This window comes from Artibeus jamaicensis, unplaced genomic scaffold (genome assembly GCF_021234435.1).
Source record: "Artibeus jamaicensis isolate MK-2021 breed Jamaican fruit bat unplaced genomic scaffold, CSHL_Jam_final contig_3174, whole genome shotgun sequence".
Lineage (NCBI taxonomy): Eukaryota > Metazoa > Chordata > Mammalia > Chiroptera > Phyllostomidae > Artibeus > Artibeus jamaicensis.
Genome location: NW_026521738.1, coordinates 1 through 124,115, shown reverse-complemented (window position 1 = coordinate 124,115; position 124,115 = coordinate 1). Strand labels below are relative to the sequence as shown.

The following is a 124,115-nucleotide window of genomic DNA, read 5'->3' as shown; positions in this document are numbered from 1 at the left end:
TTACTATGTGAAAACCACAAGTGTAAACCAGAGAAATAGCTAGAATTCTCTGCATGTAAGAAAATGGTAAGAAAAGTGGCTCCGGGAAGAGGACTGGGATATGAAAATCACATTTTTCACTGTGTGCTTTCTTAACACTGATCTTTAACGAAAACATTGTGAATGTTTAACCTCTTCAAAATAATTCCTTCTTTTCCTTTAAATAAAGCTTCCCTGGGGTGGAAAAGAGCACTGCAAAATGGAATGTGGTAGAAAGACGGTTAAGGGCGTGTTTTGTCTGCCTTTGTTTTTAAACAGCTGCGGGAAGGCTCCGGTATGTTCAGGTGATGCAGGAAGGAAAGGACTGATAAAGTCAATTGTTTGCAGAGTGAAATCAGGATCATGAGGGAAGCCTTAGCTTCAGGCAGGAGCAGAAACGTCTCCTTCCGAGATACGGGAGACTGGTCCCTAGAAAGACGAAACGGGGGCAAGACGGCTCAAAGAGCTCAGAAGAGATGAACTCCCTGGTAGGCAGGCAAAAACTAGACAGGTAGGTCTGTATATCTTGAACCCAGCAGTGGTCATGTGGACTCTGCTGGTTCAATGGCTTCTGGGTAGTTAAATATCATGTCCACTTTTTGCCTCAGCCTCCCAGCTGGGCCTTTGCTTCAGCTGCAGCTGCCATCCAGAGCCTTTCCAGGTCTATCTGGGTCTGCTAGCAGGCTGGGGTCAACATCTGCACCAGATCTTCAGAAAGGCCTTTGGGTTGGGGGTGAGTCCCCAGGTACGTGCCGGAAGGAGTTGTACCATGGTTTCAAAGCCTCTGTCAGGCCAGGTCCTTCACCTCTGAAAGGTGAAATTCTAACTGCCCTGGAGCCTGCCTTAGCCAGGGCTTGACTAGGGTGGTGCCTTGTCCAGAGGGAATGAGAAACTGAAGCTCCAGCCCTGTGACCTCAATTTTCTGCAGAAATTATCAGATAAGTTATCTGCTGCTAGAGAGGGAGAAGGTGGTTGGTCCCACGGAGAAGGGGTGGGGTGGGAAAGGACAGCAGTTAAAACAGAAAGCGGCTCTTGTGTGAAAGTAAAGCTGGGGAGGCTCAGAAGGTAAGAGCTGGAAGCTTTGAGGGCCCCAGGAACTTTCAGTGACGACAGTCTGTGTGGCTGAATTTCTCTAGCAGTTCTCAGTGCCCGAGGACACTGAGTAGACAGATAGTAAAGAAGGGAGAGACCTGGGAGACTGGGGGTTTCAGAGGGCCTGAGTTCTGAGGCCCTGTGGGGAGAGGGGAAGTGGTTTTGTCCTGTGGCTGCCTCTTTGTCTCCCCACTGGACCCAGCCCCTTTCACCTGCAGGGCAGGGAGCTCCATCCCATCCCAGGCCCACTTCTCACCATTTCCAGGTGTAAGGTGGTGCCTGATCAGGAGACACACCCTGGAATGTTTCCTGAATTACTCACTGACCCCCGCCAAAAACAAAAGCCACACAAACAAAACAAACAAACCCAAAGACTTTATCACTTGATTAAAGCTGTAAGGAGTCTTTGATCCCAAATGGCATTATCCAGCTTATTTACCTAACTTCTTAACCAGACTTGGTTGCTATTTCCAAATATGCAAACCACCTTTTAAAGTGAAGTAAATTAATTAACTGCATGTATACTCAAGGAACTGAGGCTTTCAGGCCTAGTGGCCATGCGGCAATGCAGTGCTATTGGCAAAGTACCGTGGGACTTCCAAGGAACCAGGTCGTATTTGGTGCCTTTCCTAAGAAGCATATTCAAGGATACCCATCCGCTCACAGCAATAACATGTTCCCTTAACTATGTGAAAACCACTTTCGAGGGAAGAAGATATTGAAGATCTACGTTTTTAATTATACTCCAGGCTATGATTAGGATGGCAAATAACTTGTAGGACACCAAGTGTCCCTTCTCCTTTCCTAAAAACTGTTTCATCACTGGTGCTTGAAATTCCACTCTCGATGATCCATTGTTGCATATCTTTCCCAAAGTGTGTGTGCTTTGGGGGTGGGGACTGTGGGAGGAGGGTTCTGTAGAGGGAGGGGAACATGCCCCTGGGCAGAATGACACTGTGTTACTGACTCTTTAGTACTGGTGGCTTGCAGCTCAGAGAGGCCGGCAGACAGTTGGTGTGTGAGGAGTGCAGAGGGGAAGCTCTTAGAAGTGATTTGGAGATCAGTACGTGTCCTCCACAACTGGGGAGGGCCTACCCTTCCTTCCCTCCAGACTCTCCTGCATGCTCTGTCGGGTTTTGTCTCACCTCCACGAGCAAAAGAGCTTACTGTAGCCTCTGAGAGTCTCCCATTTGTTCAGCTCTTCACCCAAGAGCATTTAAGCGCCTTCCAGCTCCAGTGGTAGAAGGAATATAAAGGTGCCCAAGTTCTGAATCTCTCCCTGGATGGCCTGCAGACATGTGCCCTCAGCTCCAGTCGGCTCACGGTCTCGCAGATGTATTTGGATCTTGTATACCAGGAGTAACAACCCACTCCTGAACCCCGAGCCAGTGAGAGACAGCAATGTCCTCCAAGGACCTGGGAAAGTGCACATGTCAGGCAGCACGTAGCTGCCAGGGCAGGGATGACACAGCGTTGCTATGGAAACAGCCCAGGCAGCCTTTCCAGTCACAACCTCTAGGTGTCTTTCTTTGTGCCATTAGTTGCAAGGAGAAACTGTCTCTCCCTTTTCTCATCTCTGAGAGTTGCTGACAAACAGGGTGGGGAGAGGTTGCATGGAGTCTGGGCAGAAAAACAGCTGGTGGGTGGCGACGCTCCCAGCAAACTGATGGGACCGTGGCTCACGTGCCGGCCCAGCCTCTGCCACTGTGTCTGAAAAAGCCCCTCAGAGCTCGCTGATCACATTATGCTACAGCCACTGTCTACCCCTCTTCCTGTCCCCTCAGGCTGCATGGCATTTAGGAGCAAGGCCAGAAAAAGCAGGATTACTGTAATTACAGCTTGCTCTGGTTCCCAGAATCAGGAGCAAGGGTCTGGGGACTCTGAGGCTGCGAACTATGGTTGAGATGCATTGGGATTGGAGTGAGGAAGACTGAATTCTGGCCTGAATCCTGGCACTGCATGATCTTAGGCAAGTCATTTTCATCCTCCTGGCTCAGTTTGCTCATCCAAAAGACAAGAGGACTGAAACAGAGCAATGATTCCAGAGTGCTGCATCAGATCATCTGAGAATCTTTATTAAAAATGCAGATTTCTAGGCCCAACTCTGGGGAGTCCTATTAAATATGCCTGGGGTGGGCCCTGGAAATCTGTATTAAGCTACATATAAGTTTAATATACATATTATTTAGAGAATCTGTTGATTTACTTGAGGTATTAGAGATACCTTGAGAGTAGTCACACCAGGACCATGAATCACTGATTTTGAGGTAAATGTCAAGTACACTCAGATAATTGCTGAGAATATACTAAGAGTATGTTATCGGATGAATCTCAGGCCTTATGGCAGTAACGTCATTATGTAATGTCTTTTAGCACAAGAAAAAGTGACCATCACTGAAACCCTCTTAGGCAAGCATGACTTCGAGGGTGCACTTTGGCATCAGGGCTGGACAGGCACTCATCCAGGCTCTGCCAGGTGACTGTGACCTACCACCTGCCACATCAGGGCTGTAAGAGGTGGGGTAGAGGGTGGGGGAGGAAGAGTGGGATTCCTAATACAATACTTTCTCTCTTCACTTTGATCATTCTATTTGAAGGAAGAAACTTTTCTTCCTTCACTTCAGTAAGTTTATTTGAAGGGTCTTTCTGGACTCTTCAAATTTTTATTTATTTACTCAACAAACATTGATTGAAAGCATATATGCAGCCAGACCCTGTGCTGGGCACTGGGAGACAATAAAGGCCAATGATAATATAATGTCCTGAGTGCAATGAAGGTGTTATAGGAGTACCCAAGATGGGTTCTCAACCCAGGCTGGCCCAAAATATCTTCTTTTCCTTCTCCTGCCTCTAAGTATGGGCATTCTCCAAGTCTCAGTTTTACATGGACATAACATGCCATTTATTGGCAGGAGGATGGAGCAGAATGAGGTTGGCTATGACCAGCAAACTGGGTGGATTGAAGAAAAGAAGGTGGCCCCAGAAAGAAGAATCTAACAGTTGGCGATGAGAAGGTTGAACTGGAGGCCAGTTGGCATCAAGAAGGCCCAAAGAGCTCAGGAGAGATGAATATCCTGGTAGGCAGGTGAGAACCAGACAGGTAGGTATGCATTTCCTGCAGCAGCAGTGGTCATGTGGGCTCGGCCTCAGGGTTCTGGGGGAATGACTATGGTGGTGCCTTGCCCAGAGGAAGTCAGAGACCGGACGTGACATCCAAGCATGGACACAGATGTGGGGCAGGATGGGGATCAAGGGGAGGTCCAGTGAGAGATTCCCTGAGGAAATGATCTTTGAGTTGAGATCTGAAGGATAAATAAGAAATTACCTAGACAGGAGAGGAGGAAATTATTCCAAGAAGAGAAACCAAAATGCAAAGGCCCTGTAGAGAAGAAGTTATTGATGCCTGCTTCTTGGATAAAATCAATGGGCTGTCTTTCTGTGGAGAATGAATAAGAGCTCAGGAACCTCACATAACTGGGAAATGGGCTAGGCCCTGGGAGACATCAGGAAACCTGAAAAGGGGATGGATTTTGGGGAGGAAGTTTCTCCCTAAGCAAAGAGAACATTAATGATCATTGTGCAGTTGATCTGAGGGTCCTGAGGTGGCCAGTTTGAAGGGCCCTTCTTCATCCCTTAGGGATAACCAGGTGCCCAGAAAGGAAATAGGAGATACTTGGATGTAGTTAGATATTTCACTTCCACAAAGGTAAGAATCTCGTAATAGATTGTTATTTTTGCTTTAAACGGTCAATTGTCTTTTAACAATGTAAGAAAAGAAAAAAGATTTTAAAATACTTTCCCATATATTTAGCACTTTTGGTGATCTTCATTCTTTCCAATTGATCTGAATTTTCATATGGTATAATTTCCCTATTGCCTGAAGAACTTCCATTAACATTTCTCCTATGTGGATTTACTGATAATAAATTTAGCTTTTATTTACCTGAAGTATCTTGATTCCACCTTCAGTTTGGAAGGATATTGTCACTGGATATAGAATTCAAGTTTGACCATGTTATTTTTTTGACACTTTACAGATATCATTCTACTGTTTTCCGGCCTCTATCTTTTCTGGAGAGGAAGAAGTTGTCATTCTTAATATTGATTTTCTCTGTATGTAATATTTTCTTCCCCTTGCAGCTTTTAAGATTTTTTTCTTTCTTTGTGGTCTTTAGAAATTTAACTGATAGTTATCTTTGTATTTATCATGCTTAAGGTTTGCTGAGCTTCTTGGGTCTATAAATGGATATTTTTAATAAAACTTGCAAAAAATTTTGTCCATATTTCTTCAAACATTCTTTCTGTTCAATTCTGTCTTTCTCATCTGTTTCTGGGATTTCAGTTGCCCATGTGTTAGACATCAACCTACCTCACAAGTCATTGAAGTTTTCTTTTTTAATGTTTCTCTAAATGTGTGCATTAGTTCCGATAATTTTTATTGACTTGTTAAATTCACCAATATTCCCCTCTACATTGTTTAGTCTATTCTTCATGTTATCCAATGAATTTTTTAATAATTTCAGATGTTAGAATTTTCAGTTTCATAATTCCCACTTAGCTATTTTTTTTTTACCATTTTCATTTCTCTCCTTAAACTTTTCATTTTTCATCTATCATATCCACCCAGAGGTGCTTTAACATATTTATCATTGTTATTTCAGAATCTTGTTTTTTAATTCCAACCTATGGGTTATTAATATATCTGTGTCCATTGACTGTTGTCTCTTGACTATGGGTCACAATTTCCTGCTTCTTCATAAGTCTGATAATTTTTTGTAATACTGGGTTGGCCAAAATTTTATTGAGTTTTTTCTGCGTGGTGCCTCTAGTAGTGCTTAGTAGTCTTTAACATCATTTGAAATAATTTTGTTAGATTGTACTGTGACAGATGTCATATCAGCATTCATTTAAAAAACATCAAAATTGGTGAATTTTAAACACATGACCCATGGCTATGAATAATGGTGGGGGAGATTGCCTGAGGGCGTGGGAGGTGATAGATGGAAGGGGCAGAGGGGGGATAATTGGGACAACTGTAATGGCATAATCAATAAAATATAATGAAAAATTAAAAAGGCAAAAAATAAAAAATTTAAAAATGGTGAATTTTTGTGTAGTCATTGTAATTTTGAAGTTGGAAGAAACTGCAACATTTTTGGCATATTATGCTTTATTACTTCATGAAAGGTAAAAATGCAACTGAAACGCAAAAAAAGAAAGGTTTGTGCAGTGTGTAGAGAAGGTGCTATGACAGATCGAACATGTCAAAAGTGGTTTACGAAGTTTCTTGGTACTATTGACGTTTTGGCCAAATAATTCTTCGCTGTGGGGTGGACCATCTCATGCAGTGGAAGATGTTTAGTAGCACCCCTGGCCTCTACCCACTAGAAACCAATAGCGGGAGATAGCTGACATACTCAAAATATCCAAGTCAATAAAGCTATTGGTAAAAATTAAAAAAATTGTGCTTTTTGTTTTACAGAAAAAAGTAAGCAGGACTTTTTTGCCAACCAATTTATTCAGTATTAAATGTGACATTGCAGAGGTTCTGGGTTTAGCTGTCTTACTCCAAAGAGGGTTGAATTTTGTTCTGGACAGTAGTTAAATTACTGGTGGATCACTCAGTTATTACAGAGGCTTCATTTGGCTCTGTTATGGCAGGGCTATTTTCCCCTTAATCCTAGAGGTTAACCTTTAGTCTTGGGATATATTTGTTATACCTAAGATATGGCACTTATGGAATTGCACTGGAAAAGTAAGGGCCTCTTTTAGTTTGAAGTTCAAACTTGATTTAAAACTCAGTTTCCTCAGTTATCAGTCTGCTCTTAAAATATCTGCACAGACTTTAGCCTCTCAGTTCTTGCTGTCTGCTGGGTTTCTTGGATTCTTTCCCTGAACATGTTCGGTTCAAACTCATACAAGGATCTGAAGGGGTTTCCACATAGATTTTGGGGTCCCTCCTCTGTGACTCTCTTTTTTCCAGGATTTTCCCCTTCAATGTCCAGCTGCTTTTCCAAAACCGGACCTCTGACTCCTGAGCCCAGTAAGATGATCCATTCCCAGGCACCACGGCACCCAATTCTTAGGGGGAGAGAGGGTAAATATGGATCTAATCTAGCATGTTTTCTTTCTTTGAAAGGTCATATCTTCTACAGTTTCTGCCTGCTCATTAATGTTCTCCAGTGCCTTAACATTTTTTTTAAAGTATTTTGGTTAGAGTTTAAAATGATCAACAGGAGGATTAACCCAATATCCTAATATCTCACTGGGATAGGAATGTATGAAAGGTGGTTCATTCTTTGCATCCGACTTAAAAGTTTGTGAATCCAAAGTAGAATTGATAAGAATGACTCTGAATGACTCATTTGAACTCAAATGAGAGAAATATGGCCCTTTCATAGAGCCCCAAACTGGAACTGTGATGATGGAAACCAGTTAGGAGACTGAGGTCTTTATGTAGGCATGTGTTGAAGTCTCATTTTGGAGGGGTAACTTGGGGTTTGACTGAATAAGGAGGACAAGGAAGAGAGAGGAGACAGAGAGGACCCCTGTTTTAATCTTGGATGGCAAAACAACAGCATGGCTCTTGAGGAAGGTGGGACAATTGAGAAGAGTTGTAACAGGTAGAGGTGATGACAGTATCTGTGAACAGTTCATCTGGAGGAGACAGTGTTGGGGTCAGTTAGGTTGTGGTCTCTTTGAGTGAGAAGGTGTGGAGAGAGACAAGTGGAGACCCAGGGACTGATCCTTGATAAATACTGGCATTTGGAGGATGGGAGGAGAGAGTAGAACCTTCAACAGATCTAGAGAAGGGAGAGGAGAGGAGAGGTAGAAGGGGATCTCCAGGGGAACCTGTGAAGAAGGGAAGTTAAAGAACAAGGGGGCCTGAAAGCTCAGGGGCCCAAGTTGGGAGAAGGCAAGGAAAGACTGTCAGAGGTAAGCAGGTGGTCAGCCATGACTTGGTGAGGGTGATTTCTGGAGAGTGGTGAGAACAGCAGTCATCACAGGAGGTTAAAGAGGAAGTGAACTTAATTGTTTTTACAAAAATGTTCTTATCCCTCATCCTCCATTCTTTCAATTCCAGGTCATGCCCTTAGTTGCCTCTGGCCTTCCCAGAGTCTGGTGGTTTCACTTGTTGCTAAGTGGCTTTTACTGCACAGTTTCCGCCCTCTGGGGATTAACCACCCAGAAGAGGACCAGGCTCTGGGGAAGGAGGGATGAGCACACCACAGGAGCAGCCTGGCCTTCCCTTGTTTGGAAGGTAAATACACTCCACCTCAGAATTTTAATGTGGGCTTTGTAAACATTTAGCCAAGATGACAGATAACACTTAATTGCCCGCCTGTCTTCCTCGAAGCATTTTGAACAGGATTCTGCAGGATCCAGATTGGCTGAAGATAAAGCAGAAGGAAGAATTTGTTTCTTCAGCACCATTATTTCCTCTTACAATCTCAGCAGTAGCTTTTCCCTCTGGTCTCAGATGGGGTCAGACTGGACCTCCATGGGGACACAGCAGGCTCTGGCCATTGATTACAATGCCCTAAACTGATAGGCTAAGCCATGGATTAACTGAGTGTGGAGAGAAGGGTGGACAAAGGTAGGGAGGAGGTGAGCCTGCTCTCCGGGGTCCAGTGTGATAATTGAAGAGACCATTAAACAAGATGGAAAATATAGGAGAAATAAAGCATTTGGGGAAGGAGATCATGACCTCAGTTCTACACTCTTTGGTGAAAGGGTAATTTGAGATAGAACCATCCTTTTATTTTGATTTCTGTAAATATTTTTGATATGGTGTAGGTAACTAGTAATAACAGTAATAAGATTTTTAAAAAGTCTCTTCGTAAAAGTTCTCAGTAATGAGCGTGGGCCTGCAAACCGAAGGGTTGCTGGTTCCCAGTCATGGCACATGCCTGGGTTTCTGGCCAGGTCCCCAGTGTGGGGGGTGGGGAATTTGAGGGGCAACCACATATTGATGTTTTTCTCCCTCTCTTTCTCCTTTCCTTCCCCTGCCTAAAAATAAATAAACAAAATCTTTTAAAAAATAAAAAATTGAAAGGTAATTCTAATGTTTAAAAAAGTCCTCAGTAAATACTTTAAAAAATCCTTCTTAAAGAAATTCTAGTCTTTTTTTCAGATAAAGGAAAGGATCACCTAACTTAATTCCAGTATAATGACGGCTTCTAGCTTCTAGAACCAATAGGGGTCCTACCCCAATCCCTCTACTCCCTCCAAGCCAAGCACAAGAATGAGCACAGAACTTAGGGTGGGTCTGAGTGGGTCCTGGGCGCTTCAGAAGGCAGTTAAGGGGCCCCATTGGGGAGCCGTGGAAGGCCGGCTGGGGTGGGGCAGGTTGGTGTTGCTGCATGGTAACTCGGTGGTGGGGAACTTGCAGAAATGACCTCAGTGTTTGGCACAATAGGATACACTTAATAAATAGTAGTCACTATTACCACTTGCACACTGCTATTTTTCAAAGCATTCTGTATACCGAAAATCCCATACAATATAAATTTTAGTACATATGAGAATGCAAATGAGGCCAGGGTAGCAGGGACCATATCCATGGTGGCAGGGAGAGTAGGGATATATTCACCGCCACATCCACAGGGCCCAGCAAACTATCCAGCACGTAGCATGTGCTCAATAAATATTTATTGACTAAATAGATGAATGAGTAAAATTAAATCTGTAGAGATATAGGAAAATGGGCTGGTTCAAAACATAGACTCCAAACCAGATGTTGGGGTTCATGTCCTGATATTGAGTAGCTGGGAGACCCTGTACCACTACCGAAACATTCTGTGCCTTGGTTTCTGCCCCTGGAAAAGGGGGTAATAGTAAAAGTAACTCCCTCAAAGGATTGTTGGGAGGTTTAGATGAGCTAATATCTGTGATGTGTCCAGAACAGTCTCTGGCACATGGTAAGAGATATACAGCAGTTTGCTATTGTTATTGTGTCTTTGAGAAGCATTTGTATTTTTAAAAGAGATGCTAAATGCAAAAGAAGCATTTATGACTGGGTACAGGCCAAAGAATAAATCATCAATGACTGAAATCATCAATGAATCATCAACAACTGGTATCTTTTAAAATACTCCAAGAAGGCAATTGATGTCACCCATGTCTCAGGTCAGGTGCTGTTGTGCTGGGGCTGAGGGAGGGTTTTAGGAAAATTGCATGAACCGGGAGGGTGGTTCTTGTTTCCAATTAGCGAAGCAAAAATGCTACCTTCTATTTGCTAAAAGAGAAACACTTGGGAGATGGCCACACCAACTCTCATATGAGAGTGGGAGGGAGAAGGTGAGTCTGTCTATCCACCTCCAACAGCCTGCACCTTCCCCAGTGGGTCTGAGAGTTGAGAAGTTTTCACAGCACTGGATGGAACCTTGCAGAATTACAAAAGCTTCTTCTCCAGGTTGGGATCTAGAAATGAGGATATTTTTATTTCATGAGCTCATATGCATCCAATAACAGAAGTTAAGAGGAGAGAGGTGTTCTTCACTATCAATCCTACCTGTAATAAAATGTTATGTACTTGTATTGGTCCAGGTTCTATCAGGGAAGTTGAATCACTCTGAGTATTATGGAATAAGGAAGTTAGTGGAATTACACCTTATACAATTGTGGGAGCATCTGGGAGAGCACAGGTCTGAGAAAGGGATTCAAAAGATCACAGAAGAGTCACTAAGGAGCATTACTGCTGGTAATTGAGCTGAAACTTGCAGGGAAATGTGGGGTGGGGGTGGGCACATCCTGTGCAGCTGGAGTTACCCTGCACAGGGGGCTGGAGTCGAAGTCTGTGGAAGGTGGAGGGTTTAGTTGTGGCTCGTGCCTCTGCAGCTTTGAAGCAAAGTATCTGGTGTTGGGGCCTGGGCTCACTACCAGTTCACAGAGCTGGCAATTGGGAAAGAGCAAGAAGAGGAGCTAGTGGTGAGGAGAACCTGCCTGTGCCTCTGCAACTTTCTCCCCTCCTCTAACATGTGGAGGCCTGTGGAGCCCAATGGCTGCTGCTTCTGCCCCACATCGCGTTCGACTTCCCCTCTGAGACCCACAATCATACAGTCGAGAGGATTTTGTGAGGCATAGTTCCCAGCATAGACAAGTTGATGATAGAAGAGTTGGGCACATTTATAATGATGTAATACAATTCATAGTCTTTTTGTTTATATCTTTATTAATTCCCATTTGGCCTCATTTCAAAAAGGATTTCTGAAGCAGCCCAGAGAAACATTTGCAATCGAGTATATTTTTTTAAGAAAATATTTTATCTATTTACTTTTAGAGAGAGGTGAGGGAAGGGAGAAATAGAGGGAGAGAAACATCAATGTGCTGGAGAAACATCAATCGGTTGCCTCTCACATGGTTTGCAGAGCGGTGCCCAATGCACTGAGCACATCAGTTAGGGCTGGAGTGGATTTGTTAAAGGAAATGATGGAGGCAAGAAGAAAAATGTAGGGCGATAAAATAATTGCAGGGTAGTGTCAGTGTTCAAAAAATTCATCTAAGAGCCAGTTCATTTAAAGACAGGGCTATAGATTTGGCTTAAAGTACCCTTGGAGCCCAAGTAAATATTTTGTGATAAGGATTGTCCCAAAGAATTGGCACAGATTATCCTGGTCTAGAGAACTAAGAGCAATATCTCCTGGGATTCTCCACAATATCCCTGTAATAGTGCCTTGGAACTGTTCAATGAAATCTGTCCTGCAGGAGGTTAAAGCAAAGTAGACCTGGCATGAGCTGCAGGCTTCCTCAGCCCCATCCAGACTCTCTCTCGGCAGAAAAGGGGCGGGAGACAATTTCTAAACATTATATCTGGATGGATGGATGATCTGCATACCTTTCAGGCCTGGGGTTGACAAACTTTTTTTTTGTCAAGAACCAGTGAGTAAATGTTTTAGAAGTTAGGGCCATGAAGTCTCTGTTACAACCACTCAGTGCTGTCATCATAGGGTAAAAGCAGCCACCGAGCATCTGTAAACCCGTGGGTGTGGCTGGGGTCCAATAAAACTTTATTAAGGCCACTAAAATTGGAATTTTTTATAACTTTCCTATGTCACAAGGTGTTATTAGTCTTTTAAAAGAAGATTTTATTTATTTATTTTTAGAGAGAAGGGAAGAGAGGGAGAAAAACATCAGAAACATCTATTGATTGCCTCTCACACGCCCCCAACCTGAGACCAAACCCACAACCCAGGCTCCCTGACCAGAAACCGTACCAGTGACATTTCACTTTGCCAGACGACGCCCAACCCACTGAACCACACTGGTCAGGGCTACTCTTTAGGGTCTGTTTTTCTCCAGCCATTTAAAGGTATAAAAACTGTTCTTAGCTTGTGGACACACAGTAAGAGGCAGCAGGCTGGGTTTGGCCCACATGCCATGGTTTGCTGACCTTTGCTTCACAGGATCTCCTATAAACAGTGATTTTTATAACTGATGAAGAAATGGGAGGTGAAGTGTTTGAGGTTAGGTTGGGTCACATTAACAACTATTAAAGACAAACCTCAAAATCTCAGTGGCTTACCATGAGTGGATTCCTGCTCATGTAACAATCCAAGTAGGTATCCTTAGTGCGTGGGTGATTCTCCTCCAGAGGGTGACTCAGGACCTGGGCTCCAGCCACCCTGTGGTTCCACCTCCAGTTAGCAGATGGGGGAGGACAAGATAATAGTGGGCCTGCTTCTCAACCATATCAACCCAGAAGTGACACACATCATTAGCTACAGCTAGTGGGGGGAGGGTTGCTGAGAAAGACAGGAGCTGACCACTGTCTGGTAATGATGCTCCTCTGTGGCAAAGAGTGTTAGTCCATGTTGGGTTTGCTAGCTGTCCCTGCTACAGTGATGTTCTTGGGCAAGAACTTGAGTGTAGCTCATGATGCTGATGAAGGGTGGTTCTTGCACCACACTGAGTGTGGAGAGGACATTCTTCTTTGAAAGGTAAAGCTACTAACAGTATACACATAAGGCCAAGACTCTGCCCTGAAAACCACTCTGGGTGTGTCCAGTACCAGCTCCAACATGCAGGTGAAAGCTTCGGTGTCCATTTGAAAGCATGACTGTAACATATTTTGTCTAGAGAAACTTTAAAGAGTTGTGAGCAATTTCCTAATATGGCCATTAAAATCATCAACAAAGAATCCAAGAGATTTATAGTATTAAACAACATAACCTCCTCTTGAACCTTCCAAAAATATAGTCATCTTAGAAAAGTATTTCTAGGTGACTCAGGGAGTGTCAGCCTTGGTACTCTTCATATTTTGGCTCACATAACTTTCTGTCACGGGGCTCTCCTGTGCGATACAGGGTGTTAGTAGCTTCCCCAGCCAGTGTCTACAAACCAGATGCCTGTAGCACCCTCTGCCCACTCCGCTACCCCCCACTTCTCCAGCTATAAAAATCAAAAATGTTTTTGGACATTGTCAAGTGTCCCCTGGGGGGCAAAATTGCTCCAGGTTGAGAAATATTGAAGAATTAAATGATAAAACTTACCAAATAAAATCGTTGAAGCAAGCCAACTGAATATTGCTGGACTTGAAGCCATTAATGACTATGTTGATTCTAGAGTGGCTGGTCTTGGGTCATGCTTTCTGACAAGCAGGAATTGGGTTGATCTGTTGAGACCTCTCTTGGTAAAAGATGATAGCGTTTGATCAGCAGCATAGACCAGAATAGCTGTCGTTAGTACGTTCCTTTCAGTTTTCAGTAGCAGGTGGCTATTCACCTACACATCTCAAAGTGTTCCCATGTCAGTAGATTTAGAGTAAATAAAGTAAAGTCTGTGATATTGGGGCTAATCTATGGCAGAATTAACTTGCTTGAAGCTAGTCTCTCATGTGCTGGGTTGTTCCTACCAAGCCTCACCCTGGAGGTGGCTGTAAGTCACAGGTTCCAAATATCGGGTTGGTCAAAAATTTTGTTGTTTTTTTTTTCTGTAAGATGGCTCTAGTAGCACTTGACTGTCCTTCACTTCATTCCATACAGTTTTGTTAGATTGTATTGTGAGAGCTGTCATATTAGCATGCATTTAGAAAAAAACTTATCAAAATTGGTGAATTTTTGTGTAGCCATTTTCTCTCATCTCATTGAAGATGAGAGAAAATATGCAACATTTTTGGCATATTATGCTTTATTATTTTAAGAAAGGTAAAAATGCAAGTTAAACACACAAAAAAGATTTGTGTAGTATATGGAGAAGGTGCTGTAATTGATCGAATGTATCAAGAGTGGTTTGCAAAGTTTTGTGCTGGAGATTTCTCGTTGGAAGATGATGCTCCACGATTGGGTAGACCAGGTGAAGTTGGTAGCGATCAAACTGAGACATTAATTGAGAACAATCAACATTATACCACACGGGAGCTAGCCAACATACTCAAAACATCCAAGTAAATAAATGTATTGATGAAAATGAAAAATGTGTCATTTATTTTATGGAGAAAACCATATAGACTTTTTGGCCATCCCAATAAATAAATACTGCTCAGAGCCCCTGACCATTAATATTTTCTATTTCAGTCTGAGAGGCAAAGATATGGTCAAATAAAGGCTGAATACTGAATCTATTTCTTTTTTTGCTTTAAAAAATAAAATTTGTTTCTTTTAAAAGATGTTATTTTATTTTTTTTTAGAGAGAGGGTGAGGGAGGGAAACAGGGAGAGAAACATCAGTGTGAGAGAGAAACATCGATCATGTGCTGGAGACCTGGCCCACCACCCAGGCATGTGCCCTGACTGGGAATGGAACCAATGACCCCTCAGATCACAGGCCATCACTCAACCCACTGAACCACACCAGCCAGGGCTGAATCTGTTTCTAAGTGTGTGCTCTACAGTGTGATGGGGAATTCACTTAGCCTAATGGCTGAAACAAAATAAATGATAATAGTTCTTTGTCCTTGTTATTGTTGTTATTATTATTATTGTTACGATCGTCAATCACAGAGTGGCTTTGACATAAATATACAAGCTGGTAGTGTAGACCATCTCCCTGCCCCCTGGTTCATGAAAGAGGAAAGTAGAACAGAATATAATCCAGACTCTTGAACATGGCCTTCAAGACCCTGAGTGACCCAGCCCCTGCCTAAATTTAACCTGATCATGCCCCATGTTACCCCTGGCTCACTAAATTCTACCACTTTGGCTTTTTAAAGTTCCTCCACCCCTGGCAATTTGGCTTCAGTGGGTTTGTGTTAGGCCCAGGCATGGGTGCTTTTTCCACTGGTTCCGATGGGCCAACAGGTCTGCACATTGTGTTTGGCTAAGACCTAATCTGATTCCAAAGCCAGACAGTTGCCAAGTGAGGTAAAAAGCAGGTGCTCTAGGAAGCCAGGACTTGTTGTCCATGGGTGGGGAAGCTGATGTTTTAACAGCAGTGTGGGCTTAGCCTGGACTTGCTGAAAGTAAGGGGGAAGACGGGACAAGCCTCAGGAAGGCAGAGCCTAGTAGGGAAGTGAAAAATGCAGTTTCCACTTCAGGACCTTCCTCTCCTAATTGTGAGGGGTGTGGGGTGAGTTCAGGGCCTCGGCTCAGAGCTAGACACTCAGGGAGGAGAGGAGCCTCATAGTGGGGCAGGTGGATTGGGTGGGAGTAGTGTCATTTCTTAAAGTAAAATGTCCCTTTTGTTAAATGCCTTTCAATGGCCTGCATTTGCCTGTGAGGTCCAAAGCGCACGATGTGCACATGCCACCCTGTTTAGGAATTCTTTTGCACACTAACATTTAACATTTAAGAACCACTAAAAAAAAAAAAAGAACCATTATGATGGTAGAACGACCTTGCAAATGTAATGAATGAATGCACCTGAATTGTACACTTAACAATGGTTAAAAAGGAGAAATTTTATGTTATGTATAGTTTACCCCTCCCCCGAAAAAGAACCAGTGGGCTGGAGTAAAGGATGTCCTAACAGGCCAATCTGTGTGTGCACGTGAGTCACTTAAATAATTCCCCTTAAACCTCTAAGAGGAGTATGGGTGGGGGATTCCAAAGCATTACTGCTGGACTTATTCCATTCTGGCTTTTAAAAATTTTTTTTATTATGGAAATTGAAAAACATTTAAAAGGTAGAGAGAATTGAATAATGAATCTCCTTTGAATCCATAACTGAGATTCAACACCCATCAATTTTTGCTGTTCTTGTTTATACATTCTTTTGACTTTTTTGTAGTACTTTTAAGCATATCACAAGGATTTAACAGTTCATCCATAAACATCTAATTTTATTTTAACATTAAGATTTCATAGCATAAATCTCATTAAGTAATTCATTGGATGTTGTAAAGATTCAACAAAAGAAGATTAGGCTACAAAGTTGGGTCATGTTATAGGTAATCTTGCCTTTTGCAGAAACTTGCTTATACAAGTGTAAACTTGACCTGGGAAAACAGACCATTGATAGAAAATAGGACTGTACAGAATTAAATTCACACTCTCCAAATCACAAATACTAAAGGGCAGCCAGTGTATATTCTGTTATAAGACCTGAATCGTGGGTGTGTCTTCTACGCAGGAATCCAAGAGAGAGAGAGAGAGAGAGAGAGAGAGAGAGAGCTGGCTCTCAGAGCCAAGCAATGGAAGAGGTTAAGATAAGAAAGATGTCAGGAATGTGTCAGAAATAGACAATATTGTCTATTCTACTTGTCTTGGCAATGAAAATTTGGTGTCCCTCACAGGATCATTTGTAACTAGCCAAGCTTTGTCTTTTGCATTTTAATCCCCTGCCCTGTCTGACCCTCTCTTTGCTCCTATAACCTTTTTCTGCCCCCTGGTCCCCCTCAGAAACTCTCTATTCCATTTCTCTCCTTGGTGCGCTTTCACCCCACTCCCTGCTTCTCCTGCCGCAGAAACGTCAGGACTCAGCTCACACCGGACCCTGGGGAGAAGCTGCTCATCAGCCTCCCTCCAGCCTCCTGGTTCTTTAGTGGGGCTGGGGTGGAGCCCACTGCTTCTGTTTGAGAACAGTGACTATTCTACTTGCTCTTTGGACTTGAACTAGCCATGGACCCAAAGAGCCTGTTGGGCAAATCCTGGTAAGTGATGAAGGCAGGACTCCAGTGACTAAAAAGCAATGGGTAGGGGAAGGAAGGAAGAAAAGGAGGAAAAGAGGGAGAATGAATTAGGAGTGTAGCTCAGGCTGTTAAAGAGGCTGGTGACAGTGGCAAAGAGCCAGTACTCAGAGGGTCTGGGAGAAGGTTCAGCCAGAACTAAAGCAGGCCCGAGGACCTGGTCATTACCCTCTGATTCCCTCCCCGCCTGGCCAGGGCATGTCAGGGAAGACTCAATAAGGGGTCTAAGTAGGGGTCAGGGTGAAACCGATTCTGCAGTGGGAAGATGGAAGGTGACCTGCGCTGGAAACAGACTAAGCACAGGTAGTCACTGTGCAGTGAGATTTAGAACCCTGACTTTCTAGGCCGTCCAGCTTCCTGATCTGGACACTTGCTACTTACAGCGCAGCCTTGGGTCTGGCAGCCTCTGCACCATGTGGGAGGTTGTTAGCAACGTGGAACCTCAGGCCCTGCTCAGACCTGCTGAATCAGAAGCTCCGGGAGTGGGGCTCAGGAATCTGTTTTTAACACACCCTCCCATGACTTGGATGCCTGCTCAAGTTTGAGTGTTTCTTAAACAAAGCACGAGGTATATAGCAATGTAGGGACATCTCTCAGCTTTGTGATTATTTTTTTTAAGATTGACTTTTCTTTTTAAAATATTTTTTCATTTATTTTTAGAAAGGGGAAGGGAGGAAGAAAGGGAAACATCAGTGTGTGGTTGCCTCTCCAGCGCTCCCTACTGGGGACCTGATGCACAACCCAGGCATGTGCCCTGACTGGGAACTGAACTGGCAACCCTTTGGTTCGCGGGCCGGCACTCAGTCCACTAAGCCACACCAGCCAGGGCTCAACTTTGTGATTCTTAACCAGTTGCTGTAGCTGAATAAAAGAAAAAAAATTGGTGAATGAAGGAGCTGTTGAACTAAAATTACTGCATTATTTATTCACTTAGTTAACAAATGTTTATTGGCTCAAGCATTATTTTAGCGTTGTGGAAATAACCGTGAACAAAATAGACAAAAACACTTGCCTTCATAGAGCTTACTTAAAAAACTGACAATACCAGATGTTAGCAAGAATGCAGAATAATGGAAATCTCATCCACTGCTTGTGGGAATGCAAAACGATACAGCCACTGTGGAAGACAGTTTGGCAGTTTCTTATAAGATTTAAACATACTCTTATCATAGGACCCAGCAATTCCACTCCTAAGTATTAAGCCAAGAAAAATAAAAACATTTACCGAAAGACCTGTATGTGAATGTTTACAGCAGCTTTATTAACAATATCTCAAACCTGGAGACAACCCACTGTCTCTCACCTGGTGAATGGATGCACAAGCTTCGGCCTGTCTACACCACGGAATGGTCCTCAGCAGCAAAAAGGAGTGAACTACTGACACACGCACCAATGCAATGAGTCTCGAAAGCATTATGCTGAGTGAAAGAAACTAGAAACTAAAGGCTACGTACCACACGTTCCCTTTATTTATATGACATTTTTAGAAAGGCAAAGAAAAGGATATAAAACTGGATATAAAAAGGACACAAATAGACGGGTGGTTGCTGGGAGCTGGAATAGGTAAGGGGGTCGACCATAAAGGAGTCTGGATGATTTTTTTTGTGGTGGGGCTGGTGGTGATAGAACTGTTCTGCGTAATTGTGGTTGTCCTTACAAGATTGTACACATTTGTCAAAATTGTTGATAATCATTTTCTTTGGCTCCAACTTCCTTCTCAGCCATTTATGCTCTGAGACACCAAAGCTTCTCCTGCCTCATAGGCTCATCTCTTCTTGGACTTTTGGGGGCCTGCCCTTGTTTTCACTGGCTGTTGTAAGAATGAGAGTTGCTTAAATCTACTGTTCACTTCCCCATGTTACACCCTTATTATCATCCACATTCTACAGATAAAAAATCAGGTTTTGTTTTTGCTAAATCACTCACTGGGTAAGTGAATGGCTTCCAGGCCTCCAGCCCCAGGTTCCCCTGGGCCAGGTGGCCCCCCACAAAACCTGCTACCTTTTGCCATCCAAGAGTCTCATTTGGAATATTTTCTTTGTGACCACCTCTCAGAGTGAGGAGAAAAATGGGGCAGTGGGTCAAGGAGGACCGGCAGCAGGGAACCGAGGTGACCTGGAGAGAGTGACTCGAGGGTGAAGATTTTGAGCTCCCTGTAGTTTCTGCTTCAGGGTGTTTGGCCACAGCGGCTAGAAGTGGTAGACAGTGTGATTGCTGTGGTCAAGGAGTGCACCTCAGGAAGTGGTCAGTCGTGCTGTGTTGACAACACCAAGGCCGTGGCAAGAAAACCTCAGCACAGGGGAAGAGCAGAGCCAACAGCCAGAAGACCAGGATTCTGTTTACTGGACCTTGAGCAAATCCCGAGCCCTCATTCAGCAAACATTTAACTCAAAGAAGACAACGTATGACAAAGTGTTTTGTAAAAGGCTACACAAAAACTAGACACTATTACAAAAATTGGGAAACTTTCATTAGGAGGGCAATCCTTGAACAGGACAGAATGTCTTCCTGAGGCAAGGATGCTGCTGTTCTAGACTTGGACACTGAAAGCAGACACCCGAGAGATTTATTTGCATGCTTTGCTCCAAAGTAACTTGCAGGCAACTCAGTCAATTCTTTCTGACCAGGCACACACGAATGTTGGTGGCAGTTATCTCTGGGTAGCAGAATTAGAGTTGATTCTTATTTATTTTTATAGGGTTCTCCATTAAACAAAGTAACCAAGTCATGGACATGTGACATAGTGTTGACAGTGTGGGGAACCAGAAGGGGTCAGGTGTGGCCGGAAGGTGGGGTATGTGGGGAAGTGGGAGATGGGGCAGGAGCTTGATGAGAGCCATAACGAAGCATTGTGGAGTCCTTTCATCAAAGGCCATTAAACCACTCTGCTTGTGTTCAAAGCCTGAGCTCACAAAGTGTGGTCCCAGACCAGCAGCACTGATCTCACCTGGGAACTTGTTAGAAATGCAAACTTCTGTCCCAGACATACTGCATTAGAAAATCGGAGGGTAGAGCCCAGCTCTATTTTAATGAGTCCACCAGGTGACTTCGATACATGTTGAAGCCTGAAAATAACTAATTTAAAGTGTTCCCAAGTTGGCTCTGACCAGTGTGGTCAGTTGGTTGGGTTTCATCCTGCAAAGGGAAAGGTCATCCATTTGCTTACCAGCTGGGGCACATGCCTGGGTTGCAGGTTTGGTCCCTGGTCAGGGTGCATGTGAGAGGCAATTGATGTTTCTCTCCCTTCCTTTCTCCCTTCTCTCTCTCTAAAAATAAAACTTAAAATTCATTAAAAATGCTGTCGAGTTGGGACGATGCTCTCTGTCCACAGTGAGCTAGCAGAAAAGGGCCTCGAGTCTCCATTAGCCCACCTCGCGTGGTGTTCCCTGGGCTGGTTCTCCAAGCCCCAAGAAGTCCTCTTCTGTGACATAATGGCATTGAGGTGAGGACTTGTCTCTGAATGATTAGTTGGAGTTTTGTTTGCAGGCAGAGAAGCGACTGTGACGGACAGATATCACGGTGTTTGCTCAAATCTAGTTGCTTCTTTCTGGGTTAAAAAGATCTGGAAATAATCCAAAAGAGCTTCTCAGAAAGCACCGGGCTGTCCGGTTCTAGAGTGTTACAATGTGTGCCCTGCTGGTTCTTCAGATTCTCTGACTGTCCCTGTTTGTTTCCATTATCCAAGGACACAGCCTCCCACCTGGGCATCCCACAGAACAAGGAAGCCAAGGGTGCATTGAATCGGACTCTCAGATCCTTCACTTAGAAGCCGTCTCTGCTTCCCCTGCATTTACTCTGCACCAAGGGTGTCGCACTCATTTCCACTGGGGACCACATCAGCTTCACGGTTGCCTTCAAAGGGCCGAATGTAATTTTAGGACTGTATGAATGTAACTACTTCTTAACTAGGAGCAAGGAGCTCTGCACTGTCGTTGGGTAGAAACGATGTGGCAGGCAGATAAAACGAGGTGGAGGGCCCGATTCGGCCCTCGGGCCTTGTGTTTGCTACCTGAGTTCTACACTCGAACTACCTGGACTTTCAGCCATCCTGTATGTCTTGTCTTCCTTACAATTTAAAGTGCTCAGCATTTACTATAGAGCTCAGTAAATGGTAGTTTTATGTTGTTGTTATTTTGTGCTAAGCAGGTGAGAAGAGGTAAAGGCATCCTAGGCTGAGGGAACAGGGGCGCCTGATGTGAAGTGGAAACGTGAGGCCTGGTTGGGGAGCTAAGAGATCAGTCTCTCCTTTCCATGGGCCCACTGCCCCAACCCGTGTCTGATGAGCGATGCCAAGAGATCGCAACCTCTGGGCCGGAGACGTGGATCTGGGGTGGGCGAGAAGTCCCCACTGAGTCACTTGCTGAAGACCATCACCACGACCGCACCAGCCCAGGGCAGGGGTGACTGCCGCCACGTCCTATAGGAAGCGTGCCCAACCCCAACCCTCCCCACTCTTGCAGGCCCTGGCTGTGGCTGGGGGCAATGAGGAATGACCCAGCTGTCGCCGAGGCAGAGGGCAGCAGCTGTCATGGAGTGGGAAGGGGTTATTAAACTCCCAAGTCAGGGAGCAGGTGGCCAAGAACTCAGCCCAGGGAGGTGGTGGGGGTGGGACCACACATGAGCCGAGGCTCCGAGCCCCCAGCGCATGACTCATTGTCCCATTGAACTCTACTTGCAGGTTCAAACGCAATTATTAAGAATTTCTAGCTGTGGCTGAGTGGTTAAGTGCCAGCCTGCAAACCAAAAGGTTGCTGGTTCAATTCCCAGTCAGGGCACATGCCTGGGTTGTGGGCCGGGTTCCCAGTTGGGGGCGTGTGAGAGGCAACTGATTGGTGTGTCTCTCCCACGTCAATGTTTCTCTCCCTCCCTTTATCCTCCCCTCCCCTCTCTTTAGAAAGAAAGAAAGAAAGAAAGAAAGAAAGAAAGAAAGAAAGAAAGAAAGAAAGAAAGAAAGAAAGAAAGAAAGAAAGAAAGAAAGTGTTTTTTGAAAAGAAGAATTTTAAAAGAGTGGTCACAGAATTTTAAACTCTAAGCACAGGGCCCTCTGAGTGTGAAGCCCTGCGTGACCGCACTGGTCACACACTCACGAGGCCAGTTCTGTGGGACAGACCAGGTAATGATGTGGGTGTTAGTGGAACTGAAAGACCGTCTGCTGCTAGAGAAGAGTCAGAGTAAGCCCTGAGGTGAGGAGGGGCAGGACTCGAGGTTGGGAAGACAGATAAGAGTATAATAAATAACTGACAGGCAAAAGGAAAGCCACACAACTTTTATGTTAAAATATGGTAACGCATAATTTATATAGAAAAATTGGAAATGTGCAACCGTATTAGATCTAGAGCTGCTGTAACACATAACCACAGACTGGCCCAAAGCAGCAGAAATTTCTTCTCTCGTAGCCCAGGAGGCCGGGATGAAGGCGTGGGCAGGCTCGGTTCCCTTTGGAGTCTCTGAGGCAAAGACCATCTGATCGCCCCTCCTCGCTTCTCCTAGCTTCCTAGCTGCCAGCAATCCGAGGCGTTCCTTGGTTTGCAGATGCATCACTTCAATCTCTGCATGTCCTCCGTCACCTTCCACTCTGTGTTGCGGTCTTCTCTTTTTATGGGGATACTAGTCATCGGATTTAGGATCTACCGTAACTCCAAGATGGTTTCATCTCAAGATCTTTAATTACATCTGCAAAGGCCCCTTGTCCAAATAAGGTCACATTCTGAGGTTCCGACTGGACATGAGTTTTGGAAGGGCACTATTCAACTCACTATAGGACAGTAAAAGGAAGAATAAATGATCTATGCTTCTGCTACCTAGAGCAAACATTGGTTAATACTTTAGGGTATCCTTCCAGTGTTTTTTTATGCATAGATTTAGCTTAGGTATTTATTTTATTTAATGGTGATCTTTAGATATATAATTTCCTGAAAGAAATTTTTACAGGTGTTGAAGCAGTTTGTCTTTGCTCCCAAGGGGAGACCATGACCATCCCATCTCAACTTCCTGTTCAGCGACCTTATGTCGGTAACTTGAAATCAGCCGTGGTGGGAGTGTTCACACTATAGGAACTGGCACATGGTACAGAAAGGGCTTATTTGTTTATTTTTAGAAGAGCCAATTTACTAGCATGTCAGTGGATTCTAACCTGTCAGAGAAGTAAGGGAAGAATATTCTAGGCAGAGAATATAAGATGCAAGGCAGGTAGACACGAAGGGCCTGGCTCGTGTGGGAAGGCCAAGCCTCGGCTGCCCTGGAGAGGGGCTGACTGGGCAGCGGCAGGCGCTGAGGCTGGAGTGGAGGGTGGAAGGCTGCACTTCGGGGGCCCTGTGAGCCCTGCAAAGGCAGCGGGGGTTGTATTTCAGCAATATAATAACTGAGAGCACAGTAGTTGGTAGCTGGGGATGCAGCAGGGCTGACCGGTTAGGGCGCACCTGCAGGGATAGAGGTGACAATCGTGAGTCTCAGCAGAGCATCTCTAAGTCTCAGTCTGTGTCGGTCTCAAGGCAATTCTAACAGCAAGATTTCCTCGGGGCTGGAGCCCGGCTAGTCCCAGCAAACTTCAGGTAAGTGAACAAACAGTACAGCGCAAGCTAATAATTTAAAACTTCAAATGCCTGTTACACTCGAAACTCAAGTCCCATTTCAACATATCTCTGGATCCCTGGTTATAGTAAACAAACCTCCTTATAGCCTGAATTTCCTTAAAAACAAATGAGCAAACAAAGAAAATTTGGGTTCTCTCGGAAGAGCACTTGGCTGTTTATTCGACAGCTCCCATCTAGGGAGCAGCAGAAGGTTGTCAGAATTCTTCTAGCAACTTGTTGCTCCTGTCCCCCAATTTTCTCCACCCTTTCCTAAAGCCCTTTCACCTTCGTGGCAGTACCAGCTTGTCTTACAGTAAGTGCTGTGCGTCTCCCCCCTCACCCTTGTTGCCCAAGGACCCAGGTCATAGTGTTTTTGCCCAGCCCAAGTTCTGTGTTATCCTGGACAACTTCAGCCGTGAGGCTGCTCCCCCTTTACCTGGAGGTCAAAGTTTCCTGATCCCATGATTGATTTAATGGATCTGTACTCAGTGTTGTATCCTACAAATAGAGAATACACGGTATTTTCCGGCACTCCTGGGATATTTACCAGGAAGCAGAAGTCATTATGATTCTCCAAACTCTTTGCTAACCCATCACTCCTCCTCAGGAGCATTTTAACTGTCTCGGAAGATGACTTTTTTGAGGACCATGCCATCTGATGATGTCACTTGGTCTCATCACTGACATCCATGGTACGAGGGCATGTGACCTGGGTAGTCCACAGGGGCCCACGCTCAGAAGGGCCCTGAACTTGGTTTACTAAGAGAAATCCAATGGGACAAAGGGAGCATGTCTGTGAACAGAGGAGATGCGTGCCACAGGGGTGTCCGCCAGTCCTCACTGCCTCATCTGCTCTGCATTTACGAGGCCCCGTAGCACAGAGTTCTGGGGGGCTCATGAGGTGTGGAAGCTCAGCGAGCCTTAAGGCAGTACAAGGGAAGTGTGGTGAGTCTGTGACTGAATAAATAATGGCATTTGTAGCCCCACAGGCCACATTTTTTATTCAGCAACATGTATCAATTGCAGAAATAAGGCATTAAAAAATAAAAATAATCAAGGAAGCTTCTCCTATTCTTTCTAACTGTATCAGCCAATCACTCTGAAAATGATGACACGGAAGGAAAGGGAAAGACTGGGCAAGCCATGGCTCCTTTTCCCTTCAGTTCTGCCTTACTTGTGCGTAAGCCTGCAGTGAACAGTGCTGGAGGAAATGTGTGTGCACAGAGCAGCGAGACGAAAACCGGGCGAATTCGTTTTATTCTGGTGAGAATGAAACACACACACACACGTAGCAGTTACAAAATGCAAATTGCGTGATTTCAGGGATTCCTCCTATGAGTTAAATGTTCTTATGTACATTTATAACTGGCATTGCACAACATTAAACAGTAAAATTCTTGATAGTAACCTAAAATTTTGATTTTTCTGTATGCAGAGCAACATTCTGTATCAAATCAAAAACATCATGAGAAGTCAAGAGGAAAAAAATAGAAGAAAGAAAAAAAAAGCTTTATAGACTTTCTCCACCATGACCCTGCAGACTTGCTCTCCACGCCAAGACCTGGGATCACACACTGCAATTTCATCGTTCACTTGACTGACTCGCAGTTCAGAGATACATGTTTTAGAAAAGACAATGTATTGTCTTAAGATACAAAATTATATATATATATGTGAAATACTCAGAAAAATTGATTCTGTTTCAGATGAGGATGTTTATTTTAATACTTCTTAAAACAGCAAAAACTTGACATAATATATATGGAATATAATGGAATGCAAGGTCAACTCTTCCCTGGGTCTTCAGCCTGTTGGCCTGCCCTGCTGGTTGCTGACTTGCCAGCCCTTCTGCTGCCTGTGACCAGTTTCTTAAATCCCTCACTGTATACATACACACCCTACTGATTCTGTTTCTTTGGAGAACCCCAACTAATACAAGGTCCCTCCTGCTCTATTCTTCACCTGGCCATTTCTGTGATCACATCTGAGCCATGTCACTTGGTCAGAGCCTCGCCACCTCTGAAATCCGATGCCCTCTGAGGCCAGTTAGAGGTCACTCTCTGACTCTTACGCCTACGTCTAAATCGGACTCCATCCGTGTCTTCAGTCTGAGTGAGAGCTCCAGTCCTGCCATCTGACGCTTTCTCACCGTCCATCAGCCCTCTTCCGTCCTTCTCACACAGAGGAAGCTTCTGCAATCCACCACCTCAGTCACTCTTGTGCCCCAAATTTCTCCTCCCTTCCCCTTGTCTTTTTGCTTCAGCTGTCCTGCCAGTCTCCAGCTCCGGATCAGCCCAGCCAACTGCTGTCTTTGCTCCTATTTCCTGGTGCCTGAGGGGCTAGTCAGGGTTCTCCAGAGAGGTAGAGTTCTTCCTCCTCAGGGGAGCATCACTGTTATTCCTCTTCGGACTTCAATTAATTGATTATGAAGAGTAATGAGCTTTACTCAAAGTCTATTGATTTAAATGTAATACTACTTGTAAAAATAATTTGACCAAATATTTGTGGACCATAGACTAATCAAATTGACACATAAAATTAAATATCACAGCTGAGCAGCTGGAGAAACCCAACTTTTCACTTAGGAAATATTTTGTGAACACTGAGTATGACTCTGTGATGAGACAGCACAGGGTGGATGCAGCCCACCCTTTTTTCCTCCAAGCAGCTTGTCCTTAGAGTGAGATGAAACAAAAGCAGACATTTATGATGCCATGTGATGAGTGCAGTGATGATAAGCAATGTATTATCTTCCCATAAGATACAAAATTTGACATGAATCAGTAGATCAACCATAAGACCAAGGAATGCTGGGTCCAGACTTAGAGTGAGTCAACCACATGGTTGCAGTTGTGCAGAATGACACAGAACTTGGGTTGAACTAGAAAGTGACAAATGAGCTGCATCTTAAAGAATAAGCAGAGACTGGGTCGGTGATAGGGGAGGAAGAGGACAGGGCATTTCCGATTGGGGAGTCGGTTGGTGGGGTTGCACATAGCTCTACTTAGGAGTCAGAGACAATGTGGTACATTGGGAATTTATATTATTGCATGGAAAGGTAGGGAAAACAGAAGGAGTGATTCTTGAGTTCCATAAAGCAGTATGTATGTACCGGGAACCTGCTATTGCCAGGCTCTAAGCCTGCATGTGAGTGTTAAGGGAGAGAGGGTGCAGTGCTGGGTGGAGAGGGGCGTGTTTGTCTTCACAGAGTTAACAGGTTGGGGACACACACACATACAGGCTCGCACACTGGGGATTGTCCTTCGTAGTTGTATGTGTCACATGTCAGCAGTGCTGGGGAAGGGGAGGAGGACAGCAGAGAAAAAAGGTGCAGCTATAATGTAAACACAGGTTCAGAGAAGGCTCATGGGGGCCCAGTTTCTAGTTTCATTGGGAAGAGACCGGACTTGCTGGATGGGAGAGTGTGTATCAGGAAGAAGACTAGAGCGTGTGAAACAGGGAGAGCAATGGATATAAAGGGAAGTAACTTGGACTTGATCCTGTGGGCAGTGGGGATTGATAAAAGAAGTAATATGGTAAAAAAAATAAATAAAAAGGAACTTTAGGTGGTATGGGCGTAGGAAGAGTGTCTGAAATGTAGAGCTTCAAGGGTCTTGGGAAGATTAGGGGATGAGGTAATGTCATGGCAGGCTTTGAATGATAAGCTAAAGGCTTGGCCTTTGTCTTTCAGGTCAGCATTTGTTTCGTTTTTAAAAAAATATATCTCATTGATTATGCTATTACAGTTGTCCCATTCCCCCCTTCATTCCCCTCCACCCTGCACATCCTCTCCTACCCACATTCCCCCACTTTAGTTCATGTCCGTGTGTTGTACATATAAATTCTCTGGCTTCTAAATTTCCTATACTATTCTTATACTCCCCCTGCCTATTTCCTACCTACCAGTTATGCTACTTATTCTCTGTACCTTTCCCCCCCTCTCCTCCTCCCACTCCCCTGTTGAAAACCCTCCATGTGATCTCCATTTCTGTGTTTCTGTTCCTGTTCTAGTTGTTTGCTTAGTTTGCTTTTGTTTTTGTTTTAGGTGTGGTTGTTAATGATTGTGAGTTTGCTATCATTTTACTGTTCATAGTTTTTATCTTCTTTTCCTTAGATAAATTCTTTTAACGTTTCTTATACTAAGGGCTTGGTGGTGATGAACTCCTTTAACTTGACCTTATCTGAGAAGCACTTTATCTGCCCTTCCATTCTAAATGAAAGCTTTGCTTCAGGCTAGCATTAAAAAAAAAAAAAAGAAAAAAAAAACAAACCCAAAACTTTTAAAGCAGTGGAACTCCTTGTTCAAAATAATTTGATCAGAAGTCCAATATATCAAATAGATAAAATCAGCCGTCAGGTTTGCCTGGTTTAACAAGCCCCTGTTGAAGGTGATGAGGATACGAAGAAGTTGTCCACTCCAATGGACGAGTAGGGCCTGGATTGGCAGGGGCGAGAGTGGAAGCTGGGAGCAGGGTTGGAAAGAGCTGGTGGGAGTGTGTGGATTATGGAGGAGACAGCAGAGAGGAGAAAGCAGGTGGATTTGAAGGTTTTTGGAAGGAGAAGCAACAGGGACAGGAGAGAAGAGCTCAGCCTCAATCAGGAGGGAGGAAGGAGAGCTCTTGGTGGTAGTAGTGGGTTGAGGTTTTTGGCTGCCATCCGGGGAGGAACTTGAAAACATCTGGTCCGGTTGTGTGGCCACTGTTAGAGATGGTCATTGCTGCCTGCCCCCCAAACGTTGTTCGGTGCTGGGACTTTGCAGAAGAACTTCTGTAAGGAGCTTCCAAATTTAGTCTTATAAAAATTATAATATTATGCACTTATTCATACAGTGTGACAATCTGAAGTAAAAGAACTCCATCTGACTATCAGGGAATTTAATTTTGTTTGAAAGATCCAATACAGTTCTTAATAATGCTAACACTGTTCTTGAGTCCTGGGCTAAAATTACCTATAGAAGTTTTTCACTGTCAAGAATTGTGAGGGGTTTGAGATTTTAGCCTCTTTGCAAACCAATAACCCTTCCTCATGGATGCTGGCAGGAGACACCAGATTCCTGTGTCAGAGGAAAAGGACGGCTTTATCACACCAATAGCAGAGTGCTGTTATTTTTGGTGGAGTGACATCATTTTTGCATTGGTTTGTCAAACCTCAGTTTCCGTGGGGTGACATGAAAAAGTCAGGTAATGTGCCCTGGATGGTGTGGCTCAGTGGGCTGAGTGCCAGTCTGTGAGCAAAAAGGTCATCATTCTGATTCCCAGTCAGTGCTCATGCCTGGGTTGCAGGCCAGGTCCCCAGTGAGGGGTGCACAAGAGGCAACCACACACTGATGTTTCTCTCCCTCTCTCCTTTCCTTCCCCTCTCTCAAAATAAATACATAAAGATTAAAAAAAAACAAACCCTGTGTATGCCAGGTAATGCATACACAAGTAGTTGGTTACATTACAAGAGAGAAACCTCAAGTTTAGGAAACTCAAGTCTCTTCTAATGTTCAGTAAGCCTACTTAAACCTTGGCCTGAAGGGATACACTGTCTTTATTATACCAAATAATAAACAAACTTGCCCCCACTTTGGAGGGACACACTATCTCTATTTTCCCAGGCTGTTTGCTATAATGGCATTCTTGAAAAGGTAGTCTGGAATAAAGGTGCAGTGGTGTCTGTCCCCAAGATATGCAGAAACGCCAGAGAAATGTGCAGAATTGCCTCTTAACGTGACTTGGTTCTGATAATGATAACAGTTTCCTTCACTCCCTCTTTTGTCCATTGGATCCATAATGCACTGGTGACTTCTCCAGTTGATAGAACAGGTCACGCCTTCTATTACACTGACATGTTTTTAAATGTCTCAGAAATTTGACTGCTAGCTATCTGGAGTGCTAAAGGGAAGTTCGACTTGTGCGTATACGGCTGGTTTAATGATTCTTCACTGATTGGGTCTTCAAGTTACTTTGATTTGTTTTACTTCAAAGTTCTCAGGTCCCTTACTAGCTTGAAATTTTATAAAACTGGATCAGTCTTACTTAATTGGACCCAAGTGCTGAGCTCATAATTAAGAGATGTATGAGGAATGTTCAGAAACTCTTTTAAATTTTTTCTCAAGTCTGAGAGAAATAAAATGCATATAAGAGCTTGCAGATAAGAGTTATAAAATACAGCAGCTGACATACTCAGGTGAAAGATTTTATGAGGCAGTAAAAGAGAGTAAGCTTCTACATCGTGAAGGTCTTTCTAAGTCACCAGTCTTGTTACTTTATAATCTCACCAGACTGCAGATTCACACTCTGGCACCTTCAGATGAAGACCCAGGCAAAGTCACTGCTCCCAAAGATGGGACCAGGCAAAGTCAATGTTCTAAGGGGGTTGGGGTGCATCCTCAGCCTTTTCTGAGCTGAGAGGATGCCAGTGGAGGCTGCACCCTGTTGCACACAGCCTCTGGCCTGTACATTGAGTGAAACTTACTTTATGTCCATTACAGTGACTGACCGAACAGGGGATCATTATCCAGATCAAAGGCAGCTAGGCCCAGCTGGTGTAGCTCAGTGGATTGAGCGCGGGCCTGCGAACCAGAGAATCGCGGTTCGATTCCCAGTCAGGGCACATACTGGGGTTGCAGACCGGTTCCCTGCAGGCCAGTTCCCAGCAGGGGACCCATGAAAGGCAACCATACATTGATGTTTCTCTCCCTCCCTTCCCCTCTAAAGATTAAAAAAAAAAATCTTAAAAAAAAATTAAAAAAAAAGAGGCAGCTAGGTATATATAGGACGTCATGGAGCTCAACCCATAGAGAGGTGGGTTGGCGAAAAACTTAACTCATTACAGGGGAGTCATACTGGATGGGACAAACAAGCTCTACTGAATCCTTTCTGCTGAAGAGTACAAATGTCAGATCCACAGAGAGATGCTGGCATACCCCTAGTAAGCAAAACTGTTGGTTTTTCAATTCTCCTTGAACCCAGCATATGTTGGAACCCAGACAAACTGAAGTTAAGAAGAATGTCTTCACATTCCTTGTTCTGAACCCATCCTGAAATATTAGTGAGTGAGATTATTATGCCCTGAAATAAATAAAGGGCCTTTGAATCAACACACGCCTAGATGCAGAATCAGAGGTCAAGAGTAAATCAAAGATTTGCACATCCACGAGAGCGAGGCGTTCTGCTTAAGCCCAGGACTACCACAAACACCAAGCTAGTCAACGTCTGCTGGTAGAGTGACATTATCTTCACTGCCTGTTCTGCTGAAGACGGAGATGTGGTGTGGTCCGCGTGTGTGGGAGACTGAAAAATGTCCAGCACATTTGAGAATAAAGCTTCTTTGTCCACCTCCTCCCCCCCGCTTGGGTACCTCACCCTTCCCCAGGACTTTAAATGTAATCTTATACTGACAACGCCCATATTTTATCTCCAGCCAGATCTCTGATACCAATAAAAATTCATAGAACCAGCTGTTTGCTTGTCATCTGCACTTAAATGATCACAAACATTTCAATTTGGCCTGTTGAAAATGTGACTCTGGGTCTAACCACGACATCTATTCTCCCCCATAGTCCCTTGTCCCAGTAAATGTTACTACCCCATTGGCTTAAGCCGGAAACCTGGAGTCATTCTTTCCCTCTCACACCTGATCCACCAGCAACTGTGGTCGGTTCTACCTGCAACACGTCCTGACTGCATCCATTTTTTCCCTCTTTCTGCACCCACCATCATTTGCTAAGTTACCTTCATTTTTGCCTGGTTGATTCGGTGGCCTCGTAATGTATGCTCCAGACAGTGTCTTAAATGTATGTATACGTTGAATGATGTCACTCTCAGGGCACATTTTTTCCTTCATCGCATGAAACCTATTTGTATTATATGTATTATAATTTATTTGGATTCATAACTTTTTATCTGTCTTTTCCCTAAACCATAAGCTCCATAGAGGTAGGATCACACATCTGTCACGTTAACCACAGTCTCTCTGGGCTTGATGTGGTGCTTGGCCTAAGAGGTAGTCCATGAATTCTCACCAAATGAATGAATGAATGAGTGAATGAACGAATAGTGAATGTCAGAAAGGGACAGGGTCACACAAGGTTGGATAAGGAAGACTTCAACAGTAGCACAGCATCAGTATGGAGAAAAATCGAAGCTAGATGTGCCGGGTGTTTCTCTGAAAGTCCCATCTGTCAAAGCTCTTAGAACTGTGTGCTGAGTGATCTCTAAGTGGGGACAACTATTAACACACCATCATTACCCCGAATGTGAACTCAACCTGCGTGGTTCTCCTTGAAGGCCTTATCACTTGATGTGATTACCAGACGTGCAAAATATGGAGAGATTGGTAGTATCTATCTCAGCCATGCCGAAATGCCGACTTTCTCTCTTCCCTTATTTTCCTGCTCCATACTCTGGTGGTCTTTGCCGGTTTAAGCTGATGTGCTCTGCCTCTGCTCCTCATTTATTTTGGGGGTGCTTCCTTCTCCATGCCTGAAGGCTGCTGTTTCTTTTTTGTCCAAGTTTTCCTGAGGGGTCTCAGGCATTCTGGCCCTTGACTTGGGGCGTGGCTGCGGAATCAACAGCCCCTGTGCTCATGTCTTTCCCCCGGCCCTGCTGACTATCTTGGCCAGAGACCTCAACTGCCTGCCTGCCCCGGACCCCAGCCTGCACTGGCTCTCACTGATCAGAACGTACGTCATTTTGGAGACCTGATGCCCACTCTCCGGGGCTGCGTGTAGCTCTCTTTCAAGAGAAAGGAAGAGCCATTTCTCATGCTCCTATGGTTTGAGAAAGCAGGCATGACTTCATCACCAAGTACCTAGAAAAACCAAGCCCCTGAATAAAAACAGACCTTCTCTCTATAGTCGCTTTCTACTTCCTTTTTAAAACTTTTCTGTTTTGTTTGTAGTTAGCAGAATTTAGAACCAGAACTCAGTGGACATCAGGTTTCTGCCAGAGAAACTGGTAGCATTTGCTAATATTTATTATCTTTATTGAAAATGTTACTTTCCTTTATAATGATATGCATGCTAAAATATTCAATGGGTATAAAAAGGTAAACAGGAAACCTTAGGTCTCCCTCGCATGCCCACACTCTGCCCACTTCCCCTCTGTTAGTTTCTTGTATGCCCTTCCTGAGATCTTCTAGGCACTTACAGACATGCATGTATTCTCACTGTCCTTTGTCCCCCACCTTACATTGTTCTGCATCTAGCTCTTTTCTCTGAATATGTTCTGCATCGATAATCTAAAAGCTTTACAACCTTTTGTAGCTGCATAGTATTGCATTGTTTGGACACATCACAATTCACGTGAATGAAATGATATGTGTAATTTCACACATATTTAAATATATGTGTGAGAACATTCTTAGAAATCAAATGGCATGTTCATTTAAAATTTGAAAGAGATGTTTTTAATTTTTTAACTTGTTTATTTTGAATGTATTTTTTACTGTTGTGTAATTACAGTTGCCCCCATTTCCTCCCATCACTCCCCCGCCCCACCCACCCCCACCTCCCACCCTCAATCCTCCCCCCCACGGTCTGTGTCCGTGGTCCTTTATTCATGTTCCTTGATGACACTTCCCCTTGATGAAGGTTTTCAATGCCAACTGGAGAAATTTATGAGGGTGCCTGTTTCCATACATTTTTTGTCAGTATAGTTTCTGAAATCTTTTAATGTTGTCCATCTGTGAGTTGAACAATGTATTGCCATGGTCATTTTAATTTTTTCTTATTATACGGGGTCCTGAGTTCTTATATGTTAAGAGCATTTATATTTTCTTCACTGTGAACTCTTCACATTCTTGCCCATTTTTTTTTCTCAATTTGGGCAATGGTCTTTTTTCTTAGTGATTTGTAAAAGTTGTATTTTAAGGAAGTTTGCTTTTGGTGGGTCTATCTTGAGGAATTAAAAAATTGCAATGTAGCTAAATTCATCTTTCCTTGGAGTCCTCTGGATTTTCGTGTGATGCTTCAAAAAGCTTTAACTGGAGGTCATTACCAAAAGTATCCCATGACTTCTTCAAATGATTTAAACTCTTTTACATATCATTTTTTGCCTTATTTGAAATTTATTTTGTTATAAGTGAGATAAGAATCTAAATTCATTTTTCTTCCCCGATGGCAACACCATTTATTAATCCATCTTTTCCTTGCTGGTTTGAAAAGCCACATTCAGCATATCGAGTATATAAAACCCCAACGTGCCCCTGGGTCTGTTTCTGAGCCTTCTACTCTGCCCACGAGTCTGTCTGCCCAGTAAAATCTGGCTGCATGTTTAAACTCTTTAACTTCTATCATTATGTCAAAGGGGTTACCGCAAGATCTTAAGCTAGTGTTAGGGATGCTCTTGATATCTGGCAAAATGAGATGGGCATTATGGAGACTAAATCCTTAATCCTGGCGCTTATTAGTTTTCATTCAGCCCTTTGCTAACCACAACAAAAGCGGTTCTGACTCTTATGGAGCAATGGGCCAGAGACGTCTAGACACCATATCTTGCTCTCAGTTAAGCCTCACAACCACCCCACGAGGTAGTAGTTCCTTGGGTTATTTTGGTTGCAAGAAGCAGAAGCTCATTGGGGATGGTTCAAATAATAAGTGGGGCATTGTTCTCCTGCAGAAATAGGGAGACATCATCGCAGCCACCTTGTCAAGAGAAGCCACACAAGACCTCATAGGAAGGTCTTGTTTTTCTTTCTTCTTTTCAAATTGCACATCATTTATGTGCTTTAAAAACATAAGCATACAAACCTTATTTTACAAGGGTGAGTACTTGCATATATAAGGAGATTTATCAAACATATTACAGGGCTGGCCTATGGCAAGCACTGGGAAGGAAAAAAGTACAGGAATCAGGGTTGAATGGTTTAAAAAGTGAAAATGAAAAAAAATAAACTACAAGTAGAGGGACCTTTCATGGGTGGATGAGTATTTGCTCTGCATTAAAGAATAGAAACCCATTTATATCTAAGACCCTTTAAAACAATTAAATGCCAAAATGTAAGAGGCCAGGCAGAACTCACAGTTCATTGGCCTCTTTGAGATGGGTCTCTGGGTGTTGGGCAGCTTCTAGGGGGATTGGTCAGCAGCACTCAGAGAGGTAGCGGTGGGCTCTTCTCATAAGAAGGATAGAAAGCACAAGGCAGCTAGATCTCATGGACACTTAACTCCTGTGATTCAGAGTAAAGCCCATGGATTAGAGGCATGTCCATTAGAAATGCAGAGTCTTAGGTCTCACTCCTGACCTGCCTAACCAGTGTTGGGCTTTTAACAAGATCCCCATGGGATTAGAATAAATCATTAAAATTTGACAACCTCTGCTCTAGGACATATGTAATCTGGGAAGTGGAAGGTTGCTTAGGATCTAGTATAGCTTGGTCACTCAGCCATCTCCTTGTCCCTCCACAGTGGTTATCATAGCTTTGACTGTAGAAGGGAAGCAGTTCTGTAGAAGGGAAGGTGACAAGATTTAGGATGAAGCCTGAGAGAGAGTGGCCAGAGTACGAAGAGGGTGAAGGTCACTGAATTTGGAAGGTCACTGAATGTGGAGTACTATCCACAATGCCAGCGAAGCCACCCAGGATTCTTCAGGACTTGAAGAAGGGGGGGAAAACTATGACCCCAGTGTCCAGGGGCAGTGAAAGAGAAGGAGGGACCAGATGTCAGTAAAATGAGGAAGGACCTGGGGTGATCTGCCTGGAGGTCATGAGTCTTAAAGGACTCTTATGCAAGGACAGAAGCAGTGTTGACCTGCAAATACAAATCTCACTTCCCAGCTGTCAGGGTGGAGGTTAGTGGAGGAGGAACGTCTAGAGGAGGGCCAGGACACAGATAAGGCCAGGAATGAAAAACACACTCTGTGGAGAAGCCAGTGCTGCATGGGAATTTCTTGGGCTCAAAACCGGGGCTCTAGAAGGCACACTGTAGTTACTGGGATGTGAAAAGAGAGGTTGGAAATTAGACGGAGGAGAGCAAACTTGGAGCAACACAGGGAGGAGATATGGGAAGAAACAAAAGACTGGAAGGAAGCCGGCAGTTTGAGAATTTTGTCAGTCAGGATAAAATAGGTGAAACTGCTATAATAAATGACCCCACAATCTTAGCTTAAAACCCCTACAAAGGTTATTTCTTGCTTATGCTACTTGTCCGTTACAGGTTGATGGAGACTGTGCTCCATGTCACCCTCACTTGGGGATCCAGGCTGACAGAGGCTGTGTCTGTGCTTCCCCTCAGCCAAAGCTCAACATTTGTGTGCACTTGCTGGAGTTTTCATTGACCAAAGCAAGTCACAAGACCACATCTGAATTCAAAGGGACAGGGTTATACAATCATACCATGAACTTAGAAGTACTAGAAATATTTGGTGGCTAGAACTAATGATGACCACAGGTAGTAACTATAATTTATAAGAATGTGAGCCACAGGGTGAATTAACCCTACTTTAAATTTTAACACAGAACTCTGGGACATGGTTGTGTTGGCACGGAAACCAGCTGCCATCCGAGGGAGGTGGGGGGTTGAGTCCTGATGACACCCAAATCTGTACATGTTCTGGAATGTTTTCAAGATATTCCCTGAAGCCTAGTAACCAGAAATCTATGGATACACAATTCCTAGGATGGCATGTCGACCCTGCTTTTTGCCATAAAAAGTTGGTTTTTGTAATTAATGCTTTTGTTTTTAGGCCAAAGAGATATTGTACAAATAGTTATCTCAGCAAGAGCAAAGAACAGGGATATATTGTTCTTCTGGCTGTTTTGGCTGATACTTTAATCTCCACTCCCTAAACTCCCATGTATCCTTGAGAGACCCACCAGTGCTGCAAACGGGAGCAGCCAAACTGCCATTTTCCCCAGTGGCTAAAATCCTACAAATAGTAATGTCACGCTTGTCTCTCTATTAGGATTTAGAGAAGCTTATTTGTAAAGTTCTCAGACTGATCAATGAACAATGTCCTACAGTCATTTTGAGGGCCAGCCTTCTAGTCCTGCAGAAATATAACCATCAAACCAGTATGTCAGCCCCACTGGGATCTGAGACTAAAGGTCCATGTAATCAATCTATTGTGATTGGATTACCAATTTGTAGTTGCCCCATCTGGATTACTCTGCAGGAGGCAGATGCTAGACCCTAGCTCCCGTGAAGCGGTAATGCAGGGCACATTGTGGGCTGCCTACCACATCCCTTTTTCTCCCTAAAGAAATCTGATACTGTTTGGGATCCACCAAATGGCCAGAGGAAGGTGACCTTGTCCTCAGACCTAGGGGTGAGCCTCGATTAGTCTAAGCCAGGGTGTCTCCACCTTGGCACTCTTGACATTTTGGGCTGGATGATTCTTGGTTGTGGAGGTGTCTCGCGCACTGCAGGATGTTGTATCACATCTCTGCCAGTAGCACCTTTGGAACAAGCAAAAATGTCTCCAGACATTGTCAAATGTCTCCTGGGAGGTGCAATCACCCCCAGCTGAAAATCATAGTGCAAGCCAACCACAATAATCCCATTCTTCTTTCTAGATAACTGTTGGAATGGGTAAATGACAATTTGGCGCATGAAATCAAGGGGGAAAAGGCTGCTAGGGAGTGTTAGGAAATATTTTTTCTTTATATGGAAGGGAACCAGGAGGAGGTAGTTCCTTTTCCTGTCTCTGGATCTTGTTGTTTGTGCATGAAATCTAGACATGCTTTGTCCATCTTACTATCAGCATGAAGATAAACCAGCTCAGGAGCAAGGCAGGGCCAGGAGATTCTTAGGAAAGCAGGGCCAGAGCCCTGACGCACCTAACCTGGAGCCTGGCCCACTGCCGGGCAGCTTTTTATTTGAAACAACAATTATCTTTATTGTTGGGGCTGGAGTGTTCTGTTCCTTGCACCTGAACCCCTTCTGAGCTGAAGTCATCAGGAGGGTGTGGCACAGTGAGGCAGGGCCTCCACTCATTTCTGCTAGGAGAAGTGCCCTCTTTATTATAAATATGGTAATACATTTCCCATCACTGAAGTAGCAAAGTGACAGGAGGTTAGGAAAGTTAGTTGGATTTTTGGCAAGTTCAGAAAAAGAAAGCCGAGCTCCTGCTGTGGAGAGGGGAGAGAGGAGACCACTACAAAAATAAGGACCAGATGCTGCTGAGCCAGGAACAGATACAAAGGTCAGAGAAGTGCAAGTGGAAAGCTGATCTGAGCAGAAGAGTCAGATTTAGATGTCAAGACCGATACAAGGTTAATATACTAATAATGATTTGTATGCACATTTTTCATATCTTGCATTTTTGAGTTAACTATATCTTACAGATCATTACTATTAATACTCAGAGAGCTTTAAAAACATGCAGCCAAGTTATTTCATTGTATGGATGTGCTTTACCCTACTTAACCAGTCCCCAAATGATAGGATTCAGGTTGGTCCCGGTCTTGCTATGACAAACAATGTCGTAGGGAACACCTTACACAGCATGTGTATGTGTACCTGTAAGAAAAATGGGATCTCAGGGTCAACGGGCAGGTGCACTTGTAATTGATGGAGAGTGTCATGCTGGCCTCATGGGGGCTGTGTTCTCCCCTCAAGAATGTGCTGGGAGAAAGGGCACTTCTTTTCCCCTGGTAAGGTAAGGTGTATTATCATGATTTGATTTTGTCAAGCTCATGAGTGAAAAATGGCAGATCAGTGTATTTTAAATGTTCATTTTCACTGTTATGAGTGATGTTAATCATCTTTTCATACATGAAACAGCTATTTGTCCTTTCCCTGTGAACTCTCTGTATCTCTTACTGAAGGGTTCTTGATTTCTTTTGCTTATTAATTTGAAGAAGCTCTTTATCTAGCAGGAAAATGAGCCTTTTGTATCTGATCTATGTTTTTGTCTAGGTTGACTTTTGACTTTGTTTAATAGAGTCTCCTTTATGGGCCTCTCATGAAATTTATGATTTCAGTCTTTCTTAGTAAATGAACGAGGTTCTTTCCATGGTTTGCAGAATTTGGGAGATAGTCTAGTCTTTCTTCTTCCTATTAATATTAGAATCAGTCTTTTTAAGTCCATCATTTTTAGTTGGAGTATGTTTAAAACTTACAGGTTTGCATAAGAAGAAATGAAATTCAGTGAAGCACTGTCAAGCCTCTTTACTTGTTCTAGTCATCCAATCCCTTGTACATTTAAGTTCCTAGACATTTTGTCTTTTTGTTCACTATTGCAATAGAAGAAAGGATACCATTAACATTTCCTGATTGTTTATACGGCATTAGGAGTTGTAAGAGCTCCCCAGCTGATTCTTATATAGTGGATCTATAAGGGCAGGAAGGGCAGATGCAGGGAGGACCTCTGGCTGTAGTCCAGGAAGGGCTATTTCATTGCCGGCATTGTTTAGAATTGCCATCCCGTGATAATAATAAAAAACCAGGCCAACTGAAGGTTTTATTATTGTTTCTCACTTCTGTGCAGCAAGATACTCCTTATAGCCTGTACCCAGAGCCAACTGCCCCAACCCTTGGTACATCGGTCTTTTGAAGAACAGCCAAGGGTGAGAACCACTGTCAGGGAGTCTTTTCTGTCTCCAACCCTCACATTCAATGATTTAACAAGTCCTGTGTGGGCTACCTCTTACTTTTCTCGCTTCTTTCACTTCTCTGTCCTTCTTCCGTCAGCCTATTAGAGAGCCTCAGTATCCATTTCTAGGACTTAGTCTCAGTCCCTACCAATCGGTCCTCCACATTGCATCCAGCCCAGGCGCTGTGCCTTTGAGTGCTAATGGGCTTCTGTCACTTTCTTTATCACTGAGCTTTCCCTGCCTACCTGCCCATTTTCTCTCCTTGAAATCATCTCTCTAGACCAGAGCACTGCAGGCCATTGGGAACAAAGCACTCTCTTCCACGTCCCTGAGACTCTGCATTTGCTGTTCCCGACACCTGGAATTTTCTTTAACCACTGAGTTCTTATTGCATAGAAGACTTGATACCATGAATGAATGATGTGTTTAGGAAACTGGTATTCAGGGTCTATTATGTACCAGGCTCTGAACTAAAGGCTTTGCATATTCCATCTCATGATCTCCACTTTGCAGAAGAGGAAACTGGGGCTCAGAAAGGCCCAGTGCCACACAGTGTTCCCATGCCAACCTCAGCACAGCACCATGCTCTTCTCAAGTAAACCATTTGGGGGATACATTTAGGATAGGCTCACCCTTAGTCTTCATATTCTCTACATAATTCCACAATTATAAGATGCTGCAAACTTGATAAATCCTAATTAGAAAAAAAGAATATTTAGCAGGTGGAGGTCTTTTAGTAAAGAGGCATCTTTCCAGGGCAGCTCCCTGAAGCCTAGTTGCCAGACTCAGGTTATTCCTACATGAGGCAAGATCCAGCCTGGTATAAAAGCTAGAATTTTCATTCATCAGACTATCCATGGCTGACTTTGGCCTGTGGCTCTGTCTTTTCCTCCTGCAAAACTCCATCACATACAGAGAAACACACGTTTGGCTCTCAATGATAGACTTTTCCATTCTGTAATCACTGCTTTATGTATGGGCTTTATATCTCTGATTAAAGAGTTAATTCCCAAGGGGCAAGAACTGCATATTGTGTTTCTTTTGCATTTTTTACACCACTGAGCAGACTGTCTAAATGTCGTAAGGGTTTGTTTAATGAATATTTGCTGATTTATTTCTCTCCTGGGGCTGTGGACTCTAAATTGCATGGATGTCTCATCCGTCTTCAACCAGAGAGAGAGAATGAGGGAGAGATCTGAGAATCAATAAATAATAAACTCCAAGCATGAAGTTTGGAGCCAGAAAAGTTGAGGATACAAGTCTCAGCTTAGTTTGTCATATATAAATTGGGGCTAAAACAATACTGACTCTAACCACCTGACAGGGTTGGGAGCTTTGTAAGAGATAATGTGCACTTAGGTATATTTCGATTATTATCTGGTCCACACGAAATGGGACCAGAGGAGGGAGCAGAGAAGAGGCTTTAAAATTACCGTGTGGAGAAAGGATCATAGCTGCCATGACCTTTTGGGTCTGGTCCCACCTTCTTGGGTCCAACAGGTTTTGTAACACTGGACTATCGGGTTTCCAAGTATATTAGGGAGCAGGAACCCTCCTCTTCATCAGCCACTCCTGACCAAAGCCATCGATTCTACCTCATACTTTAAAATATCTAAACCCAAAGCCCAATGCCCCGTTCCATCCTCCCCTGGGTTCAGGCCCTGGTCCTCTCCTATAGCTTCAGCTGCTTCTGCCTCTGGTCTCTGACCTTCTCCTCCCATCCACATGGAGGCATTTTTTTGCTCCAAGAAAGCAAAGCTGATCACCTCACTCTTCTGAACTCTGTTGCGTGTTTAGATCTATATATCGATGGTGTTTCTGTATCTAAAGGGGGAAGCCCGGTTATGAGGCTGCTGCAGTCAAGTGAGAGATGTAGGGTAGATGGAGAAACAGGAAAAGATTTGAGAAATAACAAGGAAAATGATAAACTTACTCTCTCTCAGTATGATTAAACAAACAGTCAAACATGGTTATCCCTAAGATTTCTTCTATTCATTCATCCCACGAGTATATATTGCAAGCCTACCATGTGATGGACACATTGCAGATGTGATAGGACAACAAAGAAAAGGATCCTGCCCTCTTGTAGCTCACAGTCTACTGAGAAGAGAAAAGATATACAGAAAATCAATAGGCAATTGATCAGGGACTTGGAATCGTGACTTGGGGAACCACTTGAGATAAACTGGTCAGGGGAGAGTCCTCTGGGGAGGCGATATTTAAGCTGAACCTAGGCGAGGAGGAAGAGTGAGCTGGGTGCAGAACTGGAGAATAACATTTCAGACAGAAATAAAGATGAAGAGTAAAGACCCTTGGGTGAGAAAGAGTTTGGTATTTTCAAGGAAAACATGCCAGTGTGAACGCCAAGCAGAGAGCTGGGAAAACAGCATGGGATGGGGTGAAGACGGAGGCCGGGGCGATTTCTACAAAAAGACTTGGTGGTCCTTGTCAGTGGTTTAAATTTTCTTCTAAGATTGGAAGCCATTAAGTGAATTTGAGCCAGGAAGAGACATAGAATGGTTTATACATTAAAAGAGTAACTTTGGCTCCTGAGTGCAGGAGAGACTACAGGGGTCAGGGTAGAAGTAGGCATGAATGGATGTAAGGGGCAAGGTAGGACTATGTGGTATTGGCTCTGGCTGAGTTGTTGGTAGCTTGACTAGGAAGGAGGTGACCAAGGATATGGAGAAAAGTGGTCAATTGTAGGATCTATTTTATGGGTCAAGTTGACTGCTTACTGATGCAATGACTGGGTATGAAGGTAAGCGGCAGGAAGGAAGGATGACTTAGGGTGGATGGTGATGCCCTTTGCTGAGACAATTGGGAAAAGAATGAATTTGGGAAGAAAAGTTGAGTTTGACTTGGGGCATGTTAAATGTGAGGCGGTAGACACTTCAGTGGAGATGACAAATGGTGGTTGGAGAGATTTGTTTGGAGCTCTGCGAGAGGTCCTCACTATAGATACCCATATGTGAGTCACCAGCGTGTGTGTGCTGGGAGGAATTACTGGGGAGAGAGTACAACTAGATCAGAGAAGGGGGCGGAGGAAAGCCCTCCTCACCCATAGAAAAAAACCCAGGCTGAGTTGCCTGGAGAGTGAGGACAGAGGGAAAGCAGGAGGTTGGAGCTTCCAGGCTCCAACAGAAGAAGGCGTGTACAGGTGGAGATTGCAGTCAAGTGCATCCCTGAAAGGTGGAGGACGACAATGGCAGAAAAGTGATGAGAACACAGGATTTGGTTGCGTGTGGGTCATTATGGTGACAAAAGCAGCTTGGGACCCAAACTGTACTAAAGTACAGAGAAGGAGGGGTGAGAAACTACAGCTGGCGAGGGTACATAGCTTTCAACAAGTTTTGCTGAGAGGCCGAATCATGAATGCTTTTGCTTTTCCTGTTTGTATACTCATTTTCCAACAACGACCATTTATTACTTCTATCACATTGCAGATAGCACTCCACTTATGAGAAAAGGAGAAATTCCTAGTAGAACAAGGCACACCTCCATCTTCTGTCCACTGCAATCTCTCCAACTTCAGGCTTGCTATTCTTCACAAACACCAATGTCTTTGCTGCAGTTAGTTCATTCTTAGTAGCATTCACCATATGTAAAAATTTGGAGTGTGGTGCCAAGCAGTAGCTGTGGCTGGGGCTCCTGCTACTCTCAGCATCTGTAAGCCACTCTGCCCCACCCCACACACAACCAGGATCATTCAGTTACCCACTTACCACCCACCCAGTTTCACTCACGCGTCAGTCCCACAGCTGCAGACAAAGCTCATTTTATCCTGCCTTCTACTTTCCTGGCTGGTAGAGCAGCAGGATGGGGTAACAGGGAAAAGATTAGGGCCTCAAAGTCAGATGCATACTGGCTCCTTCCTCCATCTGCCGCTTGTTATCAGTGTGACCTTGGGCAAGCCTGTATCTCTCAACGGTTCTGTGCCTCAGTTTCCTCACCTATAAATGAAGTTAGTAAAAGCCACATCCTATCCGTTTTGCGACTCCTGGAATTAAGTAAGAAGCAGCTGCGGCGGCTCCCTTTGCATCAGCGTTGCAGATAGTTGAGTCACAATAGGTGAGAACTAAGATGCTTCAGCAATGTGACCCGCCAGTGGGGCCCCTCACATGACTTCGAGATGTCAGACAGTATCTCTTTCCCCGAACAGGGTGTGGTGCTGGTCCGGTGACCCGTCTTTCCAGTCGCCCCACACACCGGGTCTGTAATCACGCGCCCCCCCACCCATACATAGCTGAGCCTGACGCGGCGGCGGCTCATGCGCCTTTCCTCCCTAGCCTCTTGCCACGGACCACACGTCTCATCCCGGCCTTGCCGCCCCGCCCCCAGCCCCGGGCGCGCCCCTCTGGCTTGCGGGTTCGGGTGTCGGAGCGGCCGCGCCCACGAGCTGTGATCACTGATTGGCTGAGCTGAGGCGACGGGCGGTACGGGGGCGCACACACCCTCTTCGTGCAGCCAATGGACGTGCGCGCGTCATTGACTGGGCGGTCCGCGAGCCGGCTGCCCCTCAATAAGCCACATTGTTGCACGAAACTCTAGCGCAGGAGTCCCCGGCCGCCGCTAGCAACCACGAGTCACCACATCCAGAAGATCCGCGGGCGACGGCAGCGTGTGTGGGAGCTGGAGAGGTCCGATCACCCAAGTGGATCCAGGTTGCGATTGTTCCCCAAGTTGAGCCTTAGTGATCCTGTGGCAGAAGTTAGCGCTTGACAGCCGGGCGACCGACAAGTCGCCGGGAGTGATTTTTTGGGAGCCTTCTAGCAGTTGTGACTCCCCAAACCTGTTTCTAGACACCCGGGACCCTTAAGCCGGGCGCGCCATCGCCGTTAGACTTCTCTGTGGGTCGCTCGGACTCACTGCTCCAAGTCGCGCCGCCAAACCCGGGTAAAAAGCTGCCTGACTACTTCGCCCTCCTTCCCCACGCGCGCTCCAGCCTTGGTTTCCCAACTTGGTTTCCGCTTCGTCGGGCCCTGGCAAAATGATCGCCTCTCATCTGCTTGCCTACTTCTTCACGGAGCTCAACCATGACCAAGTGCAGAAGGTAAGTAAGCGCGGGCCGGGGTGGCTGGCTTGCCTCTGACAAAGTGGCGTGGTCCCTGGCCCTCTGTCTGTGTCTCAGCCGAAACTCTCCTTCACCCTGCCGGGACACTCTTCTCCCCCATTCCGGGCAGAGGACTTGCGAGAAGTCTGGGCGGCCGGGAAACTCCTGGGTAAGAGGAGCCACGTCCGCTAGGCGTGGGTAGGCTTGTGCGCCCGTGCAAGGCGCTAGGGCTCTGCACCGCTTTCCCTCCCTGCCTGCCACTCTGAGCGCGCTCGCGCTTTTTTTTTCCCCTCGAGTCCTTGAGGGGCGGGTCACCTGGTTAGTAGTCTCAGACTGATGGGTCCACGTGGGAGTATCCCCTCCTTAGCAGTCCGAGTTCCGGCCAGAGCACGTGGGGAGAATCGTGGCTGGGGGAAGAGGCTCCGCCGCCGCGTGGGGGCGGGGGGTGGGGAGAGGAGGTTCCCGCACTAAAGGACCCGGTTCTGGGGAAGTGCGGTTCCCTTTGGAGTTGCACTGGCCTTGTGGAGGTGGGCTCGCGGAGAGACCAAACTGGGAGGGAGCTGGGAAAGAGACAAACCCCGCCCGCCAAGCCCCCTCCCCGGAACTGAGGTGCCCGGAACTGAGTCCCCGCGAGGGGCGCACGTCTCCCCCCCCACCTCTCCGCCTCGGAGCCGCCCCGTCTGGGGCCCCCAGGGCCCGCCTCCAAGTGGGGGGCGGACTTGGAATATTGCTTCTGGTACTCGGCTTAGTTACTCGGAGAGGACCGACTACCCCCACGCCCGCTCCTCCCTGCTCCCTGGAGATTTTTATCTTTCCAAAAACGAGCTTTTTATGTCCTTGGCCCTGACCTGCCTGTGCCCACCTCGCTCTCAGCAGCTACTCCTCCCCCCACCCCCCGCCGCACCCCCCGCCCTTTCTTGGGCTGGGTCATTTACATAAGAAAGAGCCTCTGGCGGGCCGGGCCCCGAGCCTAGCTCTCTGTGCCTCTGGGGATGGGGTGGGGGTGGGGCCTGGCTGGGCCCGAGGCGGTCTCTCTCCGGGGAGAATTTTCTGAAATGCTCGGGATTTCAGGATTGGGGCTACCACGGGGCTCAGCTAGGATTTGAGAAGAGAAGATGGGTGGGGGTGGGGGATGTCCAGTGGTGTGAGGCCGTGACGGAGCTTTGCTTAATTACATACTTGAAGTTTCTGGGAAAGTTCATTTTTTGGGGGGAAATGTCTAGGAATCGTCTGGTGGGACAACCTGCTGGCACTCCCATTTTGCGGGGTCTCAGCGAAGGATAGAATGATGGCGTTACGGTTTTGGTGTTGTTAGAGCCGTGGCAGATGAACCCCCAAATAACAGCATGACATTTCGTTACCCAGCCTCAGAGTAGGGAACAGAGGGTGGCTGAGTTGTTTTACTCTGCTCGTGCACGGCTGTTACTCTCTCACTCCTGGGATGTAGCCTTGCTCTGCACTTTACTTCAGTTTATTTAAGAACATGTTTGTGAGCTGGCAGCATCTTGGCAACTTTTTCGGGCTTCTCCACCCAAGACATGAGTTAACCTTGGAAGACTGTCATCCCTTGGCACGTCCTCAAATACAAAACTGTAGTGTTTTGAATCCAAACTGAGGGTCTTCTCCGTTGGATGAGTATCGGTCCAGGACAGTTTATTATTTTACAAATTCACTCTTTCCCAGTCCAGAGGAAGGAGGGTAGGACGGGAATTGTGGAGTTGTACCACCCTCCTGTCTTGGAAGGGGGCCATCTGTGTGAAAAGAGAATTAGCCATGGTATCTGGAAATGAGTTCTAATCTCTGTTTTTTTGGCCTTTTTTTTTTTTTTTTAACCACAATACCCTGAGCATGTCGCTCTGCTTCTTTGGACTGTCGGTTTCTTTTTGTAAGATGAGGATGACAATAGCGACCTTTTCCGTCTTACGGAGCTGTGATGATTCAGCACAGCAATGAGAAAACGTGTTCTCATGAGCTTCTTGACCCTCGCAGCTTCCTTTCTGTGAAGTGTCTGGGGGTCACTTGGGTGTATTTTCTCTAAATTACCAATGGGGGCAGAGTTGAGTCAGTCCTTTAGCTCGACAGGTGTCAGAACCTGGGACTTTGTGTTCTGGCTTAGGTGAGCCCAGCTGCTTTCAGCTGTAATTACGCAGGAAGTAGGAAGAGAATCAGAAAATATTTTGGAAGCATCTTTTCACGTTGCTGCTAGAAGGAAGAATTAGGAGAGAATAAAGACACCTGTTCAATTTTAGAGTCTTTTGAAAAGGTCTTGATTTGGTTTGTTCAGAAATCTCCCACTTACATCTTCTGGGTTGAGTCTGAGGCATGGAAAGTATAGGTTCACCTGCCCAGAACTACCTGTCAGAGTCACTTGTCTCTTGATGGACAAGCCCACTGTTTTGTGCCATTAAAAGAGGAGTGAGGGTTATTTGTTCATTTTTGCCTGTTGACACTTTGAAAGGCAGACATGATAGCTACTGTGTACCAGGAACTGTTTTAAGCTCTTTACCTACATTATTAATTCATTAACATTCCCAACAGCTCCATGAGGTAGATACAATTATAGCAAGTCCTCACTTAAATGATAGACTCTATGACTATAAGTTAAATGATGTATTACTTAGTTAAAGGGGTACAATTTGTCTTGTTTGTTCCACTGGTATCCTAATACTGTCTCTTCCCTGCTCAGAAGATAACCGTTGGTAGTAGGAATATTTTGTAGCTTTTGCAAACCATTTGTTGTGTATTGTCAAACTTCTATTTCAGGCACCTTGGGAAGCATTTGTTTTCTTTACCCTGAATGAATAAAATTCCCTCAGAGGCTCCTCAGACAAAGCCAACTTTAAAAAAATACATTTTATTTTTCAAAGTGAAACTTCTTCAGCACCCCAAGGAGTTTGAGGGCAGTTAGAGGCCCTTTTCCAGGGGGAATGAAAACAACACAAACTACAACAGTTTTCTCGAAAAATCTGGCAGTCAGAAGAAGAAGATATAATGTACTAAGAACTCAAGAACCCCAGAAAACTGGCTTCCTTTGTTCACATACTTCTGGTTTAAAAGACAACTCTTGATAACAGGTTTCTCATTATCATCGTGGAGTTTTGAAGTCAGCAAGTTCGGTTTGTTTTCCAACACTGTGTGTTGTCTGCCTTTTCCTTTCCAAAGCAGTGGGGGTGGGGGGCGGTGGCAAATCAGATCCCCGAGTTCATTGGCTATGTCTTAGTAGCGCACCCCATGGGTCACGGGGCAAGCTTCCTTGCAATCCAGTGGCTGTTTCTGTTCACTTCCAAGTCTCTCAGCACTATTGCCATTTTGGGATGGGTCAGCCCTTGTGAGGGGCTATCCCCGCCTGTCTTAAAGAGCAGGAATTCCACTCTACCCAAATTTACAGAGGCAAGAGCTGTTTTGTTTTTGTTTTTACTCTTCCTTTAGAGAATTAGTTTTCAACTCTTAGTGATCCCCATCTCTCCCCAGTGGACATTCACAATATTTGGAGACAGTTTTGGTTATCACAAGGCAGGTGGGTGGTGACGCGTTACTGCATCCTCTAAGTGGAGGCGAGGGATGCAGCTAACATCCTGCGATGCACAGCACAGCCCTCCACAGCAGACTTTTCTGGGCTAGAGTAGGTACAGGTTGAGAAACTGCATTAGAAGAACATGGTCCATTCCCCTGCAGTTTTACAGGGGTCAGTTTGGACCGCGGCTCTCAGAGTGCCATATCACAGGACAGTCGTGGTGGGAATGGCTTTTTACAAAAGATGAATTTAAGGTGAGGTCTGCAGATCCACAGCAGTCAGTGGACGTCCATTAGCTGGAGGGGGGGTTACCTGGGTTACTGTTTTTCTGTCCTCAACCAGGAGAATGTTCGCAACAGAAGCACTCTGAGAAGCCAGTGGGAGAGAAGTCTTCTCGGTTTTCCACTGGAGAGTCTCACCCTGCTATTGCTGGGGTTTCCGTGGAGGCCAGGCATCCTCCAGGCTTCTGAACGCGGCAGGCATGTGTGCTGGATGGACATGAGCTCGGGAGCTCCTGTAGCTGGGAGTAGAGGAGAGGGGCCACTGAACTCCAGTGAGGCCCAGTCCAGCAGTCACCGGGACAGGCTGTGTGGGGAGGTGTAAGACCAGGCTCCCTGGGGTTGTATCCTAGCTCACCGTGGAATCAGCCGTGTGCACTTGGGCTGGTTAATTTAACCTCTCTAGGCGTGTTTTTTCCTCTTGTAAAATGGACAGTGTTTGGTTAATGGCTTACTGGGGTTGGTGTCAGGATTAAAGAGTGCGTTAATATACGTGAAACTCTTAGACTGTGCCTGACACATGATCAGTACTCTGTGTGTTCAGGATTAGTCCATAAAGAAGGACACTGAGATAGACGCTCGACTGCGCTATTCATCAGCACAGGAGCAAAAGAGACCCTGCTTCTTTTTTCCCCAAGGGCTTTTAGGGTGTAGAGGTTGTGACTCATTTTACGCTGTTTGATGTCAGATTGGAGTGAGGTTCTGACCCATTTACGCTCTCTGATGCCAGATAGGAGCAGAGGACAGGGAGGGAGGAAGAATGGAAAGTTCCTAAAGCCAAGGTATTAAGGAAGTGTCCTCACTGTCCCTTTGCTTTCTGAAACCTTTTTCTAGAGGGAGGAGACCCGCTTTTGAGTTCTTCCAACTGCTTTCCTTCTGGTCCTCTGGGGAGGTAGCACCCCTGCTGGGAGTCTCTGGGACGCCTTGGTTATTGGTGCACCTCAGGTTGAAGCCTCCTCCATGAGGGACACAGCTGCACTGAAGAATTGCAGCATTAGTTCAACCCCTTCTCACTGCAGAAACCTAGTTCCATCCTCAGTACCTGCCCCAGAGGGCAGAAGGACAGAGGCTTCCCAGGCAGTTTCTGAGGCCACTTTTCCTGGAGTTGGCCGATGAGACACTTGGCTCATCCTTCTTCACATCCGCCCAGTTTGGGCTTCCCGTGGGAGAGACAGCCTGAGCAGCCCTGCGCTGTCATAGGTCCAGGTTGTGGGAGGTTTTGGTCTCGCTGACCCCATAGGGTTTCCCTGGAGGGAACAGTCATTCTCACATTCTTTTGGCACATTGGGTGGAGGGTCCCTGGCCATTCTGGGCCTCAGCAGAGATATTTTTGCCCCTCACGCAGAGGCTCTGGGCTGTCCGTTGTTGCCCCTCCTGACAGGGATACCTGGGGGTCTTGACAAAGCCAAGGGGGCCCTTTGTGTGGAACCCACACTCTGCTCCCCTCATCCTTGTGCAGCCTTGTCTTATCTAAACCCAGTGGGGAGTCTTGACTTTGTCTCCTGGGGAACAGGAGCCAGAGAATCCCATTCTCCGGGAGCACTGCCCTCTTTCTGGGGTGGCCATGCTCTCTGCACTTCTGCCTGTGGATCTCTAGGCATTTCCTTGACATTGCTTCCTAGAAGGTGCTTTCAATCAGGACGGAGAACTTGGCCTTGGGAGCCCTAGGCACCCACCCACCCAGCCAGCCAGCCAGCTTTCCTGCCCCTCTGCACCCTCAGCTCAGTAGCCCCTCCCTGGAGGCGGTCCCTGTTCTTGAAAGGCATTCCCAACCTCTTCCCTCTGGCATCTGCATATTGTCTGATAGGGAATGAAGCCAGATAAGCCACCTGGCAGCTTTAATTAGGGTTAAGTGAGGGCATCTGAATCTGCCACTTACTCTTTTTCCCATTTGAGGGACTTTCCCCTGCAGCTACCTGCTTCCTCCCTAGTTTTCCTGAATCGTAGCCCTTCCCAATGAAGCCTTGCAGCCAGGCCCGTCCCATCAGTTCCTTACTGCCCACCCCCCCTTCCCTGTTTCCTGAAGGTTTTAAAACTACTTCCTAAGTGTTGGGCCTTGTCTCTGTGCTTTCCTATAACTCAGGCCCTGCTTGAGCAGCCCTCCAGGGCAGACATTATTAACCTGTTATTCCGATGAAGACACCAAGGCATAGAAAGTGATAGCCCCTTGCTCAAGGGCAAGTCAGAATTCACATCCAGACAGTCAGACTCCAGAGCCCAGGCCCTGAACCCCAGCGTGGGGCTTTCCAGGACGACTGGAGATGGCCGGTTGTGCTTCAGGTTCACAGAGTTATGTGTCAGGTGCCAGTTGAGAAGGAAGACCTTAGGGATTATCAAGTCCAAATCCTTCATTTTACAGATGAGGAAAAGTGTTTCGTGGTGCTGTGTACTTGGGGTCCAGCTGAAGCTTACGTAGGACAAGCTCCAGAGCCCAGTCTCTTGATCCCCATCCCATTTCCTTTCAGCACCGTTGGTGCAGCATGAGCCCTCCTCATCCGTCACTCAGGTGTGGGCTCCCTGAGAACAGAGGCAGGGTTTGCTTTGTGGCCTGTACCTAGGGTGACTCTATAATTTATTGTCCAAACTCAGCCACTTTTGAGAGTGAAAGGGGGCTCTATTAATAGTTATGCCACTACAACAGTGTAAACTGAGGTTGTCTTGGGCAAACAGGACCTGTGGTTGCCCTGCCAATGGTGGACGTGACCATGGGGTTGATGGGGCAGACTCTGAATGTGATGCAGGAGCACAGACTCAAAGGGATTTGGTCCAGTAGGTGGACAGTGGGCACTGGACAGGAGTGGGGGCTGTCCAGGGGATGCAGAATCTGATCCCTAGGGGCCCTGGGATACTGGCCAGGACAGACAGGTAGACAGAGAGGAAACCGTGCTATTGCCAGGATCATGGACAGCAAAGACCCACCCCGGAAGAACAAGGTCAAGCCCAGAGTCCCTGGGCAGTCTGGAGTAGCCAGTGTTTCCCGTCACTCAAGTTACCCTCCTCCTTTCTTTGGCTCTCCATGGCCCCTTGTATGTAACCGTGACCAGTATGTCTTGAGCACCTACTTACTATATCTCAGTACTGAGATAGCTGCTGGCATCACACATACAAAGTTAGGAACATGCAGTCAGTGCCTTTAGTCCTCTGGTACCAGTGAGGGGAGAGACGCAAGGTGTCAAAAGTGCATTGACGTCACAGCTGGGGCATTTGGGAAGGCATTTGGGGAGAGACCATTTGTGCTGGGCCCTGAAAAGGCAAGTGGGAGTTCTTTAGGCCAGAGCAGAAAAACATTCTAGGCATGAGGTCAGCACATACATCTGTTTCTAACCTTTGTAAGACAAACACCCCTCAGAATTGTATTAATGTGTGTGATTTTAGTTATAAATCAGGATTTTATTACAGTGAAAGAGACTGTCAGCTCTCTGCCCTTACCTTCAGTTTGGAATGATTTGCTGACACATTTGTCTTCCACCAATAGACTGAGCCCTTTGCAGGCCAAGACCAGGGTCTCCTTGATGCTGATCTCAGTGCCGGTCCCTGGCACATTCAATTTAGTTTTCGTTCAATGTGTGTGGGTAGGTGAACTGTGCCAGGGTCGTGCACATCTGGGACATATTATTTCTTTGCATTGCTGCCCACTGCCCCCACCCCTGCCCACAAACAAAATGTTTGAGGATAGAAGGGTCCTGGGACGGGTGTCCCGAATACCCATCTCCTGGACTGCGGACAGGCCCCGCTGCCCGAGGTCTGTCTGGCTGTAATTTGATGCAGCCTGAGAGCAAGAACTGGAAGAACAGGAAACCCTGTGACTCACAACAGTGCAACAGGATCCTGGAGGAGTGCCTGGCAGCCCCACACTTACCCTGCCACCCCGGGCTTGTTAGCACACAGTGCTTTGGAGCTGAAAAATCCTCGAGGTGGCCTGGTGGGCCCTGGTCCCCAGTTAGGGTCTGCCGGTGTGTCCCATCTGAAGAAAGTGCTGTGGCAGATCTGTTACCTTCGGTTAGTTGCATTTCAGAAGACAAGAGCCTTAAAGAATCCAGGCTCTGCTGTGTTTTTCCCTCCCCAACATCTTTTGTTGCTCTTTGTACAGCCTGGGTCCACTCAGTCTGTGAAGGCATTAATATTAATGAAGTTACTGACAGCAGTTACCTGGCTTTCCTGGGATGGCACACCTGTGCTCCAGGTTAGGGCATTCAGCTGGCCACTGGATGTGTAGGTCCTGCCAGGGACTTGGCTTGTGGTTTGGGGAAGCTTCCCCAAGCCTTAGTTTCCTCATCAAAGACTTGTGGTAAAACACTGGCAAAGGAATAATGCAAAAAATGTGAAATTCTTTCAGAAGTAGGTTGCAAGCAGGTGTGAGCACCCAGTCACTGGCAGGCATTTAGATCATGACTCTCCCTTCCGGTTTGACCTCTTTTGAACTCTGGTCTCTTTTGGTCCTCTGACCACGCAGAGTGGGCACAGTCGGGCCCGGTCGGTGCCTTGCCCTTTCTTCTTCCTATATTTTTAAGTTGAAGCATAATATATGCAGGAAAATGAATATACCAGGTAACCACCACCCAGACCCAGGAATAAATGAGCACCAGCATTAACTATAACTTAATGTAATCACTATGCTGACTTGTACCAGCAGAGATCTATTTCTGTACTTAATATAAATGGACTTAAATACGGTGTGTCTCCCATTCTGTCTGGCTTTTTCACACAACTTTATGTTGTGAGATTCACCTATGTATGTCGTTACATGCGGTGGTCGGTGATGCCTTCTCATCACTGTGCAGCACCCCTGCCCTGCACCTCCAACTCTGTTTTGACTTGCTGCATTAAAGCAGATGAGACTAGACCAGAGGCGTGGTACTTTCTAAAATTCTTTTGAGGAGGCTAGGTGGGAGGCTTGGATATATATCTTTAGGACAAGGACACAGGTACTGGAAAAGCTGAAATTCAATCAGTTGGTTTGGTTGGTGTCTAGAAGCTAAAAGGTAGGAATTAGCTCGTGTTCATCCAGCACTTCCTGGAGACAGGCTCTAGTTATTAAAACAGAGATACCCGAAGAGTGGAGAAAAGAAGTCCAGTGGTGCCTCTGTGTCCTTGGCCCTGATGATTATATACTCGTGGAGTTGCTTTCTTAACCGATTTGGTCACTTGAGTTCCTTCTACCGGCAGGGTGTGTCCTTGTAGAAATGAGCATTTGCTCGGTCAAGTATTTTATGTGTGCTGAGTAAAAGGATTAGGTGATATGATTCAGCTTCTAGTAAAAATAATCCCTAGAACAAGAGTCTTGGAACAGGCAGGGATGATTACCAAAAAATTTAAGACAAAGGGTAGTTCATGGAAGTGGGTACTGAGCTCTGAGCTTCCTGACAGTCAAGGCGAAAAGGACAGCTGTCCCGGAGCCAGTCATTTGAATTCCCCGTAGCAGGAAGCGCAGCACGTCTGTGCAGTCAGGCTTTCTCCTGATATTACTCCTGCAGAGAATTGACTGGTGAGCGACAGAGGACAGTGTAACAACTTTAGATGGTGGGATATCTTTATTACCCTTCCTTCTCATGATCTGTTGATTAAAAGTGATAGGAATAAATCATGCTAATTATGAAGGCACTGCACTTAGGAGGTAATGTCATGTGATGGCGAGTAGCTTTCTGGTCATAGAATTTATAATCTCCTTCCAGGATCTTGGGCTTGCCCACACCTCCTGAGCCTTTTCATGTGATCTCTCTAGTGTCTCCAGGTCAACATATATTCCCTGACTTGTATGTGTAACATATGTTCTTAGCCCAGAATCAAGTTCCTCTGAATGCTGGTCTCACAGGCCACTTATTCATACTGTGACACTTCCCGTGTGTGCATTGCGCTTGCTTTTCTGATCCTACTGAGACCCACCCTTCCATTCATTTCAGAGACACTTACTGGATCAATAGTATGAGCTGAGTTCTGTGCTCTTACTAAGTCCTAGGGAGCAGAATCTTCATTTCTTTAGTTTTTTGATGTTTTGTGTGTGTTGTTGTACAACCATCACCACTATCCATTTCCAGAATTGATTTCTTTTAAAATTATGTCCTAGTTTGTGCTTTGCATAAACTGGTTTTCAATGAAGGTTATAAAATGGGAAAAGTTGAGGTCCCAGCAGTGGTCAGAGACTCAGGGGTTAAATAGTATGAATAAGATTTGGATGTCAAAATGTGAGGGTTCTTCTAATACTTCCCTTTGAAACTGCCTGAAGTATTCGAGGTTGAATTTGCAGTACTTATATAACAGACCGTCAAAGTTGGAATAGTGCTCTCTCTTACACATAAACAGTTCGATCAGGACCGTTCTCCCACCGGGACTCCAGTTTGGCAGCAGCCGCCAACCATTCAATTGGAAGTTACCAGAAGCTACCGCAGGGTGACATGGAACCTTCCTGACCAGTAGTGGGATTGCCATTTATTGTTTTTGACAATAGAGTCAGGTGTCTGGGGATCCAGGTTCTAGTCTCAAGTGTGTGCCCTTGGCCTACTCCCTGGCCAAGGGTACTCCCTGGCCTCAGTTTCTCTGAGGTACCTTTCTGGCTCCCACCTCCAGACCATCCGTTTTGGGGCTTCCCCACACCTGGCTGGGGCTCTCCTACCAGGCCACTGTGCACTTTCAAGTAGCCCCTCTACACCCCTCTTCTCCCTCCATTCCTTTCATTGTTGCTATGACATGGTTTGTTTCCTCTCCTTTTAGTGCTAGTCTGGAGGGAAACGCGGACCCTTAAGGAGATGGGCTTCCCATTTGGGGTGTTACTCTATTTCATAGAAAGTAAGGAGTTAATTTCCCTTTAGATCTCCTCCTGCCTCTACCCGTACTTTTGTAGAGGAAGTGGGCGTGTCCGAGTGGTGTGTTGAGAAAGAAACTGATCAAAATTGCCCAATGAGGAAGTTCTAATCTCAAGATTGCTACATAGATGTCCTCTGAAACTGCTATCTATTCTTCTTTAATACACGCCCTTGTCTGTGCAGGCAGGTGGCTCTCCCATACTTCAGCCAGCCTTTGCTGCTGGCCTGCCTGTGTTTCCCCAGCTTAGAATGACCCCTCCTTTACCTTTTTAAAGAGAAGTGGCCCAGTGGGATAGGCTATCCCCCCCACTGCAGAAAGAGAAGGGACAATGTAGGGAAACAGCCTCTGTTTGGTTAACCATGAATGTACTGAGTAGAGTTAAGAAATGTCCTTAATTCCAGTGTGCCACTTGGCAGAGGGTAGCCTAGGAGAAGAGAAAGGGTGCAAAGAAAAGAAGGGTTATAGAGCTTTATGTTCATTGTACCATTTATGCCAATGACTCTGTGGTGTTGGGCTATTCATCCCGTTTTACAGGGAACAAACTGGGGCTCAGACAGAGTGACTCATCTGATGTTACACACCCGGGCAAATGCTAGCGCCAGGATTCAAACACTGATTTTTCTGGTGCCACAGCCTGTACTTTACCATCAGCAGCTGCAAAATGAGGGTTGACCTGAATGATTCTGCTTTGATAATTTCCAATTAAATATGAGGTTTGTTTTTCCAATTCCCAACACCCAGAATCAACCCAGGATTATTTTACACTTAACCTAATATCTTTACTACTGACTTTCAGAGACCCCAGGCAGGAAAGTGGTAGAAATGACTTTAAGAATGTTGATCAGATCACGGCTCACCATTATCATGTTACTGGCCTGGTGGATGCCAGCCCAAGGAGAGGGGAAGACGTGTGATCACCCAGCCCTAAGGTGTCAGCTGGATGAGACTGGAATGGATCTTTGGAATTCTTAATGTTTTTAAAAAAAAATCCTTATGTCATTCTGATGTGCTGCCAAGTTAGGAACTCTTATCCCAAGTGGCAGCATGGAGACTAGACAGAAGTTACCAGAAAAATAGTTTTATCGCAGGCTGAAGACAAGCTTTCTAACAACTAGCACTAACCAACAGTAGGAGCTAATCAGCTTAGACAAGTAGTGAGCCTGTCATGCTTGGAAGCATTCAAACCGGTGCCCGATGACTTACTGGGGTGAGAGACAAACTTGAATGTTGTCTGTGTTCAGTGGAATTAAATGTGCTTCCCCTAGGGTCTTTCTCTTCTAAGAGTGAGTATTTTTAGCCGTGCTCCTCCTGTCCCGTATCTCCTAAATGACTTTCCCCCGTGACTTTGGGCCTGGCCCTCCCTCCCTCCCTCCCTCTCTCTGGCTGCACTGTGGGTAAAATTGGCAGGATTCTGCAAAGCGCATTCACTTCCTTCCCATTCCAGGAAAACTTTCTTTGTATGGAGGCTGCTTCTCGTTTCTGACTTCTGTCTCCCTTGGCCACCCTTCACCCAGCATAACAGGGCCAGCCAAGGCTGGGTGGGCCCCAGTGGTGTGTTTAGGAATCTGTGACATTAGGTGATTAACACCCCTTCTTGAATGGCCCTAATAAACTGGAGGTGGAGACGCTATTATGCTGTGTAAGAGAAAGTTTCGACCAAGGTGCTATAGTTGCATTTCATACCCTTTCTCTTAGTTCCATGTGATGGAGAGGAAACTGAGGCCTTGGGGTCATCCAAAAAATGACAGGGTGGGGAACCCACACTGGGAGGCCAGGCAAGGCTGCTGGTCCCGAGGGCCGGGCTTTAGAGCCAGACACACGTCACCTGTAGCTCTGCCCCTAAGCACCAAGTGACCTGTGATGAAAAGACAGTGGAGGTAAAGTCAGTGAAGCGAGAGGTTGGTGTCTTACAGGTAAGAAATGCTTGATGGAAGGTTCGCTGCTGTAACTATCAGTATCACTTTCATCTGCCACTGATCACTGAAAGATGATTATAATCTATTGGGTAAAAGGCATCTGACAGAGTGAGGGTTGACTGTTTAACTTGTTAGAGTCTTTGAGGTTAAAAATGAGAATTGTCAACTGGATTCCCAACAAGCCTCTCTCACCTTAAATATCAGGGTTAAACCAGGAATGTCCACTGCAGAACTGTGGCCACTCCACCTTTACTCTTTGGTGTACGTGGCCTCACACTCCAAGAAGTGATGGTACAACCTCTTAAGAAGGCTCTGCTGTCCCGTGTGGGAACTCTCTGGCTTTCTTTGCAGCACTCGGGGCCATCTGCTGAGTGGGGAGTGGGTGCAGCGAGGCTGTAGCCCTCTCCTCTCTTTGGACGAGTGGTAACGTGGGAGCTTCAGCTCTGCTATGTATCAAACTCACGATGAGGGCCAGAGACATGTCTGCTGCCCCTGCTTCCCTACACCTTGCCAGGTCAGCTCCATGGGCCATGCCTGCCACTGTGTGCCCTTTGTGTCTGCATTGGGGGATGACAGGAAGAGTAGATGGCCTTTTAATGGACGCAGCTAGCCTGAGTGTCCCACCACGCCATCTGGCTTATATAGACCCTGTTGTTGTCCAACAGAAGAGGGGCATTCATCTAGCGGAGTGGACAGGAACACAGACGGTCCAGGCTGCCCAGTCTAATCCTGGCTTGGTCCTTTGTATTTGTGTGACTTTGGGCACATTTCCTTTCCTTCTTGGTAGAAGGTGGTTATAACACTGCTCACCTCACAGGCTGCTGTGAGAATTTAAATGAGTTAATGGGTGTGAACCTTGAGAACAAGGGCAGTGCCACAGAGGGTTTGCTGGTATTACTATTGCCCACAGGGCATCCCAGGCTATTCCTGGATGTAGCCTGGCGTTGGCTTCTGGTCTGGTGGTCCTGGACGTTGTACATTCACATCCGGATGTGTAAGCCATGAGGCGGCCTTCTTGGACCAGCCCAGGTGTCATCGGGTCTGAAACGGGCTGCCCTGGCTGTGATTCGAGTTGCCCTGGGCCCGAGATCACCGGAGATTTGTCTCCCGCTGCACCAACCGAGAGGGGCCTTGTCTGAAGCTATACCCGTTGACCTCCTGGGGAGCCTCAGACAACATTGTGGGGAAGGCCAGGCCTCCTTGGGAGCACACTGGCTCCCCCTATGTTGCAGAAAACCCACATCAGCGACCCAGCTTGGGCTGGGGCTGGTGTCCCACCACCTGGGAGGCTGAGGCAGATGGTGGGCTCAAGGCAGGTAAGGTGCCAGGAACCCGAAATCAAAAAACAGAATGGACTGTTGGATTCTTCCTGCTTCAGACTGGTGGGCTTAGTCTGGGGGAAACTCCTTAATAAATGCTGACAGCAAAGAGTTCTGGGAAATTGTCATTTCTGTGAATTGGAAACCCAGCATGACAAGCCTGGTCTCTCTGGTGGGGAGTGGGGGGAGAGCAGAAGTGGCCTAGGGCCTTTACCACTTCTCTGTTCCCACTCACCCTTTCTCGCCTGGTGGGTGGACAGTGTGGCCAGTTTTGTGGTATTGTAGCCATTCGGCTGTGGGGGAGGGGCTGGCCGATCCACCAGACGCCTTCACCTTGCTTACAGCTGCTTTCCATATTTTACTCCAGACTCTGATCTTTCACTTTTTGGGATTTTACAAGAGTGATGGAAGATTGAGTACTGATCGGCATATTTGAAATGACCTGAAAAGGGCCAATCTCATTATTCTGTAGGGACAGAAACAGGCCCAAAGAGGACGCGCCCCAACCCAGTAGGGAGTTGGGACACAGCCAGGAAGAAAGCAGATGTGAGGAAGGACACACCGCGGAAGACACTGGGATTGTCTTTCTCTTGCTATTTTCCTGGAAATCCTAGGCCACAAAAAGAAAATCTAAGAATAATTGCCTAAAAGGCTGGGAAATATAATAGCCCATACTACTAATGAGGACATTTGTCTGGGAAAGCGAATAAAAATTTACACTTTGTCAGAGTCGGTTAAGGGCAAGGAACACGCGGGCACTGACTCGCGTTGCCCTCAAGAATAACCATGGTGATGCTTGTCAGCTGAGCTTTGCCTTTGGAAGTCCTGGGCTTCCGGAGCTGGAAGGAGCAGGGTCCCTTTTGGGCCCCCAGTGTGCCGACAGGACTGGGAGAACCATGATCTTCACAACCTTGAGGGCACAGCTGGGGCCTGGCCCGAGACTCCTGACTCTCTCTACCCTCACCCTCCGTGGCCAGTAGCCTCCCTTGTCATGGACACTCCCCTGTCATGGACACTGCTGTTGAGAACAGGGAAATCTATGCCTCTTTGGATGAATTTCTATCTGATCCTTTCTTAGTAGTAGAAAATTGGCAATACTTATGGCCGAGGCAGATGGGTACTTTCAAGAAGGAAACTGCCTCCGAAGGATTCTCGATACTTCTCCTTCTCCTGGTATTATATCTGGGAAAAGTCCATGTAAGATTATTTTCGGAACAAGATCAGTGACATGACTATGGAAAGCTGCCTCCGTCTCTGAGGAGAGGATAGTTGCATTACTCTTTGTGTTTCTGTTGTGCGTGGGGCACTGTGCTAGGCTCCAGGGATGCAGGGAGCAAGTAGACGTGGCTCTCTTGCCCTTGGTGCTTATATTTGGACACTAATAAATGCATATTGCCAAACTGTGGATGGTTTTGTGGAAGGGAAAGCCCGAGTTCTCAGAATAGTGGGAGGACTGACTGTTTTATTGGGAGGGTCAGGGAAGGCCTCTGTGGAGAGAGGCTTGAAGGGTTGGTAAGAGGTCAGTGGCAGGTGGTCAGTGGCAGCTGAAGAGTGGGGTGAGGAGCTGTAGGGCCTTTGTGAACAGGCTGCAGGGTGGAAGGGCGAGTTGGGTGAGTTGGGGACTGAACCAAAGAGAAAGTCTGTACAGAAGCGCAGAGGTGTGCATTGAGTTTAGGAGGCTGAAAGAGGCCAGATGGTACAGGGCCTTGGAAGGATTTCCAAGGGGTTTGGTTCTAAGGGAAAGCCACTGAAGGGTTCTAAGCAGGGAAATAATGGCAGTGTCTGGTTGGGGGTGGAAAATGATGGAAGAGATAAAAGTAGAATTGAGGACTGTGTAAGCCCAGGCAAGAGGCGGCAGCTGCTTGGCCTAGGTGGAGGGGTCATAGGTACATGACCTTGTGAGGTATGTGTGAGGGATTAAGAGATGAGGGTCAGTAATGAACTCTGGTTCAAGGGATGTCTTAAAATTAAACCTTTTTCTAAATTTTTAAAAAGGTGTTTTGTTTGTTTATTTTTAGAGAAGGGAAGGGAGGGAGAAAGAGAGGGAAACATCAATGTGTGTTCCCCTCATGCGCCCCCTACTGGGGACCTGGCTGGCAACCCAGGCATGTGCTCTGACTGGGAATTGAACTCTCTACCCTTTGCAAGCCAGCACTCAATCCACTGAGCTACACCAGCCAGGGCTATTTTTCTAATTTTAATTTTTAGCTTAGTTTCTTTTAAAAGACAAAGTCCTGTCACATGGATTCCGGTTAAATGGTCTTGCATAACCTATATATAACAGATTTTGATCTTTTGAAGGGTTGAGTGATGTTCTCTGATACGGATGCATACCATCATTTATATAACTTACAGGCCTCCACTCTTGTTTTCCCCTTTTTGCAGGTTGACCAGTATCTCTATCACATGCGTCTTTCTGATGAGACCCTTCTGGAGATTTCTAAGCGGTTTCGCAAGGAGATGGAGAAAGGGCTGGGAGCTACCACTCACCCCACTGCCTCGGTGAAGATGCTGCCCACCTTTGTGAGGTCTACTCCAGATGGGACAGGTACTGCACCGTGGGGTGGCGTGGTGAAGGGGACGGCTCTGGCTGCTCCACTGCGGGTGGGAGACTTGGGTGGCTTTGCTCAGGGACCTAAAGAATTGTATATCAGGGAAGGTTCTCTGGTTTGCAGCCTGGCTAATGTAAGCATGCAGCAAATTTAACAAAGTCTAGGGGGCAGGTGAGACAGGAAGACTGGCAAAGCAGGTGGGGTTGGCCGTCAAGGTGGAAGTAGGTATATCCTTGCCAGGCCGAGTGGGGCCTTGCTGTTAGGCATCTGGTTCCCGTTTGTGTGCTGAGGGAGGCTGCTTGGCTCACTTTGGGATTTTACGGTCTTGCGATTGCTGTCAGTGATGGTGATGAACAACAAATGTGCCTAAGATGGTCATGGCCATGGGCCATGGCAGCCTCTGGCCCACCTCACCAGCACATTCCAGAGTCTTACTGGAGAAACAGTGTGGTACAGATCGTCCTAGATTGTTCTTGAACTCATAAAGAAAGAGTATTAACTGTCCGAATAGACTTGGGAGAATGTGAAGAGTCACAGTGCATATTAAGATATTAATGGCTCTGAAGTGGTGCAATAACTTCAAGCTTTGTTTAATCCCCATGTTTGGGTTCAGCATTCCTATTTCATGGTGTACCACCAGGCGAGTGATGAATCAAAAGGGAGCAAAGGGCCGTGGTGGAGACTGAAGTTGGAGGGTGGACTGGGGCCAGATCACAGAAGGCCTTGCGTGACTGCCTAAAACTTTGAGTCTCTCTTCAGTAACCACTGGCGAGTAACTGGTAGCTGTTGAGGGCCGTGAGGAGAGCTGTCTCGGTGCAACAGGCACCATCAGCAGTATGTGCAGAGTGGAGGGGGAGGTGATGCAGCTGGTGGGGCACAGGACACTGGCCCGGGTAGCGTGTGGTCGGCGGGGCCGAGAGAGAATTCCATCGTGATTCCAGGGGGTGAAGCCCAGCTGCCTGGGGGTGGCAATATCCTCAGAGAAGGGAATGGTCACCCTGGCTGGGGTGTCTCAGTGGATTGAGTCCCAGCCTGTGAACTAAAGGGTCACTGGATCAGGTTCCAGTCAGGGCACACCCCTGGGTTGCAGGCCTGGTCCTCAGTAGGGTGTGCTTGAGAGACAACCACTCATTGATGTGTCTCTCCTCTTTCTCCCTCCCTACCCTTCTCTCTAAAAAAAATAATAAATAAAATCTTAGAGGGGGGGGGAAGGGAAAGGAGCCAAGTCGTGTCACCCAGCTTGTTTCATTTAACCTTTCCAGTCACCCTCCATTTTGGGGATGAGGGGGCTGTGGGGCCATGAGGGGTGAAGGGTGTCGGACAGCTGCCCTCTTCTAGAGGGTGGGAGAAAGAGCCCAAGAGCCAGGGCAGCCGAAGAACCAGGAAGTCCCAGAACCCGAGGGAGGACGGAGAGCACCAGGGAGCCGGTCACTAGTGAGGCATCTGCAGAGAAGTCCTGGGGGTGGGGGTCGAGGGTTGGGACACAGCTTGTTCACACGCCACGCACCTTCAGTATTTCCATCATCACACCTGTGTCCTTGAGGCTCACCTGCCTGAGAGCCGCTAGGGACCTAGTTTGGCTAACAAGAATTTGTGCCTTTCTATGATTCCTGAAGTAAGTATGTGTTTGCTGAAGACTTGGGACCCAGCCTGGACCCAAGGGCGTGTGTGACCTTGTTCAGGATGGTCCTCTGCGCGTGTGTGTCTCAGCCCTTCAAAGAGCTTCGTGGGGCGAGGCCCCCCCTGCCCCGTTCTCCAGTGTCCCTTGTGTGCCCTCTAGATCGGCACCTGTCGTACCTGCCACTCCTCCTGACCAGTTGCCACAGTTGTTTCTTTTGTTTCTGTTTGACATTTTTTGATAAATTTACCAGTTTGTTAAGGCCAAGGACCTTGTCTTGTTTCAGGCACTAGCCAGTACCTGAATATTTACTGAATGTATACCATGGGTAAGGGCTTCTTCTGAGCTCCTGCGTGCGCTCATTTACTTTCACAAAACCCTACAAGGAGGTGGGTACCAGTTTTATTTATACACACACACATACACACACACACATACATATATACACACACACACATACACATATATACATATATTTTTCTAGATGAGGAATTTGAACCACTTGCCTAAGGCCACTTGGCTAATGAGAGGCCTGGTCAGGATGCAAACTCATCCATGTCAAAGGTCAAGCATTAGGACATCATGTCGTGTGAGCATGATCAGAGCAACCCAGCACATCAGGTTGGGTTTGAATGTCTGACCGGTAGTATAGGCAGGTGAATAAGTTTGCTGGAGAGAACAAGGTACTGGATGGGTTTTTTTTCTTCTCATTGCTTTCCTGAGATTGGAGGCACAGAGCCCCGCTCTGTCTCTTGAGGTTTGCTCTGGTGACTGTGCCGTGTGGTCATCAGTCTCTTTCCCTGGTCTCAGGGTGGGGTCCCAGGAGCCCATCTGTGTCCCATCTCTGCCCCAGTGTGAAGCAGCAGGTATGCTTTTGGCCTCTGTGAACGTGAGTTGCCTGGATCGAGAACAGGAGCCAGAGGCCAACTCCTGCATTTGTCTGGGGCTGAAGGGTCTGGGGCAGGACTTGTGTGCCTGACCTCCTTTCCGTGCAGAAACAGTGAGACTTTACATGGTTTTTGTGAAATCCAGAGTGCCTCTTTATAATCGCAAATTCTACAGTGTAAATGGAGCTGGTGTGTAAAAGGAATACTGTGGGTTGATGTTTTAGTTCGCTTAAGCAGAGCAAGTGCCCCTTAGAGAACTGGAGACCAGATGACAGGAAACCCAGCCTCCAGCCCCTTGGGTTTTCACTGGCGGGAGGGCCCACGGCCGAGCTCTTTATCTCCGCTCCCTGGGACTCAGCCTTTTCTCCTTAGCAAAGTGAGAGGTGGGTCCAGCAGACCCAATCTGTTTGCACGTGTACTAGAACTAGAGTGTTCGAGTATCTACGCACAGTTTCTTGCAATACTGTAAAGAGAGAAAATCCCAAATGTCCATCAGTTGGGCACTGGTCAATTAATGCAGAAAACAGTCCTCTGCAACTGCTCCTGAAGCATGGGATGCAGTCATCTGTATTAATATAGCGGGGTCGTGTATACATGTGCGTGTGCCCAGGAGTATGTTTTGAGCATATACTCATATATTGAACTACTGGTACTGGTTATCCTGGATGTGAGGCTGGCAACACTAGTTAAGCTGAAAGGTGTGTGTATGACAGCTGGGCAATTCCAGCTACAGCTTGAATGGACTCCCATGTGAACCCAAGGAGATGTGTCCAAGAATGCTCACAGCAGTGTTGCTTATGACAGCATTTTGGGAGTAGTTGACAGGAGAGTCATGAGGTGGCATGCTATACAGCATGGCGCATCAGTGACCATGAATAAATCGGGCACATCTCAAAAACAATGAGCGATGCATTGTAGAAGGCCATGAACCTCATGGTAGTTGAATGTCAATGAAAAAACATCACTTGGAGCAATGCTATTCATTGCTTATGGACATACACGCATCATAGGATTATTTAAACTGGGAAATGCACACCAGGTACATGAGAGCGGTTGCTTCTGGGAACAAAATGGAACTGCGGAGGGGAACGTGAGAGTATGTAGTACCTGAGAGTGGTCAACATCGAAGCTTTCAGTCTTCTGTTTTGTTCGTTGGGGCTATGAGCTATGAGATGACATCAAGGACCAGAGATGCTTCAAAAGATAAAGTCTATAAAAAATAAAAATTCTGGAAAGCTCTTAAAGAAAGATCAAATAAAGCAGAAGTGTCTCCGGGGCTGTAAGTTGGGCCAGAGTGGGATTTTCCCAGTACCCTCCATGTACTAAAACATCTTCACTCCTACCTGTTTTCTATACTGGGGCCCTGTATTTAAAAATGAAAATTCTCTTTTGTTATTGGTTCCCCGATAAAGTGCTGAGAGGAGCAGAGTGAGTGGGAACCGTGGCCTTTTCCCGAGACGTGGTCCACGCAGCCCGTGGGCCTTGCTGGTGCACCTGCTTGCTGGCCCGGCCGCAGTCTGGCTCTGTTGCCGTCCCTGGTGATTCTGTTTCACAGAAGTTTGGAGGCCTTGCTCGGGTGGTGTTGACCCCCCCATGCTGGCCTTTCTCAGAACCTTTCTCAGCCCATTCCTTTTCAGCATTACTTTTTAAATCTGGGAAATTAAACCTCAGATTTCAATTTCTGATCTTAGAGGGACCTAATCTTCAAATCAGTGGCTCTGTAACTTTTCTGGACTACATACTCACGGCAAGAAACACATATGTTTAAACATTGATATATGACTAATACATATATTTCAGGGACCAATGTATGTTCTTAAATGTGATGCAATCAGATCTATTACCTTCTAGTCTTTAAGAAAGTTGCTAATTACCACCCACTGAATTTTTTTCAGCTTGCAGTCACCCAGTCACTGCCTTCAGTGCTCTGTACCCAGTCTCGCCCTGTACAGGCATCTGTAAAATTGGCTACTTCTCGCCAGGGGTGAGAGCTGGTTTCAGGCCGGCGTGTGGTGCGGGGCGAATATCAGAGTTCTAGGTTTAGATGGGGTTGAAGTCCGGCTGCTTTAGAGCATTTCATTTATGCTCTGATCCTCCGTTTTCTTATTTGTAAAAAGGAAATGTCAGGGCTGGTTAAACTGAGAATTAATGGGGAGTCAGATAGGTGACCTTCTATAAACTGTCCACAGCTCAGCACAGCGAGAGGCGCGCCCAGCACGGATTTTGCGGAGAGAGGGTCGGTGAGCCTCCCGAGGTCCTTTGGGAGGGAGCGGGTCTGAGGGTTCGTCCCCATCACCAGAGGCCCTGCATTTTAGAGTGAGGACCAGGCCCATTACACTGAAGGAACATGAACCCGTGTCATGGCTGGAGTTCTGGTGAGAAGGAAGGTCCTAGCTAACTAATGGTAATCAAAGTCCTGGTAGAAACCGTGGGAGAGGCGTCAGGAAGTTCCAGGCCGTTCACGAAGGCGATGGAGGCGTCCATTACTCTGAAGGAAATTGAACCCCCGGTCACGGTGTGAGTTCTCGGTGAGAAGAAGGAAGGGAATGTCAGCAGCCACTGAGCTCTGCTGGGGCCGATTTCAAAACACCTGCGCTTCACAGATGTGTGGGCCACTCAGTGCGAATAAATGTAGTTGGTGCCGATGAAAATGAAATATACGTGAAGGCTCCAAGAGTGTCTTACTCAGATGACTGAATTTGGTGTCATCTGGGGTATGTATATAAAATAAAAATTCCTATTTTTTCCCACCCAAAAGTTTAAAAAGGTTGAAGAACTGTGTGACGAACATCCACATACAGACTACCTAGGTTTCACGTTGGTGTTTACGAGGTTTGCTTCCTCACATGCCTCCATCCTTCTAGTCACCTTCCCGTCGTTCTATCTAAACCATTGCAAAGTAATTGCAGGCGTCAGTTCAGCCCTAAAGCTTCAGCATGTGCGTTATTAACTAGAGTTCAGTATTTTCTCGTTTCTTTTGGTGCAAAATTTCATGTGGTGAGTTGGCAAATATTAAGTATCATCCGATGAACTGACACCTGTTTAATGCTGCCCCCATTACATGGAAGAGGACATTTCCCCCCGGGAAGTTCCCTCCTGCCCCTTCCCAAGCAATCTGTGTCCCCAGAAGCAAACGCCACTTAAGCTTTCCCACATGGATTAGTTTTCCTTGTCCTAGAACATTCCATGACTATAATCACACAATATTTTAGCTTTACACAAGGCTTCACTTACCCATTGTAACTTGTGTGTTCGTTCCTTTTCTGGAGGCTGATGCCACGGTAGCATCGGAATCCTGTATGACATGAATATTGACCTCCAGTTTTTGCCTAAAGCTGCTGTAAACATTCTTGCAGGAGACTGTCCTCTTTGTGAACAACTTGGGTGAACAACTAGGAGTGGAATTGCTGGGTCATGGAGTTTGAGGTATATTTAATTTAGAATAAACTTCCAGATCTTTTCCCAAAGTGGCTGAACCATTTCACAATCCCAGCAATGATGTATGAGAGTTCCACTGGCCCCATATCACCAGTATTTGTTGTCTAACTGCCTCCCACCTCACCCCGCCGCCCTTTTGTTTTTGGCAGTGCAGGGTTGAGTCAGGTGTTCATTTGTATTTGCCAGGAATCCTACTGTGCTGACCTCTCCCTAAGCAGCCCTAACCTCAGCTACGGCTGTGCATAGGATTGTGAACCGCAGCCCTCGGTCCTCGGGGGTCCAACACACGTCTCAGGGATCTGCCCTTCAGAGGACAGTTTCATCTCAAGAGGAAATGCAGGCATAATTGACACCATTTAAGGAGCACCCATGATGTCTGTACCAGGCTATTTGCATAAATAATCTGTTTTGCCCTCTGTGCAAACTATGAGAGAGGCGTTTCCCAACAATGAGACAGCTGTTGAGGGTTGATGCCAAGGTCACGTGTGGCCAGTTAGTGGTAGAGTTGGGATTTAAGGTCACTGTGACTCCGTGGCCCTAAGAGTCGTAGTTCACATCGGCTCTTGTTGCTGAACTAGAGCAAATCAGATGATCTTTTTAAATAGGTCATAAGTATGAGTTGGCTTCATACCATTATAATAAGAAGCTCAAGTAATGAGAACCCAACCAAAAATCCTTGAAGAGTCTAACTTCATGTTCCAACTTAGAAATACATCCTTTTTGTAGTGTCTTTATCAGTCTCATCTCGACACTTAGGTACCACAATGTCTCATAGGCAGAGTGAGGTGAAGACTTTGCTGTATCAATCTCTTGGCACTTCCCTAGTCCCCTGAGTTGTGAATTGTTTTCACAGGTGAGTGTGTCTCCACCCTCTAGCCGCTTAGAGAGCAGGGAGGATGACGGTGATAGTGATGACGATGGGAAATTGTAGGCTTTTTAAATACCAGGTACTGTGGTAAGAAATACATTTGAGCTATTTTATTAATTCTCACAATGACCCAATACTAGGCAGTTTGAACCCCATTCTATAGAAAGACTAGAGTTAGATTAGGCAACTTGCCCAAAGTCCCAGAGTGAGCAAGCAGAAGTGTTGGGATTTGAACCAGCTAGCTGTGTGTCAACGCCCAGACCCGTGGGCCCACCACTACTGGTGTATTTTAAGCTTATCTACCCCTTCCCCCCACTGCTAACACAGGGCATTCATTTTTCTCTCAGTGACGCAGACCTAGCTGTGCAGCCCGCTCACTGAAGACCCCCGAGGCTGGGCCTCTGTGTGGCAGCAGTGTGCCGAGCTGTCTTGTGCCTGCCTTTGAAAAGTGAAAATTATGCCGGAACGATAAGGCCTACGCAGACGAAATGATTACAGAACGACGAGTCCTATAACGCAAGCACGTGATGTGGTATAGAGTGATTAGCCTGGTGACGGATGCTGTGGAGGCTGGTAAAACCCTGAAAGGAGCCCATTGCGCAGTCGCTCAGCATCGTATCAACAGTCAGACAGTGGAGATAGGTCAGTGTCATGCACATGAATTAATACGTGGGTTTATAAGGTGTCTACAATATAAACTGAAGATCGTATTGATAAATGGCCTCCATATATTAGTAGCTAGAGTTTATGAAACGTTTACATGCACTAGGCATTGTGCCAAACACCTTATGCTGTCTTCTCATTGAATCTTAATCAAAAACTTCGTGTGTGTGTGTGTGTGTGTGTGTGTGTGTGTCCCTGTGTCCTGGGCAGTGGTGGAGGAGGTGCTGGCTGGACTAGCTTATTACTATCCCCTTTCAGCAGATGATGAAATCGGTGTATTAGATTTATAATACTTTACCCCAAGCATATGGTTAAAACAGGATTTGAACCCAGTTCTGCCTGGCTGAAAATTTTAATGCACTCAGCACCTACACCCTATGGAAACATAATCATGTTTTAATCCTTTGAAGAGTGGTTTCGCAACTGTGGAGCTAATGGAAGAACTACCTCTCTGCGACTGGCACATATTTTAAGCTTAAGAAACATTTCCCGATATAGAAGTCCGAGGAAGGTGCATTCCGATGGTGCCGTGGATGCTCGTGGCGGGGGGCGGGGAGCATTCGCAGTGTGTTTACGCCCTGCGGGCCCTTTCCTTCCGCCAGGGCAGCTCTATCTGTCTCTTTCTCTCCATTTCGGCATTTGGCATCCTGTTGCTCAAAATAGTTTGAAAACCAGTGATGTGGAAGATCAGATTTCCCTACTCCTTGACTGTGGCAGACACCGGCATTAATTGACTGTGTGATTTGATACCTTTAATAACATGGAGTTACTGTATTTCTGAACAAGGGAGTGGAGACTGGCATTGTATTATAATGAGTAGCCAGGACCTTGGAGCTTAAGAAGAGGCTGCCGGATGTGGTAGTGACCGTGGTGGGTCCGGGCACATGGGAAACATGTGCCTTGGAACCCGTGTCTGGAAAAGTTAGTTTTGCTGGATTGCCTACCCAGGACCGGGAGATTTATCTTTTCAGTTCTCTTAATCCGAGTCCATCCTGTGCACTCAGAGCAATCCATGGAGGTGCCCTAGCAGGCACTGGAAATCTGAAGGATAAACAAGGTCTCTCAACCCAGAGCCACCCAGTGGAGGAAAAACAGAACATTCAGTGTAGCCGCCAGGCACCCCCCAAAACATTCCTATTTTACAGGGTCCCTTTGGGGACATCGAGTTATTATAAAGTCACTTCAGGAACTCAGTGTGAATGGATGGCCGTGTGTCTCTGACCTACATCGAAGTTCAAGGCTGCATGCCTGGGTCAGTGGGTGACAAGGAAGGGCTGATGCCCCAGTGGTTGGATCTAACAAGGCTCTCAGGTGACCAGCCATATGATTTGCCCAGGACTCTCCTAGTTTCAGCACTGAAAGCCCCCTGTGGATCCTGGGCCACCAGAGTGGTTGGCTGCCCTCCATGGCCCTGGGTCCCTGGCCTTCATCACCACCTGACTCGAGTCACCGCAGTGCTGCTGGAGGCTCCTTGGAAACGCAAACCTGACCTGCTCAGAACTGAAGTCCTCGGCATTGGCATTTACTGCGTCCTTGTAGCCATGTCGTAGGAGCTCTGAGTTGTGGCCAACTAGATATGCCATTCCTGGAGCAAGACGTGAACTCCTGTGTGTGTTTCCTTTTCTCTCTCTGGCAACTTCGTGTCCACCCACTACGGCCTGTTGGTCTCTGTTGGTCTCTGTTGGTCTCTGTTGGTCTCTGTTGCTCTCGGAGCAGCCTTCCTCATCTGAGCAGGAATAATCATTTCTTTTATGAGGGGAACCCCCCAAGTGCCTGGAATTTATTTATTAAAAAACGTGTATTTATTCTTACACGTTTAAACTTCAGTCGCCTTCAAAGTCCTCTCCATTTGATGCAACACACCTGTTGAGACTTCTTTCCACTGCTCGAAACAGTGTTTGAACTCATCAGTTCTGATGCCTTTTAGTGCTTCTGCTATTTTTTGTTTCACCTCTTCCACATGAGCAAAACATTTCCCTTTGAGAACCAGGAAACAAAAAAAGGTTGCTGGGATGAGATCAGGTGAATAGGGAGGGTGGAGCACGGGGGTCATGCTGTTTTTGGTCAAAAACTGCTGAACACTCAGCACGGTGTGGGCAGGTGTGCTGGTAAATCACCCATCATAAAATGGGCACACACATCGAAAGTCTTCAAAAAAGTTTCACTGAAGCCGAACACAACCTCTCACAATAACACCAGGTGGCACACTGATACAGATGGGTTCCTAGAACACTCACCTAGAGGGGTTAACCTGTACTACAAGGGGTCTGCCCTCCAGAAGATAATTCTGGTTTTTTGAGAGGAGTGCCCTCTCTTATAACACTCCCATCCCTCTACTTGCCACGTGCGTCTAACTGCTCCCTTTTTCCCCGTCCACTCAGGGACAGGTAACTGTCTCCAATGCTCAGTGTCAAAATAACTCATCACAGAATGGAGGAAGTATTTGGCTGGTACATCATAGAACACATTTAGTGCTTGACTCTCAAAATAGCGATTATTAAAACCTTTTTTAAGTAGTGAACTCCACTCTCAACTTTAAACAGAATGAAATCTTTTGTGTTGAACATCATCTGTAAGACAGTTAAGAGCAGGAAAAAGAAATAAAATTGAAGTGAGGAGGTGAGAGGCGAGACTGTGCCGTAATTGGCCACTTGTGACCTTCGCCAAGGCAGACCTTACCGCCTTTAAGGATCTCCAGACTCTGGGAATGCTGCATAAAAGCCACTTGTTTAAAAGGAGCCTTCTGGAGCCTGTGGTTCTGGAGAAGTCACTTTAAGCCCTGGGGTGAGAGGCCGGGCTCTGGCCCCCACCTTAACCAGGCAGAGCACTGCCACTTCTGAGCACAGTTGCCTTCGCCGAAAGGGCCCTGCCGTTTACAAGTACAGAACCAAACGAAACCTGTTTGCACGTCACTCTTAAGAGTCGTGGCTGGCACACGCTCCAAGTGCCCAACGAGAGGGACAGGTGGAGATCTATTTTAATTAGTGGCAAGTACCTAATGATTGAAAATAGACCCTGTTAGAAAATTCAACTGGCCCTTGCCCCTCACCCTTCAAAAATTGCACATGGTCAGGTACCAGCCACCTGTTAGTGAGTGATATTGCCAATGCTGGAGTGCGGCCTGCTCAGATACAGGACGGATGTTGTATCAACTAAGATGACGGTGACTGTCGTGTTCAGGCAGTCAGTCAAATGCCACTTGAGTCCTCCTCAGAGACAGGGGAGCTCCCGGGAGCAATGGAAACCCCTTTATCTTGCTGACCTTATGGATTTGTTAAGAGCCTCACTGAAAGTGGGCAGGGTGGTGGTGGTTCAGGATGGGAAATGAGTCAGCAAAGCAACTAACAACCTGAATCTGAACTGCTGGGCGGCCTGAGGGTGGGCGGCAGGGCCTAGCAACGCGCCTGTTGCCAGTCCCTCCTCGCCGTGCGCCAGCATCACTTCGGTGAGTCCTGTTTCCTTGTAGTAGAGAGTTGGTACCTTTTTTCTTTTCTCTCTTTTTTTAATAGTTTATTTTTTATTGTATTTTTCCCTAAATTGCCATTTATCCTCCTTACACCCTCTCTTTTCTCTTCACTATTTTTGGAGGGGGATACTTTTCATTAGAAGGACCTTCAGCTGAGAGGGCTTGGAGAGTGTCCAGTAAGGCGGGGACAGAGGTTTGGCAAAATTGCACGAGTTGACACCTAATTGTGGCTATGGTCAAAGCTTGCATCAGTGAGCTTGAGTAGGTCCTGTCACTCGGGGAAGGGTGTGTCACCTCTTGCCAGAGGCTGTCTGTATGCCACCTCCCACTCAAGTCTGAGAGCATTTGGCCATTCAAATGGGCCATGGTTGCTGATAAAGATTAGGGCCTCATTGCTTTCATTTTTACCACTTTATGGCTTATTTGCTTCCGTCCTGGATTCAGCGATAGGCCACCCTTGGCTTCCAGGAACCACGGCCATAGAAGTGTGGGCGTGGTGCAGAGAGGCAGGCATGGGGTTCAGGATCAGCTTGTAGTTGTGACCCCTGAATGACCTTCACTGAGGGACTCAACCCGTGAACCACAGTGTGACTTCCTCTGACACCCGGGCCAGCCCGGAGACTGCTGGTAACCTCTGGGTTCTGTCCTCTTGGCCTTGTGAGCAAAGAGTCCCTTATTTAAGGGTTTACGACTTTCCCTCCTTGCTCACTGGGCCGCTGGAGACCCAGACCAGGATTTGAATACTGGTTTTCTTACCCATAAAACTGGGATTGTAATGCCCAACAGGGTTGTTGGAGATTAATGAGACGATGTTTATAAACAAAGTGGCAGTCACTTAACAAATGTTAATTTCTCGTCCATTAAAATCTTCTGCATGTTGGACCCCAACTAAACCTCTCTCACACCTGCCCGTCTTCTGTGGTTTAATCATTGCAAGAATCCAGATGCCGTTGAGAGAGTCTGACTCTGTCCTGGGACAAGGGAGAAAAAGACAGGATTCCGAGCTTCAGTTTTTGAAAATAGTCACGTGAAGTAGAAGATGAATTTGATCTTTTAAATAAGCCTATGGTGAAACTTGCATCCTTTATTTTAGCAGTGGTGGCGACCACGTCTAAATCAGAGGAATCAGAGAGATTTAGAAAGAGTGGTGAATGAATGTAATTTTTCAAAATTTCTTGAGAGACAACATAAAACCCAGAAATCACAAATATTTTGACAACATAAAAGTTAAACATTTCTACATGGCAGAAATACTACAAACAAGATGAAAAGACACATATCACTGGAAAAAATAATTGCAAACATATAACCAACAAAACTATTTTCCTTAATATACAAAGAGCTCTTTTAGGTTATTAAGAAAATAATGATTTTTTAAAGGCAAAAGATGTAACTAGAAAATGCACAGAAAGAAGAATTTAAAAGATTAGTCAATAGTTCAAAATGTCTAATCATATACAAAAGAAAGTAACCAGCCCTGGCTGGTGTGGCTCAGTGGAATGAGCACCTACCTGTGAACTGAAAGGCTGCCAGTTCGATTCCCAGTCAGGGCACATGCCTGGGTTGCCAGCCAGGGGCATGTGAGAAGCAACCAATCTATGTGTCTCTTACAGGTTGACGTTTCTCTCTCCCATTTTCTCCCTCCCTTTACCTCTCTCTCTAAACTTTTTAAAAGAAGAGTAAATAAATAAAATCTAAAAAGAGAAAAGAAAATAAGAAAGTAACCAAGTTTAAAAACGGAGACGCCACTTCAACCTAGGAGGTCGCAGAGGCAAAACGCTGTGTGACATTGGACAGTGGTGAGCGTGAGTCCCACCTGCCGGTTTGTGTGGACGTCGATGAGAACGTTTTGGAAGAGAATATCTTCCAAATTAAAAACACGCTCTTAGAACCAAAGCTTCAGACTCTTTTCTTGGAATGTGTCAGCTAACAGCCTTCCTGTCCTGATAAATAACTACACCTAGGACATCCAATAAACATTAGTAGTGGTCACTTTCTGGGTGTTTGCTTCTCATGTTTTCCAGTTTTGTACCATTTGAATTTTTTCTTATCAGATGTTTTTATTTGGTTATTTTTTAAAAGTAAAATTGTTTCCCAAACACACTAGCATGCTAACGATAAAAGAAGCCTTACCTCTGACTAGGTAAGGGTCTCATATAAACCCCACGATCGGCATTACATTTTGTTTGCCAACGAGCAACAGAGTGAGACGTTTTCCTAGTCCGTGGCCTCCAGCACTAATCGCAATCACTCAGCAGAATGATCTCTCTGGACCTCCTTCCGTTTTCTGCCACGGGCCTGGGTACTTTCCTGGGAAACCTGCTACGGGCATGTTCCCTGCCCCAGAGCCTTGCTCTTTTCCCCGTCCGGGTGGACTGCCCCGGGCCTGTAGACGCGATCCTCCTTCATGCCCCCATCACACTCTCGCTGTCTGCTTTGGGCTCCTGGAATGTCCAGGAAGGGTCGGGGACAGGACTGGAGCCAGGAGTAGGGGGTAGGGATTGGAGGGTTTGAGAAGAACTAGGAAGGGAGCTATGTAGTCCCGAGAAGGAACAGTAATGTTGACAATTATCGACGACTTATGAGGTACTCATATATTCACATGTGACGTGTTCTGTATTTCATGGATGCTCCATGAGCCCCAGGAGAGGTCCGCGTTGTAAGCCTCGCCCTCCAGGTGCAGTGACCGCGCTCAGAGAGCGCACGGGGTGAAGCGGCTGAGCGCGCATTGGAACAGAAGTCTGCCCCCCAGTCTCTAAGGTGCAGCTTGTAGCTGCCGTTCCACGTGCGGCGTGGAGGTAAACACGAGGGCAGGGATCTGTTTACCACACCGAGGAGTCACCTTGACATTTAATTCCAGGAATCATGGTGCCCAGTCTGCCTCAAAGATAATGGACTTTGGAAGGAGGACAGTTCTTGTCTGCGGTAGTCGTGCTGGTGTGTACCAGTGGGGACCTCAAAACCCAGGATTTATTTATAAAAAACTGTACTTATTCTTTACATGTTTAAACTTTAGTTACCTTCAAAGTACTTTCCATTTGAAGCACATGCCTCTCGAGACATTTTTTGCTCTGCTCAAAACAGTTTTTGAGCTCTTTGATTTTCATGCCTCTTGGTGCTCCTGCTGTTTTTCATTTCACCTCTTCCACATCGGCAAAACGTTTCCCTTTGGGGACTTTTTTCATCTGAGAAAACCAACCAAAAAAGTTGCTGGTGTGAGATCCCGTGAATGGGGGGGGGGGCGTGAGGGTCATGCCATATTTGGTCAAAAACTGAACGTTCAGCGCAGTGTGGACAGGTGCGCTCGCGAATCACCCTTCATGAAACAGGCAAGTGCGTTGAAAGAGTCCTCCAAAAAAATTCATGACACCAGGTGGTGTTGTGATGCAGAGGAGTTCCTAGAACACTCACCTAGTGGGGGGAGCCCGTACTACCAGGGGCCCACCCCCCAGAAGAAAATTAGGTTTGGGGCACTTCCCCATGTATTTGTGCAGACGGTGCTGGGGAGGAGGGGGCAGAGGATTGTCTGTTTTGGCGGAGTCTGGAAAAAAAGCAAAGATGACATTCCGTACTGGGAGCGGAATTATAAGCAGAAGTTTATCATTTGCGGTTTCCCTTCAGACTGTTAGGAAATACTGCTGCAAAACCTCCGCTCTCCATGGAGCTGAGCCTCTCCAGTGAACTGAGCAGGGCTGGCCTGCAATCACGATCAGCCGTCTCAGTCCCTGGTGGCTGCCGATTCAGCGGATTGCATGTGTCCTGGCTGCAGAGTGCTGATGCGGGCAGTTCGTCTTTGATTTTCCTTTTAATCCCTTACGACAACCACCACATAGCTTTTCCTACAATCTGGCTGAGGTTCCAGTACCCGGGGAGCCTCAGAGCTGGAGTGCCTGGAAAAGTTGCCCAAGGCCATGAGGGGAGCAGAGTCACCCCCGGTGGGGTGGAAGTTGTCCCAGCTCTCTAACAACTGTAGCTAGTAAAGCTGGCAGGGCGGGTGGAGCGGGGAGTGTCTCCAGATGCCTGGGACGGAACAGAAAGTTTGTGTCCCTGTGCAGGACTCCTGCAGGCACTGGAGTAGATTCCAGTGGCTTTTCTTGGATGGGTCTCTTCAGTCCCGCCCCCCCCCCCCGGCAATGTTGATTTTTTTTCTTAAAGGTTTTGTTTATTTTCAGAGAGAGGAGAAAGGAAGGAGAAAGAGAGGGAGAGAAACACTGACTGGTTGCCTCTTGCACGCCCCCAGATAGGGACCTGGCCTGTAACCCAGGCATGTGCCCTCTCTGGGAATCGGAGCAGCGACCTTTCGGTTTGCAAGCCAGCACTCAATCCACGAGCCACACCAGCCAGGGCTCGATGTTGGTTTTGCTTTTCAGTCTGAGAGGCAGCCCTGACACAAGGCCTGGGAGGCTCAACTGTGGGTGTCGTGCAGTGTTTGTCGAAAGCCTGGGTGGAAAGTTTCTTTTACTTATTGAGTGTGTCCCAAGTTCTGGGCACTGAGAACTCAAGTACCTGGCTGGGTGCCCGAGGCACGTTTTCTAGTTTTTCCCTCACAACAACCACACAATGTATGGCATTCCCATTTTAGACATGAGGCAGCTGAGGCTCAGGCTCAGGAAGTTGCCGTGGCCAGAGTTCTGACATAGGTCAAGTGGGCTCCAGTTCTGACATTCTCTGTGTATCAGGCCACCAGGCCACAGCTGTGTGGAGGCAAGTTCCCACAGACTCTTGGGTGGGTGGTGCTCGCCCCAAGTTGCCCCTCTGGACTGTAGGGAATGTGGGTAGTGCCCTTGGGGCGCCGGGCGGACATGGCTTTTCTCGGGGCCTGAGCAGGAGCCGCTGAGGGGACCTGGGCTCAGAATGATCCCTGGACGCCGTTCACCTAGAGCATGTCTCTGACCCTCTGACCCATTCCACCTTGCTTCTGTGACAGTTTCCCGCTGGGAAAAGGGCTGTGTGGACAAACATGCCAATCAGTGAATCCCCAGGGAAACAATCCTGTATCCCTCTGCAAGATGTGTGGCAGGGCAGTGAAGACTGGCGGAGCCATGGCCGGTGGAGGAGGCTGCTGAGGGGACGCGCCCACCTCCTTCCCCCAGCCCTGGCTCTGGCCTCTGCGTCTCTTCAGTGCGTTCATGCTGTGCCATGCACGGAGCTGTCCCTGCAGCCGGCTGTATTACCACTGACATTCTACATGTTTTCTGTCTGCACTGCTTGTTTCCCTGGGGGGAAAGGACTTCACCTTCCTCATGGCACCTGAAGATCTCGATCCACTTGTGTCTCTGGAGATTCCCCCTCTCGCTCTGCCTGAGCTCTGGGCTCGTTTGAGTGGGAGGGAGAGACCGGCCTGACTCTTACATACTCTCGGGTCAGCATTCTTCCACATTTGAATTAGCCTAGAAGTTTTTTTGAGGAGCACCTGCTTAGTGTATTTCCTAGGCCCCTTAATTTGTAGCCATTTGGACCCTAGTCCACTCCATCAGTGCTATCGCTGTGTGCAAACATTAAAAGTGAATTTGACACAGGGATCACAATGTGGCCACAGGCCTGTGGCAGCGTGCTGGGTGTCCTGGGGGCACGGAGGACAAAACTGAGGCGTGGACTCCTGGCGGGGAGCTGGACAGGCCCCCTGAGCTCGATGGGGACTTGGCTGGGAGCCCCTGGGAAACAGCTCTATGGGGGGGGTGCCCCATCATTGGGTGTGAAACTGTCTGATTGTTTATGTGAATTGTAAAAGTAATATAAAAGTGCTTAGCATTAAGAAAACGAATCAGACAACACAAATGTGTATAGAAAAAACTAAGGCCCACTGGACTCCCATTACCAGAGACGACCAGTGCTTTTTGTCTTGTGGGTTTTAAGGACTCAGTGGGTATCAAGGACTCCTTTTATGGCAGGACTCGTGGCTTTTCAGTCTTGGTCTCTGTGAAGCACTTTGATCTCATCTTTTCTGCACTAATAGTGGCCTTCCTGTCCACAGAACATGGGGAGTTCCTGGCTCTGGACCTCGGAGGGACCAACTTTCGTGTGCTCTGGGTGAGAGTAACCGACAACGGGCTCCAGAAGGTCGAGATGGAGAACCAGATCTACGCCATCCCCGAGGACATCATGCGAGGCACCGGCACTCAGGTCCGAACCTTCCCCCAGAGTGGCCGCGGGGGCTCCGGGCCCCACAGTCGCAGGCACGGCTCCTCCTCTGTGGTCTGGCGGGAGGGGACCGTGGCAGAGGCTGGGATTTTCTGACCTCTCTCTGCACGGTGAAACCCCTCCGTGCCTGGGGGCCGAGGTGGGGCCTCCATCAGGAGAGATGCGCAAGGGCCAGAGAGCAGGGAGCGTGTGCTTGAGGCGCTGGGGTCTGGGCGTGTAGCAGCAGGAGTTTTGATTTCCTTCTCTTTTGAGGTCTGCTTGCACATGCTGATTATTGAGGAAAGCCCGCTGTCAGGGGTCTGGGCCCCGGTTCCTGGACACCTGGTTGTTAGTGGTGCTACTGAATGGCCAGTCGGTAGAATCCCTGATTGTGGTTTGACACCGCCACTGGCCACTCTGCAGCCCCTTGGGCTCACGGTTGTTACCACAGCATTGTGTGAAAAGGAGACCCGGCCTCACTGCCTTTGTGGTTATTTGCACTCTGTCTTCTTGACTGTCTACAACAGAAGGGGTTTTGCACACAGGGGTGGGAGCCTGTTGAGAAAACATCAAAATCCAGCTCTGGGGAGTCCGTCCCACCTGGCATCACAGTGGGCACCATGGGCTTCCACACTGGCCCCAAATCATGCTCAGTCATCCTCACATCTTGGTGGCTTCTATGGCCATGTTTTGTACTTGGAATCTACACAATAAAATACGTGGATGGAAGGGTTGCTGGTTCGATTCCCAGTCAGGGCACATGCCTGGGTTGCGGGCCGGGTCCCCAGTAGGGAGTGCACAAGAGGCAACCACACATTGATATTTCTCTCCCTCTCTTCCCCTCTCTCTAAAAATAAATGAAATCTTTTAGAAAAATAAAATAAGTGGTTGAAGAAGAGATGTGAAGTTCAAATAATAACCTTCTCAGTAATAGAAAAAAATGAGCAAGGATGGGATTGTCTTCAAGGTGGTCTCCAAACATGTACTGAGCACCTACTGTGCACTGGGTACTGATCCTTGTTGGGAATTGAAGTCCTGCTTCTTTCACTCCAGGACTTAAGGCCTGGTTGGACCAGGGGAGCATCCGCCGTCCCCCCTAGAAAGCAGAAGTAATGTGTTGAAGGGGATGCGTAACGGTCAGGGGAGAAGCCGATGTGTGTGTCAGGCTATGAAAAGCACTCTTGTGGATCTTCTCATTGTGTCCTCCGACGAGCCCTAGGAGGCCGGGTGCTCCTGTCATCTCCACTTCATAGATGTGGGATTGGGCTTTGAAAGACTGAGTGACCTGGCGTTAGATCACAGAAGTGCGAGGGGCCAGAGGCAGGACATGAATCCAGAGCCACGTGACAAGAGACTGTGTCTGCACAACTCTGGGGGTGGGGATGGCGGGTGGCTCCATCTGCTCTGTAGGCTGCCTGACGCGGTCCACATGAGGGGGCGCTCCCTGGAACTAGGCCACACGGTGGTCCTGGGGCTTGGCTACCTGCTCCCGCTTCCAGAGTCGGAGGCCCTCCCTGAGGGGGCTGCTTCTCTTGCAGACATGAGATCCTGTGGGGCAGGCCCTTTGGGGGTTCTCCCTCTCGAGAATTCCCCCAGGAGAGCCCTCGTACAGAGGGGGCACTCGCCGCCGCCACACCAGAAGTACCTGTCTGGACGGTGGGTGACAGCCACAGGTCCCGCCATCATTCTCTGCACGTGAGTGTCGAGGGAAGCTGGTGTCTCTCCCTTTTATCTGCTGTACAAAAATCCTTCTTGGGATGTTCTCTCTGCTCCTTCTCGAGCTGCTCCCAGTCCATGTACACTGAAGACATTCCCACACATTGGCATTGCTGTAGGGATCACTCTCGGCCTGAGTGCTGGCTCTTCTTGCTGTATTTTGTGCCCATGTGTACTCAGTAAAATACTGAATGGAGGAGGTGAAGTCCAGGGCTCGGAAGAGGCCTTCTCACTGTGGTGCCCAGTTTTACCAGGCCCCCTCCGGGAAGGGAACTGTGGGCTGTAAGTAGAACATGTGGGGGAGATATTTTTAGACCCTTGCTATGTCCTTGGGGGCGACCCGAGGGTAAATCTGTTTTCCTTGTTATAAGGAGCAGGGGTCTGAGTCTCAGGGACAGTGAGCATTTTAGCTCTACTGAGGTTGTCACTAGGGTCAATATACACAGATAGGGGCAATGTTTTAGTCCAATTTAAAAAGAAAATCTATGAGACCCACCTGGAAAAAACTGTGAAACTATTATGAAATGAAAAACGTTTTGCATAAATGGAAAAATGCTACAAAAAATGAGACCTAAGGAAAATGAGAAAGCATAGGGGCTTATCTCACCCTAAGGAAGGGAAATAATAAGGATGTGGCTACACACAGCGGAGAGCAACGTGGTAGAAGGACCGGAATCGCTGGTGCCCTTTCCTCTTCACTGAAGGCATCGCTCTTTTAACTGGAGGAAAACAAGCGGATTTTAAAAATGAGATTTAGTCAAAATCAGGATGAAATCACCAACCCCAAAACTCGCAAAGGTGCCTGAAGATCTGTGAGCCTGGGCAGTGTGGGTCCCTGGACAAAACCTGTCTCCAGTGCATGAACTTCCACTTGAGAGCAGCGAGTCACCAATTGTAGCAGCAGCCACTTTAGTTTTTTCAAGCGTATCTCACGGGAAGGGAAGTGAGCAGATTCTGACACCAATAAGGATAAGGAAACATTTCATAACTGTAAAATGATGCCCTTTGAGCTTTTTATGGCAGGAAGGTGTTGGCTGTGTCTCCCAGGATCTTATTATCTTTAGTTCATCAGCTAACAGAACAGGAGATAGTCTTTTAATTAAGCAAGCAGATGGTCCCCTCTTCCACTTTTATTATTTTTTTTAAACTTTGTTTATTTTTAGAGTGAGGGGAAGGAAGGAAGAAAGAGAGGGAGAGAAACATCGACTGGATGCCTCTCGCACTCGCCCCAACCGGGGACCAGGCCCTCAACCCACTCATGTGCCCTCACCAGCATCAGCCTGGCGACCTTTTGTTTGCAGGACAGATGCCCAGCCAACTGAGCCACACCTGTTGGGCTTTCCCACTTCCAAAGTGGTGTAGGCAGGTTCTCGGAGCCCAGCACTGTCCAAGAGAACTTATCTCGGCAGTGGGACTGTTCTGCGTCGGCCTGTGCAATACGGTAGCATGAGCAACCTGGAACACTGAGCGCTTGAAATGTAGCTAGCGTGACCGAGGAAGGGAATTTTTAATTTTTGAAATTCTAAGAATCTAAATAGCCACAGATGGTCAGTGGCTCCTGTGTCAGGCAGGGCATTATTTGATGCCTTGTCACTGCCTCATTCCGTTCTGCTCCCCTCCTTGGCAGGGCAGTTGGAAAAGGGAGCAGCGATCAGGGCCGGGTGGGGGGAAGCTGTTTGGCTTTGACTTCTTCTAAAGCTCCCCTCCCCATCTCCAGTGTTGGCCTTACCTCTCTACTGGGCTTCTGTAACTTTTTTTTTTTTAATAAAGACCATTTGCATTAAAGATCCTTTTGATCAGAGTACCAGGAAGAAGGTGCTGGGATTTGCTTAACTATATCACAAATTTTGTCTGTGAGCCACTTTCCGGCAGAAGGACAGAACTTTCTAAATAGCTGTTGGAAGCCCTATTTATGTGTTAAAATACGTGACCTCTGCTCGAAGGAGTTCGCACTTGTGCACAGGTGAATCTTTTGGTGAAACAGCCCTGACTTTGCCCTCGAGATTGTTTTGGTTTAGAGATTGGAAGTTTCAGAATCAGCCCAAGTGCCTTTTGCTGGCGATCAGACGGAGGGGCAGGACTGATGCCGGAAGCTGGCCCCCTTCTAGGTGGGGGGGTGGCCTTGTCTTCCTGGATTCCTGCCACTGAGATACCCCAGACACCGGGGAGCCAGTGGGCCTCTCCACCTAGCCTGCCACTTCCCAACCTCTCAGTTCTTTTAGAAATGCAAATACTTTTTGTGGTTTAGTGCAGTGGTTTTCTAGCCACTGCTTCAGGATTGGCTGGAGGGCCCTGCCCCCACGGTTTCTGATTTGGCAGTTTTGGGTTTGGGCCTTAGAATTTGTATTGGTGGTGGTGACACTGCGAGTGCAGGACCACACTGTGGGGACCCCCTGGTTTGGTGGAATCTTCCTCACTTCTGTCTGGAGAGGAAAATGAATATGCTTCTGCTTCAGTTCCTTGGCTCTTCATTCTGACATTTATTTGGTCGACCTGGCCCTTGGAATCTGCTCAGTCTCTTTGGCCTCTGCTTACTTTTTGGACCAGAAAGCCCCAGCCTCAGCCCTTCGGCATTTGGAGAGGCCACCAACTTCTTTTTGAGAATGCTTTGAAGAGGGAAGCTGTGGAACCCTGGGTCTTGAGATGGATCGCAAGCCTGGGCGATTGCAAATACAGCTTTTTCTTGGGTTTAGGACTTCTCCTAAGGCCTGCGAGACCCGCTTGGCAAAGTCATGGTTGTGAGCCTGCCCATCCACAAAATCCTAATCATTTTCGGTGCTTTTCATGGACTCACCGGGTGTTCCATCTTGAATTTAGAAAGCAAAGATGATTTCTTTGATTTGCACCCCCCAACACGCATACACACAAGAAATTAGTTTTCTGGAATGGAGAAAATATATAGAAGTTACTTGTTTTTGTTAAGTCCCGTCACAGAATGCCAACCGAGAATGTCTCACCCACTCCCCTAGTCCTGGGAGACAGGGTTGTTACAGTGCTACTTGGCATGAGATGTGCTGCCCTTTAGCTGTGCATCAGTGTCGGGGGCGGGGGGGGTGTGCCAATAAGGCCACCAAAGGAGGTTCTGTTGCCAGGGTGTGCATTGACTTTCTGCTTAGCTCTGGCTCTGATTTCCCCCGCCTCGTGGGATTATTTTGATAGTGGTGTGGACACAGGGTTCAAGTGGAAGACAGTATGTAATGAGCACTAACTAGTGTTGAGCCCTTATATGTACTGACTTGTTTAATCCTTTGGTAACTCTGTGAGGTCAGATATGACTGTCGTCCCCCTGTTATAGACTGAGCCCATAAAGACTTCACTAGGGATACACACCTCGCATGCATTCAGCCAGTTCCTTTCGGAGCCCAAAGTCCATGCTCTTAACCGCTACCTTCTTCTGCCTCGCTGCTCATCTTCTTGCGTTGTGTGCCCTCAGCTGTTTGACCACATTGCTGAATGCCTGGCCAACTTCATGGATAAGCTACAAATCAAAGACAAGAAGCTCCCCTTGGGCTTTACGTTCTCGTTCCCCTGCATCCAAACGAAACTAGACGAGGTAAGATGAGTCCTTCAGACATGTTTGCTGCTTCATCGTTTGGGCTGGGAGGATGAGGAAGAACTCCGAGCCGCCTGATGCTGTGGGGTCGGAGGTGGCTCTGATGGTTGTGTGGACGAGGTTTGAGTGTTGAGAGTTCTGTGCTTTTGCAGGAGTGGGTGTGGGGGGTGGTGAGGAAATGTCGGAGAGGGGGGTCTTTCTCCCTCGCCCTTCAAAGGACAACGCACGATCCCACATGCTTGCACATTTTCCCTCTCAGGGAAGCAGGAGTGGGCAATCAGTCAGGAACTCCTTTGGTCTGGGGTTGTGACAAAGATCTTTGGAAGAAAGACACCCAAGAGTAGTAATACAGGTTAAAGTATTTGATTTTGGCAACTCTACAGTCTGTCCTTTTCACTCCGGGGAGGAATCGATCATGAAGAAATCATTCATTTAACTTCCTTTCTGGGACTTCAGTGGGCTTGGACTTCTTCCTGGGCTAGTGAGGAAGCGTATTTGAGCGTGGCTTTCTTTTAGCGCCATGGCAGGGGGCTCCACTGTGGTTGTTTGACGAAGGTGATCTGAGTTTTATGAGGAATTAATGTTCAGTCCTTGGTCCTTTTCCAGAGTTTCCTGGTCTCATGGACCAAGGGGTTCAAGTGCAGTGGCGTGGAAGGCAAAGACGTGGTTACTCTGATCCAGAAGGCCATCCAGAGGAGAGGGGTGAGTAGGGGCGGCCGGTGGGGAGGCAGGAGCTTGGGGTCTGGAGGCTCTTTTGGGTCCACTCTGAGGTCTTCCCCAGTCTGTTCTCAACTCAGCACGAGGGCCTTTTGTTGTTCTTAAAGCGAGGTTTTTCCCCCTTCTTCCCTGCTATGTTTCCCCAATAATGTATTTATTCTTCCCAGTTTTATTGAAATGTAATTGATGTACAGCTCTGTATCAGTTTAAGACATACCACATAATGAGTTGATATACATACATTGTAAAATAATAGCTATACCAAGAATTTTATAAATGACTAGATTTTGGGTCCAAGATGATCATCGTGGACAAAGATTCTTCGCCTTGATCCTAGAAAAACTCTCCAGTTCTTAACCTGAAGACTTGAACATCATTTTCAAGTAGAAAAGTTGGGATGATGTTGGCATTAAGGTGGAATGGGGTGGAGAGAGGTCAAGATAAAGGTCGCAGACGAATAAGACCTTTGGGGAGGGAGGGGGAAGAAAGATAAAGAAGAAAGAGGAGGAGACGACAGTGAGGACAAGCTGGGCCATTCTTTGTGCGGTGGTGACTGTCAGCTGGAGCGCAGGGCTGCTGTTGGGAAGTTCTCCCTGATGAAGGCCAGCGGGTGGGGAGCGAGACGCAGCTGTTAGCCTGGCTGGGGACCCGCTTTCCAGTGATAACCTTCTCTGGTTGTGAGTAGGGTTAGTCGGGAGGCAGCCCTGTTACTCCCCAGCTGTGTGTCTTGCTGCTCTTTCTCTCCATGTTCCCATCCATGACCTTTGTGTGAGAGTGAAGGTCAGATCTCTCCTTTTATCCCTGCAGGACTTTGATATCGATATCGTGGCTATGGTGAATGACACAGTTGGGACCATGATGACCTGTGGTTACGATGACCAGAACTGCGAGATCGGTCTCATTGTGGGTGTGTGAGGGCCGGAGCTGGCCGATGTGCGGGGTGCGGGCTGGAAAGGCAGCAGGGGTCCCTGGCCCGGGCGTTCCTTTGTACTTCATATTGGAAGATGATGGTGTGGTCACTTTGGAGGACCAAGCCAGTACTTGTGGAGTTGGGGGTGTTAGCAGAACGGATACCCCAGGAGTCTGCTCTGAGGAATCCCAGTCACCCCGGGGAGTGTCAGGATGGTGGGTGGTGGGGCAGGCAAGGGGCAGATGGGTGCCGGCCAGGGAGAGAACGGTTTGGGTGCACACTGAGCAGCCCTTGTTTCGGCCAGGCACGGGCAGCAACGCCTGCTACATGGAAGAGATGCGCCACATTGACACGGTGGAGGGTGACGAGGGGCGCATGTGCATCAACATGGAGTGGGGCGCCTTCGGGGACGACGGCGTGCTTGATGACATCCGCACCGAGTTTGACCAGGAGATTGACATGGGCTCCCTGAACCCCGGGAAGCAACTGTGAGCAGAGGGCTTGGGGCGCGGGCTCAGGAGTTGAGTTGGGGTGTGACCAGGGCCAGGGCGTGGTTCTCATTTTTGCTTTCCAGCATTTATACCCCGCAAAGGTTGCCAAGGTGCCCATTGGTTACGGGGATTTGTGCTCATCACATGTGCTGTGAGTGTAAATTTCTGAGCAAGCTCTAAGGAAGATAGAAAAAGCAGATATACCAGGTAATAATTGGGACTGGCCTTCAGAACAATAGTTTTAGAGAGTCATATTCCGAGTGTAAGTGTGACTCTGCTCTTTCTGCCTTCAGTTTATAGGTGGCCCTTAGAAACAGTTTGTGGGCCACATAGAACATGGCTGAGATTTGGGTCTCCAAAAACTCCTTTTGTAGCTCCCACCCATCACTGTCTAGATGACAAGGGAGAAGCTGTGATAGACGGCTCCGTGACTGGTGGAGGCTCTGACTCAGAGTGCCGTGGCGTTGCCTGGGAGCTGGGCTGACCCCACGAGTCCCAGTGCCTCTCAGCCCAGCAGTACCCAGACCCAAGGCCTTAGGACAAGTTGGCCAAGGTGCCTCCTTGGCCCCCTTCCCTGAACCTGTGGCCCAGCTGGGGCCCTGGGGTGAACTGGAGGAAAGGCCCAGCATTTGGACCCTGAATGTTACACTCTCCCCCCTGGCTAGACTTGGTACTTAGTTACTTTTGGCTCTTACAAAACATTAGTTCACTCTCATAAACATTTGCTAAATGTCCCTGAAAGATCTTGAAATAGGGGTTGCTGCAAGCTTTAAGGGCAATTACAAAATGTTTTGAGCAATTCAGGCCCTCTCTGGTCTTGTTGCTGGGCCTGGGCAGGACAGCTTGCAGAGCTGATCTCTGCTTGGAGAGGAGGATCCAACCCTGCAAACCAGCTCAGCAGGGGAGCCTGTTTCTTTGCAGAGACAGTTCTTGCTTCCTCAAGGGCGCATGGTTTATTTAAGGCACAAACTTTCTCACAGGTGGAAACGAGAGTCCATTTGCTTGTAACTTTCATAGGAACATACGGGCCGTGTCCGCCATGCTGGGGAGGAATTTCTGGACTGAAAATCACTTCCTCAGTGCCTGCCTCCGTCAGTGAGGCACACCCACGCCATTCCAAGAAGCCGTGTGCCCTCAGAGGTGTCGGAACACAGAATTGCTAGCCCAGCCTTGGCAACCCACCAATCAAATCAAAGGCTGGAGGGACATATGCCAGTGTCAGCTGTGGGAGCCCCAAAGTCATTTGGGGCTTGAGTGGGAACTTTTTCGATTCTTTATATGTTTCTAAATAAATACTTTCCAAAACAAAGTGTTCTAAAAAACTGGAATAAGACTTTTAAAAACTGCCCACACTTCAGAGCCCCGCTGGACCCTCCTCCTACTTCCTACAGGACCACCTATTTCAGAGAAGCCGCTGTAACAGACACACGAGTTCCTTGCCATTGAAGGGTCTGCCTCCCTGGCAGCTGGCTGCACGGGTGCGTGAACCTTTCAAATGCACCCTCTGCTCAAGCAGTTCAGCCAGCTCTCCACGTAGCTCTAATTCTGCCATACTTGACCTTGGGTCTTGAGCAAGTCACTTCCTGAGGGCCCAACTTCCTCTCTCACAGATAGCACCAGGAGAAAGCTGAGTCCCTTCCCCACCCCTGCTGCCTGCTGCCTGGAGGGAACCTGGCCTGGTCAGTGTCCGCGGTCCCTGGGGGCCTCCTCTCCCCAGGGCCCAGATCTTTTCTGAGATATCAAGTAAGGGTATATACCCTCCTTTGCCAAAAAGAATGGTAAAGACTTGGTTTCTCCTGTCACAAACTCGGAGACACAAAAGACTGTCTTCTAAAGAAAACAGTGCCATCTAGTGTTGAAGAAATAAATTACCCGCGGGCCCTCTCAGCTTGGCGCTGGCCATTCTTAAACATGCCTCTATCTTATCACTTGCTTGCTCAGAAACTTCCAGTGCATCTCACTCCCATATTCCTCAGAGGCTTTGTGGCATTTTGAGCCCTTTCTCAACTATCCCAACCTGCCCTTCTAATCTTGCCCCTTCACCTCTGCTCCCCCACCACCCCTGGTGGTTTTCACACTTTTCTTGGGAATTTGCCTGCAAAGGGCCAGGGCCAGTGTGCAGCTGTGAGATGCTGGGCCTCCACCGCCATTTACTTGTAACTTTCACTACCAGCTACAAGTAACTTGTAACTTTCATTACAACCCCCCCCACATTTAATTAGAGTGACCTTCTTTTGTAAATAAATATTGAGGTTCATGGTATATTAAATTTCATTTTCAAAAATCACTTCCTTGCTACAGAAAACATTTTTTAACTCACTCCAAGTAACTTACTTTTCCTAAAATTTAGCCTATTCCAGAATTTCCCATAGTTCTTGGATGCCTGCTAATGGCCCATTCCCCGTGGTTCAAGGGCCACCTGCCTGCAGGGGCTCCCCCAGCCCTGCCCTGGGCTGTCACCTCACACATGTCCATCAGCCTCTAACAATTGCCGAAGTTTAACGTGTGTGTGCAAGTTGCCTTCACGGGACCTTGTGAGTTCATGGACAGCAGGGACTTCATTTGTTTTCTGGTCTGTATCTTCCTGCAGATTTGAGAAGATGATCAGTGGGATGTACATGGGGGAGCTGGTGAGGCTGATCCTGGTGAAGATGGCCAAGGAGGAGCTGCTTTTCGGGGGGAAGCTCAGCCCCGAACTCCTCGCCAAGGGCCGTTTTGAGACCAAAGACGTTTCAGATATTGAAGGGTAAGCTTTCGGGTTCCTCTCTGTTTACTGGAGTGGTCAGGAAGTTGGGGAATGACCCTTGGCACTGGCCCTTGGGCCCTCGAGTGTGGATGGCAAGAGGGCCTTGCCCAACATGGGCCATACTGGCCTGTGGCTTGATGTCACTTACCAGATAGTCTCTACTTCTGTCTATTTTGAGCGTGTTGACCGCCAGAGTGACCCATGGTACTGGGACTGACTGGCCTCCAAATGCAGAGGCCTCACACTCACATTCCTGCCGGGCCGGGGGCGGGGGCTTGGCTTAATGCTGGAAGCTCCCCGTGGCCCTTACTGACTCCCTTGCTTCTATTTCCTTTCCCTTCTTCTGAAGCTCCATTGGTGATTCTCAGAAAGGGCTCCATTCTCACCCCTGCTTGGTTGGCCCCTAAATATACTCGTCTAGTTCCATTAGGTTGAGCTGAAGCCTGCATTTCATGGAGCAGCAGGGGTGGGAGTGAGGGTGGCCTAATTTTTGTTTTTCAGTTAACAATATCCAGCGTTGGGCTCGTTTCCTGTTCTTGAGACTCCCACTAGTGGCTTGAGGAGGCCTTGTTGGCCCAGGGGCCAGACGGTGGAGAGGAGTGATTCTGGGGTCATGGGAGCAGTGAAACAGTTCAAATGACCGAAATGGAAACTCTTGAAGGAGTTGCGAGATGAAAGTACTCAAATCTGTGAGGCACGTAGTTCCCCCAGGAAGAGCGCCAGCCACTCTCGGAGCACCAGCCCTTCAACACAGTCGCTGCACGAGCTGAAGCCCCGCCCTCTCCCTCGTGAAATGCAATAGACTCTGACTGCTTTCTAGAAAGTAGGGTGGGCTGCACGGCTGGTTCCCATGGTCGGAGGTGGTGGGTAGCAGGGACGCCAGTCCCTCCACCCATGACACAAGGAGACACACAAACTCACACCCAACTCTGTATAAAGCACTGAGAACAGGGACTTACAGAGTATGTGCGCGAGAAATATTAGTTTTTATCATCAGGTCAGGAAAGAAGGGCACCTGTAGTGCTGGGTGTGTGCATCTGTCTGGGAGAGGAGCCTCAGTTGTGTTTCCTCCCTGTTCAGACCCCTCCCCTCCCCTCACCCCACCCCACCCCCGCTGGGCAGAGCAGTGAGGCTGGTGTCTGCCCTCACTGAGAGATGGAGTTTGCTGAAGCTGAGGGGTTTCCTTGTTAGTCCCCACTGTGGCCCCAGTGGATTGGATACCTGCCCACACGTGTTCTTTCTGTTTCCTAGGGACAAGGATGGCATCCGGAAGGCCCACGAGGTCCTGGTGCGGCTGGGCATAGACCCGACACAGGAGGACTGTGTGGCCACTCACCGGATCTGCCAGATCGTGTCCACACGCTCAGCCAACCTGTGCGCAGCCACCCTGGCTGCTGTGCTTCGGCGCATCAAGGAGAACAAGGGCGAGGAGCGGCTGCGTTCCACTATTGGGGTTGACGGCTCCGTCTATAAGAAACACCCCCAGTGAGTCAGTGTTTGGGAGCCAGCTCCGCTCTGCATTCTGGGGTGGTGGAGATGGGCCGTGGACTTGAGCGTCTTTGCAGAATGAAAGTTGCCGGCCGGGAAGTGGGAGTCGGGAGGGTGTTGTTCTTGGTGTGAATGGAGGTGATTTCTGAAGCCCACTGACCACCAGGGGTGGGGTTTACTCAGAGCTCTCCTGGCCACTCGGGGCTCTTGTTTCACCCCCTTGTTTAGGAGTTAGTGTTTGCTTGTTTCTTTGACTCTCGGGGTTCCTGATGGTCCCTTCGGGTGCTGTGTCCTCTGCCAGGGGCCACCTCAGCCTGGGGGGTTGTCAGCCTCTCTGGCTGACCTGGGTATGGAATTGATCCAGCCCTGCCCCGCATGTTCTGATCCCTCGGGTCGTAAGTGCCAAAGCCTGCACATTTCAGTGGGACCTGGAAGGTACCTGTCTCTGTAGTGCCCACTTGTCCCATCACGCGCACCTGTCATGGGTGCCTTTCTGCTCAGTAGGCCTTCGCCGACTGAAGTGGTTGATGCCAGAGGTCTCAGCCCTCCCACTCCCTCCAGCGCTTCAGACACTTTAAAGTGCACACGAATCGCTGGGGCATCTCGCTAGGAGAGAGGCTGGTTCTGATTCACAAGTTCTGGTTCAACCCAGTGGCACTGCGGACCCACAGATCGCAGGGGTGAGGCCCTGGAGACCATGGCTCAGAGCAGTCGCCAACCAAGAATTTCTTGCTGAGCATACCTGTTCAGGCATCTCTGGCGCCTTTGGCAGGAATTGGCCAAAGAAAGGCCAAAGTCCAGAAGAGCGTTTCAGTTTTTTCCAGTTTGGGTCTTTCCCAGGCAGCATCTAATGAAATGAGTAATTAGACACGAATAGTAGTTGATGTAGACTCACCTGATTCCACTGTGCTGCTCCAGCAAAGAGGCCGCTATATGGGGCACAGGAGCTGTGGCCTGTGGGATGAGGGGGTCCATGTGACTTCCTGCAGGAGACAGTGGCTTCCTAGAAGGGTCCTTTCCTTTCAGCAAGCCATCCGGGACCCGTCAGGGTGGACACAGGTGAATATGTGAGCTTTTGCACAGTGACCCCACCTTGGGAAACAGGAGGGGATGTTCAGGGCAGCATCTGCGTCTGCAGGCGCCTCTTGGTGTTTGCACTGAGGTGGTGAGCAAACGCCCCGACCATTAGTGCCATGGACACTAGCCGTGGACACTCACTTCTTACCCCATCTTGGTGACTGCAGTTTTGCCAAGCGTCTTCACAAGACTGTGCGGCGCCTGGTGCCTGACTGCGACGTCCGTTTCCTCCGCTCTGAGGATGGCAGTGGCAAGGGGGCGGCCATGGTGACGGCAGTGGCCTATCGGCTGGCTGACCAACACCGAGCTCGGCAGAAGATCTTGGAGTCTCTGAAGCTGAGCCACGAGCAGCTGCTGGAAGTCAAGAAGAGGATGAAGGTAGAAATAGAGCGAGGTCTGAGCAAGGAGACTCACGCCATGGCCACTGTCAAGATGCTGCCCACCTACGTGTGCGCCACCCCCGACGGCACAGGTGCGTGGCAGAGTTACCACCTGGCTCACCACCGTGGGCCTTCGTCCTGGCGTTGACACTCTGGGAGGACCCCGTAGCCTTAGCATTGAATGTTTGCACCAGAACATATTCCTTCAGCTGTAGTCCAAATGCTCCTCAGCTTAATAGGGTTACATCCCAATAAACGCACTGTAAGTCGAAAATGCAGTTAACACCTCTAACTTACTGAACATCACAGCTTCGCCTAGGCTACCTTCAATGTGCTCAGAACACATACATACATTCGCCTACAGCTGGGCAAAAGCATCTGACACATCGATTATAGTGTGGGGTGCTGGGTGTTTACCCTGGTGGTTGCCTGGCTCGCTAGGAGCTGGGGCTCCCCGCTGCTTCCCAGTGTCACAAAAGAGTATTTTACCGGATGTCATTAGCCTGGGAAAAGATCAAAATTCAAGGTACAGATTCTACTGAATGCGAATTGCTTTCACACCTCTGTAAAGTCAAAAATCGTTGTCAGTCCCCGCCCACGTGGCTCAGTGGTCGGAGCATCACCCTGTAATGGAAGGGTTGCAGGAATGATTCCGCGTGGGGGCACATGCCTAGGATGCGAGTTCACTCCCATCCATTTGCAATTCTCGGTCTGGACGCTTTCGGTCCCGGTCTGGCACAGATCCCCGGTCCGTGTGAAGGAAACCAGTCAGTGCTTCTCTCACACTGATGTTTCTCTCTCTCCCTTCCTCTCTCTGAAACCGCAAATGAAGATGTCCTTAGGTGGGATTTTTTAAAAAATCATGAAGTCAAACCATCCTAAATTGGGGACCATCTGTACAGGAAATTTACCAGAGGAAGCTCGAGCAAGGCTTCCTCTGATAAAATTTGAACACTGAGAATAGTAAATACTTACTGAATGCTTACCAAATGTCAAGCACTTCTCTTAGCATTTAACACATTTCATGTAATCTTCAGCTGTTAACAAAGATTAGTTGTCATGGCTGACACAGAACTCAGGCACGGAAATGAAGAAACCTGCCCCGGGTCACCCAGCTGGAAAGTAGCAGAGCTGGGATTCCATCCCAGGGATTTTGGTTCCAGGGTCTGTTCTTATGCCCTAGGTCAGGGGTTGGCACGCTAAGGCCCACAGACTGAACCTGGCCCACCATCTATTTTTGTAAATAAACTTGATTTTACACAGCCATGCCCATTCACCTATGTATTGCTCATGGCTGCTTTGCATTACCGTGGCGGAGCTGTGTGGTTGCAGCAGAGACTGGCTTACGAGCCCTGAAATGCTTACCACCCAGCCCTTCACAGAAAAATATCGCGGACCCCTGGTCTACGCCACACAACCAAAGAAATGGTGGCTTTCCCCAATTCACAGAAAACAATCGTTGAGCATGCCAGGGTGAGGCAATGGCACACGACCAGAGGGAGAGTCTGGGACTGGGTCCTGGCTCTACCCTCTCCGGCTGCGGGGTCCTGGGCAAGTGACTCAGCCCAGCTCGGCCGGGTCTTACTTCCTCCTCAGAGGGGAACGCAACCCCCCCACCCCCCAGGCTGCCTGACAGTTGCGTGAGTGCTGTGGGAGGCGAGAAGCGTGTAGTAATTGCCCAGTGAAGGAGGTGCTGACTGCCATTCCTTCTCCATTCTAGAGCCAACAGAGGTGGCATTTTACTTAGCATGACTGGCAGGTTGGGATGTTTTTGAGTGTGCTGTGTCATCCTTGCCTCTGTTCTGCGAGCTCATTGTGACTGGCGGGTCCCCGCCACTTGAACTCATCTGAGAACCACTGAGGGGCCAGCAGGCCTCTCTGGTCCCCGCATCTTATCTTCTTTACTGTTGCGGGGAGCTCACAGCCCGTCTCCCCTGAGGTTGTCGAGGGCCCCCCGGGAGATCTCCCCATTAGGGGACAGGGATTGAGACCCTGTCACTGTCTGATGTGGTCAAGTGGCGATGCCCCAGTCATCATCTCCCTGGGTTTTATTTTCCAGAGAAAGGTGATTTCCTGGCTTTGGACCTTGGGGGTACCAATTTCCGCGTCCTGCTGGTGCGTGTGCGGAACGGGAAGCGGCGTGGGGTGGAGATGCACAACAAGATCTATGCCATCCCGCAGGAGGCCATGCACGGCACAGGGGACGAGGTGAGGCGGGCGGCACCTCTGGGAGGGACCCCAGTAGACACCCACTTTTTGCCTGGGAGAAGAGTGCTTTCTCTGCTGACCATGGTCCTGGGGAGGGCTGGGTGGGCCAGGACCCAGGGCCAGCCTTAGGTTTACACCTGACCTTGTATTTCTCCCGAGTGGAGGCCTCACTTGTGCCCAGGCCTTGCTGGGGGAAGCCTGCCCTGGCCAGGGCCCTCCCCCTTAGAGCCCACCTTCTCCCTGCAGCTCTTTGACCATATCGTCCAGTGCATCGCCGACTTCCTCGAGTACATGGGCATGAAGGGCGTGTCCCTTCCCCTGGGCTTCACCTTCTCCTTCCCCTGCCAGCAGAACAGCTTGAATGAGGTAACAGCGCCTTTCTGGAGGGCTCACCTAGGGGCTTTATTGACTCTATGCCAGCCAGAGTTTGGAGCAGGAGAGAAAGTTGAGCTGAGAGGAGGAAGAGAAGGGCGAGAGTGACCAGCGATGAGGAGGGACCTGTCGGTGGGAATGAGTTAGGTCAGAGCTGGTGGGGGTTAAATAGGTTGGCTCAGTGTAATAATCAGTCTTTGGGATGACAATGGTGATGCAAATCAAAATTTTAATCAACAACTAACATTTTAAAGCACTTTATGCCAGGAACTGTGCCAGGTTTCCTGCATGCATTATCTCATTTAACCTCACAGCAACACATAAGGTAGGTTTTGTGTACCCATTTTGCAGAAAGAAAAATAGGTCTTTAGAGATTTGCCAGCCATCAAAACCTGCCATTTCTTAGGTTGCAAGACCTTGACCAGTTCAGGTAGCTCGGGAGTGGCTAAGCTGTGATTTGAATTCTAGTTTTCTAATACCTAAGCCCATGCTCTCGGTTAAGCTCAGTTATTCCTGAGGTCCGTGTTTTAAGTTCAGGGCATTTTCATTCATCTCCTGTCATTCAGATGCCCACGCTCTCCTTTAGTCTCACCTTTGCGTTTCACTCCCTTGGATGCAGGAGGGAGTGTGGAAGACTAGTGTTCTCAGATGTGCTGGACATGGCGTGTTGAGAAGTGTCAGAGCTGAGTAGGTGATTCTCGGGGATCACCAGGGTCTGTACTTGGTACATTAGATGTCAAATTACTGTCATTTAGCAGTTGTTCTTGTCTTTGTTGTTGTGAAGCTGATGCGCAGAGCACAAGTGAATACTGTGCTGTGAATGGGTTGCCAGGGCACCGAAGGCACAGTTCCCGCTTTGGGTTCTCGCATGTGAACTGCACTGGCGGAGCAAGCTCGGAAAAGCCAGGGCCGCTGTTTGGAGTGTGGCAGCCGTGCAGTGCAAAAGCTCTGAGGGCGTGGGGTGTATTCTGAGCCCCCCCATCTGTGGGGGGCATGAGGAGCCCTTGCATCATCTCAGGAGGAAGAGCGGGTCGATAGGGGAGGAGGGCAAACAGGCCTGCAGTGTGGAGGAGGGCGCGGAGGTTCAGGGAGCCCGACCCAGTGGCGAGGAAAGGCCCTTGGGACGGCAGCCCTCACGTAGCTCAGCTGAGTTCTGGAAATGCCTCCCTCCGCTCCCCTCTTAGATTTGCTATGGGCCCTACGCGGTTAAGGTTTGGGGACATCTTGCATGAAGAGCCCTGCCTAACAGTTTCCCCCAATATCTGTTAACGTCTGTCGGGTGTTAACTACTCCATTGTTGCTTTTAGCTTTTCCAGTTTCTCTGTCTCAGCACATTTTTTTTTTGGTGTTGGGGCAGTGGATTTTCAGAGCCTTCACATTTGCATTGATTTGGCAAAGGGAATTGTCAAACATGTGGGTAAATATTTATGTGATATTTGATGAAACATTACTTATTATAACAAAGACATGAGAAACAAACCTAATTGTTCCATGGTCAGGAAATAATAAATTATAAGCCATTTACTGCCTCATACCAGTGACTAGTTTTTTGGGAGAAATTTCAGTGGTATGGGACAATGCCAGGGGTAAGACTAAACAATTTTTTTAAGGAACTGTTATCTTTATGCTACATGAACATATAAAAATACAATTAATAAAAAGACAAAAACAATACACCCCAGTGTGTATACTCCCAGGCTTTTCTTACTGAAATATTTTCAAACAGACATGTGTTACTTTATTTGTATGCGGACATGTTATATGTAGATTTATATTTGTCTGGTGGCCCCAAGACACGTAAACGGCCCCTGCCTGAATTGTAAGAGTACGTCCGTGTGCTCTGAGTCTCTGCAAGGCCCCCACGAGTCCTGTCCAGAACTGTAGGAATTCAGAGCCAGTGAAGCCGAAGCCGGCTCTGCTTCCGCCGGGTCATCCCGCCCGTGGGAAGTTCGGCGGGCGCTGCGGCCCAGCGGTGTCGCCTGCCGCGACCAGCCGGTGGCCTCGGGCAGTCTCCCCAGCTGTTGGGGCCTCTGCTTGTCTTAGCTCCCCCTGAGTAATGTTATTTGAGCATTTTGTAAACCTGAAAGTGGCCCAAACCCAAAGTTTGATCAGAGGTGTAAAGGTCATCGGTAGACAAGCGAATTGGGAGCAGAAAAGCACTCGGCTGTCAGGGCGTAGGCGTGTAAACCAGGGCTCCGCGGGGTGGCGCTTTGCTTTTCCGAGGCTCCCAGGGTCAGAACGCAGTGGGGCCCGTGCGGGCCGACTAGCGGCACCAAACTCCTGGGCCTGAAGTGCCGGGCTGACGGGCACAGACAAGCAAGCGAGGCCGGAGGAGCCGTGCGAGCTCGCGGGCCTTGAGCGCACAGCCTGTTTGTGATTCGGGGGCCCTGGGTGTCCTTGACCTTTGTTTCTTGATGGAACCAGGGAACAAAACCATTTCTGTTTGAACATGTCTCTCCTGTTCAAAGCCACCATGTCATCTGCTCCTGGAGGGCTCCGTGATGTGGCAAAGGGCCACATTAAAGGTGAGAGGACTACAGGGGCTCCAAGGATCGCAGACTGCCCCCCTCACTGGGGCGGCGGTGATGCCTAGCTGTCACCCCAATTAAGGGCAGATCACTTGTTCACTGTGTACTACACGGACCCCTCTGACATAGACATAGGGTGGGGACAGGGCCAGCTGCCGTGCCCAGGGAAGAAACAAGCACGTAGAACTTGGTTCCTGGCAGGGGCGGCGTGTGCTGTGTGTGGCCCACCCAGTGGAGTCGGTGGGCCTGGGCGTGAGTCCTCCAAGCTGCAGGCCTCGGGCAGGGTGCTCCAGGGCCACGGTTACCTGTAAAAGGGGCATGACAATGAGAAATACTTTACAAGTTGCTGTGAGGATTAAATGATGTAACACACGAGCTGTGCTTGCTTACTGCCTGGTACATTGTAGGCACTCAGGACATTCAAGTGGGGGAAGCCAGTTTAGAGTCATGTGTGGAGAGCTGATCGGTTACTGGGGAGAATCTGTCGGACCTGAATAGGGGAAGCACTTTTCTGACATCCTCGTGACTGCTCCCGTGTGGTTTTTAGAGCATCCTCCTCAAGTGGACGAAAGGTTTCAAGGCATCTGGCTGCGAGGGCGAGGACGTGGTCACTCTGCTGAAGGAGGCCATCCACCGGCGCGAGGTGGGAGAGGCGTGGCGGGGCCGAAATGCTCTGCGCATTCAGAGCGTGGGGGAAGTGTTGAGCGCGGCTGAATGGGTTAGGGCGAGAATGAACTTAGTCCTTCAGCAACCTGCGAGTGTCCACTCTGTGTCAGGCCTTGCCCTTGGCACTGGGGGTTCAGGGGTGTCCACAACACACGCCTGCACTAGGAACAAACCTCTGAGCATTAGCTCAGTGCTGTGGAGCTATGAAGAGCAGCAAAGTTGGGTAAGGACAGACCGAGTGGGGAAGGGGCACTCTTTTAAATAGTGTAACCAGGGCAGGTCTCTGAGGAGGTGACATATGAGCAGAGACCTGAATGCAAGGAGTGACAGAGCCATGTCGTGCAAGGTTTATAGACACGTAAATCTCCCTCGCAAGTGCCTGAAGGTTCACTTGTGACCTGGGGAGGGGACCTGCTTTTGCCCTCTCAGGAGTTTGACCTGGACGTGGTTGCCGTGGTGAATGACACCGTCGGGACTATGATGACCTGTGGCTATGAAGACCCTCACTGTGAAGTCGGCCTCATTGTTGGTAAGGACCTAGGCTGCCCTTCCCACACGGGGACACATGGCCTCGGGCGGGTAGGTGGGAGACAGTGCTGAGGGAGGCCCCGCTGGCTCTGTGGTTGGCAGGCACGGGCAGCAACGCCTGCTACATGGAGGAGATGCGGAACGTGGAGCTGGTGGATGGGGAAGAGGGGCGCATGTGTGTCAACATGGAGTGGGGAGCCTTCGGCGACAATGGGTGCCTGGACGACTTCCGCACGGAGTTCGACGTGGCTGTGGACAAGCTTTCCCTCAACCCTGACAAACAGAGGTAGGCACCCGCTGCCTGTGGTCTCTGGTGCGTGAATCCCAGGACTGACCATGGCAAGTAATCGGATCCTCTGCAATAGCAAAGCCCGTGATGCTTTCTCTTGAATTGTTAATAGAAGAGATTTCCTCGGAAAGGGTTTCTTGTCTAACGCATCTGTAACGTTCGGGTGAAGTCCCTTCCCCCTGCTGGCCTCTGACGCTTTCAAACCCCAGTTGGAAAAACAAGTGACAACAGTATGTTGCAAGGAGAATTTCACATAGAGGGTGTTAGAGGGGTGAAAAGACAAAGGGGGGCACGAGGAACACAGAGGTCATGCGTGTAAGGAGCAGCTCCCACCCCTGGGACTGTGAGAACAGGCCGGGGAGGGAGCGTTGAGACCTAGGTCTGGGAGGCGGGGAAGACCAGTGGCAGGGGAACCGCGGATGCCGCCAGGGTGAAGGGGTGAGACGGGCAGGAACAGGAAGCCTGCGGAGCAGACCGCTTCCTCCTCCTCCCGCCGTCCAGGGTGTAGTGTCCTCTGTGGCTGGCCCTGGGTGGGGAACTGGGAACTTCAACTTTTGTAAGGCACTGTTGAAGGTGAAAAGACCCTCAGCCACATTCAGTTTTGGGGGCCAGGACTGGGTGTCTGGTTAGGTCTAAGAGAAAGCCTGCTAAATGCCTAGTGAGGTGAAGGGTTAAGCTTTTCCTGGAAGTGTGGTAGCTTTGGGTATTGCTTCTTGAGAAGTCAGGAATAAGCCTTGGAAGTGAGCCCAGAAGGTGGGGTCAGTTCCAGGGAACCCTGTGGGCCTTGGACTCTGTGGCCAGCTTCACCGACCACCAGGAATCCTGCTCAAGTGAGTCAAGTAGCATTTACTTCCCCACCAGGGTGACTCTGCATGCCCTCTACTTTCAAATGTTTCCAGGGCAGGGGCTGACTTGACGCATCCCAACCACTTTTTTACTTAATCTCCTTGGATGTTACCCGCATTGCAGGTTTGAGAAAATGATCAGTGGCATGTACTTGGGCGAGATTGTCCGAAACATTCTCATCGATTTCACCAAGCGTGGGCTGCTCTTCCGTGGCCGCATCTCAGAGAGGCTCAAGACGAGGGGAATCTTTGAAACCAAGTTCCTGTCTCAGATTGAGAGGTGAGAATTTAGGTCCCGGACGAGGGCAGGACCATGTCCTCCCCAGCTCAAGTCAGATCAGGGCGTGGCCTATGCAAAGGTCAGTTGAGTTGCTGACTCCTTCATATCTGTGGTGTAAGAGGGGGGACCCAAAAAACCCAGAATTTATTTATAAAAAATTGTATATTCATACACATACAAACTTTAGTCACCTTTGAAACACTCTCCATTTGATGCAACACACCTACTGAGACGTTTTCTTCCACTGCTCTGGACAGTTTTTGAGCCCATCAGTTTGTTTCACCTCTTTCCACATCAGCAAAATGTGTCCCTTTAAGGACTTTTTTCATCTGGGAAAACAAAACAAAAAAGTCTCTCGGGGCAAGATCAGGTGTACTAGGGAGGGTGGGGCATGAGGACTGGGCTGTTTTTGGTCAAAAACTACTGAACACCCAGCTGCTGTGTGGGCAGGTGCACTTGTAAGTCACCCAGCACTGAACCCAGCCTCTCACAACAACACCAGCTGGTACACTGCTACAGATGGGTTCCTAGGATACTCACCTAGCAGGGGAAGCCTGTACTGCAAGGGGTCTGCCCTCCAGAAAATAATTCCTTTTTTTTTTTTTGTCCCTCACCCGCCCTCCGCTGTGTATATTTCAAATATCTTATAGACAGTTGGCATTTTAAGGGGAAAATATCTAACAGTCCCATGAAAAATCATGCTAAACTGGCATAAGCCCAGTAATATGCAAAGTAATATTGGGTTTTGGATAGAATATTAAAGTTAGAAGGATAACCTATGAAAGGACTTATCCTTGGCCAGAGGGTCTTCCCAGCTGCTGGCTGCAGTAATAAGGCGCCCGGGACTGAGTGAAGGCGGCGTGTCAGGAGTTGCAGAAGGATGCCGTGAGGCAGCTCATTAGAGCAAAGCCTCCCCTCCCCAGTCTTCAGGCAGAAAAGTCAGCTCCAAATTAGAATGGTGAATTTTAGAGCCCTTTAAAAATTAACGCTGTGTCATTACTCTCAGGCAAATAGAAAAACAGGAACTGCCGAGAGTGGGCCCGAGGCTGTCTGCACCAGTGAATAAAAAAGACATGTTCTACGTGCTTGTTTATGTGCAAGGAGATGATTCCAGGGTTCTCAGTTCCCTTTATAATAGGGTTTGTTTTCTTCCTACGATTTAATTTACATTTGTTTTGTGGATAGCCCACGAATGGGTTTCAGACCCCCCAGGGTGGGGGAGTAGAAATAGGCCATGGATCTAGTGGTGTGGTCTGGCCGTGCTTGTCCTGCCGACCCGTGTGCGGCACTGAGAGAATGGACACGGGAGTTTCGCAAAAGACTACTGCCACATACGAGTGTTATCTCGTCTTTATTATTTCCAAATGAGTGGAATACCTAGATGGTGAATGTCCTTTTGTTTTGCGTATCAGCGTTGCCTGACTCATGTGGGTGGAGTGGAGTAGGGAGCTGTTTCTCTGTGCTCCTGCCACACTCAGGAAGAGTCTGTGTGGTCCAGTGCAACGAGCACAGGTTCCTGAACTGTGTTCAGAGTAGGAGTCACCTTGCAGGGCAGCGGCCTTCACACTCAGCTCCCAGTGGACAGGCTCCTAGAATAATAGGCCACTGGCCCCTCTTGGCGCATGACTGACCACCTGCTGTCTCTTTTCTGCCCCAGTGACTGCCTGGCCCTGCTGCAGGTCCGAGCCATCCTGCAACACTTGGGGCTTGAGAGCACCTGCGATGACAGTATCATTGTCAAGGAGGTGTGCACCGTGGTGGCGAGGCGGGCGGCCCAGCTCTGTGGCGCAGGCATGGCTGCTGTGGTGGACAAAATACGAGAAAACCGTGGGCTGGACACTCTGAAAGTGACAGTGGGTGTGGATGGAACCCTCTACAAGCTACATCCTCAGTGAGTGACCACTGCATTCTCTGCCCATCTTTCTCCCCCCTCTCTGTTCTTTCCTTGCTTTCCCTTAGAGCAAGTAATCAGCCATTGCAAAGAGTGTATTAATGTGCATATCAGAGATTAAAGATGAATAATCAGAAGTAGGCCTGAGCTTTCCCAGCCAAGCCCCTGTGAGCCCCTCCGCAGCTGCTCCGTTCCCTGTCCTGCCCGGGGCAGTGCTGTGGTGACGCAGTCCCTTGCTGCTGTTTCCCTGTGTAGCTGGCTGTGTGTGCATCTCCGCTGTCTTACTTAATTCTGAATCTGCCGTGGGGACATCCTACGGCACCTCTTCCTTTGTGACTGACTTTCCTACATAGCATTTCTGGCTTGGCCATGCGTCCACACTGAAGTATACCTTTGTAGCTCATTAAATTTCAGAGCCGTATAGTGTACCATTGCTATTCTACTACTAGAGGATACTGGGCTATTGACCATCACGGACAGTGCTGCTGTAAATGTTCTAGCACATGTGTGCTGAAACCTAGGTTTCTGGAGTAAGGTTTTTCTACAGTCTAAAGCAGGGGCTGGCAGACTATAGCCATGACTTTTTATAAGTAAAATTTTATTAGAACACAGCCACGATCACTCATTTGTATTGTTTTTCTATGGCTGCTTTCAGCTACCAAGGCAGAGTAGTCACAATAGACCTCATGGCCCACAGAGCTGAAAGTGTATCTACTGCCTGGCCCTTTATAGAAAGGTTTCCTACTGTGCCCTCTCCCAGTATAGGAGCACTGATTTCCCTTTTATTTTTTCTTTTCCCTGTCTTTCTCCATTTCCTGCTTTCTCAACCCTGATCACCATTTCTCTTCTCCCTTCTGAACTCATCTGCATATTTTTTAAATAAATTATTTTGACATCAGGGAATGTCCTAGCTCTTCTTCCCTGGAAGCTTTTCAGCCGACAGTTAAAATAATAGAGCAGTGCCCTTGGCCAGGGCAGTAGGTGCGGTGGAGGGAGGATGGAGAGACTTGTCCATTGCACTGCCACCTGCTGTCACCAGGTTGCTTCAAGGAGTTGAGAGACTTGCCCAGAGTTTACGCAGTTAGCAAAAAGAGTGGCCCTTGAAAAGTTCTGAGTCCCTTTTGCTGATGTTCACTGTCACTGTGAAAGCAGGAGCCATAGTCCCGGGCAAGGATTGGGAAGAGGATGGAGGTCCAGCCATGAGCACTGGGGCTCGGTGTTAGGAGCCTCTGTCCTTGGCTTCCCCGAGGAGGAAGGCAGGTCTCTGTAATGTCCCAACAGCAACCCCTGGAGCCTGTTCCTTCTGCCTTTAGTGACATTTGAGACTCAGTTGGGTGCATGTCAGTGAGTACCACTGGAAAATGGATGCTTGGTCCTTCCCCCCAGAGGCTATGACCAGGTTGTGCACTTCCGCAAGGCACGCTGTGGCATCCCTGACTATTGAACTTCTCTTTCATTGTTGAGTTCGAAGAACACAACTTGTCAGCATCTCAGACATTTGAATCTTAGCTTTCCACTCACCTGCTCTGATAGAATTTGGGCGTTTGCTAGTGGCTTCAAGGCTCTGTTTTCTGATAGGAGATAACACAGTAAGTGTTTAATACACGGGAGCTGGCAGACTCTTCTTCATCTGGGTTATTCCTGGGTTTCCAGCATCACTTCATAGGGTCTCACCTCTGAGAGCGCAAATTGATCATGACTAGGTTTTTTTTCTATGTCTTCTCTCCAACTTTTCCAGCTTTGCTAAAGTCATGCATGCGACGGTCAAGGACCTGGCTCCGAAATGTGACGTGTCCTTCCTGGAGTCAGAGGACGGCAGCGGGAAGGGGGCGGCTCTCATCACCGCGGTGGCCTGTCGCATCCGTGAGGCCGGACAGCGGTAGAGTCCCTGAAGCTGGGACGGACTTCCTCTGGTTCCCCCCTTCCCCGCTCTTTTAAATTATAAGATGTCATCCCCTGTGTCAGAGACAGACCCCTCGACTGTTCCTTGGCAGCGAGGACACTGCCAGACTGCATTTCATCTCTGTATCCTCACTGTAGATTTGGGTACCCAAGCTTCGGCCTTCCTGAGATAAATTTGAAGTAAGGATTTGTTCCCACTCATCATGACCATTCCCCCTGGTTCTCCTAAAACTTAAAACAAATTTTCACCTTTAGTAACTGCCCTGGCCGAATTCCACATCCGTATAGAATCCTGTAGGACACTAATGAAAAGATACAGTTGCTTCGCCTCGAACTCTGGCTTCTTCGCCTTGGACCCTGGATGTGACATTTCTGGGTGGAGTGCACCCTCCAGCTCGGAGGTTGATGCTGTTTCTCAGAGACCTGAGAGGTCTCCACTATCTTGAGCCTGATCCTCCCACATGCAGAACGGGGGGGGGGGGGGGGGGGCGGGGGGGGGGGCGGGGGGCGGAGGGAAATCGTGGAGAGCTGTGTGGCAGCCCCTCTTCAGCCTCATCCACACGCATCACCTGGAGGGTCGCTGTCCTTGGAATTAAAGTGTCCCGGGTCTGAGCATGCAGCACCGAAACCAGGAGGTGACATGTGCACACGTCACCTCCTCAGCTCCTCGTGGGCTCGCGAGTCACCATGAGCGTTGGACCTTTTCTAGGAGACAGTGGGGGACTTTTTGGTCTGATGTTTAAAATATTTTTTCCTGCAGAAGTGTAAACACTGTATTTTCATTTTAACTTATGTTTGAAATTTATTTAGCTCATGAAGTACATGTGCTTCTTCATCTGGATACTGTGTGTGATAATCAGTTGTGTGTATGTATTTATGTTAGTTTGTTGTGTACATAGATACACAGGGGCTTCTCAGACCTGGCCTCATTGGAAGACTGGGTAAAGAATGGAAGGTGACTGGTTACTAGAAATACCTCATTCGCCTGTGGGAAGAGAAGGGAAGCTTCGTCATGGTGAGTGAAGGGCCGAGCAGCTGCCTCCCAGGTCCTTCTTTCCCTGCAGACTCTGGAAGGGGAAGAGCAAGGGCGAAGGTGAAGGAGGCTGGGCCTGTGGGTTGAGGAGACCGCAGCTGCGCTGTGCAGAGAGTTTCCTGGGGAAACGTCACCCCGGATGTTAACCAAAGGACTCAGACTCATTGCTTAGGAGTCTTCATTCTTAAGGCCATCAGTATAATTGTAAAGCTCTCTAACAAGATAAAAGAAGCCACCAAAAACATTTAAAAAAAACTGTGTCTGATCGGTGATAGCGAACCAAAACAATGAAACAGACAAAGGAATGAAGCCTCAGGGACAACACTTTTGGAGATTTGTGTCCTCCCAGCAAAACTGGTCCTGTAAATGTTGTACAAGAAGCTTGTGGAGGCTCCACTAGCCTGAGCCGTTTTTATATACGGTATTTATTTTAAACAGCTCGGGGTGGGGGGGGGCAGCGTAAAACCTTTCAAACCCTACTTTTCAGGAAGAAGTGACTTCTGAATCCTTACGCCCATCTCATCCTTGGACACTAAAATATAAAGAAGGAATGGTCTTGCAGCATGATCGGGCAGGATACGAGCATCAAAACAGAGATGGGACACCACGATTCAGTAGCACCCAGTTTTTGCACATGTATCAATCAAACTTGTACTGAGAACGGTGTCTAGATTTGTGTATAACTGAAGGAAACCCAAGAAATAAAGATGAATTTTAACTTTTAGATTTGACAAGGGGGCCCCACCTATGAAATCACTCATTTTTTATTAAGGGTAGAGCTGTGTGTGTGGCTATGGAAGCTGCGAGGTTGGTTTCTAAAAAAGAACACGGGCACCTGCGGTTGGAACGTCCTGTTCCCGCCTTTCGGTGACAGTTCCTTGCTGATCCTGCTTTGCCGATGTGAACACAGTGGATCTCGGTGTTGGACTGGGGTGTGCTGACTGGCAGATCTCAAACCCTCAAGCACTCAGTCTAGTGGCGTTTTCATGTACAATAAAGAACTAGTTGAATTAACTATGTGATGTTGACTATTAATAAACTTTAACATTTTTCAAAATACTCCACGTGTGATTCCTGAGTACTTCCAAGAGCGCGGTCATGGTTTGGGCGTGTCCATACTTCCCGACCAGCACGAATAATTTGCGGGTGCCACGATTCGAGTGTGCGCTTTGACAGCTGTGCAAGTGAGTCAGAAGGTTTCACTAGACTTAAATGACAAATTTTATTAACGGGCCTTAAGTAAATTGCAATTCAGAAAATGCAACCACCTAAAACCCAGAGTGTTCTGGAGAAAAAGGTTGAGTTTTTTAAAGATAAAAAGCATATTCTTGAGAAGAATCACTTCTTCATTCTTAGCTTCTGGATTGAGCCACGGTGGTTGTTTTCCAGACATCCACTGTTCTGGTCAATGAAGTGTTTTTTCCTAACTTCTTCAGAGGGTTATCCAGAGGATTTATGTACCTAGACAGTGATGCACAAATGAAAGTTCCATAGTTTGAGTCCTCAGGCAAAAGTAATGTAAAATCGATCCCTTGCATTCCAGCCCGCTCTGATTTCAGTGGTTTTGTATTTGGCCTTAGTGGTTCGTTTGTTTTTTTCCCTCTTTCCTCGTAGGCATGTCTCGGCCCCAGAGATTTCTCTTGCCAGCTACCCAGTACTGCAACAGGAAGATGACATTTCCTAGGCCATCTTCTAAGCCCCTGGGTTTCAAATGCCACTGCAGAACCACAGCTGGCCCTGCTGTCTAACTGCTGAAGTAGTTTGGTTGAGATGTAGCAGAACCCCGGGGGCGCTGGTTTCTGCAGGCACCTGTGATTCCCACTGAAGATACAAAGCCCATCTAAAAAGCACTTGCACCCCTACAATTCTGATGTTGGAACGTTTAAAGATGTCCTGGAGGTTCCTAAGCCTCTTCTCATTTTTTTGAATTCTTGTTTCTTCATTCTTTTTTGTTTGGTCATTTTTTCCTTCCTTCTGGTCTGCTCCCTTGATTTGAGTCTCAGTTTCCTTTCCATTACTATTGGTTTCCTGTGCATTACCATTCATTTCAATTAGATTAGCCTTCATTTGTTCCTCTAATTTGTGGCTAAAATCAACCAGTTCTGTGAGCATCCTGATCACCAGTGTTTTGAACTGTGCATCTGAAAGTGTGGCTATTTCTTCATCGCTTAGATTTATCAGCTCTGGGGCTCTGAGTTGCTCTTGAGCCATGTTTTTATCTGTTTGTGCCTGTTACGTATGAGGAGCAGAGCCTTAGTTGTTTACCAGGGCGGGGCCACCCAGGTCACTGGTTTGTGACGCTATATGTGGGGGCGGGGTCAGAGAGGGAGCAATGGTGGTCCTCTTCACTCGCCCAGCCCATCCCACCGCTCGCCCCTGCCTGTTTATCTGAGCGGAAATGTGCAAGCCCACCGCCCTGCACCATGTGGTCTCAATGCTCGCCTCTTCACTGGTTTATCTGCACGCAAATGCTCAACTGAACGCAGACAGCCAGCCGTGCCTCTTCCCTGTGTCCGCCCATAGCTGGCCTGCACCTGGGATCCGCGCCTTCAGCTGCCTGCACACCACCCTGGTCGGGGATCTTTTTGGCCAACCCGCTCCGCTGCTGGCTTCGCCCCTCTTACCAGTTTAGCTGAGCATTTCGTTGTTTTAGGACTCTGTATTGTCAATAAGGGTACCAGAAGGGGAAGAGGAACAGTCACGAGTGGAAACCTTATTTGAACAAATATTAAAGGAGAACTTCCCCATTCTGGCAAAGGAAATAGATTTCCAGGAAATCCAGGAAGCTCAGAGAGTCCCAAAGAACTTGGACCCAAGAAGGAACACACCAAGGCACATCATTATTACATAGTCAAGATTAAAAAGGAGAGAATCCTAGAAGCAGAAAGAGATAAGGGGACAGTCACCTACAAAGGAGTTCCCATCAGACTGTCAGCAGATTTCTCAAAAGAGACCTTACAGGCAAGAAGGGGCTGGAAAGAAAGTATTCCAAGTCATGAAATCCAAAGACCTACAACCAAGATTGCTCTATCCGGAAAAGTTTTCATTTAGAATGGAAGGACAGATAAAGTGCTTCTCAGATAAGACCAAATTGAAGGAGTTCATCATCACCAAGCCCTTATTATATGAAATGTTGAAGGGACTTACCTAAGAAAAAGAAGACAAAAAAGATGAACAAAGGACAGCAAAGTCACAGTTATCAACAACCACACCTAAAACAAAAGCAAATTAAGAGGACAGCTAGATAGGAGCAAACCATAGAAATAAAGATCACGTGGAGGATTAGCAACAGGGGAGTGGGAGGAGGATAAGGGGGGAGAAGGTACAGAAAGTAAGCAGCATAGATAGTAGGTAGAAAATAGATAGGGGGAGGGCAAGAATAGTGGGGGAAATACAGAATCTAGAGAACTTGAGACACGTGGTCATAAACTAAGGGGGGGGATGGTGGGGGAGGGGTGTGCAGGGTGGAGGGGAATGGAGGGGGGAAATAGAACAAACGTAATGGCATAATCAATTTTTAAAAAGGCAAAAAAATAAAAAGACTAATGCAAAAAAATAAAAAGCACTTGCTTCATGCTCTCCCCACCTGCCTTTCCCCTCTCCTTAATGAGCAAAACACAAACCTGGAAAATTAATTCCTCTCAGGTCCCTACCGATACCCACTGATGTTGGCAGTGCCCTGCGTGAGTGACGCTAACAGAGAGGAAAGCTGACAGGCTATACACAGGAGGCTGGAGATAGCAGAACCGCTGTCGCCCTCACTAGTGGTGAAAGAAGTTAAAGTTGGGCTTTGCTTTTCCAACACCAATTTGGAGAGATAGTGGGAGCGTGCTCATGCTATTGGGGAGAGTCCAGATAGATACAACCATTTAAGAGGGAAAAAGACAATATGCATCAAAAGCATGTTTTGGATAAATTTCTGGAAATTTATGCAAAAGAAATACACATCATTGGGGACGAAGATTTAATTTTAAGGATAGTGGCCACTGTATGACTTATAATAGTAAAAAAGGGGCATTCTACATAATGCGTCTGCCCGCCCTGCTTCGGGGTCCACCTCGTCATTTCAATCATTTCAGAACAGGAGCTTGGTTATACAGGCGATGGGCAAGCTGAGAAGTCAAACATGAGATAGGCAAACCAGAGAGTGGCAACATCAAAAAAGCCACTGCTATCCCACCAGCTGGACCAAAGTCCAAAGTTGGGGAGGGGATGCAGGGGCTGGAACCACAGAGCAGGAGGGGTGGTGGTTCGAAATACTCTGGCTTCCCCACCCTCTGGTTTTCTACAGGGTCTCCACTGGCTGAACCTGGTGGGAAGCCAGCTGGAGAAGGGGACCTGGAAAAGGTAGTGCCTGTGATACAGAGCAGGGGAGGGAAGGGCCTGGGGCCGAGCAATAAGTAATTGGCAAGCATCCTAGAAAACCAGTAATATTTAGTATAGAAAGAACATGTTGACAGCATGCTGCTTCACGCTGACAGTATCTTACCGAACAGTATAATATGATCCTGTATTTTTAAAAAGATTTTATTTTTAGAGAGAGGTAAGGGGAGGAGAAAGAGAGGGAGAGAAACATCAATGTGTGATTGCCTCTCATGCGCCCCTACTGGGGAACTGGCCCACTACCCAGGAATGTGCTCTGATTGGGAATCGAACCGTCAACCCTTTGGTTCGCAGGCCCATGCTCAATCCACTGAGCTACACCAGCCAGGGCTATGATACTGTTTTACTAAAAAATTAAAATATATGACATATGAACTATAATGTGTTTCCCTGAATGTCTCCTCTGCTTTGATGGACTGTGGGCATGAACAAGGTCTCCGCCTTGGGGGTAATGGCCTCAGCCCCATTCCTTAGCAGCTGCCCTTCAGATGTCCCCTCTGGGACTGGGGGCTCTGTGGGCTCTGGAGCACTCAGCTCCCCCTGGCCTGCCAGCCTCAGCCGAAGGCTGCTCGGGGCAGCTTTGGTAGCACCTGCCCAGGTCACTGCCGCCACCACTGCAGCGCCGTGGGGAAGAGCTGCTCTGCCATTCTCACTGGGGCTCCCTGGTGGACACAGACCCTGATGTTACAGAGCAGAAGAGTTCATCCACCTGGCACCAGCAGAGTCAACACTAGACACAGAGAATTGCAGCGGAGAAATACTGGCTATTTTATTATGAATGGCACCATCCAGGAAAATGGGAAGCGAATGCTCAAAAGTCTGGACACCCTATGGCATACAGGTTACAGATTATATGGGGCAAAATCACAGCACGCTGGGTTACGGGTTTGGGCTGTGCTGGGAGCTGGTTGGCTGGAGGTGAAGTAAGGGTAATGAACCATTTCTTCAGGTCTTGAGGACAGTTCTGATGCTTTTTGCAAGCATCTCTATCTGGTCTCATGGGAAAGTGGCCAGGGGTTGGTTCCACCTTAGGGCTCAGGTACTGAAACATAACTTGGGTCAAGACGTTATCTTTAACCTGCCAGAGGTCTGGACCCTGTGCTTATTAGTCAGTTTGAGCTACTGTCTTCTTCCTAAGTGAGGGTAGGGAGGGGTGCTGATTACGTGGAGGAAAAGACTAGTAGGTAGGTATGAGAGAGAGAGAGAGAGAGAGAGAGAGAGGTGTTCTAGGGCTAATATTTGAAACTTCATTGAAGTCATAAAGACCCAACCCGTGGTTTCACATAATGCCCCACAGGTTATACTACTGGACAAGGTGGACAAGATACCCCGGAGGGAGTGTTCTCAGTGGACAACGTAAACTGGGTTTCTGCACTAGAGATCCTCACAGCCTCTGGGCCACCTGTGCTCATGGGTCTCCCTGGGGCTGCCACCTCCCTGCCCAATGCTCACCTCCTCCATGGGGTCCCTCACCACAAGGCAGACCCATTTCCTTCAAACAAATGGACAGCCTGGACCCAAGTTGCTTGCAGCTTGAAAATAGCCTTTTCAGTTTCTGCCAAGCCCGTTTGGCTCTTTTTGGTGTCTCCTTGTTGCTTTGTTTTCTTTAGTTTGGGCTGGGGGTGCAGAAGGCCAAATTACTCATACAACTCCCCAATTTCAGGCATTTTCTACCTTTTGCAAGGATTTTTCTTGCCTTTTTACTTTTTTATTGCCTTTTGTCCTCATTCTCCATTCCCAATCTGTAAAACCACGTTGCTGTGTTGATGTGTGATTTATTTGGGTCTCTGTGAGGCATATATTGTTTGCCTACATATTGTTTTCTAATTTACAAAACGCTATGGGCTAAAAGTCTTGTTATTTTTCCTCCATTAAGCATCATGCTCTGAAAGATTCACAGACGTTGCTGTGTGCACATATAATCCATTGCTGGTAGTTACTGCATAACATCCCATTGTGCGCATGCTCCCCTGGATGGACAGGTGCCTCAAGAAAACATAGCCTCAAGAGCATCTTTGCACATGTCCCCTTAATTGTCTTTGATGCAGTCTTGCTAAGCATGTGCCCAGGAGCGGGAGAGCTAGATTGGGGGTTGGGCATTTGCTTAACCTGACCCTTCTCTCTCCTGCCAGATGAGTCTCCCGAGAGGCTGCCCCAATCCCCCAATCCTCCACCAGATCTCTGGCCATGCTTGGCATTTTCCAGCTTCCTAATTTTATTAATGTCCTGGGTGTAAAGTGAGGTTGTGTGTTTTTTCTTCTTCCTTCCCCCCCCTTTTTCTCTGTGTATGGTTGTTATAATTTGCATTTCTCTAATTAACAATGAGTTTGAACATCTCTTTATACATTTCTTAGCCTTTTAGGCTTTCTTCAGTTAATTGCCTGTTCACATTCTTTGCTAGTTTTTTTCAGTCTTTTTAAAAAATATATTTTATTGATTATGCCATTACAGTTGTTTTATTTTTCCCCCTTCATTTCCCTCCACCCTGCACATACCTCTCCCACCATTCCCCTCTTTAGTTTATGACCATGTGTCTCAAGTTCTTTAGATTCCATATTTCCCATACTATTCTTGCTCTCCCCCTATCTATTTTCTACCTACCATCTATGCTACTTATTTTCTGTACCTTCTCCCCCCTTCTCCTTATCCCACTCCTCTGTAGTTAACTCTCCATGTGATCTTCATTTCTATGGTTCTGCTCCTGATCTAGCTGTCCTCTTAATTTGCTTTTGTTATAGGTGTAGTTGTTGATAACTGTGACTTTGCTGTCCTTTGACTGTTCATCTTTTTTGTCTTCTTTTTCTTAGATAAGTCCCTTTAACTTTTCATATAATAAGGGCTTGGTGATGATGAACTCTTTGAATATGATCTTATCTGAGAAGCACTTTATCTGTCCTTCCATTCTAAATGAAAGCTTTGCTGGATAGATCAATCTTGGATGTAGGTCTTTGGATTTCATGACTTGGAATACTTCTTTCCAGCCCCTTCTTGCCTGTAAGGTCCCTTTTGAGAAATCAGCTGACAGTCTGATGGGAAGTCCTTTGTAGGTGCCTGTCCCCTTATCTCTTGCTGCTTCTAGGATTCTCTCCTTCATTTTAATCTTGGCTAATGTAATAATGATGTGCCTTGGTGTGTTCCTTCTTGGGTCCAAGTTCTTTGGGACTCTCTGAGCTTCCTGGACTTTCTGGAAGTCTATTTCCTTTGCCAGAATGGGGAGGTTCTCCATTATTATTTGTAAGTTTGCCACTCATGGCTGTTCCTCTTCCCCTTCTGGTTTTTCAATGAATTCTTTCTTTTTCCTTGCTGACTTCCCAGAGTCCCTTGTTCTAGATATCAGTTCCTTGCTGGATTTGTATATTGTATGTATCTTCTCCCAATCTATTAATCTTGTCCACAACAGCTTATGTTGACTAGGAATGTCTTTTTTTTTTTAGTAATCCAATTCATCAATCCCTTTTGCTTTATGATTTGTACTTTTGATCTTTTTCACTAACATTGTCTTCTATTAATTTTATTTATAGTTTTACTTTGTACTTTACAGGGCTAATGTAAAACCCTTAGGGAGTCCATCTTTCTATGTGATATCAGGTGGGGTCCAGGTTTTTTTTCATGTTATTAGAGTTAGTCTGCCCTTGTCCACTGATTCGTGACAGCTTTTTTGAACCACAGCGTTGAGTTTGAGAGGGTCTGTTTGTGAGTTCTTCTCTGGGCCCTGTTGACCTCTCTTGTTTGACCTGGAAACAGTAACAGACCGTTCCTGCTACCATGGTCTGCTAGTTGCCTTACATCCAGCAGGGTGAGTCTTCCTTTTTTTCTTCTTCAAATTTGACTGCTGGTCATGGCCCTTTATTCCTTTATGTAAGTTGTAGTAGATGTTTGTAGAATCTCTCTAAAAAAAAATAACAGCTTAAATTTTGATTAGAGTTGCAATAAATTTATCAGTTTTGGGGGTGGAATTGACCTTCCGAGTGTTCACAAGAGCATGGACTGTCTCTGTGTTTTCACATAATCTTGTCTGCCTTTTCTCAGTTTCAGAGTTTTCTCTGTAGAGGGTTTGTGAATTCTTTGCTAAGTCGATCTCCAGGCAGTTTATGCTTGCTGTGCATGGGCCTCGATTTCCTTATATTGTCTGGTTGGTTATTGAAGGGGTTCTCAGCCTTGGCACTGTTAACATTTGGGGCGGGGTACTCCTTTACTGTGAGGGCTGTCCTGTGGGTGCAGGATGTTAGCAGTATCCCTGGCTCACACCCATCACACATCAGTAGCATCTCTTCCCCAGCTGTAACAAAGTCTTCAGACATCGCCCAGCAATATTCCATTGTATTCAGGTACCACATCTTTTTTTATACATTTGTGTATTAATGGACACTTAGGTTGCTTCCATATCTTGGCCACTGTAAATAATGCTGCAATAAACATATGGGTATACATCATATGTCTTTTCAAGTTACTATTTTGTATTTCTTCAGATAAATCCCAGAAGTGGGATTGCTGGTCATATCGTGGTTCCATTTTCAGTTTTCCGAGGAAACTGCATACTGTGCTTGATAGTGGCGTAACAAATCTGTAGTCCCACAGGTGACCTTTGTTTTCTTCTTCTTGGACAGCAGTTGTTTCTGTTTTCAGATGTTCTGGAACGTGGCACCACATGGCACCCACTGCCTTGGGGTGAGTAAGAGCATCGACATGGACAGAGGGTGACATTTGCCACTGTAGATCCTGGGTGGGACACACCCACCCTTCCTGGCCTGCCACCTGCTCCGTAAAATGAGGGGATGAAAACTTCAGTGCACCTTGCACATCCGTGTTCAGCTATTTATTTGTAAGTCCCATCTGCTGCTGGCATGGTTGCCTGAAAATCCTGGCACCACAGGCTACAGTCTGGGCTCGGGTGCCAGCCAGTGTCTCAGGAAACCTCACACACCTGGCTCTGGATGGCGGGCACGACTCCACCACGGAGGGTGGAGGGAGGGAGATGCGGGCTTCCTCACTGCATTATCAGGAGACGGTGTGGGCTTTCCCTTTTTCCATTTAATGACAAACATGCATTTATTTCCATCATGTGGTCTGTTGTCCAGGCTGCAAGCCCGTTTCCAGGAAAAGCAGACATGAATGGCTCCGATTGGAAAGTTGAAACAAACAGGAGTCAGTACCCTTGGCAGGGCGGGGACTTCAGGCCGGCTGAAGGACAGCCGTGTACTCTCTGCTTTCTTAAACATTGTTCTTTTTAATAGACCAGTGGGAAATGCCAGAACCATCTGCAGGAGATGTCAGGAGATGGCGCCCCCGGAGATGGCCCTGGCAGCGCAGGTGGCAAATATCCATCCTTGTGCTGTCTGCAGCCCCGCCTCAGAGCGCCCTCATAAGGCTACTTCTGGGAACTGTTCGCCATGCAGGATCCATCCCAGCGTTTTCTTCCTGATGATGTGTACTACCACGCTCCCAGCCCCTCAACTCCTCTTTAGGTCTCTAATTCATCCTAAGGACTGGACACTGTCTTTAGAGTGATTCAGCCTTAGACACTGAATGGGTATTTCTTCCATTCGAGCCTTTAATATATAGTTTATTTTGACATTATAAAAACTGCATGTTTGCTATAGAAAATTGGGAAGATACAGAAATGAAAATGGTTGTAACAAAAATAAACTGGTCCTGTTTCTTACCACTCAGTTTTATTTAGAGTCTCCCCAGAAAGCAGATCAGTTTAAAATTATGTGTTTCTTCCCTTATAGGCAATATTTCACAGGAGGAAGGCAAGGTGGAGGGGGAAGTTGCTAAGAACGCTCCTGAGGTTGGATGAGCAGGGAGGTCGCGGGAGGGTCGTGAGGCGCAGGGAGAATGGGCACAGGGCTTTGGCGGGCGTGCGTTCGGGGCACTGTTCACCCCGAGTCCACTCCTCTGTTACCTCTGGGATCTCTGAGTCCCCACCTTGCAGGTCCCCATCCTGCCTAGCAGTCCTCAAAAGTATGACTCTACCACTAGAGGGAGCTGATCGTCTCAAAGAGACACCAGGTCTGCCAAGGCAAGTGACCCACCCTGGGCAGTCTAAATAAAACGCCACAGTTGTTTACTGTAAATCGATTATTTAGTAAGTCAACAATCAGGTTTATTGTGAACCACTAATTCAAATTTGCCACCCAAATTTTCTGGTGGGAACAGAGAGCAGGCTTTTGGCGAAGCTATGCACTCCCACGGCATGAGCGCCGGAACAGCCTCTGGCCCCTTGATGGGGCACTTCCGGGGCCTCGCTGAGCTCTGCTTGGCCTGGAGCAGAACACAGAGACTGCTGGGCCTGCTGGCTTTCTTGAGTCTATGGAAACCAAGGAGTGTTTTCTCCTGCTCACACTGGTTTTTTTTTTTGTATTTATATTTTATTGTCCCTTCCAGCTCTCTGCAATAAATTGTCTTGTTATGGTTCAATGCCGAAACCTGTATATGAGATGAGGGATAGTTTTGTAGAAGACTAGGTAGGAACAATTAATCAGAGAGTGTGGGAGAGGGGAGAGATCTATGATATTTCCCACTGGCGACACCACCTCACCAGTAAGGTCAGGTCAAGGATCAACACCACTCCCACCAAAGGCTAACGGACAGGTCTCCAGGCCCCTCACTGCACAGGCCGGAGGCCCAAAGTCTCCTGTCACTGGGCAGAGGCCACCCTAACCAGGCCGAGCCCGACCTTCTCTCCATTATGTCCTGTATCGGCCCTGGGGAGAGACAGGACGAGGAGGTAGTCGGAAGCCAGATCATGGAGAAGGGCCTTACCAGCCACTGGGAGTCTTTGGAATTTGCTCCAAATAAAATGAGCAATCAGCAGAAATGGTTTTGAGAAAAGTCTTGCTGATATCTGAGTTATGCTTTTAAAAAGAGCGCTTTAGCTGCCATGTAGAGAGAATGGGCTGACACAGAAAACCAGTTGTGACGCTGTTGCAACAAGCCAGGTGAGAGGTAATAGGCCAGGCAGGTGGCAGTGCCAGAGGTGAGAAGCTGTCAGTCTGGATACGTTTTGAAGATAAAGTTAACAGACTTGCTAATAGAATGGACAGAGGGTGTGAAGGAAGGAGAAGATCCAAGTTGACACCAATGTTTTTGGTCCAAGTCACTGAAGGGTGGGGCTGTCATCCAGTGAGAGACGGGGAAAGCTGGGAGAGTGGCAGGCTTTCAGGAGAAAATAGAGGTCTGTTCTGAACAGACCCAGAAGGAACAATCACTCCAGCACCCAGGTTGTGGCCTTGAAATACCATTTGTCAGGTTTGCTGCTCCTAGAGCAGGGGCAGGAAAGGCACCAGATGGCCCCTGAGCATCTCGATACGCCAGAGAGCAAGGCTGTTATCAAAGACAGCTGGGTCCTTTCAGAAGGACTAAGCTTCTCAGGAAAGATGGGACAATGTACGGATAAAACTGCAATGTACTGAAACATCATGAAAGATGTTTAAATCCATGAGTTTGTGATGATATTGAAATTGGTCTCTTCTTTGCTCTCTGTTGGAGAATGGCAGGGAACTAACTCATTATTTCGAAAACTGGTTAATAGAGGGAAAGAATCAAGCATTTATCCTGCCTTTCCTACAGTTATACCTTAAGTTAACCAAGTAGTAGCTGAGAGGGCATTTCTCTTTACAGAAGTATCCCAGCTTATGAATGAAAAAAGAAAGATAGATCTGAATGTCATCATTTGGTAGTCTTAATGAGGTAATGGGCCCAGGCAGTGAGCTGAAACTGCTCTAAATATGACGAGAGAGAAGCAGACATTCTGTGTTTTATGAAGGGAGGCCGCACTGTGATCTCTAGAATCCAAATGCCAGTTCGTAGGTAATGCGGAGGAGGTTGAGGTATGTTGAATTATGCCACGGGGTGCACTCAACAAAATCCAAGATGAGAAAAACTTTATAGGACAAATGGCCTTGTTTCAACAAGTAGAGAAAAAAGAGAGAAGGATGAAGAACCTACAGATTAAAAGAGACTTAAAAGATATATCAAACAATCGCACTACATAGGTCTCATTTGGACCCTGATTTAAACAAACACGCTTACGAAAAATATGAGACAATTGGAAATTTGAACACTCGCCGGCTATTATTAGCTGGCTAGTATTAAGAAATTGTTATTTTCTATGAGTGCAATGATGGTATGATGATCATGTTTAAAGATATGCACTGAAATACACAAAGATGAAATGATGCAACAGCTGTGTCTGGAACTGGCTTCAAAGTAACCCAGGGGTGAGGTGATGAGAAATGAGACTGGCTGTGAGTTAGGAACTGGTGAACCTGTGTGCTGGGTACACAGGGATTCGTGACACCAGCTTGTCTATCTACTTTTGTGGGTGTTTGACGTTCTTCATTATAAGTTTTAAAAAAGAGAAAAGATAATAGAAAAAAGAAAGAAAGAGGAAGGAGGAAGAAAGATAGGGGAGAAAGGAGAGGTGGAGAGTCAGGAAAGAAAGGATGCAAGTTTTGTTTTGGGCATGTCACGGCTGAGCTGCTAATCTGATACCCAGACAGAGAGGCTGAGTCAGTAGTTGAACATGTGGGACTGAAGTTCAGGGCAGTGCTAAGGCTAAAGAGGAAAAATAAGGAGTCCTAAATTTATAAATGTATTAAAATAGTGGAACTGGATGAGAGCACCCTAAAATAAGTGTAAATAAGAGAAAAGAGATGTTGCAGACTGAATGTCAACGTGTCTCCAGTTGAGAGTCTGCAAGGTGAGGTAGAAAGGAGCTTCAGGGCTGCATTTGGCCGAGGGGCCACTGCTGACGTGGACCGGAGCAGCTGTGGGAGGGTGGGGTGGATTCTGGAAGGCAGGGCACCATACCGGAGATGGTGAGCCTGGCTGAGTCCTTAGAGGAGTTTTGCAAGGAAGCAGCACAGAAATGAGATGGGGGTGTGAGAGGGGAATGGGACTGACGGACTACGTTTCAAGGAAGGAAGGATTATGGCATGTTTCCAGTTTGATGGGAATTATACGGTAGAGAGAGAGAAAAAGTAATAATGGGGGACAGAGGAGAAATGCTAGCTGGCCATCTGGGATAAGCCACGTGGTTCTGAAACAGGTTCACAGTCGGGCTGGGTATGATGCATTTGGTGTTATGACATATACGCTTCTCTGTCGGAGGCCTGGGTATCATTCCTGGTCTTCCCAGGGGTCCCGTCAAAGTGCCGATGTAGCTTTGACGCTCAGGTGGCCTTTCTGGAGCTGTCCAGTGCAAAGCGATCGATGACTTCCATTTCTCTCGCTGTGTGTCCACAGTCTCCAGCGGTATCTGATCACTCGGGCTGTGCCCTGTAGCTGTCCACGATCGACACACAATGACAAGGTACAGCCAGACCACACAGACCACGTGCTGGGGGAGAACATGGGGCCAGGCAGCTGGTCAGCACTGAAATCAGGCTCTTCCGGGGCAGGAAGTCTAGATGCTGCTTCTGGGTCTGAGGAGGAGGCCAGAGATGAGGCGGGGCTTGGAGCTGGAACCAGAGCAGGAGCTGGGGGTGAAGTAGTTCGAGGAGCGGTGGCCCCTAAGTGTTTTTAATGGGCATACCCTTTTCCCCCATAAATAGCTGCTCTATCAAGTCTCATTTTATTTTCATTATGTGAATAATAAAGAGTCTGGTAGAGCCTTGGGCACCAAGGACGTATCTATTACTGCTAATTGAATCAGCCTTCCTGGCTGTCTGCCTTGTGGCTCCTCTACACAAAAGCCTTGGTCCACGCTCCGAGTGGAGCTCCGAGTGGCTTCCTCCAGCCACTGTCCACACCTCTGCCCACTGGGAGGGGCTTAACGCAACGTGTCCCCCGATTTCCTGTACCCTGCTGTGGTTTGAGTAAGTGGTAACTCTTTATTTCTCCAAGAGGTTTTGGACCCTAATATGTCTTTTCTGAGATGCTTCTCGGTATATTGGGAAGAGCCCTGGTTGGAAGGTCTGGAGACCTACAGTTTACTTTAAGCTCTGCACTGCCTGACTCTGGGCCTCAGTTTCTCAGGTTTAACACACTTCGTTTCAGGCACCGGAGATGCAGCAATGATCAAACAAAATTCCTGCCTGCATAAAACATATATTCTAGTTGAGGAGAAAGATAGTAAGCAAATTAAACCGAATATATAATATGCAAGCAGTGACAAGTTCTATGAAGAGAAATACAACAGGGGGTGGTGTGGAGATTGTTGCTGCTGGCGTGTGTGTGTGTGTGTGTGTGTGTGTGTGTGTGTTATTTTAAAGGTGGCCAGGGAAGGTTTCTATGAAGAGGAGATATTTGAGCAGAGATCTGAAAAAGAGACACATGGTTACCTGGTAAGAACATTCCAGGGGAAAGGAACAGAGGTGCGAAGGGTAAGGCTGAGCTTGGTATCCCAGAACCCCCCAGGGTCCGCGAGGCTGGACAGCGGTGGTGGAAGGAGAAGGTGGCAGGAGGTTGGGTTGGAGAAGTAAGGACGGGGGTATGTAGCCTCGTGACCTCTCTAACATGCCGGCCGTTATGCGCACTCAGACAGGAAACGTTGGAGGGTCTGAGGAGTGACACGTTTAAAAGAATCACTCGGGTGCTGGTAAAGAATGAATTGAGGGGGCAGAAGCAGAAAGTCCAGTAAGGAAGCTACGGTAGTCACCCAGGTGAATGACGTCGGGGCTTTTGTGGAGGTGCTAGCAGAGGTCAGGCTCTGGGTAGTTTTGGAAAGCAAGACAAGGTGTGCCGGTGGATTCCGTGTGCAGTGGGAGGGAAAGAGAGGGGTTGAGGGTGATGTGGTAGTCATTCGTGTGTTCACAATATTTCGTTGTTTTCTTTTTTCTGGGCACATAGTAGGTTTATATTTCCCATGCTCCTTTAGGTTAGGTTTGGCCATATGACTTGCTTTAGGTAACCAGATGCGATCAGAAGAGAGGTGTGTGGCATTTGACTGTGAGTGCAGGACCCTGAAACATGCCCTTCCTTTGGTCTAAAAGGTCATGGAAGTATTTAGTCTCGTCTCTAGTGAACTTGGTGAGTAGAGCTCCTCCCATCTGGGGTGGGTGTGAACAACAACAGACACATTTGGTGCGTTCAGCCCCCGAGGTTTCAGGGTTCGGAACTACTGCAGCATAATGAAATCAGTCCTGAAAAACACAGATCACAGGACGAGAGGGTTTGTTCTGAGCAATCTGCAGAGTGGGATTTTCATTTCTTAAGACAGGAGAGAGTGTGGGAGGAGAAATTGTGTGTGTGTGTGTGTGGGGGGAGGGCCAGGAGCTTGTTTTTGGACACGCTAAGCTTGAGATGCATCTTAGACATTCAAGTGCGAATGTTGAGTTAGCAGCTGGGTACACGGATCTGAATTTCATGGGAAAAGTCAGGCTGCAAATATGCACAATTGGGAGTTGTCAGCCTGAGCCCAGGTGAGATGGCTAGGAAGTGGGTGCAGGTACGTAAGGGTGGAGACAGTCTCGAGGCACCGAGTGAAGAGACTCAACTGTGCTGCATGCTGTTGACAGGTCACCTAAGATGAGAATTCTCAATTGACTGGTGATTGCAATGTGGAGGCAGTCATGATGGCACCAAGGACAATTTAGAGCAATTTGGGAGACGTTGTAGGAATGACACTAGTTGAAGTGGGCTCAAGAAAGAGAGCAGAGAAAGTGCATTCTGAGTGTTATGAATTGGTTTCAAGGGTATCGATGTAATAGAATGGTGATACTGGAGTCCAGGAGGTGTTTTTTGTTTTATCTTTTTTTTTTTTTAGATGAGAGAATTAGAGTGCACATGTATGTTTTGGGGAATTATTCCGCAGGAAGATAAAATTGTGAGGGCAGTGGGAAAGGGGCCAGTGCGTGGGCAAAGGATGAGATCCAGCTGAGGCCTGCCCTTGGGAACCTGCGGCCCAGTCCTTCCCAGCAGGGGGAAGGCAGAACTGAGCTCAGATGCATGTGGGTTGATGCGGTTCTGGATGTGGGATAAGGTATTTTTTTCAGGTCTACATATTTATCTCAGAACTGAATTTTTCAGTATAATCTCGTCGTCAGCTCTTTCCTGTCCCCCATCTTGCAGGTCCGAGCTGTCTGTCATTCAACACACAGCGGGTCGGGGCTCCAGCGCCCTCCCTGGCCGAATCCTAGCGCCACCCCTATTAAGCTCTTCTCAGCTCAGTCCGCAGAAGAGCTTAGACCTGGCACCTGGAGGATCCTAGTTTGAGTCTAGCTTGAATCCAGCTGGCACTAGAAGGCTGCCTGTGTTTCCCACTGGTAAAATCGAAATATTTTTTTAAAAAGTAGTTACACCATAAGCCTATTTAGAGGATTGAAACAAACAGTGGATGCCAAGTGCTCGGCCCATCCCTGGCACACGTAAGTGGGAGCTGTTAGTATTCTCATCTGTCCTCACTTCTTTTGTTTCTGGGGAGCTTTCTCCAGCGCTGGTCCCTGCTTTAGAACCTCTGATGCTCCCAGCTGCCGGCCGGATCGGGTTCGAACTTCTTCACGAACTTGCCCCATCGTCTTTTCCAGCCCCCTGTCCTGGCACTCCCTCAATTCTGTTTCAGACACAGAAACCTGCAGCTCTCCAACCCGTATCCTTTCTTTTTGCTTCCAGTTTTTACAAAAGACAACTCTCCCCACTCCACCCCAGCGCCCCCCTCCTCCCCCCAAACCTGGAGAAATCCTGACCATTCTTCAAGACTCCACTTAACGAGTTTTCCTGGAAGATTACCCTGACCTCTCTCCGGACACCTCGGATCCGGGCTGGCTCCTTCTTAGCTTTATCCCTCACCTCTAAGTTTGCCTGGCTCTTCTCCCCTCTATGAGCTCCTTGCAAGCAGGAGCGCCGTTTTGCCCCCCTCCGCCAGCCCCACCTTAGACAGTGCGCGGCACCAGTAAACTTCCTGGGGAATGACTGTGCTGGTTACTCTCTCCTTTGTATCCATCCTTGTCCCAGTCCTTAGCGTTGCTCATTGAATTATTTGTTCAGGGCCTGTCTTCTCCATCACGCGATGAATATCTTGGTATGTGGGACGTTATCTTTATACCTACCCAGCCACCAGAGCCTAACCCACAGCAGTGGCTTAACAGGTGTTCGCAGGGTAAAATAGAATGAAAGAACCCGCCGCCTTCCCAAACACTCGTGGCATCCCTGGAGATCTTGAGGTGGCCTCCAGGTGGCGCCCGCCGCTCGGAAATGCCGGCGCTGGAGCTAATAAGGAGCAGACCCGCCCCGCGCACAGCGGCTCTGGGCCGGATCCCGTGGGAGTGGGTAGCGGGAGCAACTCCCTGCCTCTCCCACGGAGACGCGCAACTTGCCTCAAGAGTGCGTCGTATTTCTGGGCTCCTGCACCTCTAGGAATAAAAATATTCCTGGATATTTTAGGAATGTTAATTGGGGAGTGACGAAGTGGCTTTCCCTTTGCATGCCGCTCCAGAGATGTCTAAAACCTCTGATGCTACCCACTGAAGGAATCACGTCCGCTGGCGCCTGACAGTCGCCACACACACACACACACACACACACACACACACACACACACACACACACACACACACACACTATTATTTGTTTCTCATAATAATAACAGCAAGTGCGTGGCTTGTCCAGCACATTTACTAGTTGTCGAGTACTGTTCTAAGCGCTTCATGTACCTTAACTCAAAGGTATATAATAAGAGGATTAAAAAATAAAATAAAAATTCCCAACTTATACTAAGGAAACCCAGGCACAGAGACTGAGTGACTGGGCCAAGATTGCCGACGGAGCTAGCAGAGGGAGGGTGGCGCCCAGGCAGCCTGGTGCAGAGCGTGCGGGCTCGCCACCCTGCCACCCTGAGCTGAGTGCCAGCTACTGCCCAGCCACATTTATTAAGCTGCTAGTATGTATCCCGTACCTTATTTTGCATTTGGGGGAACAGGTGAAGGAGAGAAAGTGTCTCCATTGAGGAGCCTCCAGGCTGTGAAGGGAGAGGAAAGTGTGAGAAGGATGTGAATACACTAGGTGCCCAGGAGAGGAGCAGCGGGAAGGAAAAGCCAGCCTCTGCACTATGTTCCAAGAGAGCCCACCTGGCTTTGCTGGTCCCATTCTTGTTACTGGCCTTCTTTTTTTGTCCACCAGTGTTCTAATCCTGGTGCTGGAAACCTGTCAGGGCTCAGTCATCCTTCCCCCACCCACCCCCACTCGTCTTGCCCTGGATTCCCTGATTGGTGTCAGGACCCTTTTCCTTACTGACCAACCTCCCCAGTGCTGCCTACGGCCGACATTTCTGAATATCAAGAACTGTGGTCCACTTGATCAGACACACTGACTCCATCATCCCCACACTTTCCCATCACCATCAACACTGCAGCTTGCCTGATTTTCCACTAACTCTGCTTTCCAAGGCCCAGTCCAGCCTTACCACGTACCTGTTCCACTCAGGAAAACTTCAAGACCCAGGGCCTTATCCTTCTGGCTCAATCACGTTCCCACCTCAACTAACTGTGCCTGTAAGACCTGCAGACTCCAGACTCTTTCCTTTCCTGTCCCCTGCTGGCTTTGCTTCCTTCCCAACCCATCCTAGATGCCATGGTTGATCCACTTGAACCAGTGGCCCCTCAACTTTTCTGTCTCCTAGTAAACACCTGTTCTGGGAGTCCGCCAGGCTGGATCAGCAGGGACCTGCTTTCTCGACTCCTTCCCTCTGGTGCTCACAGACACTGCAGGAGTCCACACAGCGGGAAGGTTGGTGCCAGGGAGGGCAGGCTGTACTATTTGTAGAGCCCAGTGCAAAGTGCACGCGGGAGTTCCTTGTTTAAAATTTTAAGACTTTCAAGATGGCAACAGGAGAGCTGTAAACCAACTTTAGGGCCGTTCTCAGCAAGGGACCCTGTGTGACTGCACAGGTCACATACCCGTGAAGACCTGGAGCCAGATCATAAGCATGGGTCCCACCTTCACAGAGCTTGTGGGGCTTTCTGGTCACCCCGGTGTCTCAGACCTGCTGTCTCCCCTGCCCTCTCCATTGCCAGCCACCACTGCTGCCCTCAGCTGCGCCCTAACAGTCCTGTCCCAGACAACCTCCCTCTAGCCTCACTTGCATTCTGGAAGGCTTTCTTGGGTGCAAGAGAAAGACTGGAGTTCCCACCAGTGTGAAAACCATCTGGACCACATGACCCGGTGGTCCAAGACAAAGACAGAGAATCTCTATCGTAGTGACCCCACTCAGTGGCTGGTCTCCTCAGCTGCCTGTGTGACTGCACGTAGACACCAAGGAAAATGACAGGGTGGGGAAGGAACCAGATGGCTGCTGAGCTGTCTCTCTGGCTAAGCAATGACGAAGCATTTCACGTGTGTTCCTGGATCTGTACCTTCAGGGGGGCCTTTACTTTCCCCATTTTATAATTTTTTTGAGATGAGGGAGTGGGCTCAGATAGGTTAAGCATCTTGTTCAAGGTCACATGGCTAGTAACTGGCAGCCGCAGGCTTTAAGCCCAAGTTGGTGTGAGGGCAAAGTCACACCTTTGCCTTCATACCTCCAAAGGGGCAGGACTAGGTCTTGACTCTTATTCATTAACCAAATTCAATCCTTCTTCCTATCCCATTTTCTCCCTCATCCTCATCACACTGATTATCTCCCGAGGAAATTCAATGTCATCCACAGAACCTGCCTAGGTGACACTTTTATTCATGGGCAATCGAAACTACCCAGCATTCAAGAAGAAAAATTCACTCGGCTGTTGTTCTCTGACAGTCCCTTCCCAGTGAGACATCCCCATTCCCTCTGACTGGGACACAGTGGGAAAGGACCCGTCACCTCCTCCTCCTTAGCACTCGCCTGGCTGCGGTGAACGTATTGAAGTTATATTTATAAAAGAATCGGTTTTAGAGAGATACCCCGAAATATTAATTGATAAAACCAAGTGCTATCTTGGATTTCTGCAAAATAATTGGCGGGTGGGGGCGTGGAGGGAAATAGGTGGGAATCTGGATAGAGCGTGTGAGCCGAGGGCTGCGGGACGTGGGCTCGGCATCGTTCTCTTCCATCTCCTTCTGCCTTTGTGTGAACTCCTCTGGGAGAAAAAGTTGTAGACTATGTATTAGGCATGACAATGAAGAGCAGTAAATGCAAGAACTGAGTGCAGCTGGTGGTGGGCAGAGCTGGGGGAGAGACCTTAAACTGCCAAATGCAACGAGGTGATGAAACATCACGTTTCTAGTTTTTTAGAATTTGTAACCAGCTATGGTTTCACCCTTCCCCTCCCCCTCCCCATAAGCCAAGTCGGGGCAGGGTCCAGTGCCTCTCTCTGGGGAGCCCACCTTCTTCATGCCTCTTACTGGATCTGGAGGCCTCTGCAGGACTGGATGGAGCTCCCTAGGCCTCTAGCAAAGCAAGCAGCACCCTGCCAGCCTGCATGCTATGGCCACTCCTGT

The 124,115-nt window shown here is 47.7% G+C and overlaps 1 protein-coding gene across 2 annotated transcripts; it reads left to right on the top strand.

The window, feature by feature from the left end:
• Positions 1 to 43,807: 43,807 nt before the first annotated feature.
• Positions 43,808 to 104,435, top strand: HK2 (hexokinase 2). Of its 2 annotated transcripts, XM_037130870.2 has the most exons (18): positions 43,808 to 44,316; positions 60,530 to 60,692; positions 77,611 to 77,759; positions 82,906 to 83,025; positions 83,632 to 83,727; positions 84,550 to 84,649; positions 84,957 to 85,140; positions 87,734 to 87,889; positions 89,141 to 89,374; positions 90,622 to 90,926; positions 92,894 to 93,042; positions 93,289 to 93,408; positions 96,490 to 96,585; positions 97,038 to 97,137; positions 97,239 to 97,422; positions 98,395 to 98,550; positions 100,208 to 100,441; positions 102,180 to 104,435. In XM_037130870.2, exons 1-18 carry the CDS (start codon positions 44,254 to 44,256, stop codon positions 102,322 to 102,324), a joined length of 2,754 nt encoding a protein of 917 aa, XP_036986765.1. In that variant the 5' UTR covers positions 43,808 to 44,253; the 3' UTR covers positions 102,325 to 104,435. The 2 variants fall into 2 exon arrangements, with proteins under 2 accessions (XP_036986765.1, XP_036986766.2); XM_037130871.2 differs by lacking the exons at positions 43,808 to 44,316; positions 60,530 to 60,692 and adding an exon at positions 67,883 to 68,149.
• The last annotated feature ends 19,680 nt before the right edge of the window (positions 104,436 to 124,115 follow it).

Bases quoted from the DNA above. Each gene is read 5' to 3' on its own strand.
- HK2 (XM_037130870.2), top strand. From the start codon at position 44,254: ATGATCGCCTCTCATCTGCTTGCCTACTTCTTCACGGAGCTCAACCAT. The intron at 77,760-82,905 runs GTCCGAACCTTC...GTGTGCCCTCAG, and splicing joins TGCGAGGCACCGGCACTCAG to CTGTTTGACCACATTGCTGA. The intron at 87,890-89,140 runs GTAAGCTTTCGG...TCTGTTTCCTAG, and splicing joins GACGTTTCAGATATTGAAGG to GGACAAGGATGGCATCCGGA.